The following is a 144,179-nucleotide window of genomic DNA, read 5'->3' as shown; positions in this document are numbered from 1 at the left end:
ATAACATTAATTCATGTATCAATTAGGTATATTTTGCATCACCAATTGTTTTGTTACTAGGAAACAATATTTAATTAATCAATTTTAGTAAATTGCATATATTTTTCTTTAAGTTTCCTGTACTTTCAAAAAAGGATTTTGTTTAGAATATTGTTTTATAAATGTTAATCAAATAGGTGTGGATATTGTATATGTTGATGATTGATGAATATGGTGGTGTATAATGTTTCTTAAAGTATGATATAAGGGTGTTATTGAATTTTGTTTATCGATATAGTATCAATGTTTTGCGTAATTCCATGGACCTTGTGTTGAGAATCTTTGGCGGCATGTAATAGTGTACTGTATTGATGTGGGAGTCCAGACGTTGGAGATTATCCTGAAACTCTAATGTCTATCCAATCTAAAGTAGAGAAGGGTGAGACATGTGGTGAGAGTAGGAGATCCTAGTCTAGGGGCATTACTTCGGCCTAAGGCGTTGACAGACTAATCTTATATGTGGTAGGATGAAACTCATTGCCAATGACTCTGCAAAGCAGTAGAGGCCATCATAAGTGCATGACTCCCTAAGATTTTACATCAATGCTTTGTCCAGACAATCAAGTCTAGAATGCCTAGTTGTATGTCTTAGGATGAATTGATATAACATGTATGTATGTTAACAAATGTATTTCTATTGTATGTTAACAAATGTATTTCTATTGTATGAAAGATCTTTTGGTACATTAGCTTATCATTTCTTTTCTGTTTGTTTTTTCTTGTTGCGATTATCACCATGGTAGGAGCAGAGGAAGATATTCCAGTTGATCTAGTATAAAGTGAGAGATCGATGCATTAGAACCTTAATTAGGTTTTAGAATTCTATTTTCCTTATAGTGTGTATATAATTGATTATACTCAAGCTTTATGAATTAGTGTAATATAATAATTATATTTCTATCTTACCTGTTTATGAATGATCACATAAGTAACTTTATTTAATAGTTTTTTTTATTATAATGGGATGTTATAATTTTTAATACATTATATCCTTGTATCCCTACATCACATTTTTGGTTGAGTTTTCTAATTGCACATGAATTTCAACACATACTTTAAATGGATAATTTATTGGTAATGAAAGTAAATATTTTTGCATCTATTATATTAGTTAAGCTTATATAATTCTATTAACCATGTTTTTTTTTTTGTTATTAGCACTTATCCGGATATAAATTTTGAAAGGTACATCAATTAATTACACTAAGTAAATAATATTTGTTCGATTTTTATGTGTATTAAATGTCTTAATTATGTTTATATTTTATTATAAAGAAATTAAAAATTGCAAGTACAACCATTACAAATTATAATTAATGACAATCATCCTGCCTATCATAATTGAAATAGATTAAATCAATAATTCATTTGTTTATGAACTAATGTAAAATTATTATTTCTTGCAACTTTTTAAATATACATATTTGTTTAATTCCAAAACACTTGACTGCCTCAAAATAAACATATTTATTTTGCAACATATTTTATTAACATTTATAATACATTGAGATATACATATTATATTAGTTTATGAACTTGATTGATTTTATTTTTTTGTGTAGTTTGTTTACAATAGTTGATCATTACATAATTTATTTATAATTTTTTAAATTATTCATCTTTCATTATGATTAAGTTTTAGTTATATTGTTATGGTATGAAGCCATATATTGTAGGTTATAAATGAATTTTTATTTATTGTAGGTAGAACCAATATTAAAAATAATAAATGACAATAGTTATTTCATGATTATTAATTAAAATTTGTCACTCTACTCTTATAGTGTTTTTTTTTAAGATGCACTGCATATATAATTACTACGATCTAAATTTTAATGATAATAAGAATAATTCACACACTGTTATTAAAGAAATTTTTTAATCGTTATTAAAATCTTAATGATTCATATGTAATACTCAGAATTTTACTGCGTCAGTTTTCTTTAAAATAAACTATACCAGTATTTTTTTGAAACTAAAATAAAATTCCACTAATAAACCTGAACAAATTAACTCCTAAAATTTCATTCACAGTATCTTTTTTAAAAAAATAAAAGTTCAACTGATAATCTAAACATAAACTCTTCTAGGAGTAATTGTAGGTTGTGCACATTAATTATTTTAAAACACAACTATATATAGGGTTAATGGTCTATTAAAATGATGATAAAATGAATTCCAATTAAATTATATTAATGTTATATTAAAAAAAAATCATATTCTACCATGATAATATCATTATTGATTTTTACATTATTATAAAAATTCGTATACAAATTTTGATGACAACAATAAAGTGTCAATAATGCTAGAAAATTATACATTTATAAAATTTGTATGATTTTTTGCTGAAATATTTTGAGATTATTCTGAACCTTTGATAGTGTTTGTAAGTGATATATTCACAAAAATTGATCTGGATTTAGATAATGTGAAAACATTTCAAATAGAATTTCTTCCAGCTTTTTCTTAATAAAAATAATAGTTTAATATAAGTTCAATATTCTTAAAATTAAAATAATTTCATATATAAAGAACTTTTTTTTTTAAAATATAAAGAAATAAGTATAGGTTACTCAAAAGAAATTTTCTAAAATAAATAACTTCTTTTATATTCAAAATTCATTTATGTAAAATTATTATTAAAATATTACTTTTAATATTAATTCATGTAAAGAATTTTCATTACAAATTATCTTAGGTTTTGAGTTTTCTTTACTAAAAAAATATCATAGAGATTCCTCACCGGTGAGTCATAAACATTTTAAACATATATAAAAATGGATATTTATTTCCAATTCAAAACATTTTAAACATAAATAAAAAGGAATATATTACTTTTGAGGCTCATTTCAATTCAATGATGAAACTGAAAAAAAAAAAAAACAATCCTAACATTATAACTTATCCCATTCTCAACAAATGAATTCATGATTATTAATGTAATAGAGTAACTATAGCAGGAGATTCCACGAGCAAAAAAATTAATATATATCTCATTATATTCATTATTTTTCTCTATCTTTTTCTTGATCTTATTATTTCTTATGTATATTTAAAGGCAGTTTAAATATAAAGTCAGAAGCCATTTTGAAAATTCCTCTACTTAAAAAACTCTTTATATTAAAAAACACTTATAATTTAAATTCAAGATGTCTTTACAATTTTTTTCTTAATCTCTCTCTAAATGTCTACCTAACTAAATAAGTATCTATATGCATCAGTTTTCTTGTGCTGGTGTTTGTACACTTCGAAAAAAATTAGGTATACTTTCATTTGCCATGTTCCATCTCATAGAATATATATATATATATATATATATATATATATTATGAAAAGAATAATAAAACATAATAAGAAAGTAATTAACTAATAGTAAGTATATAAGGGCATGAGAAATCCTGTCCATACAAACACACAAAACCAGAAAGAAATCACAAAAGAAACAATGAAAACGATAATATTATTATTCCATCTCCCAACATGGAAAAGAGACTGAACTTATCCGAGCATGAGTTCTCTTTAGCTTAGCAATCACATTAGCACTTCAGGAACAGCTCTCATTCTTTTATATTTGCATGGCATTTTTATATAGATTGAACTGGATGGAAAATCAGAAAACCAAACCATAACTTGACAAAAACGGAAGCCAAAATTTTGAATAATGTTTTGCAATATGATGAACTTCCCACAGTTCTGAACAAGATCCATGCATAATTAATTTGTAGGGAGAAGCATTTTTGTAACTTTATTTTGCAGCATTAATGGCGCATCATCACTTGGAAGGAAAATCCTGGTCTTTACGAGAATGACTTTCACTGCTGTTAGGAGAATGGAAAAGTTTAGGCCTAACCAAGCTGAACGGCACTTTCCCAGATTGGCTCATGAGTTGTTGAGATGAATTTGCGAAGAGATTTTGAGATCCTGAAGTCAGCATCTGATAGTGGTTGAGTTGTCTCGCATTCATCTCCATTGCTGCAACATGTGAAGGGAAATATGGCTGTGTTGCTCCAGAAGGACACACCAAAATCTGAGGAGTAGTAGTATTCCCAGTTGATAGAGCCAAAGTTGAGGGGATTGGAACTACATTAATGCTGTGTATATCTGTTTGATTAACAAATCCATGGTTTGCCCATTGAGCAACATCACCTGAATTAGTCTCCCATTGGTAACCAAGTGATGGCATGGTGTTCATCAACCCCAAAAATGAAGGATGGTTTGGTCTTGGCAAGAGATTATTTGAAAAAACATGTGCACCATGACAGTGTTTATTATCACAATCACCAGCAGTATTAGTATTATTATTATTATTACTGTTATCTTCTTCATTTCTGTTTATCCAATTTGCTTTATCACTAACCATTTCTCCTGACTTTGATTTCCACAAAGTGTTTGTGTTTTGGCCTGAACCTTCACGAGAGGTGCTAACTTCATTACAAGCAACAAGAGATGGATAACCAAGGGTGAAGTTACCTGGAGGAATTGGAAGTGGCGGAAGTTCATCAATTTCGTGCTTTGCTGCATTCAGCAACCAATCAACAACCTTGCTGGGTTGATTCAGTCCAAGCCTATCTTGGAGGTCGTAGAGATGAATTGCTGTTGGCACTGAAAGCCTCACTCTCCTATCTCTTAGCCCTCTTACTGTGCACACTTTGCTGTGCCTGTCTTTTCCTCCAAAGGCTCGAGACACACGAACAATCCTTGGATCCTTCAGTTTCAGCCACTGAGAAGATGAACTCGATGAAGCCTTTGCCTTTTCATGATCACTTGAAGAAACGCCTTCCTGTTTCAGTGGAAAATCTGCTTCTTTTATACTATTGATCATTGTATTTCTTTCATTCTTGTCTTCCACCTTCAACAGTCAACCTCCCAAACACCCTATCTGATTCAGAACAAGTCAAGACTGAGAAAAAATAAGAACATATATGTAGAGAGAGATAAGTATATAGATGAAAATTGAACTTCTTATTCATGAGAACTACTGAAGATGAAGATTATATCTAATTGATAATTGATTTTCTTCTCCAAGAGCTGAAGCTCCTTGCTTTTTTCTTCAAATTTTCAATTTGGAAGAGTTAAATTGAATATAACAAACTAGGTCAGTGTTTCTTATATGGATATGAGAAGAACACATGGCAACAAAGAGATTTCTCACTGGCCAACTGTTAGCCATGGTTAGAGAATGAACAGAAGCATACTCTATTGTGATGAATTCGAGGGGATTGGAAAGGATAATAAGTAAAGAAGAAGAACACATAAAAATATGCAAAAAAAATAAGCAATTTCGTTAAAAAGATGCCCGTTTCAGATCAGATAAATGTTTGTGGAAAAATACTGTTAAAGTAAGAGAAAGGCAAGGCAAGAATAATGAGTCAAAGCAATTAGTGGGGTGCAACGACTACCGTGTGATTGTTCAACGCAGACACAATAATCAGAAGAAGTTTCACAACGAAAACGTGCATAATTGAAGAGGGTTATGGATAAACCCTAGATGTAGATGATAAGATAAGTAGTATGTAGCAAAAACACGCACGAAAACCTACCACTGATTGATGTCATGCAAACTGTTAGAAGCAAGGACGAAGGGTGCACCTTATATATAGCTTTGAGGCCAAAATCTGGAACTCTTTATGAAGGGTTTTTCAAAGTTGGGGTTTTCTTTGATTGCATAGAATAAAATGGTGAGGTTGAGTCTGCAGCTTGGAAAAGGAAGATGCCGGAATGGCACCGACCACGCTGCACTGAAAGATAAAGCAGTGGCACATAGGTGGCCACGTGAGATATTACCCTATTGGTCAAACAAATTTAGTAATCTTTCATCTTATCATTTTCTGCTCAAGCAATAGTTTTCACTAATCACCATAATTAATGTTAAAAAGTTTTATGTCGTCTAAACGCCCATAAGTGAGTTTCATTGAATTATCATTAATGTCTAGGGTTTGACTAACATTTTTCAAGTGGTGAATAATCTGCATCAATGGAACAGTAACTAAAACAAAAAAGTTAATTACTTGTATGTTTTGAGAAGATTATTCATCTTATGCAGAATTAGACTTGCTCTAATTGCTTATGTAAACTTTATATGATCTACGGTAAAGCATAAAAACTGTAAGTTTTTTTTTTTTTATCGAACAGTATGATAAATTTGTGAGAAAGGAACACAATTAATAACCTGGATGGACCATTCGCTACACGCTTGAAAAAGCGGCTAGTTACGCTTTATCGACAACTACAAAAGATTTAGTTTCTGAAACCATCACGTGGGGGGCCATAGAAGCAAGACAAAATAGTTAGCATACTTCAAACAATGTGACAAATACATATAATAATATATATATAGCAATGAAATTATTATATAATGTTTATATTATGAGAAGATATAATTTTTATGAAGAAAAGCAGACATTACATGAGATGTTTGATTAATACTATCTTAGGTAAAGTATGTTTCTACAGATTAGAAATTCCTGACGTAGTTTGCTGAGAACTTAAAAGGGATGAAAATGGAGATAGAAAACAAAATATTTGGGGAAGGGTTCACATGGAGAGGAAACTGAGAAACCCACTTTGGATAAGTGATTTAGGTAGCAAGATTCAAAAGTTGTGGTGTCTAGTCCAAGAGAATTGTCATGTCTTTGTGTATGATAACTACTTCGGACAACGTAAAGCTAGCTATAGGTGAGGGACCAACATATGTTATCTTTTACGACACTCATTTAGGACCACACGAAACACTGTTTTTTCTTCCCTTTATATCAATAAATACTTCTTTTTAAAACATTGTCAAAATATGCTTTTAAATATTATATTAATAGTTTCTACGTTTCAAAAGTTTGTCATCACAGATTGAATTAAATTAATTTTTTTTAAAACATTAATAACTAGTTTTAAACACTGATTTTTTACTTCTCACACTACAAGTGGATTATTTTTTCGCATGCTTTCTCAAAACGAAATTCAATTAACGAGGAGATACAGAAACGTACGTGAGTTTTCTTTCTCTTCTTCATTTGTCAAAGACGGGTTTGAATTGATTTCGTCTTCACCAATGGAACGAACTGCAGGTAGATATATATGCATATTCCAAACCCTAAAATTCTCCCCATGAGCAAATGAAGAAAACTTTTTCACTAAATTTTCCTCCATTCCTTTTAAAACATGGACAAATAACCTGAAACATATGCATAAAGTGAGAACTCATATCTTGGAATTTGTATAAAAAATAAAATAAAACTCAAGAAAAGAAACTAAAATTTGGTTAATTTCACCAATAAAAAGTTCTGAAGAATGTGTTTGAAAACGTGTTTTTAACATTTCTCTAACTAGAAATATCAAACTAGAACCTTGATGAATAGTTTGTTGATTTGAACAACTTGTGGTATTCAAAAATATGAGATCAAAAGGAATATAAAACTAGGATAACTTTATTTCCGTAATTGTGTTAATTTTTCATTACAGGGATGGAGGATAAAATTCGCTAAGGTTCAATTTTCTAGGTTTATTCATTCGAGAAAAAGAAATTACCCTTTTTCATGATACATTTATAAATTTGAAATAAGGATGCGTCTGTCCAACAAGTTAATTTTGTACAATTTTCATCAAATAGGGAAAAAAATTACAATAACATATATGAATGTGACAGAAATGGAGAAAAAACACAATATTATAAAGTGTGTATATATATATATATATATATTGCTTAAATCCTACGTCACATACACGTGACATGAAAAAACAAAAACCCTAAGACATGTTTGATCTCTCTTACATGTTCTGTTGGGCGAGAGTTGGATGCACAAACAAACGACGAACTTTAAACAACTATATATCAGTCATAGAATTGCAGACACGAACATAAAATTCTACTTATAGCTAGTAATAATATCTAAAATATTGGATAGGTAATTATTGAATCAGTGGTATATCATTTAATATAAACAACTAAATTATATATTTCACAAGATAAATACTATAATAATAAAATAAATAGTTAGTATACCTGCATACAGTATTTAAATATGTGTTTTGTTCATTTAAAAATAATAAGAAAAAAAAGGAAAAAAGGTAAGTTTCTTGTTCTGACAATTTTCACCGATTTTGGAACATTGTAATAATATCTTATTACTTTGTATGAACCTATTTTTAAAGTTAAAACTGGTTTCCTTCAAATAAATCATTCCAATCCAAGTATCAGAACAAAAAGTGCTAACTAGACCCTAAGAGAATCACACACATATATATAGTTCAAGAAATAAATAAACTAAGTGCAATCTGGTACTGAAGTGAGAACAAATCCAGTTATGCAGTAGAGACTATATGAGCTTAAAAACAAATGAAACATGAAAAGATTAAGGATAAGAAGTTTGGGGGGAAAAGGGAGAAGAATATAAGGAGAGGAAGAAGACGAAGAGAAAGAGAAAGAAGAAAAGAAAGCCTCCTTTCTGGTGTATGAGAAAGTAAATACTATTATTCTTTTAACTGTTGAAGATGTTTGTGAGGGAATCCACACTCCAGTGTTGCTACTACCTTACCAGAGCAGGGAAAGTGATACATAGACACAAAGAGAAGGACACAGAAAAATCTTAAGGAAATTGAAATGAGTAGGGCTTGGATGTTAAGGGACTCCAAAGTAACAAGTGGTGAAGGGTATTTCAAGAGGGTTCTGAGAAAACTGGGTGAGTTACAGAAAAGAGTACAATTATGGTCCAATAAATGATCCAGAGATTCATAACAGAAGCCCTTGGTCATAGCTCATGAGTCATCGCTCTCACTTCTGAATAACCAGAATGCAGCAGTGTCTGTAGACTATAAGACTTACCAGCTGCAACTTCATTGATATTCAATCAAGATAATACTTTTTTTTTATTTCTTTTAATTCATAGGAATGATTTTGTAATAATATTTCATACACCACTTTGTTAATTATACCAGATAACTCAATTATGAGATAGTGATTAAGCATATATATATTACACGTTTTGAGATTATTCACCTAACATGATCTATATCAAAGGGATTCGTATTTGATCCTATCTATAGTATGTAAAATCTAGTTAGATTAGCAATAACCATAATATCATGACAGAAAATAAAAAAGAAAAAACTTAGTTAGGTTTCTTTATTTTAATAAACATTATAGTTTGATACAGTACTTATGAGAAAATTTTCAGTTGTTATATCCTATAATTAACTATTTATATGAATGAGGTGAAGCTTTACCATTCAAAGTCACAAGACAAAAGGTTCAGCATAACAGAGGGAACTGACAGCTTATTATGGTGTTTATTTAAAAGACCCTTTTACGTGTTCAGATCCTAGGGTTTGGTAAGAATGAGACTGGATTGGAAAAATAAAATATTGGTATTCTTGATTTAAACACTCGAATAATATCTGTGTATTATTATTCTTTACGCTTATCTTTCTTCAATATAGATTTATTATCAATAAAAGTTAACAGATGTACCAAAGAGTAAATAGTTTGTCTTGATATATCCAATTACAATTATTGTATAGGATTTTATGTCTTGTGGTTTTGCTCATGTCTGTGTTTTTGTTCTTGCTCGCGGTTTTCAACTTGTTTATTTCATTTTTGCATTGATTTTTCACAGCTCTCTTTCTTTCATTTGACTATGTTGCTTGGCCATCATGAAAAGTTCAAATAAAGACAAATTTGTGAGTGATTTTCAATGACAAGAGTTATACACTTTTGAAATTTTAATTCAAGATGTATTTAATAGGGAAAAGGATTATGAGGTCATCTAGATGGTTTTCCATGTCATCGAAAGAACAAACAAACTATGATTCCTGGGAAGCAAAAGATTCTCATTATCTCTTGGATTCTCAATAATATTCTCAAAATTATCAATACTTTGTGTTCTTTTTCAACTGCTCAATAAATATGTAATTTTTTACAACAATGTTTACTTACCAAAGGGATCATGTTCCTTTTTTTGCATCTACATGTATTGTGAACTTCTTAAAAAAGAACAATGTTTACTTATCCAAGGATCCATATATCTTATGATTTTTCTCTTCTGGAATATGTGATAGTTGCATATGTTTTTCCAAAGTAAAGGCTAATGTCAAAAAGTAAAGGCAAATGTCATAATATGCGACAAATTCAATATTTTTTCTACAAATAGTTTGAACATATTGCGAGCAATTATAGTAAGAAGTTTTTGTTATTACTACAAAGAATAGAGTCATCATATATCTTAGTCTCATGCTTCTCCCATGAAAATTACAATTGTGATATTAACGTTATATCCTCTGTTTGGTTTAAATTACATGATTAAACAATAAGGTGTTATTAAAGCATAACTTTTTATGAGCACCAGGTCCTTTTATACGTTAGAATATTGTCTATCCTAACAAATGCAAGTAATATGACTAAACAAAAGCAAACACTTTGCTTATGGTTTTTGTCTAGTCTAAAGCACAAGTTTATTGCTTTCTGTTTGACAATTTTTTGGTTAGACAAATTATAGGCATACATTATATGACATACACAAGCCTTGAACATTTCAATATATATGTCAAAGTTTATTTTATACTTGTAAAGAATGTTTATTTTTTCTATTGTCCTAAAAGGATCTCATAATGTTTGTCAATGTTGCGAAGTTAGCTAGGTGTATTAGGTTGTGTATATTGTTCAAAGATAGAAAGAAATCTCATGCATAGGTTTGATAAGTTATGTCGTCTAACAAAAGATTTGCATAAAGAAGTCACACACATGTAATGCTAAGTGAAAAACATTTAGTATGTTTCTAAGGTCCAAGCATAAACAAAATATAGTTTAACAAGAAGAACTTTAGTGTATCTCATAATGACTCTAAAAGCTTTGCAATTCCTCTTTTTTTATCAACTTTTATAAAGAAAATTTTTATGAAGGGAAAAGGATGATGAAACATTTTCAACAAGAATGAGAGAAAATCCTTCTAATATTAAGCAATCCTTCGCCTTATATTTGTGAGGAAAAACATTGTTCATGTCTATAGTTATTTGAAACGATGTATTCAATCTTTGGATATTAACTCTCTTGTAGAGAGTGAAACCAATATGGTTTAGATCACGCTCTTTGTAATTAAAGTGGTTTAATCAAGAGTGGTTAAGTTCAAATAATATTACTCAAATCTTAACCAATAGTGGTTGTGATCCATAGGATACTCGTGCTTAGCTAGAAATGACTTAATAAAAACCGTCCTTATGGTTTAGTCAGGAGTAGCTACAATCTAAAGAATTTTGATCATATCCAAATGTGGGTGTGTTCCAAAGAATGCTATATCTTAGTCAAGATTATTTGTGTTCTATGTAATATTTAGTTTTAACTAGGATAGATTGTACCAAATATTACTTTGGTTCCAAAAGATGCTTGTGTTTAGTTAAAAGTGATAGAGTCTAAATAATATTTTCTTTGTAACTTGCATCATTAGTATGTCTTAGTGTGGAACCCTCATCATATTGATTAAGATTACATGTAGTATGGTTTTATTAGATAAACCAAGTATAGAAATATGTTTTGTAAATCTCTCCATCTCGTATAATTTTTATATTACATGTTATTAATACATAACTAATATTAGAATAAGAAATTTATTCAAGCAAGTTTTGAAGAAACATTTTTAGGTAGTGTGTTTGTTAATTAGTCATCAAACATAGTCTCTTATGTTGTGTTTGTTTCCACATATATACTATTCATGCAAATGGAGTAGTTTTCGTGTTTGTTTTAACTAATTTGTGCATATGAGGATGATGATTGAGGGATGGAAGAGAGAAGGTATTTTCACTATGGTGAGGAAATGTAATGTTCATACTTGTGGTTTTACTGAAATGTCCTATACTTCTCTCCGAAATTTTGCACAAGCATCACCTTTTATTATGTATGATGACTACACTAACACAAAAAAGAGAGTTTTAACATTTATTGTTCAAGGTCCAACGTCATAGTAGGAGACGTCAGATCAACCACTCTTAAGTCACACAAGAGATGAAGAAACATCTTCCTTGAAGCCACAAGGAATGAGCACATTCTTTGAATCACACAAAGGATGAACAACTTTACCTAACAACAACAATAACAACACTCAATCACTTAATATCTCACTTGATGAATTTAAAGTTATCGTTTCACCCACACTAGATTTCCAAATCCAAAGCCTTTTACAGATAATTCTCTAACTTCTCTATATGTTAAAGTGAACTCTCCACTTCATTTATGAAATTCATTTTCAAAATTAAGTTTAGAAGATGAAGAATCAAGTTACAACTGACGCAAATAATCAGTTATTTAAGTAATAATCAATTATTGTGAAAAGCTGATTTTTGAAAAAGTTTCTCTCCACAATTGTCAAATATCATAAATGATAAACAATTATCATCATGTATATTTGAAAAACAATTTTTCTCATCAAGTGTCTAAATGTTGTTATTTTGTGATATTCTAGACTTAGTAAAAAATAATTTAACAATTATTACAAGAGTATTATAAAGACAAAACATTACAACAAACAAAATAAGTCTTCCAAATAATTCTTGACTTTTATTTTATATTTGGACTTAGCATCATCATTGAAATAAATTATATGAAAAAGAATGGCTAACATCTTTTTGTTTTGTCAACAAAGATGAGAGTTGAGATAAGATGAATAAATGTGTGGACAGTGTTTCACTAGTACAATAAGAAGAAAAGACACCGGTTACTTTTTATTATTGGCATCGGTTCTTCAACCGAGTCATATGTGGGCGAGGTAAAAAGGCCAGATTTTATGCCTCGGTCATGCACCGAGATAAAATCAGATATGAATATGTCTCGGTTATCTAAGAACCGAGGCAGTATCGTTTTTTTTTTTTTCAGATGCAACCCGTTTCAGTAAGCAACCAGCGTCCAGAAATTGTTTCAGTCCTCAGCAACCAGAAATTGTTCAGTACTCAGCAATCAGAAATTGTTCAGTTCAGTTCTCAGCAACCAGAAATTGTTTCAGTGGTGCAAGTAATTGTTTTTCAAACAACCGAAAAATCTCAATCCCAAACCAAGATCAAAACAGACCTAACATATGCCAAAATGTACAAAATTTCTTCAGTGGGCTGGCCTCAAGAACAATGCCAAAATCTACAAAATTTCACAGATCTAACATGGTTAAACTTCTGCAACGAACAAGATATGAAGAAGAGGCAGACGAACAAGAGTAGATGGACGGCGGTGGATCTGGAGCGGTAGATGGATTGTCGGTCTTGGGCAGCGGCTCGCGGTGGATCTGGAGCGGTGGATCAGATCTGGGCCAGGCGTGAAGAGCGAGGTCCTCCCTCGCACGCGAGAAAGGAAGAGTTGGAGCGGCAGAGCAGATCTGGGCGGCAGAGCAGATCTGGGCGGCAGAGCAGATCTGGGCCAGGCGTGAAGAGCGAGGTCCTCCCTCGCACGCGAGAAAGGAAGAGCTGGAGCGGCTGCCGGCGATGGTCTCGTCCGAGGTTGTTGGAGATGGCGATGTTTCTGGCTGGTGCGCGGTGGCCGTTTCTGGTTGGAACGCCGGCGAACTGCCGGGGGAGGAAAGAGACCTGGGTCTCATCTCGGTGAAGTGGCGTGGGGAAGAATGGGAAGAATGGGAGAGCATGGAGGGAGAAAAGTGAGAGCACGAGGGAAAAGAGATGTTGGGTCGTTGAAATGAAGAAGATCAGAGAAATGAAGGGGTGTATAGGCATCGGTTGTTTGGCAACCCGAGACCATAGAACCATTCGCACATGTGTATAGGCATCGGTTGTTTGGCAACCCGAGACCATAGAACCTTTTCATAAAGTTGTCAGACAAAAAAGCAGAGTATAGGCCTCGGGTGTTTTTTTAACCGAGGCAATATCATTATTCTGCCTCGGGTTAAGATATAACCGAGGTATATAGTCTTTTACGTTTCAGGTTTTGCATAACCGAAGCGTATATGGCGTGTTAAATTCCACTTTTTTTACTAGTGTTTTAAAGCTTTTATTTTATTGTTATATTACAATTTTGTCAAGTTATTAAAAACACAGTTATGTAAAACATGAATTTTCTTTTATTTCAGTTTTAAATAAAATTATGACAATTTTACTTTTAAAATCACAATTTGAAATAGAATGATATGTGTAACTATATTTACCTTAAAGAAAACGGGAAATAAAAAATGGAGTGTTACAAATAAATAAAGATTATAAGACCTACCAATATCCATTTCCTATAATTTATACCGATCATTTAAATTTTGTAAAACAAAATCAAAACTAAATAAATAATATTATCACCTAAAATGGTTTTTTTTTCATTAATATCATGCTTTTTTTTTTACTGCTGTCTGAATTTAAAACATAAACGTATAATTAGAAAACAATATATATTATACGTTGGTTATTATTATAATTTATTTAAATGAATATTTTTTATGTCATTTGTAATTATAAAAACATATTATTTTACGTCAATTATAATCGCCATACAAGTGTTTCATTTCAAATATAAATCGGTTGAGGGATAAATCGATGATAGATGTTTTTGATGTATTACATTAAATGTAAAATTACTTTTCTGACATCATTTATACTTATTTAGATTCTATAAATAATGTAATTTGAATTAAATAATTGACATAAAAAAGCTTTTAGACAGGTAAATATCTCAAAACCCATTTATGAAATGGATTTTACTTGTATACTTTCTGCTGGGCTAGGCTGATAGATAATATATAGTAGACGATATCTTAAATAAATTTATAATAAATTTTTATTACTAATTTATAATTTGAGTTTTTTGTTTGCTCAATCCAACAAATTCGAGGTATCATTTATTTATATTTCTTCCTAGATTTCGTTTTATCTTATATGGGACATTGATTTTTTTTCAATATTAATGAAAATTATTAACTAATAACCTTTTATATATAAAAGAATAATTAATTTGTCAAATAACCAATAATAATTTTCAAACAATTCATAATTTTACACTATTATTTTTTATCGACAATAAGTAATAATAAAATTTAAAAATAAAACATTAAAGATGCCTCAATATATATATATATATATATATATATATATATATATATATATATATATATATATATATATATATACACAAACTATCAAAAGATAAATATAACATAGGATTTGAAATTTCGATTATCATTTCTTAACATTAATAAATCAGTATTATTATTATGATATTTTCAAATCTAAAGCTTTATAAAATATTATAAAAAATACATTATTCACCATTGTGTTTTACCCTTTTTGCAATTTATGTTTTTTCAGCTATTCTTATTCACTAAATAATATGTAAAAGGGATTTGAACTGTCTATTTTCTAGAAGTGCTTACAATTTATACCATAAAAATGTTTATTCTATAAAAAAAAAAGGGTTAAATATGTTTTTAGTCCTTAAACTATTGGCCGTTTCTGGTTTTTGTTCCTCTTTCAAAGTAAGGTACAATTTGATCCCCATTCTTTTCGAAAGATTCGTTTTAGTCATCGGAATTTTGGTTTTAGTCCTCATTTGTTGCTAAATGAGGACCAAATTTTTAAACAGTGTTTAGTTTTCAAGGACTAAAACGAACTTTTCGAAAATAATGAGGACCAAATTGTACCTTACTTTAAAAGAGGGACGAAAACCAAAAACGACCAATAGTTTAGGGACTAAAAACATATTTAACCCAAAAGAAAATAAAAAACATAATTTTTTGGGAAATGAAGCAGGATAAGGAGCTGCACGTCACAATCACGCAAACAATCGAGTTATGATAAGTATCTATCAACCCAACTAGATAATATAGAATGACAAAAAACAGAGATTAAGGTGTAAAAGCACTTATTATTTGCTATACTGATTATGAAGATAGAATACAATAAGATTTGGATAATCCCCAAAATTAGGTCTAATCATGTAGATTTTTTGGACAAGAGTGTTCGTCATTTTCTTTAATGAAAGACTTTGTTGATGAGTAATTTTTATTGGGAAATTTGATTGATTTTTTTTAATTAGATAAAAAATTAAATTTAAAAAATTTCTTTAAAAACATTGAGCTAAATACTTTTCGAATAATTTTAATTTGTTTAGGTATTGCATTTTATTTTTAATATTCAACTCAACATATGCCTATTTATTGTAACGAACACATTAAATATTAAACTAGAAATTTCGTAATCATTTTATTAGCAAAATAACATTTTAATTTTTTTTATTTGTGCTATTAAACCTTAAATTTCGCTTAAAAAATGAAAAGTTATAATTATTCATTTGAAAATAAATTCGGGATGATTTATTGCTTATAAAATTAAAGACTATATATTTGAACATTTCTACATATTAAAATTAATTATAATATAGCTGTAAGAAATTTAATTATATCTACCAAAAACAGTAATAGCTGATTATTATAATTATTATTAAAATTAAATATATTTTTATCTTTAAACTTATTTTTAAAAATTGAATTTCGTCCCTAAATTAAATATCTACAAATTTCATCATGTATTACTATCAGGTAAAATTCTTTTCACTAAACTATAATATATTTTTTATATGTTTTTGTTAAAGAGATGTGTATTTTATATAATTTTCACAATATAGTTGATGAAATAAATATGTATTTAATTTAAAGACGAAACATAATTGTTAAAAATAGTTTGGAGACGAAAGCAAATTCAATACTTATTATTATTGTTATATTCGAAAATATACTTCTTTCTTTTAAGATTTGGTTTATTCAATTTTTTTAAGGTTAATAATACACTAAAATAAATAAAAATATTTTATTAATATCTAACCGTGTGAGACTAAATAATAAGTAAAAGATTCAAATATAGTTTAGGTGCATAAATATGGTTTTTTAAACTCTTATGGCAGTGTATTCATTTTAATTCTCAAAAATCATAAACATATTTGTTTTCAAGTTTTAAATGCTAGAAATAGAAATTAAAAAATGTAATATATGATTTTCATACAAGATTTAAACAATTTTTTTTAGTACAATCCTAAAAAAGTTAGTTATCTTTATTCAATTATATTTTATTGGAGTTGGTATAATTTACTTTAAAATTAATAAAGACTTCTACTAAACAAGAAGATAGAAAATTAATTACAACTAAGTAACTAAATATAATAAATATAACGTCATATAACACTTCATGGTAATAATTAAAAGAAATTATTGATGAATCAAAACCCGAGATGCCAAGATCAATCAGTTTCAGTTAATGCACCAAAAGGCAAAAGAAAAATGTGTATTCGTCAAAACTCTGTTTACAAAAGAACACGTCAAATAAAATATTAGCACGTCACTTTAATTAACTGTTTAGTCAACTAAATTAATTAAGAGATCAATTAATTTTTATTATGACAAACATAATTTTTTAATGACAATATCATAAAATCACTAAAACGTTTCTTTGCTCCTTTATCTTATTATATTATATGCTAAAATTATTCATATTTTTTAAAGTCAAAATATTTAATGTAATTAAATTAAAAAATTTAAAATTAAAATATATAAATTTTCAAATTATAATAAATTTTAATTTTACGCTCAAATTTTAAATATTCAAATCGTAATCAAAGTTTTTATTATATTACATACGGTAAAACGAGATTTGAAACATAGTGGTAGAATTTTAGTGAAAGAAATATAGAGAGAAAGATGGTTGGTTGGGATGTGTGGAAGTTGTAAAGTTTTTGTCCTAAACGCACTTCTTTGTCGTAGGCGTGCGCATGCTCTTTGTTTTGTCGGCTCATTCTAATCGGTTTTCCGTATTTCTCAAGCATCTCATCATATTCCTTCTTTAGTACCCAACAAAAACAAAAACATGTACTACTACCACACTCCTATCTCAATTAATATTTAAATATTATAAATTCAATGTAGTACAATAAAACTATTACTAAGCAAGCTTTTAAGGCCTTGTTCACTTGAATGAATTTGAGAGAAAGAAGATAAATTTTTTTGTTGTTTATTTGAGTGGATTTGAAAGTAAATGAGAATGGATTTGGAAGTAAATTTTTTTAATCTATCATGTCAATCAAATCCTATACTAATTCTTACAAACTTTACTTCCAAATTCATTCTCACTTACCTCCAAATTCACTCAAATAAACAATAATAAAAATTATCTTCAAATCCTCTCAAATCCCCTCAATTACTCTTCCCCAAATCCATTCAAGTGAACAAGACCTTAGAGATTCCCTGTTAATTACATCTTAAATTTACATACAAACTAATATATAATAAGATCAATTCATTATATTACTTTATATAAAAATTTCTACTTAAATAAAAAAATATTGAAAAATAAATTTAATAGATTACTCAATATTTTTCCAAAAACTAAACCAATACACTATCAATTTTAACAAGTAATGTATTGACATAATCAAAACCATAGTTTCATCCTCGAATCAGAATAAGGTATATTAATATTAAATCTCAATATTCTTGTATAAACAATACAATCTCACAATTCAAATCCAAACAACGTTTAATAAAATACAACTAAAAATCATACCTCATCAAACTTTAACATGTTCTGACTAGTTTAAAACATCAAAGTACATTTAATATAAACCCAAACTTGTTCAGGGACTAATTCCAATTAAAATTTTATTATTCCAAACTTCCAAATCAACTTTACATATGAAAAAGGATTTGGGATGTTGAGAAAGAATGTTAAGGCAAAACCACCAACTTCTTGATGTTCAAGAATTCTAAACCTAATTAAGAAAACATTCTTAAAAATAAAAACCTATTTTGAGAAAAGAAAAAAGAAGGAGCCTCGTGCATGGGATCTCTCAAAATTATTAAGACTACTTTGGTAGAGCAAAGTTCAACGAACATTATTTGGTTTTGATGATATGCTTAATAACAAAGTATAAAATATGAGTTTATAATCATCAAATTTTAACAAACGCAAGTGTTTCAATTTTTTTTTTAAAAGATGGAATGTCAATCTTTTAAAGATAGTCATCCTTACTAAGTCCTATGTTTAATCAAGTTTTGAAAGAAAAAAGAAAACTATTAGACTTAGATTTGATAAATCATGCATATATCATAAAGTTAAGTAAAGATGTATGCATTCAATCTTAAATGTGCTCGAATAGAAGTTGAAGAAAAAGAACTTCTCAAGACTTCACAACAATTCCAAAAGATTTACTATTCTCAAGACTTACAATGTTATTTATTACCGAAATTCGGACGTATTGATTAAGATACTGATGTAGTTAAAGTTTTTAAACTATTCAATAAAATAATCTAATGTAAATTTGTTACCCTCTTTATTGAATATAATTAATATATAATTAAATAAAAGAACGAGAGTTTAGCTAAAATGAGTATTAAAAAACGTTCTCTATAATGCATATGTTACTTGAAGTTAGTCTAACAATATTCATGAAAAATTGTTTGGCATTACTTAACTTTGTTTAATACACTGATTTACAAAAACTTTTCAAGATATTTAAATACACTATTTAATACCTCCTCCACTTTTATTATGTATTTTACCCGTTTCACATAATGAAAAAGATGAAGGTGTAAATAAATTTAGTTTAATTTCCTTAAAAATGACACTTAAAAATTAATTAAACTAGTATTTGTTTTTTAGCATTTTTGGATCTGCTGTGACAAGACAAATGAAAATAACTTTAATTATTCGTGTGTTTATAAAAGTAAGGTACTGTAATGAATGAGTTCCCAGTTTTAAATCCCTGCCACTTCTTTCAGCCATAGAAAGAGCTTTATTAGCAGGAGTAAAATCAGAAGGTAAACAGGGGGGAAAACAGAAAGAAAAAAAAAAGTCAGTAATGAAGAAAGAGAAAGATAATATTTTTAATTAAAAAATATACTTTAACACATATAATTTTTTTACATTTATTTAATATTTTTTTATTTTTCCTTTTTCTTAAAAATACAAAAAAATCACTTTTTTTATAATTATTTTATCTTTATATTACATGTCAAAAGATAAAAGTGAGTGACTTTACTTTTTTAAATTTGGTATCAAATAATTCTTAAAATTAGAATTAAATAATAAAAGTTGTAATATGTAATATTTAAATAAGGGTTAAATATGTTTTTAGTCCCTAAACTATTGACCGTTTCTGGTTTTCGTCCCTCTTCCAAAGTAAGGTACAATTTAGTCCTCAATCTTTAAAAAACGTTCGTTTTAGTCGAAAAAACGAAAGTTTTGAGGACTAAAACGAGGATTAAAAACAAAATTTTGAGGACTAAAACGAACGTTTTTCTAAAGAATGAGGACCAAATTGTACCTTACTTTGGAAGAGGGACGAAAACCAGAAACGGCCAATAGTTTAGGGACTAAAAATATATTTAACACTTTAAATAACGAGGAAAGTTGTTTGTGGCAGTTGTTATGCATGCATGCATTTATAAAGAGGGGCTGCAGTGAACTGTTACTTTTACCACTGTCAGTCATTTGGTCAAATCTCTGTGCCTTCTTCTTTGTGAACAAAAGCTTTGTTAATATGCACTTGATCCAAAATTCAGAGCTCGTGTCTCTCTCATAATCTACAGAAAAAAAAAAAAAAAAAGGTGTTTGTTTCCTCTGTGCATGCGATACTGTAGAGGAAAACAAACAAGTTTTTATATATTTATTATTAATTACTATTAACATTTGAAAATACATTATATGTATGCCGACATATAAATATAAATAATTATAGTAAAAATTATTATTCATTTATGAATATTTTTTATTATAAATAATTATTTTAATTTTAAAATGCTTAAGTTAAAAATAACGATAGAATAAAAGAACAGTTAAATTTTAAAAAATAATACCTTAAATAATAAATCTACTAAGACAATGGGTTTTAATGTAAGAAAATTGCTTATTAAAGATAAAATTGAAAAGCTATGATGAATTTTCTTTGATATAAAATTATAATGATAAAAATATATATAAATAGTTATTATAATAAAAATATTTTTTTATATTTTATAGGTATTTTTATTATAAATAGTTAATTTAATAAACTATTTATAGGTATTTTTATAATAAAAAATAATTAATTTAAAATTTTTCAAATAAAAAATGGTTAAATTTTAAAAAATAATCATTTAAATGAAAAATTAATAAGATAATTACATTAATTTAAAACAAATACTTATAAAAGGTAAAATTGAAAAGTGAAATGTTTTTTCCATGAAGGGTATAAACTACCTAGGTTACTTATCAAGTGTTTTTCATGATAAGTATGGACAAATACATTATTGTAGAACCAGAATCAACTCCATCTTACATTTTAAATTCCACAAGTGATTTTGTCTCATATATTTATTAGTAGAAGTAAAGGTGAGAAAAAAAAAAATGCAAAATCGATAGCATCCGATAAGATCAAATGTAAAAAATAGTTGGTGGATTGGTTTTGTATGAATTTAGATAATAGTAGATAAATAAATATAGGTAAAACCGGACAGTAATATTCGAATAGACCCAGTAGTAATATTTTTTTATGATAATTTTTAAGAGTAAGAGAAATTATTCATTTCTAAGTATTTTTTATTATAAATAATTATTTTAATTTTCAAAATATTTAAGATAAAAATAACGATAGAATAAAAGAACAGTTAAATTTTAAAAAACTAATAACTTAAAGAATAAATCTAGTAAGATAATTGGTTTTAGTGTAAGAAAATTGCTTACTAAAGATAAAATTGAAAAGCTAACTATGGACACCAAAAGTGATGAATTTGCTTCAATATAAAATTATAATGATAAAAATATATTTAAAAAGTTATTGTTTCGATAAGGCATTGATGTCTTTACTCAGTATTCAAAACCATCGAGATCCTTTATCATCTTTGTTTGTTCTCTCTTTTCTAATTGTCCAAGCCATGTAGAAGGGTGTCTGTAGAAGACACCTGACATTCAGGTTAGTAATTTTGCGTAATAATACTGTAATAAATATTAGTTATGGGATTTAATTATCTAACCTTTTCTACAGACATATATTTATAAATACTATATTGAGTTTACCATTAGGTCTGCTTCATTTATTATCAATAAATGACATTATTCTTATTAATTGTTAATCAATGACTATTATTCTCATTAACTGTCCATTAATAGTTGTTATTATTCAGATTAATTATCAATTAATGATTGTTCTAGACCTGTCCGTCATTTTCTTGCTGAACGGTGGACCACTCGATTCTTGACTGACCGGCAATCAAACAGTACAATTATTATCATAAAAATATTTTTTTATATTTGATAGGTATTTTTTAATACAAATAGTTATTTTAGTTGTGAAAACACTCCCTTTGTACTTTAGTAGCTGTCGTTGGTACTCTTTCATTCATCACACACTACAGCAATATTCACTTTTGACACAAATACAAAGAAACAATCCTAGAGGCATTCTTCAATTCTTCACACAATAACAAAACTTTATTCTTCAAAAACATAAATTTCTCTACTTTTTTTTTTCATGATTCTTGTTGTGAGATGGAAGGTTGCTCTGCTGCCTGAAAGGAACTCAGTAAAGGATCAGATTAAAAGTTTTATATATATGAAATGATGTATACTTGAAAAATGATAATGAATATTAATAAATTTCAAACCACTTCAAGAGAACGTGATCTAGAGCCATTAAATAGGAATCAATATAACTAGATTTTAGATTTTAAACCTTTGTTATGCATTGGTTTATTTAAATTGAATTTGTTTTATGCTTTAAATTTATATTTTATAAGATATTGAACCTTTTTTAAAAATTTCAATAATGATTTAAATATAGTTACACTAAAATTAATTAATAAGATTAATTTTTATTTAATTTAATAATATTTTTAAAAATAAATTTATTAAAATATATTAATGTTCTTACCGATCTAATAGACATATTAAAGAGAAATGATCCAAACAAAATTTTGTCTTCATTGATCAACCCAAATCTATGTTTATTGGTACAATATACACATAAAGAATACTCACTTAATATTCATATCATATGTCATACTCATATATACTATATTCATAAATATCCAAACTCTTTCAACATCACTAGATTAATCATCATATATTAAAAATATTGTTGTTTTGGAAGATGAAGTCTCTTGATACCTAACAAATATACCTAATAAATGTGAGACTATTGAATATAGTAAAAGTAATTAAGATTTGTTATTTTGTCCAGTAATATTAGCACTAAAAAGTTTATGTGAAGTAGATAAAGTAAGTAGTGATAAATATTATTACGTAATTATTTAAAATATTTACTGAAAAATCATATTATTATAGGTTCCGAAAAATTAATTTAAATTATCGAAAAATAGAACTATTATTTGAAAACGTTATAGACAGAAAGTAGAGCATGTAATTTTTCATTCTTATACATGTTTGTTTTTCAAAAAATTTCTCATTTCATGTTTTTTTAAAGATTGAGATAATTATTATATTTATTTTTATCATTCAAACTCCATCAACTAGAAGGTGACAAAGTTTAGATTAAAACCATTTGCTCAAAATTTTGATTTGAGTAAGTAGTTTTTTTCTTGTATCTGTATTTTACATGAGTTTTACACTCCACATCTTTCATCAGTTGAGAATTTTCGTGCAATTGGGCACAAATTCATGGACCTAACCCCTCTCTTTCCCAAGGGAGTTTCTTCGTGCACCTTTATAATGTTTTCTACACCCCTATCACTTAAAAATTTTAATTTTACTTTTTTTTTTCTCATTTTGAATTCAGAATAATCCAGGCCTACCTCATACACAATTTGTCAAAAAAATTGTATTTTAAACTGTAGATTATGAAATACAAATATTATATTCTATAATGTATAATTCAAAATACAAAAAATATATTCCAAGATTATATAATCTAAAATATATTTTTTGGATTAAATTAGATCTTTGTCGTTATTTTTGTAAAAAAATCTTAAACAAATTGCTTTAATTTTTACGTGTCTCGATTTTTATTTTGAAAAAATTACACAGGTCATTTTTTTATTAATACGTTAAAGAGATGCAACGTGTAAGCTTGTATTTTTTTTTTAATTTTAGTAAAAAATAAAATTTTGGCACATGTCATTTAGTAACGACAGTATGATGTGATAATAACCGTCGGTTTCAACTTTATCCTTCAATTTGTTTTAATTTTTTTAAAATGGTATAATTTTATTTCTTTCCAAAGATCAAATTTGATTTTTTTTATATAAATTTTATTTGAAATTGTTTTAAAATTTTAAATTTATTTGATTTAAATTGTTATAAAATTTTACATTTGAATGAATTCAAAGAGTTGGTATTTTAAACCAATTTCTATACCAAAGACATAATTTAACTAACAATTTTACTGTCATGAATGTTTTAATATAAGTTTTATAATTAAATTAAATTGGCACATATATATTAGTTACGTTTAACAGTTTACAAGTAATTTTTTTTAAGAGAAATCAAATTCAGTTTTTAAATAAGCAACTGAAAGTTGGAATAAAAAAGCTATTTGATTTAATTTATATGTTTCATTAATTTAATATACTTCGGTAACTTATAATAGAGGCAAGACAAAATCGTGCAAGCCGTCTTATTGCATGATGAATTATTTTTAACATTGAGCTAGGTTGTTTATATAAAATTGGACAAGGCTGATCTTTTATAAAATTAATTTTAAATCATTAACCCAATTAATATGTATGATTAAATTAGTTTTAAAAGTAAAAAAGTTGTGTTAAAACATATATAATGTTAAAAATAATTAGGATAAGAGAGGTTTTGGGTCTACTCCTAAATAGACAATCTAAGTGTGGAATCATTATTTAAGAAGAGCTAAAATATGAATGACTTATAATTATTAGTTCTGCACATAATTTTGAAACAATATATAGGAAAGATGGATTAAAAATTCAAATTAAAAAAAAAACTATAAATATCAATTCTAACTTTGAAGGTAGGAGTCATACTTATATTATAACTTACATTTTAGAGAGCTAAAGTATATTTAATTGTTTTTCTAGGGTTTTGCAGTATTAGCATATCTGTACAGTGCACTCTATCATGATATTGAAGGATACATGGTGTTATTAAAGTGTCAGGCTTGGGAAAAATTTATATGCATTTTTTTTCAAATTCACTCATTAAGTGACAAAGATATTGGTGTTAGGTTTGGTTTCTTCTTGGCCAAAAGGTACAACAATTTTGTAAATATAAAAGTTCTAAGATATATATTTTTATTTAAAATATGCAATTATGTTGATGACAAGTGATGTCAGAGAATATAGAGGACAATATCACGAATGATGGATAATCATGGAAGGAATGTTAGATTAAAAGAATATCGTAAGATTAACTAAAAAATCTAACATTCAATTTCAACTCTCAAACAAATATATGTTGGACACGTTGGATTTGTTGAGTTTTTTGATTTTACTATTGGTAGATATTTCCAACTATGTTTGTGAACTCCACTAACTTTTCTTGGGAGCATATATGTTAATGCAAGCCTGGAATAAAGATAGCAAACAAATAACCACAAATAACGTGAAAGAACAATAAAATTTACGTTTTCAATCCATTTTAAAATTAAAAAATGTTTAAAATGCATGGATTGCGAGTGTAAATATTGTTGGGTTATTGGACTCCCTTCCTATGTGGAGAATAGGTTCAAATAATGTGGACCTTTAAGTTCCACTAGGTCAAATTGAGATGGGTCAGATTAGTAGAACACAATAAAGTCATTTGAAAAGAGAGGCAAAAGCCAAGTGAGAGAAAAAGAAAGAGAGAAAGTCATTCCCGCATAACCCTAAACCTGCACTGGTGTTTTATTCACTGTGAACTCATTCACCGTTGGATCGAGCTGATTTTTGGAAAGTAAGTTCCAGACATATGGTTCTTCATTCTGACCGTTCGGATCGGCAATGGGAGGTCTAGATTGGGAGAAATCGGTCCCGCACCAGCAGCCCTATTTTGTGGATTTTTCATCTTCTTGGTTCTCATTTGTAAGCATTTGTGTTTATTTAAATTGGCTTATTGAATACATCATTTGGTGTTATTATTGGAGACTCTTTTGTATCCTATTATTGATCATAGTGGATTTTTCTTTGGTCTGGACGACTTGTGGTTTTTACCCTTGCATTGAGGGGTTTTCCACGCTAAAAATTGTTGGTGTCTCTTTGTGCTTTGGATTCTATTTTTTGTTCTATTTGTTTGGTGCTCCTCACAGATTCTCGCAAGAAGGGGGATTGAATTTCCGCTACGTTATTACTGTTTGATAAGTTGTTATATTTTTTGGCCCTTTCCCATCAGAGGGCATCAAAGCTCTTTGGTTAAGGGACTGTTTAGTTTGCGTGAATGATGGAGGCACATACAAAATTGATTCCTTTGAAAGGAGAAAATTGTCACCTATGGAAAGGCAAGATGAAGGATTTTCTATTTGTGAAACATATTCCAGTTTTTGCTTCCAATAAACCGGAATCCAAGTCAGATGAAGAATGAGATTTTGAACATCAACAGGTATGTGGGTTTATCAGGCAGTTTGTTGATGATAATGTTTATAATTTTGTTGCTAATGAGACACATGCGAGAAGCCTGTGGGATAAGCTTGAGTCCTTGTATGCCTCTAAGTCAGGAACTAATAAATTGTACTTGCTGAAAAAAAATTTGGAGTTGAAGTACAAGGAAGGAAATCCTGTTTCAAATCACTTGAGTGAATTTCAAGGGCACTATGATCAATTAGCAGGAGTGGGTATAAAATTTGATGATGATCTATTGAGTTTATTCCTGTTAAACTCTTTACCGGATTCATGGGAGACATTTCGAGTTTCCATGATAAGTGCTACCCCTAATGGTGATATTTCTTTGCAAATGGCAAAGAGTGGAGCTCTTAATGAGGAGATGAGAAAGAAGACACAGGGTACTTCATCTCATTCAGAAGTGCTTATTATAGGGGGAGAAGCTAGAAGAAAGAACAAAATAGTGGTAGAGATAAAAGCAAGAGCAAGTCCAAGTCTCGGTTCAAGAATGTGGAGTGTCACTATTGTCACAAAACAGGGCATATAAAGAAGAACTGTTTTTTGTTGAAGAAAGAGAGCAAAGACAAAAAGGGTAAGCAAAGAGAAAAAGATATTGATGATGGTGATCGTGTTACTACTACTACATGTGGTGACCTTATTTGTCTTCGTGATTATGACACTATTAATCTTGTATCTGATGAGAGCATGTGGATAATTGATAGTGGTGCTACACTGCATGTTACATCTAGGAAGGAGTTCTTCACATCTTATACACCTGGTGATTTTGGAGTATTGAAAATGGGTAATGATGGAGTGTCTAAGGTTATTGGTGTTGGTGATGTTCACTTGCAAACCAACATGGGGATGCTTAGAGGAGTTAAACATGCTCCAGATGTTCGCTTTAACTTGATTTTTGTGCAGGTACTTGATGATGGTGGATTTGATAAGCACTTTGGTTCTGGAAAGTGGAAGCTCAACAAAGGTAACTTGATTGTGGCTAAAGGGGAGAAAAACTCTAAGCTTTACTGGACAAAAGCTTTGGTTGCTAAAGATAGTGTGAATGCCATGTATATGGAGTCATTTTTGTGGCACAGAAGGCTTGGGCATATTAGTGAAAAAGGACTTAACTGCTTAGTTAAAAAGGATGTTCTCTCAGGATTGAAGAGTGTAGAGTTGGAGAAATGTTCTCAATGCATGGCTGGTAAACAAACCAGAGTATCCTTCAAGAAGCATCCTCCTTCCAAGAAGTCAGAGTTGCTTGAATTGGTGCATTCTGATGTTTGTGGCCCATTGAAGGTAAAGTCTTTTAGTGGTGCACTTTACTTTGTTACTTTTATTGATGATTGTTCCAGTAAGCTTTGGGTTTATGCTTTACAGAGAAAGGACCAAGTGTTGGACAAGTTTAAAGAATTTCATGATTTGGTTGAGAGACAGTCAGGCAAGAAGCTGAAGTGCATTCGTACTGACAATGGTGGTGAATATTGTGGACCATTTGATGCTTATTGTAGACAATATGGTATTGCACATGAGAAGACTCCTCCCAAAACTCCTCATTTGAATGGTTTAGTATAGAGGATGAATAGGACATTGATTGAAAAAGGTAGGTGCATACTTTCTGAAGCAAAATTGCCTAAGCATTTCTGGGGTGAGGCATTGTTTACAACAATGCATGTTATTAATCTAAGTCCTGCAGTCGCTTTGAACTCTAAGGTGCCAGACAAGATTTGGTTTGGCAAGAATGTTACTTATGATCATTTGTGTGTCTTCGGTGTTAAATCATTTGTTCATGTTCCAAAGGATGAAAGATCCAAGTTGGATGTGAAGACAAGGTAATGCATCTTCATTGGCTTTGATCAGGATGAATTTGGCTACAAGTTGTATGATCCCGTTGAAAAAAAGTTGTTAGAAGTCGTGATGTGCAATTCATGGAAGATCAAACCATTGAAAATATTGATAAGGTGGAAAAGTCTATACCTAAGGAAGATGGTAATGTGGCAGATTTTGATCCAATTCGGTTGTCTATTAATGATTTGGATATTGATATTCATGATGATGAACAACATGATGATACTAATCAGCAGATTGGAGATGACTTGGATGTTCCTATTGATAATGTTGATGAAGAGGAACATGACGTGTCACTAGATGAGAGTCTTGGTGATGTACCTGAGTTATCAGAAGATCTGATAGGCCAAAACAACCTTCTAAGAAGTACTCTACCAATGAGTATGTGATGTTGACTGATGACGAAGAACTTGAATGTTATGAGGAGGCCATTGAAAGTGAAGAAAAGCAAAAGTGGTTGGATGCAATGTAGGATAAGATGAAATCTCTGCATGATAATCATACTTATGACTTGGTGAAGTTACCTAAGTGTAAGAGAGCCTTAAAGAACAGGTGGATTTTTAGGGTGAAGCAAGAGAGCAATTCTACATCTACCAGATATAAAGCCAGATTAGTGGTGAAAGACTTCATAAAAAGAAAGGTTTTGATTTCAATGAGATTTTCTCACCTGTGGTGAGGATGACATCCATAAGAACTGTGTTAAGTTTAGTTGCTACTCTAGATTTGGAGGTTGAGTAGATGGATGTGAAGACAACTTTCCTTCATGGTGATTTGGAGGAAGAGATTTACATGAAGCAACCAGATGGTTTTCTTGTTGAAGGCAAGGAAGACTATGTGTGTAGGCTACGAAAAAGCCTATATGGTTTGAAGCAGGCTCCGATGTAGTGGTATAAGAAGTTTGAGTCTGTTATGTGTGAGCAAGGCTACAAGAAGACTACTTCTGACCATTGTGTTTTTGTCAGGAAATTTTCTGAGAAGGATTTCATTATACTGTTGTTATATGTTGATGACATGCTTATTGTTGGGAAAGATGTATCCAAAATTGATAGGTTGAAGAAGCAACTGGGCGAGTCATTTGCCATGAAAGACATGGGAGCTGCTAAGAAGATTCTTGGTATAAGTATCACTCGTGATAGAAAAGAGAAGAAACTTTGGCTATCACAGGAGCACTACATTCAGAAGGTGTTGCAAGATTCTAAATGGAAAATGCTAAAGTTGTAAGTACTCCTCTTGCTACTCATGTTAAGTTGACTATTAAACAAAGTCCTTCAAATGAAGCTGAGAAGATGGATATGAGCAAAGTTCCTTATGCTTCTGTGGTGGGTATTTTGATGTATACAATGGTATGTACAAGGCCTGATATTGCACATGCTGTTAGTACAGTCAATAGATTTCTGTCAAATCCAGGTAGAAAGCATTGGAATGCTGTGAAATGGATTTTGAGGTATCTTCGTGGTACTAGTGGTTTGAGGCTTTGTTTTGGAGGTGATAAGCCTACTTTGGTGGGTTACTCAGATTCAGATATGGCTGGAGACATTGATTCCAGAAAGTCTACTTTAGGTTATTTGATTCATTTTGCAGGGGAGCCTTGGCTTGGCAACCAAAGTTACAAAAGTGTGTAGCATTGTCTACTACTGAGGCAGAATTCATTGCACTTACTGAAGCATGTAAGGAGTTGTTATGGGTGAAGAAATTCTTGCAGGAGCTTGGTTTTGTGCAAGGGAAATACTTGTTGTATTGTGACAATCAAAGTGCTATTCATCTTGGTAAGAATCCAACTTTTCATTCTAAATCCAAACATATTGATGTGAGGTATCATTGGATACATGATGTTTTGGATGCCAGGTTGTTGGAATTAGCTAAAGTTCATACAGATGATAATGGTGCTAATATGATGACCAAGGCATTGCCAAGAGGAAAGTTTGAAGTTTGTTGTGAGATCGCCGGTTTGGCGGATATCTCCACATAGTTGTGAGGGGGAGATTTGTTGGGTTATTGGGTTCCCTTCCTATGTGAAGAATAGGCCCAAATAATGTGGACCTTTAGGTCCCACTAGGTCAAATTGAGATGGGTCAGATTAATAGAGCACATTAGAGTCAGTTGAAGAGAGGCAAAAGCCAAGTGAGAGAAAAAGAAAGAGAGAAAGTCATTTCCGCATAACCCTAAACCTGCACTGGTGTTTTATTCGCTGTGAACTTGTTCACCGTTGGATCGAGATGATTTTTGGACAGTAGGTTCCAGACATATGGTCTGACCGTTCGGATCGTCAATCGGAGGTCAAGATTGGGAGAAATTGGTCCCGCACTAGCAGCCATGTTTTGTGGAATTTTCATTTTCTTGGTTCTCATTTGTAAGCATTTGTGCTTATTTAAATTGGCTTATTGAACTCATCATTTGATGTTATTATTGGAGACTCTTTTGTACCCCATTATTGATCATAGTGGATTTTTCTTTGGTCTAGATGACTCGTGGTTTTTACCCTTGCATTGAGGGGTTTTTCACACTAAAAATTGTTGGTGTCTCTTTGTGCTTTGGATTCTATTTTTTGTTCTATTTGTTTGGTGCTCCTCACAAATTCTCGTAAGAAGGGGAATTGAATTTCCACTGCGTTATTATTGTTTGATAAGTGGTAATATTTTTTTGGCTCTTTCCCTATCAAATACCCTAATAGATAATCCCAAAGAAATGATCTTATTCGAAAAAAGAAACCAGTGACGATTCTCACTAAAAATCCTGATGTAAAGAAATCGATCCATCGAAGAGGGTCTTGATGTAAATGAAGAAGTCAGTGGTCATTCCATCGAAGAGGGTCCTCATGTAAAGAAATTGATGAGCATTATGTAGGAGAGGGATTCGATGTAAAAGAAAAATCAGTGACCATTCCATCAAAGAGGGCCTTGATATAAAGAAATTAATGTTCACTCCATCGAAAAGGATCAATATATGAGACTTTGATTTTTCTACTTTTTTTTATTATAAATTTGAATTTTTTATTTTAAATATTGCTATTAAGAACCTATATGCAAGGATCAAGGTGTAGAAACCCCGATATGGTGATGAAACAAGGTGTAGGAACCTCGACTTAGAACAAGGTGTGAGAACCTTGGTAAGGTGTGAAAAACTAAGGAGAACTAAGATTCAACCATTCGCATGGAGAAAGTCGATTAGAAAACTCTTTGAATTTGTTATTTTTAATGATATTTTTAATTGATTTTCAATAATTTTACGAAGATGCACCATGAAATATGTTGGAAGAAATCTTTTTTGTATTTTTATGTTATTTATTTTTATTTATTTTTTTGTTTTGGATGTGTAGGCCATTATTGTGAATGAAGAGGACCATCAATCTAATAAATGTTAGAGGAGCATATTTGCATTTGTTTTCATATTTTCAAAAGAGAAGGATTCATCAACCATTCATATGAATGAATATGGTTCCAATAAAAGTATTTTCTATTTTACCATTGATAAAGATACATGCATGATGCTTGTTTAGATTGACAACTTGTTATGATTTTTTGTTCATGATGCTATTATGCACACAAGTGTTTTGACTTTTTGAACCTTTGTGTTGCGTTTCCTTTGATTTTTTTGGTAGTCATTTTGTCTTTTTTTTAAATCATCAAATTCATATATGTTTTAGATTTTCTTCTTTTTATTATTTTATTTTTGAAAAACAATGTATGCCATAAATTATGAAATCATATTTTCAAAATAATGCTTAGTAATTTACTTTTTCTTTTGTAACAATGGTGTATACTTGTTGGATTTCACAAGTTGGTCAAAAGTATATTTGAAAAGATTTGAAGCAGACTAGGACAACCATGTGGCATGTTGTCTTCACAATTTTCCTTTAGAAAGTAAAATATTATCAGAATTAAAGTGGGGGCACATATGAGAACCACGAAAATGCCCCTATTTTTGGTGTATGGTGGGGAAAAACATATAGTTAAATGTCTTTAAAGACAAGAAATATGTGTGATACTCCTAAAGTTGCGATAAATGTCTTTAAAAACGAGAATCCTCTCTTACTGAATTCAAAATTCATATATTAACTAATCAAGGTATATATATATATATATATATATATATATATATATATATTGGTTCCCTTATATATAGGCACAAATATTTAAACAATTTAAGAAACTCTAAAAGAAAATCCCAAGACATCATATCCAAAAATAACTTGAAAATTTAAAAACAGAAACAAATTATTCATGTAACGAAAAACCTTTCTTGCATAACAAACTTACAAAATTAAAATAAAATTATAAAACTCTTAATTGCATATTAAATTAAAATTATAAAACTTTTAATTGCCCAGGTGATCCAAGTAATGATCTTTATTTCATTTAAATTCCAAGCTTCATGGAGCATCACGAGTCCTCACGAGATTTGTTTTTCTAAGAGTTTTGTTCATAAGTCATTTGAATTGTAATGGATCTTCATGAAATTCTTCCTGTATAGGATCCAAAGATAGTCCTCTATCATTAACACTATTTGTAATGCCAAGACTCATAATGATCCATTGAAGGTGTAGCTTTGCAATGGTGGTATGGTCAGTATCTACATATGGTACCAAAGTAATAGTACATATTAAAAGTAATAGGTTTAATACACTTTTGGTCCTTATTTTCTTCGACTTTGTTCAATCTGGACTTTTTTGTGTGTTTAATATGGTCTCAATTTTCGTAATTTATGTTCAATTTGGTCATTTTTCATGCCAAAAAATAACAAATCCAAATGGCACCACCATTGTCACCATCTACATTCACGCAAAACCTACAGAAAAACCAAAGCCAAAATGTGTCACCATCATTACCATCTTTGTTCACACAAAACCTGTAGATAAACCAAACCCAAATCGCGCCACCATATTCGTTCACCATTCACATAACCACCCACAAATCCTAAGAAATAAAACCAAAAAGATGAAAATAGAAATTCGTGTGGGCTTAATTCCCTAAATTGAAAGAGAGACTTGGAAATTGCAAGCACAAATTGCGACACCACCATCACAAAAATCTTAATTTTGGGAGTGATTTTGGGGTTTGTGATTGAGGAAGATGGATTCATAAAGCTTTCGTTTAGACTTGAAAAGCATGGTGGCGCAATGCCAAAAGACTAGATTCCACATTGCAATTTTGGCTTCAAGCGATTCCCATGACATTTCACACAAATTTTCCATCTTGGCTTTCGTTCAAAGTATAAATTTTTTGTTGAGAGAAATCAAAGGGGTCTTGGGTGTGGTGATCCTATTGGATGGCCTAGGGGAGAGGGACTCAAGAACAAGAGAGAGGTGTGAAGGAGATGATAAGGAAGCAGAGACAATGAAGATACGATTGTAGAGGAACGAAGCTACTCTAGTGTTGGCTCCAATGGTGGTTGCATTCACGATGGTGAAGGAATGAAGTAACGTTGCATTGTCACATAAGAATTGTGTAGGATGACCACATAAGCAATAATCCAACAACTCATTCAAACATTATCCATGTTGACACTATAGCATTAACAATTTAGACGATGTCATGAAAAAAAACACCAAATTAAACATAAATTACAAAAATTAGAACCACAACGAACAAAATTAACAAAAATAAGGACAAAATTATATAAAAAGTATATTATAACTTTAAAAATAATAAATTATAAAAATATATTTATTGAAAAATTATTATTGAAATAGATAAAGAATGGACTCTTCTAATTTAAATATACATTTATTCATTAAATAAATTTATATATTAAATGTACATTTCTAAAGATATAACAAATAGGTTTTTTAAATATTGGATTGTGTCAGACCTTGGAAATTTAACCCAAACCCCACCTATTTAATCTCATTTAATGCACCCAAAAACCCCTACTCAGAATCATTAAAACGCACCCAAAACTCTGTAAACTGACGCCAGGTGTCAAGAATGGAAGATTCGAAAATCAGTAGTGGAGGACAGGTGTCTACAGGAGAGCGCACGTCCGTTTGGACGTGGGGCAGACAAAAATGATTTTTCTGAAAACCCAGCCCACTCTCCTCTGCATGCACCTTCTCCTTTCCAAATTCTGATTTTCCATTTCCTCCTCCTTCTCTCTAGAAGTTTCCCTTCTCTCTACTGTAACTCATTCTTCTCTTCTCCGTTCATCATTCAGAGACCGTAGGAGTATTCCCGGCGTCCCAAGTTTCCTCTTAAACCGAACAAGTTTCAAGTTTGAGCTAGTAAGTTTCTCTTCTTCATCGTGTGTTCTTTTGTTACATGCAAAGCCAAATTCTGGTTGCATGAAGGAGGTATAATTTAAGTTATTCTTGATTTTGTTTTGGTTAAATTTAGTTGGAAGAGTTAAGTGATCTTTGAGGGTAGAAAGCTGTAGGCGGACGAACCCAAAATCTTACGTTTAGGACATTTCACTCACTGATCCAGGTAAGGGAAGCTTATTTAATTTAATCTGTATGTAGTTGTTTTGTATGAACGTCCGTTGTTTGACTGAGTGAATATGGTGCATGCTGGTTGATATGTATGGTCATGGTTGATATGTATGAATGTGAATATGAGTAATCGTTTTGGAGTATGAATTATAAATATGGATTCTATAAAGTATGTAAATTGATATTGGAGTGAAGTTATAAGGTTATGAACCAATGTGTTGAAATTTGAATTTGAGATAAATGAAAATCTGAATATGAAATGTCCACTATGATAATTTACGTTCGTAATCGAACGGTCCTCTACCGCTCGGATTTTCTAGTAAACTGTTTAAAACTGGAATTCTTTCATTTGGAGAGAATTCTAATCAAGGACGAGCGTCCTCATGTGGAACACTATGTTTGAGCGTTCGTCCAAGCATAGTTGTACCCAGATATCCGAAATAAAGTAATACATATATATACCCTCATACTTTAAGACTAGTAGTGCTCGGTCTTATACCTAGCGCTCGTAATAAGTGGCGCTCGGTCTTACACCTAGCGTCCGTACTAATTAGTGTTCGGTCTTATACCTAGGGCTCGTAATGAGTAGTGTTCGGTCTTATACCGAACGCTCATACTTGTCTTTAATTATCAAGCTTGTTGAAATAGCGTTCGTCCAACTTCAGTAATATTTTCCTTTACCATGTTCGGTCATATACTGGCATTGGATTTCCGTATGTGAACTATTCTAAATATAATTTCTTAACATCTTGATTAGTCTTCTTTTATTGGATCCGGCCTAAGGCCTCCATATTTGACCTATTCCTTAAGTATTGGTTTGAACTCGAGAGAGTTAGTTCATTCAACTGACTCATGTGGTAAATATCGTTCGTCACATATTTCACTAGTTTACTTAGTTCATTTCTTAAATCCAAAAGTAACTCTCTTAGTCTTATTCTGTTCTGAATGGGAAAATTGTCATTCTTATCGTTCGTCCTCGTTCTAAAGGGGTTTGAACGTTCGGTATTTTATACTCTTAGAGCAAATGATGAATTTAAACGTATTGGAAATGAAAGAGAAAATTGAGTAAAGTGATAGTGAAAGATGAAAACGAGATTGAGTATGAATAAAATTATGTGAAGTTGAACGAGCGTTCCGGGGAGGAACGACTCATGTATTGAATATTTGAAATTTGTAAAGTATGACTGTGGGCATGCTAATGCTGGCAGTTCATCCTGATATTCCTTGAGTACTCGTCCTCACGTAGAGGAGGGTAGGTCATGTGTGGGAACGGCAGGAGGTCCTAGTCCTTAGGGGTACTTTGGATAGGGCTAACCTCGGGTGGCAGCTGTTGAGTGTATCCCAGTTACTACATCACCCGGGTGCAAGAACGCCTGTAGCTACACAGATTCATACAGTCCGGACGGTCCGTCTAGTGCTAGCTTTCATATAGTTATATGTGTTGAACTATTCTTGTGTTGTTGAAATGTTTAATTTTTATGTGATGTATGAATTAAATTATATAAGCTTACCCTGTGTTTTCCTTGTGTTGTCTCGTCCTTGTACGACCATCTTGTCATTGCAATGATCATCCGTGTGGATGTGAGCAGAAGGAGAAACATTGTTGGAAGATGTGACTGAAGAGGAGAATCTGGTGGACGTTGAAGTTAAGGCCGAACCTTAGGTCGTTCGGTAGTATTAGGTGTTAGTTGTTTTGTAAGCGATCGTTCGGTAATTGGTTTTGTAAAACCGTTCGATCCTGATTCTTTCTTATTTCTGTAATATTGTGAATTAACTCTGTACTTAACGCCGTTCGATTTTTGAACGTTGGTATTAGTGTAAGACTGCACTGTTTGATTATGAAATGTAATTAATTCTATTATATGGTTATTACTGTATTTTTGGGATGTTACATATTGATTCTTCGAATTGAATACACATTTTTTTTATTAAATAAATTTTACATTTATTTAAAGAAAACAAAAATATTTGTACGTAATCAATAATTATGTTAATTTTATAGTTTAAAATAAATAAATTTATATTCAAATATTTTTTTTTACTTTCGTTGTTATTACTATTATTTGTATTAATATTCTTGTTAAGTGTAATTTTTATACTTCATTATTTAAATATTAAAAAATCATTATTAGAATAATATTTTTTATTTATAATTCATTTATTATAAAAATACTCATAATTAATTATTACTTTTTCATGTTATTAAACTCTTAAAAAACTATAACATTAAATATAATTACATAAATAAATTATTTATTTTAATATAATATTAATTATATTTATTTTTTAATACAAATTGAAAAAAAGAAAACAAAAAGAGACCCCGCGTGGGTAAGCACGGGTCCTATTTATTATTATTAAGAAACTTAGGGTTCGATGCCACGTGAGAGTAAAATAACAATTCATTATTATTCGTGTCAGGTGCTGCTGAACACCACGTGAACAAGTGAATCTTTTCCAAAGTTAATATATTAGAACAAGATTTTGCAGAAGCATAATGAAGTTCTTAGCTATGGAGGAAGCAAGAAGTGTGAAAGTTGTTGAAGTTTGCAGTGTGGCACCATCAGAGGCAGCAGCAACAACCAATTGCTCCACTCCGACATCTTTGTCTCTAACATTCTTTGACCTACTATGGTTAAGGAGTCCCCCAGTCGAACGTGTTTTCTTCTATGAACTTCCCAACACAACCATCTCCTTCTTTGACACCATTCTTCCCAATCTCAAACACTCTCTTTCTCTCACACTCCAACACTTTCTTCCTCTTGCTGGCACCATCACATGGCCCCTTGAATCTCCACACCCCATCATCAACTATGTCCCAGGCAATGCCGTTTCCTTCACCATAGCTGAATCCACCACTGATTTCAACATGCTTTGTTCCAATACCTGTCAGGCTTCTCTGCTCCATCATCTGATACCCCACTTGCCCACTTCCGATGAACAAGCATCTGTGATGGCCCTCCAGGTTACCCTTTTTCCTGGTTCTGGTTTTTCCATCGGAATAGCCACACACCATGCAGCCACGGATGGGAAAGCCACGACTTTGTTTCTCAAAGCATGGGCCTATGTTTGCTCCAATAACTTCACAGAATCATCTTTTTCGTCGTTGCCAAAACACCTCACGCCATTCTATGACAGGTCAACGATAAACGACACCGAAGGAATCGGTGCGAGGTGTTTGAAGAATTGGTTGAACATCGGTGGACCAAACAATAGGAGCATGAAGGTGTGGGATCTTGGAGGTGTAAATGCAATGTCAGCCGAATCAGTCAGAGGGTCGTTCGAGTTAACCTCTTCAAACATCCGACAACTGAAGCAACATGCAAAATCTAAGCTCGGTGAGAATGCTCATGTGTCAACATATTTGGTTGCGTGTGCTTATGTGTTGCAGTGTTTGGTGAAGGCAGAACAACCTAAGACTGATGGAGTGGCCTTTTTGTTCAGTGTGGACTGTAGGACTCGTATGAAGACACCCATTTCCTCCACGTATTTTGGAAACTGTATCATTGGTCATAAGGTTATGGACGGAACAAGGAAATTGTTAGGAGATGATGGTTTCCTCAATGGTGTTGAAGGGATGAATGAAGCTTTGAAGAAGTTGGAGGATGGGGTGTTTAGTGAGGCAGTGAATATGTCTACAATTATGAAAATTGCGAGGGATAATCGAATACTTACAACTGCAGGATCACCACGATTTGAGGTATATAGTATTGATTTTGGATGGGGAAGGCCAATGAAGGTGGATATGACATCCATAGGCAAAACTGGAGCATTCTGTCTTTCTGAAAGTAGGAATGAGAATGGAGGAATTGAGATTAGTTTGGTGTTGAAGAAGCAAGAAATGGAAACTTTCGTTGCTCATTTTAATCAAGGTCTTCAATCCCTTTAATGTTGTACAATTTTCAAGTATGCTCTTGTTTGGGAAAATTTATGTGTTGATCTTATCGGTTTTTCTGTTATGTTCTTTTCTATGCCTATTTATTAGGCTTTTTCTCTGTTTCTGTGAGTTAGAAAAATATATATGAAAATTTTCATTTTTTTCTTTTAGTTCCTTTATCTGTCTTTCCTTTAATTTTATGCTCAATTTTCACTAGTAATCCACATCACAACTGAACTGTAGTTACCCTACTTAGCCAAAGTTCTCTCTTAACCAGTGTTACATGTAAACAATAGTAATCCAAACGCTATGGAAGGAATAAGAGATTTGGTAACAAAGAAGAAGAGTGTTGAGTGGTTTCTTTTATTTTCATTACGCACCTACTCGAGCAAACAATTTCTATTTTTCTTTTTATTTTCAGTCCAAGCTTTTTTTTTTTAATTTATTATTTTAACTATAATAAATTTATATCACATAATAAAATAATTAAAATATTATATTGACTTGGATATATGTTTGAGTTTATTTTAATAGAATAAGATAATTAATATTATACATAAATGTCATATTATTATAAATGTAACCATATCTAGTATTAATTTACAATTTTAGAAGATACATAAAATGCATATTACATACTGTCATAGGTTAATGTGAAAACAAAAAAAAATTGTACAATTTTATACAACTTAAAACTTAAAATTGTGTGCTTAAATTTGTATACAACTATTTTTGTTAAATGTCTATCAACATCATAAAATCCAATTTCCAACATTTTTACTCACAAGAATATTAAAAAAGAACATCTCAATAAGTCAGTAATCTAAACGAAAAAATTTCCAGATACAAGCCATTACAGCCTTTCTGTTTCTGTACATTATTTTTCCCTATCCGGATACAACACATTACAACCATACCCAGCAGTTTCTTTAAGGACAAAAGGTTTAACGTCAAATTAATTTTTTGAATGATAAAAATACTCAAAAGAAAAAATATATTAATAAAACAACAAATATAATATGTTTATGTATGTAGTGTGGAGAACTATAGCTTCGTTCTCGTCCAAACTCCATGGACGCAGCGACCACTATCTTCATCTTCTCCGCCATGAGCGCATCCATGACCGTCAACCGGAGAACACAATCACAACCATTCCAAGTCGCGCGCAGCCATCACCTTCGTCCTCCTCACGCACGTACCTGCAAAGAGGAAAACTCAGACAGATCCAAAAACAGAACCCTAGGCGCGAATTTCATCTACCCCTCTTCTCCACCGTCGCGCCAGCCACCGCGTTTAAACCTTCTTCCATCACCATCACTGGACCTGCAACTCTGCGACAGAAACCCTTAATTGCGCCACCGTCACCAGAACTACGCAACCATCTCCCTCGTGCCTTCATCGTCAACATGCAATCAGAGAAATCAACTTGCACAAATCTGAGTTTAGAATCCCTAAAGCATGTCGATGCCGACGTGAGAGTTGTCATGGTTGTGCGATTATGGCTGATGCAGTTCACGTTGCTTCCGGAGGAGCGGTTTATGAATTGGATCCCTGCGTGATGGTTATATGGTGTTAAATCTAGTTTTTGCAAGTCTGGTTGTGGTTGCAGGTAAAGGCAAGCAGCGGCGCGATTCTGATTTAGGACTTCCGTTCAGTGTTCGCACATGGAGGCTCACATCGCCCTCAATAATCTCTCCCCACCCTCCGACTACGCCATCGCCATGGTCCTCCTGTCTTCAATCTCTACTTCTCCAGGTCGTCTCTTATCAAAAGAAGATCTTCTGGGACGTCTGCGTCAAGGCCCCCGGCGGCACCGACGACGCCACCTACTTCCCTCTACTGTCCTTTCTCCTTATCCTGTTCTCCCCCAGGGGGATGGGCACCCCCTGTCAATAGCTTGAATGTGAATAATGTTCTTGTTCTAGAGGATGACATTCACGGAGGATACCCAATCTGAAGGCTCCCAGAAGGAATCAGATTTTGGAAGAACTGATACTGCCTCGGTTCAAAGAGAACCGAGTCGAATCATGGCCGAAAATAACCGATGTTTATTCCTTTAACCGCACTAGTGAAATGTCCAATAAATGCAACCACTTACCTTTTTACATTACCTCTGTATTTATAGGTTTCAAAATGGGTTTTTGATTAAAATTAGCCCAATCGCAACCCGATATCATCTAAGTATATTTTTACCTTGTTAATCTAAATTGTAAAATATTTGATGTGTAAGATATTGAACGTTCATCAAGTCAGTATGAAATTGTTCGATCTAATTTGTATTGGAATTTCTGGAATTGACTTTCTATGCAGTTAACCGACTCGATAGTGTAGACCTGTCGGTATAATATAAGATAATATAACAAAATAATTATGACTTACCTTTTTTTTTTCTCTCTTGTACTTCTAAAATTACAAATATAGCTTTCAAATTTTATTAAATTAATTTTTTTTACTTTTTTTCTCCTTTTACTCTTTAACCGGCTTTTAAAAATCAGTTTAAGAGTTCATTAATTTTTAAAAACTAATTTAAAATATGTTTTTTTTTTCTTAATTAGCTTTCGAATGACATATTTTACGTTTTTAAAGTAAATATATTTTAACACCATATAAATTTTGGAAAAAGAAACAATCAAAGTATTAATATTAAATTATTTTTTTCGATTAAAATAAAAAAGTATTTTTTATATTAATTTTTAAAAATTAAATGGTGAGGAAAGAAAATAAATTAATATGATACGTATATATTTTGTAAATAATTATTTTTTATAATAATAATAATAATAATAAAATATTATTTTATTAGATTTTATCTGGTTACTATAAGTTTTGTCAGTAGTAGTTTTCCATGAATAGTACTATCTTAAGAAATTTAATCCTTATATATATTTATATATATTCCTTTCAACGTCAAAGAAAAGCAGCAACGAAAATTAAACGAAGTGCACCTTTTCCTGCCTAATTTTTCTACAACTTTTTAAATAAGTAATCAATAATTGATAAACTAATTGAAATATATAATAAATTTAAAATTTATTAATTTTAATTATTTATTTTATGGAAAAAAATGAAAACTCTAATTGAAGCCTGGTCGTAATTTTATATTCAAAATCAAATTAAAAACGTATTTAATTAAATAATATAATAATAATGTTTTAATATTATTAAATCGATTTATTTTAAAATTTTAAGATTTTTTCTTAAATTTTAAAAAACAATAAAATAAAAAATATATGTTATTAAATGTTTTCACTAGACTTTTTGTTAAAGAAAAATGTTCAATTAGAATAGAAGTGTTATTTTGGTAGACTTTTCATGTATTAGGTTAAAAGAACCTTATTAAGACTGCCAGAATTTTTTGTGGTACACAAATAAATTAGTCATAATAACGAAAAGTATGACGGAAAAAATATATAGGGACATAGGTGTATAAATTTTGAAAAGAGACATTGGGATACAACGGCATAGAATTGGTATATAAAATAAAACTTAAAAGCATAAATTGCTTTACAAGGATATTTTTTACATTAATCCTTCAATAATGTAATTCAATTTTTCTACAATACTAATTTTATTCAAATAAATTAATACTTTAACCTAATTTCTGTCAATTAATACTTTGCACTCTCAAATTTGATTTTCAAAGGAGGTATCTTAGAAATAATTATGTCAGATATATAGAAAGTTCAAAATAACTAAAAACATAGCTATTATTTCGAAGTGTATCTGTATATAATGAACATAAAAAGTATAAGGATTTAGTGACAAATGTTTTAAAGATAACATTGTAACACTTTCCAAAAAATGACAAGATTGTAGTAATTATAATATCAGATAAATTTAGATAATTAGTGAGATAAATCTAGCAGAAGAGCACAAAAGAAATTGAAAAAACATAATCTATTCTTCAATTTTATTGAACAAATAGACATGTAATGCAGGGGAAATCAAATATCTGCATTCTTCTGCAGAACCAGCAGCAGGCCCCCTAACCTAATCAAGAAAAAAGTACGGGAAAATTGGAGCTACAACTATATAAAAATGTACAGGGGAGAATAAGTACAAATTAGAAACTCAACCTAAATCCACAAAAATGCTAAATTACAGCTTACAATATTTCTAAGATTAATAATGTTAAAATATGAGCCACAGAAGTGGGCTAGAATGATGGGGGTTGAAGCTGCTTGAGCCTTCTCACAACTTGTTTCATTGTAGGTCTGGTGGAGAGAGAGTCAACAGTACAGACAATAGCCAAGTGAAGAACCTCTACCAAATCCTCTCCAGGTCCTGCTTCCCATAACCCAGCAGTGAAGAACTCATTTGCCCTTCCTTGCTTCAATAGCATGCATGCCCATGCCACTATGTTGAACCCATTTCCAAAAGAAGAAAATGAAGGGTCCAAAGCCTTCTTGTCTGAGAGCAACTCCAGAAGCACCACACCATAGCTATACACATCAGCCTTATCCGAAACACGGCAAGTCATGGCATATTCAGGGGCAACATACCCAAATGTTCCGGCTACACCAGTGGTAGCATGTGTCTCTGATGTTCCCAGAAGTCTAGCCAATCCAAAGTCCGATAGATAAGCATTGAAATCGTCATCTAACAAGATATTGCTGGGCTTCACATCACGGTGAAGAACACGGGGAACACACTGATCATGCAGATAGGCCAGTGCACGGGCTATGTCCAATGCAATCTTGTGAAGAATCCTCCAATCCACAACCCTTGTGGACCTCTCTTGGATGAACTTTTCAAGATTCCCACCAGGCAAATAATTGTATATGAGAAACATCTCTGTCTCACAAGCATGATAACCAATCAGAGTGACAAGATTAGGATGATGAAGCCTCCCAAGGGTCTTGGTTTCCGCATGGAATTGTTGAACACCTTGGAAACGTCCAACTGCAAGTCGTTTGACTGCCACCAAGACTCCTGGTGCTACCTCTGCCTTGTATGTTGCCCCAAAACCTCCACTCCCAATGCAGTTGCCAGCATTGAAATTTCCTGTGGCTTGGACAACACTTTCAAATGTCAACGGGACGCCGATATCAGTAAACACTGTAACTTCTTTTCTAGTAGAACCAACAACCCTGGACCCAGGCTTCCACTTCCGAGTGTAAAAAAATAGAACAATCAAGGCTATAAGAACAGAAAAAATGGCTGAAGCAGAAGTTATAGATGCTATTTCAATAGAACTCAAGCCATTACCACTGTCCTTGCCAGTGGCTTGTTCAGTTGCTGGATTATAAGGGCTGCCATCAATAGGCGCTAGTTGACTTCCTGACGGCACAGATAGAGAAACTCCACGGCAGGGACTTAGAAACGGATTCCCAACAGCACTACTACATTTAATCAAGCCACTATTAGAAGGCAATGATCCAGATAAGTTGTTGAAAGACACATTGAATGCTGAGAGTGTGGTGACATATGCCAAACCACCAGGAATGTGACCAGAAAGATTGTTGTTATTGAGCAAAACATCAGTCAGATTTCTCATGTTCTCAATAGCCTTTGGAATCTCACCAGTAAGATAGTTTGAAGAAAGGTCCAAGATTTCCAAAGAGTACAACTGCCCCAGGCTGGTCGGAATTGAGCCATTTAACTTATTACCAGCCAAAGAAAGAAACTTCAGATTCTTTATCTGGCCAAGGTTGGTGGGAATCTCACCTTCTAACTGATTCTTACTGAGGTTCAGCGATGCAAGGGAGACCATATTCCCTAAATCAACGGGAATTCGTCCTGCAAGCTGATTTCCAGATGCATCCAAAAATTTCAATGATCTGCACATCCCACTGAGACTGGAAGGAATATGACCAGATATCCTATTATAACTGACATTTAGAAGCAGTGCATCTAACCCATGGCATTTCTCAAATAAATACGTAGGAAATGGTTCACTAAGATTATTTTCACCAACCAGAAATGTGTAACTGCTCTGTTTCCCCAGCCTGTCCCGTGCCACAGGTAATGACAGAATGCCATTGAAGTTGTTTCGACCAAAGTTGTGAGCAACCGAAATACCAACTCCCCCCATTGCTGTGAAAAGTGAATTCTCCCAAACCTTTGACAAAAAAAAGAATGCATATGGTGGAGAAATATTACCATCTTCAAATAGGTTGCCATTCCAAGAAGGCTCAGGGGGACAAACAATATCAGAGAAATCAGGAATTGAACCAGATAACATGTTCCCGCTAACATCAAACGTGCTCATACAGGGAACGCGAAGTTCTTTAGAAAGAACCCCGGTAAGGTTGTTTCCACTTAAATCAAGAAAATGCAATCTCTCGCAGACACCAAGCTGGTTCGGAAATTCCCCACTGAAAAAATTCTGAGCCAAATTTACCATCTCTAAGCTCTGACAACGACCCCAACTTACCTGAAAACTGCCTTCCAAATTCACCATTGGAGCCCACAATATCTTCAGCTTCGGAAGCGACAAAACCTCCACAGGCATCGACCCTTCAAAATAGTTCAGCTCATCATTCACCGAACCCAATTTCCCAAAATCACCAGCGACGTCCCCGCGTGGATCAAAGAGATTAGACAGCACAAGGACTGACAACTCCGAGCAATTCCCAAGCTCTCCAGGCACAGAACCACTAAGAGTGTTCCTGGACACATCCAACACCTCAAGGCTCTTGAGCTTCCCAAGCTCACTAGGAATACGCTCTTCCAACAAATTGGAATACAACAAAAGCGTCCTCAACCTCTCACAATTCCCTAAACTCACCGGAATACCTTGAACCAACGAATTCCCAGACAAATCCAAATGCTCAAGCTTCCAACAATTCTCCCCAATCTCTCGCGGAACAACCCCACTGAACTGATTAAACGAAAGATACACCCCTCTAAGCCTCCCAACAAAACCAGGCACAGAACCATTCAATCCATTACCAGCCAAATTCAAAACCTCCAAACTCTCAAGAGACGAAATTGAACCAGGAATCTCCCCCACAATCCTATTAAACCCAAGATTCAAAACCCTCAACTTCCTCAAGCCTTTAATTCTAAACGGAAGATATCCACTTATTAGATTCCCTTCTAAATCGAGAACCTCTAGCTTTTCCAAGCCCCAAATTGCTTCGGGAATTTCCCCCTCCAACGCGTTGTAGGGGAGAGACAAAACCCTAAGCTCCGTGAGCACACTGATGAAATTAAAAGAAGAAACGTTTCCAAAGAGAGAACCTTTACTACCTTCGCACGTTCGCCGAACTCCGAATCCGTAAAGAGGGAATTGAGAGAAACCTTTGCACGGGTGAGAGGTTCCGTTGCGGCGGTTGCCGCCGTTTCCGGTGACGTTGACGGCGACCACCCGGGAGTTCGCGTTGCAGAGGACACCAGACCAAGAGCAGTAGCCAGAGTCAGCGCCGGCTGCGGAGGTCCATGTGGAGAGAACGCCGGCGGGGTCGGAAAACGATGCCTTCAGACGAAGGAGAGCAGATTCGTCCGAATCCCCCAATACTGCGTCGCTTGGCGACAAGAACAGAACCACAAAGAAGAGAAACTTCACTAGGGAACTCCATTTGATCACTGAACTGCAATGAGAAGAAGAAGAAAACATCTCACAGTGAAAGAAAACCGAATCGCACGGAAAACCCCTTCTTCCCCGTTGTAGAAGTGACGTCGAAGAGAAGAAGAAAGGGTTTTTGAAAACCCTAATCCTGTGATATGGAAGAAAAAAGACGATGGAAAATGATGGGGAAGAAGGAGAAACAAGACTCGGACTCAACAGTGTTCTCTTTGCAAAACGCGTTTTTCTTCCTTTTCTCTTTTTTTATTTTGTTTTTTAGTATAAAATTGTTTTTTAATGGCTTGATAAAGTGGACCCTCAACATTTTATAACTTTTTCAATTAAGGCTAAAATTGAAAATCAAATTTTAACTTGGTTATTGCTTTTACAATTCTGTAGCTAATTATCTAGAGTGGGTCTTTTTATTTTGGTTGTGAAAACTCAATAATAGTATTATTGATTAATAAAACCATTTTTTAACAATGCATTACGTAAATTATTGAGTCTTTAAGTTAAATAAGAAAAGAGATGTAAAGAAACTGCTCTCTACTATTAACCTTTTGGTAGAAAAAAATAGATAAAGATTAGATTTATATGGAGATAATTTTAGTTAAGAGTTTTGTCTTTGTCTTAATTATCTCCGATACTATTAAGCAATTTTAAAAATAATGTGCTATTTAGATAATATATTCTCGTCATTAATGTGTTACCTAACTATGTGAGCTTCATCAAGGTACAAAATAAACTCTAATATGAAAGGAAATAACTTAATTTCTATTTGTATTATAGATTTTTTTTCATAGGATTATTTCTGAGTACATTATATAAAAGTAAATAATTATAGGAATGCACTCTTTGAGAGTCATAGATGATCATAAATTAATATAACATGGTCTAAAGATAGAAATCATTATTTCACTTTCACAACAATATAGTGAGAAAGGTTGTTATCTAGATTGGTTTACTAGGTTGCCATTTTAGTTAGTTGGACATGTTAGAAACAAGTTTGAAACCATACTCTAAATTATTTTTTATTTATTAAAGAGGCAAATTGGTTAGGATTTGTGTTGAAAAAATCCAAAAAGAAACTAATGTTTTTTTTTACTTAAATTAGAATATGAAAGGTTTAATTTCACTTATTTAAATTGTGGTAAATATGTGTATAAGTAAACTTGGTGTAATATCTCCAACTAAGGAATCATAAACAATCTAAATAATTGAAAATGAAGTTGATGGTGGAGAATTGATGAAAAGGAAGTTTAATAATGTTTGACCATAATTCTTAAACATCCTACTAATAATTGATGTCCAATTAAGTATTTTAAAAATTAGCCGAATAATACCAACCGTGTAGGTTAGCTAGAAGGAGAACCATCAAAGTTGGTAACTTTCTTGAAGAGCAATAAAAATGCTTAAACTTAAAAAATATTTAATATTGTAGTTATTTGAATTAATAAGGTAATGAGGTATTATTTATGATTGTTTGTCAAAATCATAAGATTTTAGATATTAATGAGATAAATGTTATGATGTTTACTAATGACAATAATGAATTGTTTATTCATTTTATGTCTTCTTTAGTCTTCCTACTTTTATTATTAACAATAGAGAACATATTTTTTTATAATTTGTAGTGCATGTGCAAAGATTATATATTTCAATGGAAGGGTAAATTTATTTATTTTTTCTTTAAATGGTTTTCAAGACATTTTTTGTTGTGATATATGCTTCAATTTCACAAGTTAAACAAAGCTTCTTATGGAATAATATCGTAATGTGTCAATTTGGAAGTGTGAGTTTGAACAATTATAGCAAATTTAAATGTTTTCTTAGGAGAAGATGAGAAATTTGGAGAATAATTATTGCTTAATATATCATGTTTTGAATTTATATCTATGATGATATAAGGATTAATATTATACTTACACATGATGATCCTTATACTAGGTGAAATTGTCGAATAAGGAATAAGGGATTAAAGTATTCTCATCACTCTTGGTATCTTTAGGTACTCTTGATATCCCTTGATACGCTGCCTAGTTAAGTTTCACCCACTATTGGTTGTGTAGTATTCTTCACCACTCTTGATATTTCTAGCCAACGAATAACTCTTGTTACCCTAGACTGGTTGAGTTTCACCACTCGTAGTACTAGACAATCTTGGTATCCTCTAATACACTACCTAGATTTCCTTAACTTGCTTGAGTTACACAACAAAGTGTTTTAATTATCTTCAAAATTATAATAAATCGATTATTTACAAGTCATTTATACGATTACTCTCACAGAGAGGATATGTGTTCAATACAATACTTTCTATAGACTCGCTAGGTGTTTCTCTCTTCTTACAATAGTAAGCAAATATTACAATGAAGCTTGAGAGTGTTTCTTGACTTTGCTTTTTCTCTTCTCTGATATTCTCTTTTAGCTTGAGTTTTTCAGTGCTTCTCTTTTAAACGTTTTTCGTAGGATGATATTTTTCGTTGTAAGTTATTCTCTTGATTCTTCCTTTGAATGGTCTTCTATTTAAAGGCTTTTTCAAAATATATTTGTTAGACTGAACTCTTTAGCCTTGAATATTGTGTCTTCTTTGTCTCGCATGTGAAGCAGTCATTGGTTAAAGTCAACTTGTTAAAGCAAACTTGCTTTTTCAGTACTTTGCTCGAAGTAGGTTGTACTATCTTTCAAACATGACTTCTTATGAGGAGAACATTCTGTGAATGTCTTCTTTGTCTCTAACGTCCACTTTTGATATTTTTCAAATAAAGCATGTAGATGTGTGTAGTAGGTTATCTGCATAGAATAGAGTAGATTGTGTATGCAGCAGATATGTTTTATCTCTTATTACTTTTGTTGTTTTGAACGTTGAGCATTTAATGACATTTAATGTTGTTCAGATCAACAAAGTGCTTTTTACATTTTCTACCGTTGAGATAGCGTTTATCATTTAAGTTTTTCTCTAAAATACTCAGCGTTGAATAAGAACTTCATCATTGGACGAAGTAAAGATTTTAGCTCGTGATATTATCTAGTCTGTTGTAAACGTTTTTTGGGTTATTGCCTTTTTAGAGCTAGAGCGTTTAGTAGGTTTCGCTTTCTACATGGTTTTGGATTATTGATTGAGGCTTTTAAAGGGTTTAGTGAAAGACATTATCTTAACACCTTTCACTTCTTGAGATTTCAACTGATTCCATTGAGTACCGTATAGCTTACGCGTTTAGCATAACTCTCTTAGACGCTTTGACTTGTAAATTATTTAGCATTGTGTCTAGAAGTTTTAACTTAGTTGTTTTGAGTTGCTTATAACCCTAAGTGTTTTCCTAAGGCTTTTCTATATTGTTGGATGATTGGGGATTTTGTTCCTACCACTTATGTTTCTGCCTATCCTATTCTTTTGGTTAAGCATTTTCAGATTCTTATCTCGTTTAATATTATTTTATTAAACTTCAAAACATGAGAGCATTTATACATATAAGTCTTCAAAACATGTGAGTTAAATTGTGTTTTCCTATTGTGAGAGTTGTTTTCTAATTATTCAATATAATTGAAAATTCTTGAACTCAAAGGGAGATTGAGAATGATACTTGGAGAAATTGGTATTCGGTGTAGCTTAGAGAGGTTTATACTTGTGATACCTAAAGAGATTGAAATTCATTGTAACCTAGAAATGGTGATACTCGCTAAGTGGTGATTAGTGGAATATCTTAAGTAGGTTGCTTAAGAGACTTGATGTAGTAAAAAACTTGTGTATGCTTTTTCTCTATCGTACTCTTTACTTTGAATATTTTTATTTACGTTGTTTGAATTTATTTACACACTCTATTCATCCCCTTTCTAGAGCCACAATACACCAATAATACGATGTGTGTTTTTGCCATGATTTGGAGTAAAAATTTATGCAATCTAAAGAGAAGAGTAATTATTGTTGCATGAAGTGCATTCAACGATTCTCAATGATCAAGCTCAACAAACAATTGATGGAGAGGAAGATATATTCAAAATGAGTTTAAAGTTATGCAACAGACAGAAAAGTTATCATAATAACTTTAAACACTTATTTAAAGACATACTTCAAAAAGAAAGATTTAGCAAGATAAGTCATTGTTTTGAAAGTGTTGAAATTATGACAATTTTTATTTGCACCTAAAAGCTTTGTAGGGTCACAGTTTGTTTTTTACATTTAGCAAACTAGAAGAGAGTGCTTAGCCTTGTAAATGTTGAAAGACACAACTCCTCTTTAGTGAGTGAAACTTGTCATTTGTTGATCAAAAAGATAAACTTTGTCTTAGCCAAGAGTGATTGTTTGTTAAATAATACTCTAATGAGTAGGCCCATAGTGGTTACATTCACAAATAATTTTTGGGATTTTAGCCAAGAGTGATTTAGTGTCAAAGAATACTTGATGGGTTAGCCAAGACTAGCTATGAGCCAAAATAATTATCCTTCGTACTTTACAAAAATAGTGTGCCTAGTGGAATTTGACTAATTGGTAAAGAATTGATTTGCATTGGATGTTATTTTGTCTCTATTAACTAAAAAGAATTTTGAAAATTCACTAACAAATTGTTTGTTATACAAATTGTTGTCTTACTACCAAGCATCAAAGTATACTTTGCAAACAAAAAAAGTTTTAAAAGGATTTTGAAACACATTTCAACCTCGCCTTTTTGTATTTCTCCTGTTATCTACAATACATTATAAATTTTCAAAGTGGATCCTAAGACACATACAACCTACCTTTAAGTGTTGTATTCTAGTTGCAGCATGGTCATTGTGAACAATATAATTACCTAAATAAAAACATGTTCTTTTCCTTAACAAAGGAGCTCATCCATAATTGAAAACTTCGACACAAAAGACAACATAGAAGCATTAGGCCATAACAAATATTTTTATGATGTCTATAAATACAAGTTGGACAATGCATATGAAAAATTGATAGCCAAATAAGATTAATGAATATGCATAACTAACAATTATTTCATTCTTATAAGATTCTAAGTGCTTAACAAAGTCATCTATTAAACGATTTAGAAATAGAAATTCATGTATGTGAAGTGATCTCTTAGGACAAGAGTGTTTGTATTTCATGTCTACACATTTGAGTGACCTTAGCCAACCTTTGAATTGCAATTAATTGATGTGTTTGGACTATGTCATCTATGATGTTTCCATTTTACTATTTGATGTATCATATAGTTGCTCTATCATATGTACAATAGTATCATCTTCCCCCTTATTCAGCTATTACTTCAAACTTATTGTATTAATTATTGGATGAGGACTTTGAGAGGTTTTAGTTGGAAAGTTATTCTTCTTTAATTTGTTATGTTTTTTTTATTAACGAGTGGTTTATTGGAAACTTAGAAGGAGATTACATCGGTGCTTGCATTTTTGTACGTATATGTAATTCAAAGTTTATCATATTTTTCGTAAAAGAAATCATCATCTTGATAAGTTAGATAATTTAGCTTTTATTTATAGAAAATAATATAAGTGATTTAATGTTTTACCTCCGTGTATTTATTTAGATTTTTTTTCACAATAAGAATAGTTTGTTTATGTTTTGTGAACTATAACTTTTATCATAGATTTGATGTGACTTTCATGCTTTGTATTTTTTTCTTTTTTTCTTTTAAATAAATTTTCATGACAAATGATTAATAAGTTTTGAGGTATGAGTATAGTTGAGATGTCAAAGTTTATAATAATGTCTAATATAAGTGTAAGAAAAATACTCAATATAAAAATTGGAAAAAATAATTTATTTGTCAATAAACCATCTAGCCTATTTTTTAGTATATTTATTAAATCTAATTAAAAGAAATAATTGATCAAATTCATTCATTTACATTTGTGGATGGTTAATGATTCAAATGTTGTTTCTCCAAAATCTAACCAAACATCCTTTAATGGAACTAAATTGATCTAACCTTTTTTTTCACAATTAGATGTTTTTCTTATTTTTTTTATAATTCAAAAATCACATTCCTAAAATTTGCTGATATTTTCAAAAATTGTCTTTAACAATTTTTTTAAAATAGAAATAATTAGTTTTTAAAACATACTCAGGGTCATCATGCACATAAGAAACAAACCAGAGTTGTTTTTTCCCTCTAAATATATGAAACATGTAACAACTTTTAAATGCAAGTTAATTTCTTTTTTATCATTAATCTATTGTGGAATATATTAATGAAACGTTCACTTGTTTATCATAAATGCATTTATTGTTGAGTCATTAACAATATACGTTATTCTTACGGTTGAAAATTTATTCATTGAATTATGAATGATCTCATTAAATAACACTTAAATTATTTTATGACTATCTTTGAAATAAAATTAAATTTATGATCTTATGAATTAAAACTATATGATTTAACTATTTTTATTAGTATTCATAGATAATTATTTGTTTCTTATATACAGAACGAGAGATCGTATTCGTTTTTGGATGAATGCATGAAAAAAATGTTAAAGGATGAATGTGATATATTTTAATCAAAAGAATCACTCTAAATCAGGTTTTTAAATGTTGTTTTAACTAATCAAAATATGTTATAGTGAATTTCAGATTTAAAATGTTAGCATATTAAACACATGGATCAACTAATATGAAATTATATTCAATTTAAATGCAGCTCTCAAGTTCGAGTAACTTTGTAATCTTTGTGCAAGTCTTGTATATATTACTTACTGTATTCATACATAAATTTTACTGTACAAGAACCTTATTTTGACTTTTGAGCGATAGTATTCTATGGCACACAAATAGAATAGAGACTAGCAGAACACTTACTTTAGCAGCACCCTTATTTTATGATACTCAAATTTAGCAGAAGCAGACAAAAGAAAAAACAATTCAAAATACAGATTCTATTTTTCAATTTTATTGAACAAATACACATGTCCAGAGGGGAATCAAATATCTGCATTCTTCTGCAGATTCAACAGTCAACACCAAGCAAACTATCACCGAATCAAGAAAAGAGTATGCAAAATTGGGGCCACAACTATATAAAAATGTACAAGGGGAGAATAAGTACAAATTGAGAAATCAACCTAAATCCACAAAAATGCTAAATTACAAATTACAATATTTCTAAGATTAATAATGTTAAAAGATGAAGCCACAGAAGTGGACTAGCATGATGGGGGTTGAAGCTGCTTGAGCCTTCTCACAACTTGTTTCATTGTAGGTCTGGTGGAGAGAGAGTCAACAGTACAGACAATAGCCAAGTGAAGAACCTCTACCAAATCCTCTCCAGGTCCTGCTTCCCATAACCCAGCAGTGAAGAACTCGTTTGCCCTTCCTTGCTTCAATAGCATGCATGCCCATGCCACTATGTTGAACCCATTTCCAAAAGAAGAAAATGAAGGGTCCAAAGCCTTCTTGTCTGAGAGCAACTCCAGAAGCACCACACCATAGCTATACACATCAGCCTTATCCGAAACACGGCAAGTCATGGCATATTCAGGGGCAACATACCCAAATGTTCCGGCTACACCAGTGGTAGCATGTGTCTCTGATGTTCCCAGAAGTCTAGCCAATCCAAAGTCCGATAGATAAGCATTGAAATCATCATCCAACAAGATGTTGCTGGGCTTCACATCACGGTGAAGAACACGGGGAACACACTGATCATGCAGATAGGCAAGTGCTCTGGCAATGTCCAATGCAATCTTGTGAAGAATTCTCCAGTCTACAGCCCTCGTGGACCTCTCGTGGATAAACTTTTCGAGATTACCACCTGGCAAATAATTGTATATGAGAAACATCTCTGTTTCACAAGCATGATAACCAATCAGAGTGACAAGGTTAGGATGATGAAGCCTCCCAAGGGTCTTGATCTCGGCATGGAATTGTTGAACACCTTGGAAACGTCCAACTGCGAGTCGTTTGACTGCCACCAGGATTCCTGATGCTATCTCCGCCTTGTATGTTGCTCCAAAACCTCCACTCCCAATACAGTTTCCAGCATTGAAATTTCCTGTGGCTTGGACAACACTTTCAAATGTCAATGGGACCCCAATATCAGTAAACACTGTAACTTCTTTTCTTGTAGAGCCAACAACCCTGGACCTTGGCTTCCACTTCCGTGTGTAAAAGAATAGAACAATCAGGGCTATAAGTACCGAAACAATGGCTGAAGCAGAAGTTATAGATGCTATTTCAATAGAACTGAAGTCACTCCCACTCTTCTTGCCATTAGCTTGCTCTGTTTCCGAATTATAAGAGCTGCTATCAATCGGCCCTGACTGATTCCCTGATGGCACAGTCAGAGACAGTCCACGGCAGGGACTTAGGTATGGATTCCCAACAGCACTGCTGCATTTAAACAAGCCACTGTTGGAAGGAAAATATCCAGATAAGTTGTTGAAAGACACATTGAATACTGAGAGTGAAGTGACATGTGCCAAACCATCAGGAATATGACCAGAAAGATTGTTGTTATTGAGCAAAACATCAGTCAGATTTCTCATGTTCTCAATAGCCTTTGGAATTTCACCAGTAAGAGAGTTTGAAGAGAGGTCAAAGACTTCCAAAGAGTACAACTGCCCCAGGCTGGTAGGAATTGAGCCATTTAACTTATTACCAGCCAAAGAGAGAAACTTCAGATTCTTCATCTGGCCAAGGCTGGAGGGAATTTGACCTTGTAATTGATTCCTACTGAGGTTTAGCGATACAAGGGATACAACATTCCCTAAATCAACAGGAATAGGTCCCGCAAGTTGATTTCCAGACACGTCCAAAAATTTCAATGATCTGCACATTCGACTGATATTGAAAGGTATATGACCAGATATATTATTATAACTGGCATTTAAAAGGAATGCGTCTAGTCTATCACATTTCTCAAATAAATATGTAGGAAATGTTCCTGTAAGAATATTTCCACCAACAAGAAACGTGTAACCATTCTTCTTCCCCAGCCTGTCATGAGGTACGGGTAGCGACCGAATACCGGTAAAGCTGTTTTGCCCAAAGTTGTGAACAACAGAAGTACCAATTCCCCCCATTGATGTAAAAAGTGATCTTTCATGAACCATTGACAAAAAAAACGAGGCATATGGCGAGGAAACATTCCCATCTTCAAACAGGTTTCCATTCCAAGAAGGAACAGGGGGACAAACGGTATTGAAGAAATCAGGAACTGAGCCAGATAACATGTTCCCACTAACATCAAAAACACTCATACAGGGAACGTGAAGTTCTGCAGAAAGCACCCCAGTAAGGTTGTTTCCACTTAAATCAAGAAAATGCAGCCTCTTGCAGACACCAAGCTGGTTCGGAAATTCCCCACTCAAAAAGTTCTGAGCCAAATTTACCATCTCCAAGCTCTGACAACCACCCCAGTTCCCTTGAAAACTGCCTTCCAGATTCACCATGGGAGCCCACAATATCCTCAAGTTTGGAAGCGAAAAAACCTCCAGTGGCATTGACCCTTCAAAATAATTCACCTCATCATTCACTGAACCTAATTTCCCAAAATCACCGGCAGCATCACCCCGAACATCAAAGAGATTTGACAGCACAAGAACCGACAACTCTGAGCAATTCCCAAGCTCCCTCGGCACAGAGCCACTGAGAGTGTTCCTGGAAACATCCAACACCTCAAGGCTCTTGAGCTTCCCAAGCTCACCAGGAATACCCTCTTCCAACAAATTGGAATACAGCAAAAGCGTCCTCAACCTCTCACAATTCCCTAAACTCCCCGGAATCCCTTGAACCAACGAATTCCCAGACAAATCCAAATGTTCAAGCTTCCAACAATTCTCCCCAATCTCTCGCGGAACAACCCCACTGAACTGATTAAACGAAAGATACACCCCTCTAAGCCTCCCGACAAAACCAGGCACAGAACCATTCAATTCATTACCAGCCAAATTCAGAACCTCCAAACTCTCAAGAGACGCAATTGAACTAGGTACCTCCCCAATAAACCTATTAAACCCAAGATTCAGAACCCTCAACTTCCTCAAACCGTGAATTCTCAAGGGAAGATAACCACTTATCAAGTTCCCTTCTAAATCGAGAACCTCTAGATTTTCCATGCCCCAAATTGCTTCGGGAATTTCCCCCTCCAACGCGTTGAAGGGGAGAGACAAAACCCTAAGCTCCGTGAGCTCACTGATGAAATCGAAACCAACAGAAGAAACGTTTCCGAAGAGAGAACCTTTACTACCTTTGCATGTTCGCCGAATTCCGAAACCGTAGAGGGGGAGTTTAGAGGAATCGGAGCACGGGTGCGAGGCTCGGCTGGCGCCGTTTCCGGTGACGTTGACGGCGACGACGCGGGAGTTCGCGTCACAGAGGACGCCAGACCAGTAGCAGTGTCCGGAGTGAGAACCGTCAGCGGTGGTCCACGTGGAGAGAACGCCGGCGGGGTCGGACAACGACGCCTTCATACGGAGGAGCACGGATTTGTCCGAATCGACCGCAAAGGCGTCGTTTTGCAACGTGAAAAGGAGCACTAAGACAACGAAGAGAAATTGCATGAGGGAATTGCCTTTGATCACTGAAGGGCAATGAGGAGAAGAAGAAGAAGAAGAAGAAGAAGAAGAAGGAGAAGAAGAATAAGAAGAGGAAGAAGAGATAGTAAGAGAAGAAGCAGAAAACATCTGACAGAGAGAGATAGAGAGAGAAATGGAGCCTGTTTTTGGAGTGAAGTTGAAGAGAAGAAGAAACGGTAATAAGTAGAAGAAAAAACGATGATGGAAACGATGGAGAAGAAGGAAGAACAAGACACAACTCAGCAGTTTTCTCTTTTGCTAAACGCGTTCTTCTCCTTTTTTGTCTTTTTTTAATGTAAAAATATTTTCTTAAAACTCTTTAATCTCATATCAATTTCAAAAAATGCGTCACAAACTTAAGTTAAGAAGAATATTATATTATAAAGATTTAAATATGTTTTTATCACTATAAAGTTAGAATTGATTTTTCTTTCGGTTTGATTTTTAAATTTTAAAAATAAATAAATATAGTTTTTTAACAGTGATGATTAAATCCTAACGAAAATCACTTTTTTAAAACGAAAACGTTTGTTTCTTAAGTAAATGTTTGTAGAAGTGGAAAGAAGTTTTGTCGCACACTGATTTTGCAACCTTTGTATGATAGTTGTCTGGTTCCACACTCACATTTATAGGAAAACCTTGCATGGTTGTCTATGCTTTCGTCACATAGTGCATAGAATGGTGTGTTTGAAATCGAAGTCGAATCATGAATTCTTTTGGAAGATGACCATTTTCGATAATTTTTTTTAATATTTTACCATTATTTACGGTATTATTGTTAATGTTTATAATAATTATTATTAATTATAAAATAATTTTAGACTAATATATAATATTAAAATATTATCAAAATATATTCTCAAGTATCGTTATTTTTATTTGAAATTGAGTTTGGACAATGTACTGGTATCGTGGTTTTCATTGAAACCGCTTAGTTTAGAGGATCCATTTTTAACTCTAAATAATAACAACACAAAAGAGAAGAAAAAAGATTGAAACACAGTAAGAAAAGCAAAAATGTTTCCAGAAACTGCTCCCGATGCACTTATAACTTAAACTAGTTTATTAATTATGTATTAATGATTTAAATTTACTTTTAATATTTTGAATAGTCTCATTGATTACAAATTGAAGTTAAAATTAATTGAAAATAAAATTATAATAGAATTTCAAGTTTCAAAGTATGTAGTAATTAATCCTAATAATATATATTAATAAATTTAAAATTGGAACAAACATAATTATTTAATATATATTATTTATTGACAACGAATATGTGATTTATTGAGAAATAAATAAATAAATGATATTCCTTATTTTGGATATGAAGGACTTATTGGATCATGATAAATCATCAGCAATTATTGTTCTGAATTTACTTGCAAGAAGGGGATCGTCATCAATAAATATTGTTGAGACTTTGAATAAATCCTCTCATGATGCTTGTTTTGCTTCAGGTGCTAATGTATTAATGAGTATAGTTTGATTCATATTTTACTACTATAGAAAAGAAAATTAAATAGTAATAATCAAAGGAAAACTTGTTACTTTGTAATAGTTTTTCCTTCTTTGTACATAGTCTTTTATAAAAGAAAAATACATGCAATCTTTTAAAAGTTTTTCTTAATGTAAATGCTTTATTTTACTAGCTTATGGAAGACTATACTTTTAAATTATTTAAAAGTGTATTTGAAAAGTTAAACAAACTTTACTTTAAAAGGAAGAAAAAGTTAAATGTACACATCTTATTTATTCTTATATTAATTGTTATGTAAAAGCTTACTAATATCTTACAATACTTAACGTGAAATTTATTAAAGTTGAGATGAAATGATACATATACTTAAATTTGTTGATATACTTCTCGTGAGTTGGTGTTTTTTTTTTTATTGTTAATAAATGTTTGTTTTTTTACGGATGTATTTATAAGGTTTAATTACGTCTTTAATTTTTATTTTCTTACAAAAATTTCAAATTGGTTAATGTATTTTTAGTGTAAATTTGTGATTTTTTAGTTTCTTTTAAAAAAAATATCATGTGTCAAGTTAGAATCTTATTATAGCAGTGAACAATGACAATGTAACTAGTCAATCTTCATTATCATAATCTCAATTTGATTCTTATGTTTTTATTTTTGTTTCTCACTCGTTTCAATTTCTTTTATAATTTGAATAATTTTATTTCTCGTGATACTAAGTTTAACTTTTATATAAATATTATATACATATTTTTATTTAAATTTATATTTTACATTGAAATTTATTTAAAACTTTTAAAATTTTAAATTTATTTGTTTCAAATTGTTATAAAATTATTTTAAAATTTTAGATTTGAATTTATAAAATTGTTATTTTTAAATCAACTCAACCATTTATATAGAAATTATTGAATTTTACACGTTTTAAAAATATGAAATTGTTTGAATATAAATTCAAATAAAACAATGTAATAAAATATTAATACAAATAAAATTTAATGCAAAATATAAATTTTAAAAAATTAAAATAAAATTCAATGTAAAATATAAATTTAAATGAACTTAACTTTTATTAATGTATTTAATAAAAATATTAATTTTAATAAAAATATTTGTATATTATTTATATAAAAAGTAAATTTAGTCTCAATTTGAAAAAAAGACAAAATTGTTCGAAAAAGTAGTATTGAATTAAAAAAAATAAAAATACATTATACAAAATTAGGATTAAGATGATACTTAGTGTAGTAGTGATATTGATAACAGTTACACTGTCACTGTCATGACTACATGACAAGATACTGATTTGACACATAATATATTTATTTTAATAGAAAATAAAAAATGAAAAAAAAATTACTAAGAAAATCTGCTTGATTGTGTCAAATTTTCTAAAATAAATTGAGACACATAAAAAAAATATAAATTAATTTGATATTTTCATAGAAAAATAAAGACCAAAACATAATTTAACCTATTTATAACTAAAGAATAAAGTTATAAAAGAGAAAAAAAGACCAAAAAGGATAAAATACTAAAGAAAATGTGTATTACTTATAACTTAAACTAGTTTATTTATTACATTTCAATTATTTAAAATTATTTTGGTATTTCTAGTAATTTTATTATTTAGAAGTTAAAGTTAAAAATGATTTAAATATATATTTTACTCTTTCAATAATCATCTGAGAATTGTCATAGGAACTTTAAACCTCAAAGCAAATAATATGTTTAATATAATATCGATTGAACAATACTATTTCAGTAGATTTGAAACCAAAATAAATATAATTATTTAAATTATGTTAATTATTGACAAAGAAATCGAAATAAACATAATTATTTAAATTATATTAATTATTGACAAAAAAAATGTGTGTATTGATAGAAAAAGGTTTAATAGCTATTGATAGAAAAAGGTTTAATAGATATTTTATATTCTACCGTATATTGATTAATGTTTAATTGAGATATTAAGATTGGAACGATACCTAAAAGTATTATATTAACAATTTTGCTTATAATAAAGGTACTTAAACATTAAATTGGTTATTTTGTATTATGTTGTTGTGTAACACAATCTTTTACTAATTAATGAATAATCATACCACCTTATGCATCTAATAATAATACTGATTTAATTAACATTAGTATAACAAAGACGTTTTATATCGGTTAAAAGAAATTATGTTAGACTTTGAAATTGATATTGATATATTATATTGGTTTAGACACAACCGCCATAGAAAATCTTATTATCAAGATTTTCATTAAACCTTAATTTCATCATTGTTTGTTACTTTCAAACCCGTAACACCATTGTTGCAATTCATTTCTTACTTCATTACCTCTGCTTCATGATTGTTGTGTTTGATAGATGATTTCATAAATCAATAAACATAAAAACAATGAAGTACCTTAATATGGATAACTAATTTCATAAATCAAAATTCCTAATCTGGGAAAACAGAAGGAGTGAAACAAAGCAAGGGATTGGGAGAAGACAACAACGAAGGATAATGGCGAGGCCACTCCATTGAAGACTAAAATCTATAGAGTTCCCTTGAGATAGGAAATACTCAAAACCCTAAAACCTAATACCTACGAGAGCACTAAGGGTCTACGAGAGTAAGAGCAACACAACGACAACGACCTCTGTGAGAACGAAAGTTGTCATCATCATCGAGAAAGATAATGAGAGTGACAACCAAGTGTAGCGAGAGGGAGAAGACGCGAGCCACCAATGAGAGTAAAGAGTGGTGTGAGGGAGGAGAATATTGTGAGCCGAACAATGAAGTGTTGTGCAAGGAGGAGAAGAGGAGAATATGAAAATTAAAAATTCTATGTTAGTTGTAGTGAAAATTTGGCATAATATGTATTTTTAAATTAAAATAATATACGCACCCACTTTGTATACTAGTTCTGGTATAATCAGCATATAAAATATAATATTTTATTACGAAATTGTCATTGTGTCCACTTTCTATGCCGGTTCCAATGATAACTCATATAAAAAGTCTTTTACTTTATTACGAAAATGTCATCATACTCACTTTTTATGTCGGTTCTAGTGATAATTGGCATAAAAAATCTTATCATATTTATAAATTTATCACCACGTCACTTTTCTAGTGGATTATAATTGGCATAATAGGTCATCATAAAAATTATTTGTACAATAGTGCAATAAATGTAAATTACTTGATTTTATTTATATAAAATCAATCATTAATAATAATTACATTACATGTTTTAATACATAATGGATAAAATATCAATTTTTGTTATTTGAATCTAGAACATATGTCATGGTTTGCATTGGATCAAAAGCCTTCAAAACTTACATGCTCTGATACCAAGAAAGAAATTTATTGAAGATAAGAGAATAATATATCAATCTTATGGTAATAGTGTACATATATAACAAATGCAAACAATATATGATGCTATGGTTATGGTTAACATTCAAAAAACCCTTCACTTAAGTGTTTGTTGATAATAAAAGTACTTAAGCATCAAAGTGGTTATTTTGTATTATGTTACTCTTCTTTATATATTAACAAGCTTATATATGTTAAAAAAAAATTAGATTGATGTGTAATACAAAGGCTCTACCAATTAATAAACTATAATACAATCTTAATATTATATACATCTAATAATAATATTAATTTAATTAACAAATATAATTGACTTGCTTGGTATTTATATAAAATCAATCATTAATAATAAACATTACATGTTTTAACTTGTTGATCAAATACAATGGGTCAATCTTTCTATTTATATTCTAATATTATTTGTAATATCTTTGTATGTTTTATTTGAATATAATTTATATCAATCAAACGAGAATGATTACCATAAAAGGAAAATAAATATAATATTTGATATTATGTATTGTTTATTGTTTTTAATTTTACATAACATAAGTATAAAACGAAAATATGACATTCCACAAGAAGACTCAAACATGTGTAGTAGAAGTTAAGACTCAAGACAGTTTAAATATACAGTAGAAGTTAACCCTTCAAGGCAATTTTTAAAGACAACACCATGATGACGTTATAAACTTTAAGCATACAATACCTCATATGTGATGATTATGTTAATAAACTTGAGATCAGAATATTGGTGTTGTCTTGGACAAAAACTCTCCTAACTCTCGATTAGAGACTTGTTTCGGTACACACTAATAGTTTTATATCACGTAGAAGTTGAGACTCAATTTAAATACTCATTTTTCTTATAATCTTCTAAAATGTTTTTTAAGAATAAAACCATAATAGAACTCCAAACTTTAAAGTGAAAAATACTTCAAATATATTCTAATATATTCTAATATATTGATTAACCCTATCAATCCTAAGAGATTTGAGTTCGAAACATGATTGGAGATTAACTATGCCAAAATGGTATTACAAAGGCACGTGATCAATATACGTCATCTCATGCTTTTAAAGGAGTGGAATATGACTACTTGAAAGCAAAAGTTATTAGCATTAATTAAGCCACATGAATATGTTATATGTCATGGAGAATGAGAGCTACATTCCATTAGACACTGATCAAAAGCTTATACCTAGGAGTGTTTTGGTAAAAACAACAAAATCATAGGTACAAGATGGATGCAGAATATGTCAAACACCTATCTTTTGTTGAACGCAGTTCAATTATTGGATGAGCACAAAGTCACAAGATTCAATTCGTTAGATGAATTTCATAATTTCAAAATTATGGACAAATATGTTTTAATTAAAAAATAAGAATAAATAAAAAAATCAATTAACAAATCACTTATTTATTTCTTACAATTTATCTTGATGTTGTTTATAATTCTTAACAACCAGCATGTGGTGCACCATACTTTCACTATTATTACCATGTCTCTGCCGCGAGGAAGGAGCCATAAGCAAACACACATCAGAAGATTAAATAATTTTTCTTTAAAACGAATTTGGTGTTAAACGAATTTTTCTTTTTCTTTCTACAGATAGTGTCGTAAAGAAACTCGGAGGTTTAAAACATTTACTACGTTTTAATTAAAGTTAAAAGAGATTATACTATTTTTTATTTTAAAATAATGATTTTTCCAATATTAAGATTTATAATTAAGCATTTCGTAGGATGATGAAAAAGATTAAACCTGATGAACCCGACTAAGAAAAGATAAATCAGATTAACATTTTCAATCTTAAAATCTGAACCAACTCAGTAACGTAGTAAACTAGTTTTGTGGGTCACTCAGGTCAACTTGTCAATCAATTTTATTAAAAAAATTGGAACTCACCAACTCAACCGAAGTATGATACACTTCGACCAATGTTTGATATAACTGGATCAAAATTTGATATAACTTAACTAAAATCTAAAATAGCTCACATTCCTTTCAGTCTTTTAATTCAAAATCACTCTGATTAGTGATCATTAATATATTTTCATATAAAAAATAAAAAAATTTAATTTATTTTTATAATATTAGACTTTCAATGATAAAAAAAATAGATCCCTACCATCCATCAGTCAAAATTTTAAAATTTAATCCATTTGCAATTTACAAACAATCTAACCCAATTCATCTTTTGTGACCAAAATAGACTAGACTTAAATGGCCTTAAAAAGGTTACCTATTACAAACGTCACCATTCCGTAAGACTGAAAGAAAAGCGTCAACTTGTGAACTGAGACAGTCTCTCAGTTACCTATCCACGTTCTTCACATATGCCTCAGTCACACTTCTACTTTAATATTATATATATAATAGATATTAAATGAGATAATTTTTATCATAAGAGATGAGAACGATAAATATACATAATTAGCTTTTAAATAATCAAGATTAAAAAAATGCTCATATTTTTTCTAAAACGAATTACTATGATTATTCAATAATTTTGAATAAATAGTTATTTTCTTCACATGAAAGTAACATTTCACAGTACATTAAGTCATTTATCATCATGAATGACCAAACTCATATCTATGTAGCAAAGTAAAAAAGATATTATAAATATTAAGTTTAATTGATTCATCTCACCTAGTCACCTGACAACAATTTTTACGCAGTTCACAGAATTTAACAACAGAAATTGTATTGCTTCAATTTTTTATGAATAGAGACTAAATTGAGTTATTTCAAAATACATGGACCTAATTGACGCAAAACTGCATAAATAAGGACCTTCGAACTAGTTAAACCTAAATATTAGTATAGAAAAAGAAAGTTACAATTTTAGTAAAAAGAACTTTAATTTTATCATTTTGTTTAAAATAATTGAATATGTGTTTTGTCATTAATAAATTAGTTATGTTTACTAAAGCAAAAATAATGATATTAACATACAATTAATATTAAAGAAATCACCAAAAATTTTAAATTTACGAAACAAAAAAATTTCATACATAACTGGATATTATAATAGTAATTTTTCCTTAAATAATCATATATGACCATTATTAAGGAGCAAATATATTAAATTTCTTTAACCGTTACATAATTAATATAATTTTTCAAACTTAAATATTATTTAAGTACATAATAATTACGTTGAAATCCTAATTATAATAATTTATGTTCAAATTAGCATTTTTACAACAGAAAGTTTAAAACTCAATGTAAAACCCCAAAAAATAGTATTTTAGAAGTGGTGTACTCTAAAAAAAAATAGTGAGCCTTCATTATTTTAATATTAAACGGTTTTATTATAAATAATTTTGTTATAAACGAGTTTCATTATTTTAAAACTTACCATACGAAGTCACGAGTTCTTTACCTTCTCTTTAAGAGTTCTTCATCTCAAGTCATCTGTTTGACTATCAGGAGGTGCCTAAACGATCACGGCGTCAAGGTCTACCATTCTATCCGATCAATTTGGTGTTCAGAGCAAGTAAGTTTTCATCCCTTTTCTTGTTCTTTTTCTTGATCCTTGATCATGCAAAGAGGAAATGTTTTGCATGTATTAAGTGATCTTCTTCCTTGATCATTGGTTAAATTTGGGTTCTAAGATTTGTCTCCAATCGACAATTGGTGATTCGTAGGTATTTCTAGGAATTCCTTGTGCGAGAAGTAATCGGGACATTAGTTGAGATTTGTATAGTCGGTGTAAGGTAAGGAAAGCTAGAGTTTTCTTGAATTGATGCTAATTGTGTATGTTAGAGGATGCATGAATATTGAACTGTGTGAGTAAAATTCTGTTCTATAATTGAATGTAGAGAAATCAATTAGGTGTTTGATGTTTTGTGTGTTGATGAATGATATATAATATGTTGAATCTATTTGTATATGAGATTGATGTTGAATTTAGTGTTGATAAAGGGAATTGTGATGATGGAATTATTGGGAGCAAGGGTTACTCTTGGTTATAGGTTATTTTGGTCTAGAAATGAGGTCTTAGAAAGTGAAAACTGTGAGAGAAGTCTTGTGAATTGGTTTGAAGTATGTGAAGTCTGTTTTGAGTGTGTTATGAGTGGTTAAGATGTTTAAAATGGATGAAATCTGTGTGGAGAAGGTTTGGTGATAGATAAGGTAGAGTTCTACTTGGTTTAGAACTTAATTTGAGGAAGTGAACTAGTGAAAACTTGAGTTAGAGGTTCTGTCCTCAAATGGTCAGTTTGGAGAGTTTTGGTAACTCATTTGGGACTTGCTTGAGTCCCTAAGTTGCTTGAAATTGTGCCACAAGTGGTAGAATTCAATTTGAGTCTCTAAGTTGAGTTTTTGTGAGTTTTTGGTTGAGATCTTGTAGCAACTTGTTTAGATTGATATTTGTAAGGTATAGAAATAGTTGTACAAGTTAATTTAAGTATATAAAAAAATCCAGGAGAGTTAGAAGTTGGGAAAAATAGTTAGAATTGGTAAAAATTGGTATAGGTTGCGTAATTCTGCATAATTGGTGCTGCAGATTATGTAGACTCGGTGAGCGAGTGGATTCGCTCAACGAGTGGTTGTAAAGATGGGTTTTCTGTTTGAGAACTTTCGCTCAGCAAGAGGGTGCGCTCAGCGAATGGTTAAGGTCTGGGAGCACTGTCAGTTTTATTCGGATAGCAAGTGGATTCGCTCAGCGAGTGGTTGTAGAGATGAGTTTCTGTCTGAGGAATTTCGCTCAGCGAGAGGGTGCGCTCAACGAATGGTTGAGGTCTGGGAGCACTGTCAGTTTTATTCGGATAGCGAGTGGATTCGCTCAGCGAGTGGTTGCAGAGATGAGTTTCTGTCTGAGGACTTTCGCTCAGCGAGAGGATGTGCTCAACGAATGGTTGAGGTCTGGGAGCACTGTCAGTTTTATTCGGATAGCGAGTGGAGTCGCTCAGCGAGTGGTTGTAGAGGCTAGTTTTCTGTCTGAGGACTTTCGCTCAGTGAGAAGGTGCGCTGAGCGACTGGTACTAGTAGTTATGTATGTTTTCCTTTTGTTTATGCTGATGCAATTATAGTTATGAATGTAATTATGGATGTGATGTGATGATAATGTGCAAGTAATGTGTGAGGTGTGGATTTCATGTATCGTGTGAAAAAGGAATTCCAAGGAGGAGTATCCTAAGTATGGTTATTGGACGTATTTCCATGACTCAGAGTGAGATTTCATGGAAATGCTTTGGTTGATGTTGATGTTGTTGTATGAATGTATGGAACTTTGAAATGGTGGTCTATTCTGACACTCTTAATGATCATTCATTCTCAAGTAGAGAGGAATGATACATGTGGTGAGAGTAGCGGGAGGTTCTTGTCTATAGGCTTTGAATTTAGCCCTAGGCATTGATTATGGACTAACATTGTATGGTGTTGGAGAGTGTCAGTTATACCATACAAGTGCACAGACTACCAATAGTTTAACATTCATACTTAATCCGAATGAGTCTTGTTTAAGTTATGAGATGTATAGAATGATTGGTGTGTATCATATCCTCTTGAACTGAGGTTGATTTGTTTATATTTATATAAATATGATATTTCCTTGTTTATCTAACTTATCCTTGTTTTTCTGTGGTTTGTCTTTTATACGTTGTTTCTCTTTTGCAATGATCACCTAATGGTGTGAGCTTAGGGATTCACCTTTTCAGTTGTTCCAGCTAGAGGGGAGGGAGTAGCATATGAGTTGTAAGATAGATCTACAAAAGTAAATCTTTTCTTTAAAGGAGGTTTGTTTTACCTAATTGTTCTTTTATTATCTATGTAATTTTTCATTTTGGGATGTCAGATTTTTTGCTTTTATTTAATTTTATTATTCGCGCTAAACATATACAAACACAAACACCATAATGGGTTGAATATACTGAATTTGAAATTCGAGTATCCAATTAAAAGGTGTAAAATGATAGAACTAGCGATGTACATGAACAACCTAAATTTATAAAACTTGAAACAGTAAGAAGTGTATGAGTTGAATCCTCTCAATTTTGATTTCTGAAGCAGAGGGATCTATGAATAGGAACCTTAATGCAAATGATTTAACGAAAAGATTAATATCTAAGAATTCGGACCCTTTAAAGCATAATAACTATTTTCAAGCACTGTTGGATGGCTTACATAATCATCATTCGATTGATTTGTTGTCAGAGGTTATTGACAAAAAATATTCATCTATGTATACTCTTTTAACATTGAACTCATTTCCTTCTTAACCACGTGATTGAAGCTCATGTTTCAATGAGGGAAATGATTTCCATGTAACCAGTAGATCTATTGTTTGACCATTGTCACCATCATCATTTTTCTCATTTAGCTATTTCCATTCCAACATCATTAAAGACCATTCTCTCTCAAAAACATGGTGAACAGGTGAAGCAGAAACACCAAGTTTTGCCACTTTGTTTTGGTGCCTTTTCTGATTTAGAACTAGGATTTTTCTGCAGATCATTCTCTGGCTGCTGCCCCTGGTTTTCACCTTTCTCTTGCTTTTCTGATGAATCTTCTGTTGATGAACTATTTCTTCCTCCTTCAGCCGTCAATCTGAAAGAATTCAAGAGCAAAATGGTGGTCAAAAGCAGGACATCATACCCCTAAGCAAATCAAATTAACTTGAAGAAGAACAAAGCTTAAACAAAAATGACAGAAGAAGAACAAAACTTAAGTAGTTTATTTTAAGTTTAACTCAACTTTGCAAATCTGACTACATTTATAGGGTTTATGGTACATGTGAAAATTAAAAATTCATGACAGATTTATGGCACATGTGAAAAACTATCCAAAGAAAAGGTAGTAATATGGTCAACTGTCTAAAAACATTGTCTAAAACCAAAAAATTGAGCAGATGGTCATAACATGAAATTCAAGTAAGACTAATTTCTATCAAATAACTTCCACCAAATTTCTGTAGTTATTGACAATGCACATTTTGCACCTCCTATATTATGATATCAACACATGTTAGTGATCAATGATGGAAAGCATGAATTATTAGCAAAATCTTGAGGTTGGAAGAACCAGTCTGAACATATATGTAAAAGTCTTGCTTATTTAAGATTTCATCAAAACAAGATTTTCTATTCGATTTGCATGCATAAAATATCCACCCCTCTGTGAGAAGTTACAGCATAATGATACAACACAGACATAAGAAAAATATAATGAAAACTCACATAGGAAATTGAAATGAACGTGTGCTTAAATCGCTTCCCATGGAACGGAAAACTTTTTTAGGTTCCCCATTAGGCATCTTTACTTCTTTACTATGATCATCTGGAGTTTTGTCCAACACTGTCTCATGTGTGGAAATTTCTGATGTTTCTGTCTTGTTGGTGTCAACAACTGAACCTGCATTTTCACTTGTTTTTTTCTCATGATCTTGTTTTGTAACTGAGTCTGAAGTTTCACTGAGCGAATCTGATGAAAAAGAGTGTCTTTCCATGTCCACATTTTTGTCTTTAGAATTTACCTCTTGAACAGATGGCAGTGCTGCTATATCAGCAGTCCTAGGAAAATCCCCAGATCTGTTGCTCAATGCAAAAGCATGATCCTTTGAGAAACTGTTGTTTCCTATGTGTATGCTGAACAGTGATTCATTTGAGGCGACACTCCATTCCATAGGACTTGCAGGTTTGTTAAATATAGAAGATGGGATTCTGTTAGGGTCATACCCAGGAGAATTCATGAGCTGAAGTGGAGGAGATTGGGTCACTGACCCTCCTTGGAAACTCCACACAGGAGAGCCATACATGCCACAATACTTAGAATCAGCATTGTCCATGCCATCATCAGAATCTGATGAAGAAGATCTAGCAGATCCTAAAGAACCAGAACGCTTGTGATTGGGATAATCATCATCCTCAGGTAGATCAAAATGCACTTTTAGTTTCTTACCACTTCCTTTTTTGCCGCTCTCATAATTCGAATAAGCCATTAACTTTGGAACTCTGCAAAAAGCAACACCAGTAGCACTTATAGACCACAATTCTGATACAATTTCTTGTAATGTTGCAGATTATTGTTCTTTTTCTCTGAAAGAATAATGCATACAAGAGCTACAACACAACACATTACATTCACCCTTAAACATGAAGAGATTGTTTGCATCATTAGCATACAACAACATTATTATCTTCATGTAAAATAATAAACGAATACCCTCTTGTTATTGTACAATCGGAAATGAAAAGTAATGAAAAACTTACTATTTTTAGAATGAATTCTGGAAATCCCGTGGCTTCGATTTACAACGGCCCTTCAAAGAAAATGGTGCAAAATGAGGTTTATTACAAGATTAACCTGTTTTGCACCACCGTTCTGGAGATGGAAAATCGCAAAGAGAATCAAGATGAAAATTTAAAAAAAGGAGGGAGAAGCTGTCATGCAAGGATATTTAAGGAAATGAAAGCTGGGTTTTGGGGTATACGAGTTTGTCTATGAAAAAACACAGAAAAGTTTCACAATGCAATGTTAAAGAAAGGCAAGGAGAGGATCTCGGGAACTGCTCTGTCAATGTAACAGAGTGATTAATTATGCCATATCAGAACTCAACCAACTTTGATAGTCGTTATTCCTTAGATGGTTAATGCCTAATGAAAATATTTTATCAAAAGAATATACTATTTTCATTAACTTTGTAATGTTTCTATAGTTTTCAAGTTCATCCATATATCATTCACATAAAATAATTTGTCCATTCATATCTTTATTTGGTGACTTCATACTTAATATAGCAGATTTAATTAAAAAGTCTTTTACGTCATTACATGATGGACCAAAAGTTCCATTTTTGGCGCATAAACACATTTGATCTGTAAAGTTTCTAATTCTTGAGAAATTAAACAAAAAACTCAAAAATAGGGAGTAGGTAAATCAAAAAGTGAGGACAAGTTATTTACAAAAGGGCAATGCAGAAAATATGATAACAATGAAGGGTTTTTAGAGAGCTAGATTTTGTGATTGCAATCGATGCTTGCTATAAATTATAGATGAAATAGTTGGCTTAATGTACAAAGCTTCTGAAACATGAAAGAAGCTTAGTACAAAATATTTGCCATGGTAGGAATTTTGCAGTCTCAGTCTTCTTTCAGTGCTGGAGTTCATTCCCTCTTCTGTAAGCTATGCCCTTATCATATGAGCCTTCAAAATTTACCCTTTCAGAACAAAATGTCAAAAGGGTTGACATGTTTGCACTGAAAGAGAACAATTGTTGCCTTCTTGTTGCTAATGATTATGGAAAGAAGTTTCAGTTTTCAGAGCGTTTACATTGGTGTTCATAATATGCTGTATAGTTTTTTGAGATTAAAGGGTTGTGCATCATTAGAATAAAATCAATGTAATGATGTAAGGAGTAATATCTTTTTATATATATATATATATATTTATATATATATATATATATATATATATATATATATATATATATATATATATATATATATATATATATATATATATTGACCTACCTAGTTCATCGTGATCATGACATTAGTGAGAGGACAAGATCTATTGTACCTTGACATGTCACTACATATACTAGGAATCATAATTCAAGTCTTTGCACAAGCATGGTAGATGATGCTAAAAAGAGTGTAAGAGAGAGTTTCTTAAAATAGGAATATTAAGACAGTGATAGTGAAAACTCGAGTGAGAAGAATATTTAGTTGGGAGACAAGTAAAAATAATGTCTCTAATAACAGAGGAATGAATATATGATAAGAAATTATAAGTAATAACCTCATTTTTTCTTGTTTGTTATCTTCTAAATTTCTTACATGTGAATCTGTTGAAACATACTCACAGTTTCACTATTTACTTGTTTATATCTAGTTTAGTATACTTTTGAACACAATTTATATGTTAATTGAAATTTGTTGAAAATGAATAAAAGGGTACTATTGACACCTAATAAATTTTTACACATATCTTATATTTATTATTTTACTTTTTAAATATCTTTCCTTTTTTATAAATAAAAATGTTTACTTTTTCAAGAAGAATAATATGGTGACATCCTTTTCAGAAAATACATCCAATTAACACTCCTTTTAATAATATAATAATGTATATTATAATTTTAAATTAAGAAAAATAAAAAATATATAATTTAAATATTATGATTTTTGGGTTATAATGTGTATATTTTGTCTTTAATGGTGTCAACATAACATCATTCCTTGTTGACATGCTTTTTATTTTAATAATATAATAATGTATATTAGAATTTTAAATTAAAAAATAAAAATAAAATAAATATAATTTAAATATTATTATTTTGGGTTTTAATGTGTATGTATTTTGTCTTCAATGGTGTAAACATAATACCTCCTAGTCAAAATACTTCTAAATAGTAGGTTATGAACGGGTGCAAAGCAATATATATATAAAAAGAACATTTTCCTTATAAAAAAAGGTTTTTTTTTTTATTGTTAGGATTTATAGTTATTTTGTATGAATTGTTTTGTGATGAAACATGTGCAGCTAAATAGGCCCACAAACACATCTCATTTTTAGAAAAATGTTAAAAAACATTTTTCACAGAAAAGAAATATAAAAAAGTATTCAACAAATCTCATAATTTTGTAATTTTAATAAATTTGAAAATAAATAAAATATGCTTGTTAAAAAGGATATGCTTACAAAATATATATATATATATATATATATATATATATATATGTGTGTGTGTGTGTGTGTGTATTATGAAGAGAAAAAAGATCAGAATACCCTATTAGTTATTTATTTTGTATTTTTTATTTTAATGTCTATGTTTAACTTTAGGTTAATAAATAAAATGACCTAATCTCAGAACTCAGTTTCTCCAAGTTTGAACAGAATCTGAAAATATAAACCTTTATGAAATAACAAGGACAAATAATTTCTACAAAATGGGACTGTTTGAGAAGAAAAATGAGCATCACAATGAGACCTCTCAAGCCTATAATAACAGAACAGACAACTTTATCTGTCTCTCAAATGTTACATAATCTTTAAACTCCCTTTGAACCTCTCAAGTTGTGTTGATCTTCTCATCAAACTGCATTTGAAACTTGTTCTGAAAACTCCCCACATCCTTCAAGGGCATATCTACAATCTGCAGAATCTGCAGCAGTTATGACATTGACACATACAAACACTATACTCAAATTTCAGGTACCAAAAAAGTGTAAATTTGCATTGCTAGAAAAGGAAAATGCAGAAGCAGAACAATCTGCAATTGCATCATTGGTGTTTACCTTTTGTTGATTTCTATCAGTTGGTAACATTACACCACCACCCCTTCTAGTTCTGGCAAGAAGGCCTTTTGTTATTGGTGACATCATCATATCAGTTGGACTTGTATATCTGAGGAAATGCAGAAAAACACTGCATCATGGCATCACCATCTGATGTTCTCTCTTCAAAATTTCTTAAAATGATCGAATGGTTACATAAATGAATTTCATTTCAACATGCACTTTACAAATTCTACACCTCTGTATAATCTTCGAGTCAATATTTAAATATGGAGAATTCCCAATTTTTCTGAATCAATACACTTTATGATGATTCCATGAAAAGCATCAGTACACTGGATTTTGGACCAGAGATTTGTCGAACTAAATTTCAAATCTTGACTGTTTTATAAATTTATGAATGACAATATGTGAGACCTTACCAATACTCAAAGATAAAAAAAAGAAAAATTACAGATATGAAAAAATTTGGTGTCCAAAATATCATTGGCGAATTCATAGATATAACATTGATAATAATATATAAATACCTTTCAGGGTATTTGAATGCCTTGGGGACTCTGAGCTGATCAGGAGTAACAGGTTTGCGCAATTCGTTTGAGGAGTTACTGCTATCATTGTTGTGGTGTTGTTGTTGAGCTGGAGTTGGTGTTTTGCATTCAGGTTCAGCTTTCTTCTGCATTTGAATTGGAACTTTTGGAGGAGTTTTCAGCGTGTTTTCCTTTTCCATCAGAGCAACAAAGATGAATTCTTTCAAGTGCAAAAGTTGAAAGATGATGAATGCAAAAGCTAATGGTGCAGATGAATGAGTATATGAAAATGGTAGATGATGAAGTGACCGTTTGAGGAAAAGGTTTTCAACGGTCGAATTGTGTGAGAATTTGCTAAAATGGGATTCAAATATTTTTGTCCGTTGGAATGAATTATGTTACCTAATGCTCCAATGCAACAAATAATTAAACATTTAATGTGTTTAATATTTCCTATAAAGTAGAATTTTTTTTTATCATCATAGTATAAACCAAAAGTGCCATTTCTGGCACAGAAACACAGTTGTTGGGTGTTTTGTAGAAAACTAAAGCAAAATGCCAAAAATAAAGAGTGGCTAAAACAAAAAGCGATTATGGGTGAGGACAAATAATGTACAAAAGGGCAATGGTGAAAATATACTAACAATGGAGGGTTGTTAAAGAACCAGAATAAAAGAACTTATCCCTAGAGTTTGTGACTGTAATTGATGCATATTTTCAAGTGTTATAGATGATAGATATACTTGGTCTTATTGCACAAAGCTTCTGAAACATGAAAGAAGCTTAGCACAAAATATTTGCCATGGTGGGAATTTTGCAGTCTCATCCCTTCAATGTTGGAGTTCCTCCCCTCTGCTGTAAGCTATGCCCTTATCATATTAGCCTTTAAAGTTTTCCTTTTCAGCACACAATGCCAAAAGGGTTCACATATTTCCAACTCAAACAGAACAATTGTTAGTAATAATTATGCAGAGAAATTTCAGTTTTGAGAGCATTTACATTCGTATTCATATAATATGCTCTATAGTTTTGAACCAAATGATCAGAGTATTTAGTTTACCTTATTTTGAAAGAATAATTGCTTATTCTGAGCAAATTTCCTTGGAGAGCTTTATCTTTGTAAAGAATAGTAGCTTATTTTGACAATGAACATGTACTAGACTAAAATTACAGGTAAATATTGCCTTATGCAGAAAAAGAAACTCTTTTTTTTTTCACTGATTATGTTGGTCTTGTGATCATTTACAGATACAGAAAGTAAGTATGTTCAAAATAGGATATTCTGTACATCATTATTCGGCCAAATCAAACATGTTAGTTCTTCAATTCATCAGAGAATACCTCAGTTTACAGGTGATGACAGAAGCAAAACTAAGGTACATAGAATTATGCAGTATGTTCTAAAATGTTAAAGTTAGTATAGTAAATCCAAGTACATTTATTTTTTCTTTGTTTCTGAAATAAAGTTGCATTTTGATGAGGTTTTTGCTGGTCGGAGGAGGAAAAGGGCAAATGAGAGAACTGAAACATATGTGTTGTTGGAACCAGGGAAGGATGAAAGGTTTGTTTCAGAGGAAGAGTTGAAGGCAACGTTGAAAGAGTTGTTGGAAAATTGGCCTGGGAAGGTTCTTCCTCCTGATCTTTCAAGATATGAGGACATTGATGAAGCTGTTTCTTTCTTAGTGAGATATGTCTGTGAACTTGAAATTGATGGAGATGTTGGCTCGGTTCAATGGTATGAAGTTCGTTTGGAGTGAATGGAACAATTAGTCGTAGGTTAGGGAATATTATGTCAAAATTCATAATACCTAAGATGGAGTTATTTAGAATGAAACAATTAATATCTTTTGCTTTATAATACTTATTGATTGGAGAAAAAAATAAAACCAAGAAGAAAATATGGATAGATAATAAATTTATTACAATAAGTATTGATATATTTTATTTTTAGTGTAATTAAAAAAAGTATTATTTTAGTATATTAATTTTAGTTTTTTAATTTATTTTTTTTAAAAAAGAGTTTGATTGCACATTGATGATAGTTTTTTCTTTAAAAAAATACGTGACTATTATTAAAGGTTAAACAGATTTTTAGTTATTAAATATTTATGAAAAGTAAAATGTTTTTTAAAAAAAATAAGATTTATATAAAGTTATTCTGTGTTACTCAATTTGTGTAGTAAAATGAAATTGATGAATTGAATGTTGTCTCTGCAATAATGTTTGGATGAAGCCTTGTGTTGTGTGACAATTTGTGAGTTCGGAAATGGGATCCTCTGAAAAGTGCGAAAATGAGCTGAGAAAGCCACTCATGCATGTGTAACTTTACTCATATATCTTCGCTTTTTTTAAGATGCAGAGCACGTGGAAATGCTTTTAATTATAATAATAATAATAATAATTTCTTTTAATTTAATTTCTACTAACTCCATTTTATTTTGATATAATTTTATCAATTTTAATTTTTGGCTTAATTCCTAATTTGTTTTTTTCATTTCATTCAAATTTTCAAAAAATACATAGTTATTAGTTTTTCTAATTTAATCTTTTAATTTTTTAAAAATATCAAATTTGGTAATTTTTTCAATTCGGCTGTTAGTTGATTTTCTGCTAGACCATAAACGGTGGTTTAAGAAGAATAAACTTAATATCATGGTGAATGGAGAAGAGAAATAATATATGATTGGTTGAAAATTAAAGGACCTAAAAGCAACAAAAGGATCAAATTGAATGTTTTTAAAAATTAAAGGACTAAATTTGATGTTTTAAAAAAATTAATCGACTAAATTTGATGGTTTTAAAAAACTAAATTGGAAAAACCAATAATTAGGCGTCTTTTTAAAAATTTGAATGAAATTAGAGGACCAAATTAAAAATTAAACTTATTTTATTTAAATAATAATTCACATTTTATTTTAACATTATTTATGCTAATTGTACTTTTTTTAAAATTACTTTTATGAAAAGGGTAAAATGGTAATTATATAATTTTGTCAACTAAAATATTTTTTTAATTTATCAAACTCATCACATCATTTACTAGCTTTTATAAATGTTTCTCTCACTTGTGTGGACCATGTTTGTATCCAAGGATGAGAGCACATTTGTGAGCAACAATTTAGGGGAGAAGATATGGAAATGGTCCTCACTACATTGAAGAGATACACGAAAATTATACGTTTTTGGTTGTGTGGTCCTATTGGTTGCGATTATGGCTTGTGTTAGTGGTGATTCTATTTCTTGGTGGTTGCCCACTGTGGTTGTCTTGTGTTTGGTCTTCTGTTGCTAAGAGGGTGTGGTTGGAGGTGATATTTCGTGGTGTTCTTCTGCTTTACTATGTGTTCACGGTAGGTGTGGTGGTTGGTAGTGCTGTCAAAATTGGCCACTCCTCCTGACTCACCACAGGTTGGCCACTTAGTGAGTCAACACAACCTGACTCACTTATTAGCAAGTTGAAAATATTCAAACTTGATCCGGTCCACCACAAGTTGATGGGTTAAATGAAGTGACTAACTGATTCACTTAATTACAAGTTATTTTTTTCAATTTAAAAAAAAAATAACAATTTTTTTCTAATTCAAATATAAGTAAATTTCAACTCAAAATGATGTTAAACTCTATAGACAATTAAAAAAAACAATACAATTTAAAATCATCATAAAGTTCAAATACAATCCAAAGCAAAATTAGGTGGATTGGTGAGCCAACCCGACTCACCATGAGTTCAACTCGGGTGAGCCAGTTTCTTAGTGGATTGGGGTCAAAATTGGCCCATATCGGAATTTTAAATTTGTTTTCAACTCAACCCAGCCCAAACCTATGGTGGGTTGGGTTGACTCACAGTTTCTAACCCATTTTGATAGCCTAGTGGTTAGTGGTTGGTGGTGATTGAAGACACTACAATCTAAGACATCCAAGGTGGTTTTATGTTTGGTCTTTTGTTGCTAAGTAAGTGTGGTTGGAGGTGATTGCTCATAGTGTAAGTGTGGTTGAAGGTGATTGCTCATAGTGTTCTGCGGCTCTACTATGTGTTTATTGTAGGTGTGATGATTGTGTAGGGAGGTTCAACACACACATAGATCTCCATATTAATATTATCCGCTTTGGGCTAAGCCCTCACAGATTTGTTTTTGGTACCACTCCAAAAGGCCTCTTACCAATGGAGGTATCTTATGTGTATATAAACTCATGTTCATCTCTTGTTTTATCTGATGTAGGACTTTGTTTGTACCCAACAATCCTCCCCTCAAACACAAGACTATGGTTCTCCACCTCCACCTTCCCTATAGCGAAAGTCTTTTCTTATCCTCGAGTACACCATGGTCATCACTCTCTTTGCTCCATGGTCAAACACTGAACATCTTTTACTCTCCACCTCTCATGAAACATCTGGCTCTGCCACCGGTCACCTGTCAAGGCTTCACCTTACCATGGAGGGACATACTCGTCTGAGCTCGGTCACCAGACCTGAACATCAGCTCTGATACCATTTGTAGTGAGGTTCTCCACACACATATATCTCCACATTAGTAAGATATTGTCCGCTTTAGGCTAAGCCCTCAGAGATTGCTTTTTGTACCACTCCAAAAGGCTTCTTACCAATGGAGGTATCTTATGTGTATTGTGAGATTTTCTTAAGAGTGGTATCAGAGTCGATGATTTGTCTTGGTGACCGGCTCAAACGAGTATAATGGTCCCTATACCGAAAGTCTTCCTGGCAAAAGGTATTCAGGTAAGTGAGTTTCGTTAAGATGAACGACGGTTGAAAGGACTACTCGTGGTTGTGGTTGGTTGGGAATGCTTCCGTTGGAGGGAGAGTGTACCTATGTTAAAGGGACTCACCCTTGAGGGGAAGATTGTTGGAAATCCAAGTGTGAGTCTAAGTTCCACATTGGATAGAAATGAAAAAGTAGAGCACTATATAAAAATGAAAGACACATTAACTTATTGTCTTAATATTTTTGGTAAAGAGTGATATCGTCGTGTTATTGAAAGAAATCCAGATACGTTAAAGTTCTCCCGAATAAAACATGTAACAAAGGTTGTCAAAAATTTGAAAAGAGGACATTGAATCATTTCAAGAACTAAAATAATATTTTTAATTAAAAAACTTTGGCTACGTAAACAGAAAATAATCAGATTTCTATTCATAATACAGTTAATTAACAGTAGTTATGGATCTATATTTTAGCAACGGTCTGCTATCATTCTGACAAAAATAATAATATTCACAAAATTAATATTAATGTTTACATATATTTAAAAGCATCATTCTAGCAAAAATAATAATATTCACAAAAATAATATTAATGTTTATATATTTAAAAACAACACGTGATTGTCTTCTGTCTAGGGACCAACAGAGAATATAGAAGAAGATTTTGGAAGGTGAGATAAATAAATTTCTCATTCTTGCAGAAAGAAAGTTAGGTAATAATCATAATATTTTTAAAAAAAAAACCACAAAAATATATTTATTTTAATTCTAAATTCATAAAATACAGAAAACCAGAATAAATATATCATGACTATAATAAAAGGGCATCAGAAAAAAGAAAAACATCCAGAAGAACATGAGCAATATTCCAGTTGTGCTAGTGGTACCTTATCCAGCACAAGGGCATGTGAACCCCTTGATGATCCTGTCACAGAAGTTGGTCGAGAATGGTTGCAGAGTGGTTTTTGTGAACACAGAATTCGACCACAGGCGAGTGGTGAGTTCGTTCGGAGAGCAACAACAACATAGTACGAACCATGATGAAGAGTCGGCGGTGAAGTTGGTTTCAGTCCCTGATGGGTTAGGAGCTGATGATGACAGAAACGATCTGGACAAGCTGTGTGATGGTCTCCAGAACTCCATGCCAAAAGCACTTGAGAAGCTGATAGAGCATATGCACTTGAAAGGTGATTACAGAATCAGCTTCATTGTTGCAGATTTGTGCATGGCTTGGGCGTTGGATGTTGGAAGAAAATTTGGAATCAAAGGAGCAATAGTGTGGCCTGCATCAGCTGCTATCTTTGCCTTGCTGTGGAGTCTTCCCTCTCTTATTCATGGTGGAACCATAGATTCTGACGGTAAGAATGTTATCCTTGATTGTTCATATTTTTTTTTCTTCTGATTTTATTACATTTAAATTCAGCTTGTTTTAGAATAATTTATATTAATAAATATTAAATATTTTGATTACAAATGCAAGAAAAATTAATATTTTTAATTTAAAACAAAACTCGACATGAAGAAAAGAGTATAAAAATATTATTTCATTTGTTTTTTATTGTTAGAGTAAGTTTGCACGTAAGTTATACATAAGTGGTCCGCACGATGTAAAATAGAGGTATTTTAAATTGTTGATTACTGTTGTAGATATATATATATATATATATATATATATATATATATATATATATATATATATATATATATATATATATATATATATATATATGTAGAATATATTTTATATTGGCTATTTATAAGTATTTATACCAATTAGAGAAGTAATATAGATGTTAGAAATGTAAAATGTAATATATATGTTTTATAACAATTTAAAAAATACATCAATATTTCAATATGTTGAAATTAAATCATATCTAAACTAATAATAGTTATTAATAAAAATTTAAATTTTGTTATCTTCACCGAGCTTGCTCTTTTCATAAATAGTTAGGGTATAGTCATCTTGTTTTTCACTTTGGTTAACTTCTCCATTTTTTTGGTTGACTTCTCAATAACATTGACCAACTTGTTCTTCATTTTAGTCGTCTTATTAACCATCGTCAACTTTTCCCTCATAATGGTCATCTTCTTATTAACCATGACCCACTTCTTCTTGACCATGGTCGTCTTTTTAATAACCTTTCTACCACCATGAGTTATTGTAGCTTCAACTCTTTTACTATCCCCATGCTTGTTGCAGATGATTCTTTCTTTAATGTCATTGTTTTAGTTCATGTTTCTGTATTCGTTCTCATTCATCTTTTCCCTGTCATGATTATTTCTTGCAAAATTCGACTTGTTAATGGCAACTCCGCCAAGATGGCTTGCTAACATGGGCAAGCTCTTCTTTTAGATTGTTTAGTCCTAACTCATGGGGAAGTTCCTCTTTCATATTTTTATATGCCAACTCCTTTCATATATGGTTCTCCATCCTAAGACACTTCACCTTTTCTTGAAGCTTCTAATTATGTTTCCCTAGACGCTGAATCTCCTCATCTTTTTATTTGAGTTTCTTCTCCACGTTTGTCACACCATTTCTCAGGAACCCAAACACATATACCAAACCATTTTCAAATTCTTTGCTTAGTAAGTTAATCAAGTTGATATTAGGTTCCTCCAAAGTAAGTTCATGATTGACCGAGCTTACCTAATCTGTTACGAGGTTCTCCATGTCCCTTTTTGAGTTATCTAAGATCTTCATGCTCTCTGCCAAATTTGTTAGACTAACCAAGCATCCCATCAAACTGAACAAGCTTGTCTCATACTTCATTGTGCTTCCTACATTTTCCTTTGAGCTATGCAGAGGATAGTCGGGCTAGTCTCATGATCTATCAGCTACTTGGTTTCCAGACAAAGATATCAGAGCTTCTTACCTAATGTATTGTGTTATCTAAAATCTCCACAATCTTTGTCAAACTTTCTAGGTTATCCAAGCCTCATGCTCTTCCGATTTCACGACATGCTCTATTGAGCTCTTCCCTGAACCCTTCACCAAGCTCTATGCCGAACTCTTAACTCAACTCTCCACCAAGCTTCCAAGCCACCCCATGGGCTGTCCGAGCTTTCTTTTTCCATTTCCAGGTTGTTCCGTTGTTTGGCCGACCTATCCATCATACTCGATTTCTTATCCGAGCTTTCCACAATACTCGACAATCTTGTTGACTTGCTCTTCAAACTCTCCATAGGCTTCTTCGAGCTCACTATGCGTAATGTCAGCCTCTTCAAATGCACCATTGATATGTGGGGGTGTCTTCTCGTCCTCTCCATGCTACTCAGTTGTCTTGTCGAGTTCACAGGTATGCTCGGTTATTTTCCCGAGTTCCCTTTGTTGTTCGACATTTTTGTCGAGTTCTTCTTACCATTCGAAAAATTTGCTAAGCTCTCCTTTCAACTCGACAATGTTGTCGAGCTCTACTTGCTAGTAGGACAACTTGCCAAAATGTTCTTGTGCTCGACACTGATCTCTAGTTTGAACACAACTTAGCTTCCGATCTTCCTGATGGCGCAAACTATATTCTCAAAATTGTTTCTCAACAAACTTAAGATCTTATACACAACTCGGATGCAGGCACCATTTCTGCCGAGTTGATTTGCTACGGTCTCCATCCGAGTTATGTACTTGGCTACTCATTCTCTCTATTCCATTCTCAAGTCTTTAAACTTGCCTATAAGAGTTTGAAGCCAAACTTGCTTAACATGGTTATCTGCTTTATGTGCATTTTTCAGGATCTCCCACGCTTTTCTTGAAGATGTAGTTTTTGTTATTTTCTCAAAGTCAGACTCGTCCAAAACTATGTACAATAGGTACAAAGCTAGTTTGTCCTTCACTCGCATTTTTCCTAACGCGACAATATGTGCAATATTCTGCTCTTCATCCTTTGCTAATTCTTGGTATTCATTCTCTACTACATCCCACGCGTCTTGGATTCAAGAAAAGCCTTCATTTGTAGATTCCAATTATCATAATTGGTTTTCTTTGTCAATTGCGATATGAATACCGTTTACAAGATTTGACATCTTACTCTCTTTTCCTCAAACACTCAAGCACGCTTCTCTCTTTTTCTCTCTTTTTTTTACAATGATTTGCTCCACTTTCAATTTTACCTCTTTGCATGACACACGCAAATTTCTGAATTGTAACTTTGTGTAAATTCATTGAATAAAACAGGCCATTAAATAATTATATATCAATAATCGAATACTGATCACCAAATACATGAAAATAATATTGACCAAATAACTGCCCTAATATATCAAGAATAAAAAAAGCACCAAGTACAATGAAACACAAATAGAAACATATACACAACTAACAAACCTGAATCCAACAACAACAAAAATAGAAAAAATACAATTTAAATGAAGAACAAAATACTGAAACGTAATTATAAATAAACCCGAAATTTAATTTTATCCCAACACCATATCTTCATTTAATGAATGATGTAGTTGTCACACCTTATTTAGTATCACAATAATATATAAAATTCATTGAAATTTATTTATTGAAAACTAAAAAACATGATTTTAATAGTTTCATTAAGGAGAAAATACAAATTACGTGACCATGCGTATCAATCAATACAGTATGGTATCTTTACATAAAAAGAAGTTTTCATACTAATTTTTTTATAATTGATTACAATTTATAGCTATTTATGAAGTTATCACATTATACTTTTAGGAGTATTTAGTGCATAGTATTAAACATTGAATAAACAATTGTCACAATAATGCTTCTGTTTTGTTTTTATATTGTAGGAGTAATATTAACAACGAAAGAGACAATTCAAATATCACCAAGTATGGCTGAGATGAACACAGGAGACCTTTTTTGGTTCAACATGGGAGACAAAATAGATGGTAAGATAATATTTCAGTATCTAATACACTGTTGTCAAAGCTTAAATTTGGCAGAATGGTGGCTCTGCAACACCACACATGAACTTGAACCTGGTGCATTATCATTTGTTCCTAAGCTCCTACCAATTGGTCCATTATTAAGAAGTTATGACAGTAAGTTTGGTATCACAAAAGCAATTGGACAATTCTGGGAAGAAGATCTGTCTTGCATGAGTTGGCTAGATGAACAACATCATGGTACAGTGTTGTATGTTGCATTTGGTAGTTTCACTCATTTTGACCAAAACCAGTTCAATGAACTTGCCCTTGGATTAGACCTCACCAATAGACCTTTTCTTTGGGTTATAAGAGAAGATAATAAAATGGAATACCCTCATGAATTCAAAGGGCATAAAGGTAAGATAGTTAGTTGGGCTCCTCAACAAAAGGTTTTAAGCCACCCTGCCATAGCATGTTTTGTCACTCACTGTGGTTGGAATTCTACCATAGAAGGTTTGTCCAACGGGGTACCTTTCTTGTGTTGGCCATATTTTGGAGACCAAATTCAGAACAGAAGATACATTTGTGATGAGTTGAAGGTTGGATTGGGATTTGACGAAGACCAAAATGGAGTTGTGTCATGCAAAGAGGTAAAATTGAAAGTGGAGCAAATCCTTAGTGATGAGAACACAAAATCAAGGTCTCTTGAGTTGAAGGAGAAAGTCATGAACAACATAGTCAAAGGTGGTGCATCATTGGATAACTTTAATAGGTTTGTCAAGTGGCTTAAAGAGTAGGAATTGCCATTTAAATTTAATTTATGCATATTTTATGTTAGAGAAAACTCTCGCAAAACCTTGGCAATATTTTCAAGCAATTGGATTTCTTGTTTACATGTCTTTTTATTCTATAGCGTCAAAACAACACTATGTTATGTAGCTTTTTTTTTCTTTATTTCCTTTGAGTTTGTATTGTACTATCATTGTTAATGTATATGTTATTATGAACTATATATTTAACATATTTTCCTTATAAAAAAAATTCATTAAATTCGTCATGTAGACATTCCTTACAGATTCATTTATTTATCATAACTTAATGTCAAGTTACACATGTCAAGTTAGAAAAGTTTGTGAGCATATTCTCTTGATTGTTTTCGTTTCTGTTTGCAGCCCTTTTGCAAACAACCACACATGTGCATCCTCCATTCTAACTAATTAGTGAAAAACCTTTTGGAATAGATGTTTAACTCAGTTTTGTTGTTTTTGTTTTTCATATATTGATTTTTGAAAAGTAAATAGTTTTAAACAGTGATTTTTTTTCTCAAAATAATATTTTTTTAAAGAAAAATTCTTTAAACAGATCTATTGAAAAATTAATTTCCTAAATAGACGTTCTTTGACTTTTTTGTTTCTTTATTTTATCTAAAATGGGAAGGAAAATTAAAATTAAAATTAAGAAAAATTAATTTAAAATGATTAATCAAATATATTGTGCACCAATTTTAATTACTTCGGGAGAACAAATAAAATAAAAAAATAAATTATGATTTTTTAAAATATAATTTGAAAAAAAATTCTATTGTTAATTTTGTGAAAAAAAGTATTATAATTAAAAATATTTTGATTAATAATAATATTATAAAATTTTAAAGTTATTTTTTATTTCTTATTATTTTTTTCTACATACCATTATAATAATAATAACTTTTATTCCAAATATATTACAAAATTAACATCCTTAAAATATCCCATAAATAATAATTTTTTGAAAGAATTTCTTCAAAACCAATAAACATTATTTCTTCAAATGGACAGAACTTCTAAAGTAACTTTTTGATGTTTGAAATAAAAAATCCCTTGGAAATTCAGTTTCATGTGGACCAAATTGTGGGGGATTTCTTTAAAGGAGAATAAAATTAAGCATTAAAAATTAAAATAAAAAATAATTTGAAATAATTAATGAAAAATACTGAGATTTTAATTACTTTAAGAAAATTTATGAATAAAAAGATAAAATATTATTTAAAAATGGAAAGGAAATTAAATATTATTTTATTATAAACACAAGGAAAGTAAATGAAGAGGCATGCCGACTTTACCAAGTCAAATAGATAATATGTATTATATTAATATTTTAATAAATCAAATAATGAATACTTTTATATTTTTATAGTATTATTAAATAGTTTTAAATCATTTTTAAAATTTTTATAAATATGTATAATTGACATTATGTAATAAAAATTAAAAAAATTACACATTTCTATCATTATATTATTCAAAGAAATCCAAATTCGTTAAAGTTTCTCCTGTATAAAACATGTAACAAAGGCTGTCAAAAATTTCAAAAGCAGGACATGGAATCATTTCAAGAACTAAAATAATATTTTTAATTAAAATTTGTTTGCTATCATTCTGACAACGGTCTGCTATCATTCTGGCAAAATTAATAATGTTTACAAAACTAATATTAATGTTTATATATATTTAAAAGAAATAAGTGGTTGTCTTTTTCAGGAACCAGTAGAATACCTTGTATAGAACAAGATTTTGGAAGGTGAGATAAATAAATTTCTCACTCTTGGAGAAAGAAATAATCATAATATTTTAAAAAAAAAAACATAAAAATATATTTATTTTAATTCTAAATTCATAAAATAAAGAAAACCAGTATAAATAGCAAGAAATATCCCTGTATCATCACAATAATAAAAGGGGCATCAGAAAAAGAAAAAACCGTGAGAAGAACATGAGCAATCTTCCAGTTGTGCTGGTGGTACCTTATCCAGCACAAGGACATGTGAATCCCTTGATGATCCTGTCACAGAAGTTGGTCGAGAATGGTTGCAGAGTGGTTTTTCTGAACACAGAATTCGACCACAGGCGAGTGGTGAGTTCGTTCGGAGAGCAACAACAACATGGTACGAACCAGGCGGTGAAGTTGGTTTCAGTTCCTGATGGGTTAGGAGCTGATGATGACAGAAACGATCTGAGCAAGCTGTGTGATGGTCTGCAGAACTCCATGCCAAAAGCACTTGAGAAGCTGATAGAGGATATGAACTTGAAAGGTGATAACAGAATCAGCTTTGTTGTTGCAGATTTGTGTATGGCTTGGGCGTTGGATGTTGGAAGAAAATTTGGGATCAAAGGAGCAATAGTTTGGCCTTCATCAGCTGCTATCTTTGCCTTGCTGTGGAGTCTTCCCTCTCTTATTCATGGTGGGACCATAGATTTTGAGGGTAAGGATGATGCTGACCTTATTCTCATACTTTATCTGTTTTTTTTTTATAAAAGAATACTTTAAATGTGATTTTATTACTTTTAAATTCAGTTTGTTTTAGTTTATTTATATTGCATGTTTTTCTAAGTGAATTAGGTCATAAAGTAACTCTGTTTGTTGTTACATGATTTTAAACAAATTGAACCATTTATACGTGTATGGAAATATAATCATAATAAGTATATTATTTTATTTGATAGGATACAGTTTGTTAAATTTTTTCATGGAAAATCTGACATGAAAAGTCTTTTAGAATTATGTTTTGTGAGATAGAATAATTTATATTAAAAATTATTAAATATTTTGATTACAAATCAAGCAAATTATTATTTTTAATTTATAACAAAACTTGACATAAAGAAAAGAGTATAAAAATATTATTTCATATGTTTTTTATTATTAGAGTAAGTTTGCACGTAAGTTCACTACAAAAAAAAGGTTATTTAGAGGAGGTTTTTTTTTCGATTTGCGGAGGTTTTCACCCTCCGCAAAATAAATTCCGGGAGTTTTTCAAACCGCCGAAGTTTGAGTCGCCACAAACTATCTGCGGGGGTTTTTTGCGACCCCTGGTATCATGTTCAATTTGCGGAGGTTTTTCTGCAGAGGTTAAAAACCTCCTCTATTACTGACTATTATTTTGTGGGGGGTTTTAACCTCTTTTATTTTCAACTATTTGATCACAAAAGTTTTCTATATTTTTGTCAGTTTTTTTATTTAATGATTATTAAAATATATAATATTGTTTTTTGTTTAATGATTATTAACATATATAATAACTACCTATTTTCACCAATTTCTTTCTTTTCTTCTTTTTTTTTAATTTGAAAATTAAATAAATTTATTTTTTTAAAATTATTAAATACCAAACAAATATGATTTCTCTGAATAAAAAATTGATATCATAGAACAAAAACCCCTGAGTAGGAAGGAATTTAGAAAAATAAATTGAGAGACAATTGTATGTTACATAAGGATAAACTAGAAGTCAATGTAATCCTATTGCAGAAATAGTTACAAAGAAAGAAATGTGATCCCAATTCATAATAAACTAAGTATACTTTGATCCTAAATCAATATCATAAATTTCCTAAAGATTACTTCCATCAGATGATTGTCTTGTTCCCAAAGGAGACTCTGACTCATTTGCATCACGAGCTTGCTGAAATAATATAAAAAATATTAATAAAATAAACTTAATTACATGTGCTCACATTTTGAAAATAATATATAAACAATAGAATTCAAGACGTGTAGCTCATGCACAAGGTACAATAATGTGTCAGTTAGTTTGGATCATTCTGTGAAGTACAATAATGCACCAATTAAATAAGTGAGGGTTAGTGAGATCGATGTAGGGGAGTGGCATGAACCAAGTCCTTATGTAATCTAAGTTGAAAGTGAAAGAACGATGTTATATATAATAAACAATAGAATTCAAGTTAAAGTAGTGACAATGTCTGGGCCAATGTTTGTTGATATTAGAACTACAATCAGACCAAACCCATAAAAAAAGGGGTTTCTAAAAAGCAAATGGTATAATTTCACAACATCATAAAGGACAATCCAGCCTATATATAATCCTTGTCCTACTGAAAGTACCACAAATCATAATAGAATCAGTATTTATCAAAGAAGACTTGTTAAGAACGAAAAAGTTAGATGAGTTATCAAGATTGGATGTTTAGATAAAATTTTGAATATATCATTATTCATCATTCACAATTTTGTTAAGACAAATAATAACTTATTGGTCAAATCACTCCTGCTTTTCGAATATCATTTTCATTAGGGCTTCAGCTGCAACAAGCAAGCCCATGTCTCTCAGAATAGCAGCTTTAATAATTACCAGAAGAATAAACCCTGCATTTCATCCCCAACTATTTCTCACTCATAAATACTTCCAAACTATAAGAAAATTCATACTTAATATTTGATAAAAGTATACTCTAACAAACAAAAACTAACACTACTCAGTAAACAGTGTCAGATTCACATCTCACAAACAGTAAAATGTAAAATAATATATATTAATTTATTAGAATCTATTTTCGAAAATCAACGTCATAAATAATGTGAATAGAATCCATATTCTTCCTACTCTTAATTCCTAGAAGGATCCTTCGTTTCTTTTCATGGCTTGTTCTCCATGAAAAGAACATATAGTCTCAGCAGTTACTACTTTACACCATATATAAAAGGCAATGGACCAGTACTTCTCACACTGCATATAAATCTTACTACAACAATCAATAAAGCTAACTACAACACAGATACAGACAATAACTAACTACCTAATTCTCACACTATGCATATAAATCTTACTGCAACCATCGTACTCAAAACTTGAATAATGAAAAATATATTGGAAAAACACGACTTATTAACATCTATTAAACCAATTTCATTCCGAAATATAACAAAAAATACACAATCATATAACCGTGAAGATTATTTTGACTGAGATCAATGTAGTTCAAGTCTGGAAGGAAATAAAAAAAGTTTGTTATATCCCCAGTAATTTTTACTATATCTTAAAATATGTTATCTTATATAATTTACACGGTATTCCTAAACCCTATGTATTTTTTTAATTGCACTAAATAATTTTTAAATTTAATAAATTATAAGTTTATATACACAATTAGTAATAATATATGACATCAATTTTTACATAAAATAGTTTTTATTTCAAAGATAGATATTATTAGACAAAGTCTTGTCAACCTACAAATTTCAATCCAATTCAAGTTACATTGAAGTCATGCTTTCCACATACAACTTCAGTTGCAATCAATTTACACAGTTTATTTCAGCTTTAGACGACTTTCGTAAAAATTAAAATCCAATAAAATTGTGCTAACTTTTCACAATTTCTGTAAAACTTAAAATTTAATAGTTGAGCCTATTTCCACGACATGAATTAAAATGGATAAGAAATTTGTAAAAGGAATATAAAATTTGAAGGAAAAATTGTGTTATAATAACTGTTTTTGAATAAAAAATTGGGACATGAAGGAAATTAAGAATGTAGATTTGGGTGATGTGTGGAAATGTAAAATGGGGTTGTCTCTGAAAGACTGAGTAGCTAGTCGTGTATGATGCATGCTACACTACAGTCCAAGAAAAGAGAAATGGCAATGGGCATTGATAAGACATCTTAAGATTAAGGCGTGCCTAATTTACTTAATTTTCTCATCAGTAAGCTTCTCCATTTCTATTGGAATCTCGCCAGTAAGTTCATTCTCAATAACACATATGACCTTGGCGTTTGTTAAATTTCCTATATGGGGAGGGATGGATCCGGTGAGTTGATTTGAAGATAAAGATAACAGGGTGAGCCTGGACAAATTCCCAATACTGGCAGGAATGGATCCAGAGAGTTTATTTTCGAAAAGGTGAATGGATTCTAAAAGGATCAAGGTTCCTAAGGTAGGAGGGATTGACCCAGAGAGGTTGTTGGTAAATATATTGAATGTGAGAAGAGACTGGAGATGATCCACTTCATTAGGAATAGAACCAGAGAGACTATTGACACTAAGATTCAGATACTTTAGTTTGGAAAGATTACAAATGGTTTTACAACAGTTTAATGTGTGGAGGAATACTTCCAGACAAGGAAAAGTTTGAAGTGTACCTTTTAATCCAACACGTGTAAGATTTATGTGAGAAACAGAACGGGAATCATCACATTCTATTCCCAGCCAGATGCAAGGATTAGTGCCATTCCATGAGAGAGAGAAGCTTGACTGTGGCTGTCAAGGCTGCTTTTCCACTTCAACAAAGCATTTGCTTCCGAATCAGAAGAACTGGCAGCATCATAATGTGGAAATGCACAAAACAATACAACAAGCATCGATAAAGGTTTTAGCTTCATGTACAGAAGCGTTGGAAAGACGAACACCATGATGAAATATTCAATTCAAGAGAAATAACTTGCATGCAGTTAATGGGATTTTGCAAATACTTATGAGCATAAAAGTCAAGAAATATTCTGCTGTTTTCTTTTCTTGAATTGGTCGTTGTTACTGCAGCGTATTTTATCAGAGACAATTTACAATTACCCCACCAAAAATTTACCATTAGGTTGGAACTAAAGACAACGTTCTTATCATTCTCACTAAGTTTAATCTCTCTCCACCCACTGACACTAGCACTGCCACCACTGGAGAATATCATTTTGCTAACAATGCACTTACACAAATACAGAATTTCATTACTATACGGATAACCAAGAGAAATTTAGTCTACACTCCTCAACTAGAATCGGTGAGCTTTATGTAAGGCAATTCAAGGTATGTACACCCATAATCATTGGGATAAGGTTTATAGCAATTAACTAGGAGTAAACGACCAAAGCAATTGGTGTTAGAGTTAAACCTTAGGAATTGGGGATTCTGCAGAACCTAGGTGTTGCCGGTGCTGGTGCTGGCGCTGTTGGTGCTTCGGCTGGTGTGGGGGATGCTGTTGGAGTAGGTAATAGTGGTGAGTCAGCTGGTGGAGATGATGTTGGAGATGAGACCTTGGGAACCGCTGATTTCACAGGTGCAGATGATGTTGGAGATGAGACCTTGGGAACCACTGATTTCACAGGTGCGGATGATGTTGGAGATGAAACCTTAGGAATTGGGGATTTTGCAGAACCTAGGGTTCAGGTGAGCGGAGTGAGCGGAGTGAGAGGAGTGAGCAGAGAGCAGAGTGAGCTAGGGTTCAGGTGAATTGTAAGAAGATTTTTAGAGAAAAATTAACTTTTAGAAAAATAATGGTTTTAGGCACAGATGGGTTTTAAATCTGGAGGGAATAAAATTTTAGAATTGTTAAAATGAAACTTAGTCTAAAATTTTTAGAGGGAAAAATGTAAAAGAATTAGAAGATGATGAATAAAAATATATTTTTATTTGAAGAGGTTATAAACTTCTCTTGAAAGGAATTAAAACCCCCACAAATATTGTTAGTTAGATAATTTAAATTAAACATCTTAAAGTATGTTAATTTGAGGGGGTTTTTTATAACCTCCCCAAAATAACCTCCTCTAAATAAGGTTTTTTTTGTAGTGGTTATATATATAAGTGGTCCTGACGTGAAATAGAGGTTTTCTAAATTGTTAATTAGTGTTGTAGATATATGTGTAGTATATTTTATATTGGTTATTTATAAGTATGAATACCAATTAGAGAAGTAATATAGATCTTAAAGAGTGATATATGTTCTATAACAATTTAAAAACTTGTACTTAAATACATCAATATTTTAATATATCGAAATTAAATCATATCTAAATTGATCATAGTTATTAACAAAAACTAAACTAACAACATCAAAGCATATACAATTCTATCCATAACAAGTAATAATTTCTAGTACATAAAAAATATCTTAACCATGGGGAAAAACTTCTTTAATTGTGTTGATATCTTCCTCGTTCTAAAAAAAATTACAATAAAAATAAATATTAGGTTTTAAATAATATATATGAAAAATTTAATTGTGTTTTTCACGTAGTGTTTAATTATATATGTATCTTGATTAAAGATAAAATCAATTCATAAATCTAAATTTAGTTTATAATCAGTTTCTAGAAGAAAGAGTTAGAATTAAAATTCATTTACTAACCTAATATTAACATGGTATCATAAATTAGGTTACACTATATTATAGCTTTGTTAGGTTTACTATTCTATCTATTACAGGACCACTTTTTAAAGTCTAGTTTCATATAGGAAATGTAAATACCTTATTGTAAAGATGTGTTGGAAGTATCACATTAATTAAAGATAAAGCTAATTCATAATATATAAATGAATATAGATCACAACTTACAAACCGATTTTATGATATTGAATTAGGCTTAAATTTCACTTCAAACAGTATATGTAGAAAAAAAAATCAATAATATTAAGACAAATTATGATTTACATTTATGTTGATGTAATTGTAGCACTCAATGTTTCATTGTTACATATCACAATAATATATAAAGTTCAGTTAAATTTATTTATTAAAAACTAAAAAAACTTGATTTTAATAATTTTAATCAATAATATTAACACCGATTATGGGTAAAAAATAAATGATACAACTAATATATGAATGTAATTCTATGTAAATTCAATTAATAGAACAGACCACTAAATAATGTAATCGAACACTAATCATCTAGTACATGAAAATAATATTGACCAAATAATTGATCGAGTACATCAAGAATAAAAATAGAACTAGGTACAACAAAATACAAACATAAACATAAGTGGCAATCGACAAACCTGTACCTAGCAATAGCAAAACAGAAAAATACAACTTAAACAAAAAACAAAACTAAAAGCGTAATTGCAATAAACCCTAAATTTAAGTTTATTCCAAAAAAAAACTTAAATTTTTCTATCCTTCATCCCTTACCAAGTTTGCTCCTTCCATAAACAGGCAGGGTCTTTATTTTCATTATAGTCGTCCTGTTTTTCACCTTGGCCAACTTCTCTATTTCTTTGACTGACTTCTCAATAACATTAACCGACTTGTTCTTCATCTTATCTGTCTTATTAACCATGGCCAACTTTTCCCTCATAATGGTTATCTTCTTATTAACCATGGTCGTCTTCTAAGTAACCTTGCTACCACCACGAGCTATTGTAGCTTCAACTCTTTTACTATCCTCACGCTCGTTGCACATGATTCTTCCTCCAATATCATTGTTTTGGTTCATGTTTCCGTATTCATTCTCATTCATCTCTTCTCGGCCATGCTTATTTCTTTTGAAATTCGACTTATCAGTGGCGACTTCGCCAAGATGGTGCTTCTCCTTTCTAACATGGGAAAGCTCCTCTTTTAGATTGTTCTATGCCAACTCATGGGCAAACTCCTCTTTCATATTTTTATATGCCAACTCTTTTCATATATGGTTCTCTATGCTGAGACTCTTCACCCTTTCTTCAAGCTTCCAATTGGGACTATATCCTCATCCATTATCAGGCTCTCCATGTCCCTTTTTGAGTTATCTAAGATCTTCACGCTCTATGCCAAACTTTTTAGATTATCCAGACATCCCATCAAATTGATTGAGCTTCTCTAATACTTCATCGGGCTCCTTACATTCTCCTCTGAGCTATTCAGAGGCTAGTCGGGCCATTCTCATGCTTTATCAAGCTACTTGGTTTCCAGACAAAGATATTTGAGTTTCCTACTTAATGTATTGTGTTATCTAAGATCTCCACACTCTCTGCCAAACTTTCTAGGCTATCCAAACCTCATGCTCTTTCGACATGCTCTATTGAGCTCGTCACTAAACCCTCCACCAAGCTTTACATCAAACTCTTAACCCAACTCTCTACCAAACTTCCAAGTCACCCTTATGGGTTGTCCGAGCTTTCTTTTACCCTTTTTATGTTGTTCTGTTGTCTGGCCGACCTATCCATCATACTCAATTGTTTATCCGAGATCTCCATACTACTTGGCAATCTTGTCAAGTTGCTCTTCAAACTCCCCATACGCTTCTTCGAGCTCTCAATGCACGATGTCAACCTCTTCAAATCCACCATTGATATGTTAGGGTGTCTTCTTGTCCTCTCCATGCTACTTAGTTGTCTTGTCGATTTCATAGGTATGATCATCTTTTTTCCCGAGTTCTCTTTGTTGTTCGGCATTTTAGTCGAGTTCTTCTTGCCATTTGGCAAATTTGCTGAGCAATCCTTTTTATTCGGCAATGTTGGTGAGCTCTACTTGCTAGTAGCCAAACTTTTTGAAATGTCCTTGTGCTCGACACTTGATCTCTAGTTCGAACACAACTCAGCTTCCAATCTTCCTGACATCATGCAGCTCAGCTCAACATCCAGTCTCCTTCCCATCATATAACGTGGACGTAGCTTGGCATCTGGTCTCCAGCTCGGCATATTGGTGTTCGAGCTCTTTGCCATCAACAAAATTCCTATTTCTTCCTCATCCTCTTCAGTAAGGAAATTCCTAAAAGTACTTTGTTATGTGAACAACCTTACTAGAGTGATAGCATCTTGTCGATCTGCACTCATTTGTATAGTGGTTATACTTTCCACATTTAAAACACTCCACTATTAGACGACCTTCCCAAGCTCTACCTTGTCCTCGACCACACCCATTCTGCTGGCTAATTTGTTCTTTGTCGTCTTCATGGTCATCTCGATCATGACCTCTGGTTCATTGACTTTCTCAGCCTTTTCCACCAAGACCTCGACCTTGAGTGTTTTAAGCATCTCTCTACACGTCAAGTTTTGCTTGAAGTACTTGATCAAGTGGCTGTGAATTTTTCCTTCTCCACTGCTCATGCACTCTAAGGACCAAACAAGCACTTCAACTAAGAGTGTTCATAGATCCTTGGACTCCTCGATGGCGCAAACTATATTCTCAAAATTGTTTCTCAACGAATTTAAGATCTTTTCCACAACTCGGTTGGCAGACACCATTTCTGTCGAGTTGATTTGTTACAGTCTCCACCCGAGTTATGTACTTGGCTACTCATTCTTTCTCTTTCATTCTCTAGTTTTTAAACTTTCCTCTAAGAGTTTGAAGCCAAACTTGCTTAACACGAGTATCCCCTTTATATGCAATTTTCAAGATCTCTCACGCTTATCTTGAAGATGCAGTTTTTGCTATTTTCTCAAAGTCAGATTCGTCCACGACTATGTACAATAGATACAAAGCCAATTAGCCCTTCACTCGAGTTTTTCTCAACGCGACAATTTGTGCAATAGTCTGCTCTTCATCCTCCGCTAGTTCTTCGTATCCATTCTCTACTACATCCCACGCGTCTTGGTATCCAAGAAAAGCCTTCATCTATAGACTTCAATTATCATAATTGGTTTTCTTCATCAATTACGATAGGAACATACCGTTTACAAGATTTGACATCTCACTCTCTTTTCCTCAAATACTCAAGCACGCTTCTTTCTCTATTTTTTCACTCTAGCACTATCTTTCTTTTTTCGCACTCAAACACTCAAGCCTTAGCTCTGATACCAATTTGTAAAAAATAAATGACACAAAAAATTTTGAATTATAACTTTGTGTAAATTCATTGAATAGAGCAGGCCATTAAATAGTCGTATATCAATAACGGAATACTGATCATCGAATACTTGAAAATAATATTGACCAAATAACTGCCGAATATATCAAGAATATAAAAAAAACCAACTACAACAAAACACAAATAGAAACATATGCGACAACTGACAAACCTGAACCCAACAACAACAAAAAAATAGAAAAGTACAACTTAAATGAAAAACAAAAAACTAAAACGTAATTACAAATAAACCCTAAATTTAAGTTTATCCCAACCCTATATCTACGTTGAATGATGTAGTTCTCACACTCATACTCAATGTTTCCTTGTTATGTATCACAATAATATATAAAATTCACTGAATTTTATTTACTGAAAACTTAAAAACATGATTTTAATACTTTCATTGAAGAGAAAATACAAATTACGTGACCATGCCTATCAATCAATAAAGTACAATATCTTTATGTAAAAGGAAATTTTCATACCAGTGCTTTTTATAATTGATTACAATTTATGGCTATATGAAGTTATCAAATTATATTTTTAGGAATATTTAGTGCATATAAGTAGAAGTATTAAACATTTAATTAAAAATTGCCACAATAATGCTTCTTTTTTGTTTTTTATTGTAGGAGAAAGATTAACAACGAAAGAGACAATTCAAATATCACCAAGTATGGCTGAGATGAAAACAGGAGACTTTTTTTGGCTCAACATGGGAGACAAAATAAATGGTAAGATAGTATTTCAGTATTTAAGACATTGTTGTCAAAGCTTAAATTTGGCAGAATGGTGGCTCTGCAACACCACACATGAAGTTGAACCTGGTGCATTATCATTTCTTCCTAAGCTCCTACCAATTGGTCCATTATTAAGAAGTTATGATAGTAAAATTGGTATCACAAAAGCAATTGGACAATACTGGGAAGAAGATCTATCTTGCATGAGTTGGCTTGATGAACAACAACATGGTACAGTGTTGTATGTTGCATTTGGTAGTTTCACTCATTTTGACCAAAAGCAGTTCAATGAACTTGCCCTTGGATTAGCCCTCACAAATAGACCTTTTCTTTGGGTTATAAGAGAAGATAATAAAATGGAATACCCTCATGAATTCAAAGGGCACAAAGGTAAGATAATTAGCTGGGCTCCTCAACAAAAGGTTTTAAGCCACCCTGCCATAGCATGTTTTGTCACTCACTGTGGTTGGAATTCTACCATAGAAGGTTTGTCCAACGGGGTACCTTTCTTGTGTTGGCCATATTTTGGAGACCAAATTCTGAACAAAAAATATATTTGTGATGAGTTGAAGGTTGGATTGGGATTTGACAAAGACCAAAATGGACTTGTGTCACGCAAAGAGGTAAAATTGAAAGTGGAGCAAATCCTTATTGACGAGAACACAAAATCTAGGTCTCTTGAGTTGAAGGAGAAAGTCATGAACAACATAGTCAAAGGTGGTGCATCATTGGAGAACCTTAATAGGTTTGTCAAGTGGCTTAAAGAGTAAGAATTGCCATTTGAATTTAATTTATGCATATTTTATGTTGGATAAAATAAAACTAGACATTTTGATGAAAACTCTCACAAAACCTTAGCAATATTTTCAAGCCATTGAGATTTCTTATTTACATGTCTTTTTATTTTATAGCGTCAAAACAACGCAATGTTATTATGTAGCTTTTTTTTTCTTTATTTCCTTTGAGATCGTATTGTACGAACCATTGTTCATGTATATATTATTATGAATTATATATTTAACATATTTTTCGTATAAAAAAATCATGAAATTCGTCATGTAGACATTTTTATGTATAAAACATTTCTTCATCTAAAGAAACCACATCCAATTCTTTAAAGCTAAATAATAATGAATACCACTGTTATTGTCACTTTTGATTTATAATCGAGTATACAATTAGTCCCGACTATCTAAATATAGGAAATCTCCCTAGATAAAATAAAAAATGTCTCTCCAACTTTATTAAACATTTGTTAATAGTTCCTCTGTTAGGGTCACCTAATCTTAGATTCCTTATAGATACAATCAAAAGTCAAGCCGGTCGACCTCAACCGAAGGTCAAATTGAGTCACTTTGGATGGAAGGTCGAATATAGTAAACTTAGTCTTAAGGTCGATCAGAGTTGGTTCGAGTCAAAGGTCGAGATGAGTCGACTTAGGGTGTAGGTAGAACCAAGTCGACCTATATTACAAGTCGAACCTAATTAGCCAGGGTCGAAGGACAAGAAAAGTCAAATCGAAATAAAGGTTGGGATCAGTCTCTTCATACTTAAGGTCAAGTAAAGGTGGAGCAGAGTCGCTTGGACTGAAGGTTGAGCTGAGTCAACTAGGAACAAGGTTGATCTGAGTCAACATGAGCTTAAGATCGGCTTGAGTCAACCCCAAATGAAGGTTGATAAGGGTCATTCTTGGTTGAAGATCGAATAGAGTCAACTCAGGTAGATGGTCGAGCTAAGTCAGGTCAGGTCGAAGGTCGAGCCAAATCATTTTGGATCGAAGGTCGATCCGAGTCTGTCGGTTATAAAAGTTGAGATGAGTTAGCCTAGACAGAAGGTCATGATTTAACCACATGGACACAAAGGCAAGTTGAAGGTTGAGTCAAGTTGGCCTGGACAAAAAGTCGAGCTAAGTCTTCCTAAGCTAAAAGTCATCGGGTTGAGGCAACCTGTTATAAAGGTTAGGATGAGTCAGCTTAGACTGAAGGTCAAAATGAGAAAACATAGACTTAAGGTTATGTTAATGGTCGAGTCGAGTTTACTCAAGTTGAAAATTAAGCCAAGTGTCAACACCCAATTTTGTTCGGGTAATTTATAATATAAAAATAAAAAAATTGAAAAAATAATAATAAATGTATAAAATTAAAAAATGTAAATACTTCTTACATCTTATGATGTTTACTTTGTTTTGTCAATCATTATGGTTAAAGTTGATTTTAATTGATTTGATTTTATTTCATGTGATTATGTTTTTATTGTGTTTGATCTTATTTTTGATTTTGTGATTTTGTGTTGTTTGATATAACTTTATTTGATCTTATTTTGTGTGATTTTATTTGATTTTTGTATTTAAATTTATTTCATGTGATTTTATTACTTGTTTCAATTGTATTTGTTTTAAATTGATTTTATTTGATTGAGTTTGATTTTATTTATGATATTTCAGGTTATTTTATTTTCACTTTCGTGATTTATCACTCTATTTAATATGTTTCATTTTTATTTATTTTATTTTGATTTGATTTTTATTTGATTTAATTGGATTATATCTTACTTTATTTGATTTGTTTGTGATTGTTTACTTCTTTTTAATTTTTACTCCCCTTTCGTTCGAAACCTTTCCACCTCTGTCTCCAATTATTCTCCACCATTTTCGTACAATCAATTAATTGTGTAGCTAATTATTCTTCAGTTACCGACACTTTTCAACCCACCATGCAATAATTTGCTCAGCCCAGGCAATCCCTCTTCAGTTTTTCCTAAGCCAATTAGCCTTACCGACACTCTCATCCTGTGAATTCTAGAAATGGGGACGAATTCCTCTTTCACTCCTTTCATCATCTCTTTCACTTTTTATCTCTTCATTCTAACCTCCCTAACCATCAGTTCATCTTCATCATCCTCCATGAATTCCATTCCTGCATTTAATCGAAAGAAAAGGCAACATCAAAATCACCTTCCTGTGTCCAGAGATCAAAATCACTTTCCTGTTACCATGTCTGTTGCCACTGGATAAAATTATAAAATTACAAAATTTTAAAAATGGTTTTAGGACTTTTAAGAATACCTTTTGATAAAATGTTTCTTTATTTAAAGAATAAAATTAAAAATGGTTTTCTTGTAAATAAGTGTAAATGTTTGTGTGACTATTTTTATTATTATGTAGGCTCGGACTTGTTTAATAATATTTTTTGAATAATAATTTTGGTTCGGATTTGTTTGATAATTAAACTTTTTATAATAATTAAAAATAATTATTACCATGTCAAGTCTCATATTTGTTTAGTAATTAAATAAAAATTTAAAAATAGTTTTCTTATTTAATGTAAATATTTATATAATTTGTTTTTTTTTCTATCTTAAATTTTATAAACAATTCAAAAATCATAAAAAACACAACCTTCAAAAATCATCAAAATAATTTTATCTCAATTTTACGTTGAGCTTATTGATTTCATCATGATATGTTTTTTTTTTCAAAATAATTCAAAAATACAAAAAAAAAATATAAAATCTCTAAAATCAAAAATATCAACTTTTTTTCAAATGGCAACAACCAGAACTATGTGATTCTTGATTCTCTATAAAAAATGGAGATACGTAGGAGCAAGGCAGTGCCTTGTCAGGTTTATCTCCCTAAATATCCAAAATTATCCTTAATCACTTTCCAAATAAATTTTCCAAACAATTTCTCAATTTTTCAAAAATATTTTTGTTCCATTTTTATTGTCTTGAACAGTTATTTTGAGGGAAAATAACCATTTTGAAAACCACATCAACTTTGCACGTTTAAGTCAAGTTCGAGTCAAGTCAGTCCGGGCCGAAGGTTGAATAGAGTTGACCTGGTATAAAGGTTAGAATGAATTAACCTAAGATAATGCTCAAGCCAAGTCAACAAAGGTTGAAGGTTGGGCTGAGTTTGCCTATGCTAAAGGTCAAATCTAGTTGACCATGTATAAAAGTCAAGATGAGTCGACGTGGACTAAAGTCGAGATGAGTTAGCTTGGACTTAAAGTTAGGTTGAAGGTCGAGTCGACTCGGCCCAAATTGAAGATCAAGCCAAATTGACCCAGACTTAAGGTTAAGTCGAGTCGACTAGGGTCGAAGATCGATCCGAGTCAACCCGAGTTAAAGGTCAATCCGAGTCAACCTAGGTCAAAAGTTGATCCGAGTTGACTCGTGTCAAAGGTCGAGCCAAGCCGACCCAAACTAATGGTCACATTGAGTTTGCTCGTTTAGAGGTTAAGACAAGTTGACAGATGCTCATATCATGACAAGTGAGTCCATGCCCAATTTGAATCAAATCAGCTTTGTCCGATATTGAAGTGAGGTAACGAGACCCAAGTCGAGGCAAGGGAATCAAACTTAGATTAACACAAGTCAAATTATGTTCAAGTCATGCTTAGCTAATCCAACTTATAGCTAATAGACTTAATACTCAAATATATTATATCATTTGCATTTGATTTATTTAAATTGACAAGAGGAAACTCAATCTAGATTTAATCATATTTGAATTAAATTGAAAAAAATCTAAAACTAAATCATCTAGTTAAAATGGATTTGGATTATAAATCCATATTTTATTGGGTCTAGACAAGATTTAGACTAGATTTTGAGAAATACATGACCACACTTAATTAAGTTTATTAAGCTTGTTGCACACAAGATGAATAAATTAGACACACCAAAATAGTCATTTTTACAAACTTGAATATCAAAGAACACGCATATTAAGGCACCTCCATCTCTGTTTTGACACCAAGGACAACAAGATCTCTGTCAACGAGCTGGACAACGTCCTCAGAGAGATGTCGCACCATGGTGGCTTTCATTTTGCCTGAACAGTTGATGTTTTCAAGGGGAATGAAAGAGGACTTAAAATTCTTGCAACTGTCACAATCATTGTATTTCTTAATTTGATTAGCCACACATAGGAGAATCAGCCAAAACTATGCAATAGGAATACTATTATTATTATTTGGCAGCAATTAAAGAGTTTCCAACAATATATGCTTTCATAAGTGTAATAAAAGTAATGATAATTGTAATATTTCATACTTCTTTTAATCATTCCATGCACATGTAATTTTTTAAATGAGTTTTTTTTTTAATGTTAGGAACTACTGTGCACCTCTTCCTAATTTAAAGAAAAATATTATATGTAAAAATTAATTACGAGTTAACTAACGATTAAACATGCATATGATTAGTTGAGTTAATTTTAAATTAAGTACTCTTATATTCATATTTGAGTTTTCTATTTTCTTTTTGTTTGGGTGTCATTCGTGACATTTTGATTACATTGAACATATGATGTGGTAAAAATGTGTTTTGATTTTACTTACACTCAATTAATGTATGTAGATAAAAGTGTGTAAGATATACATAGTTTTTTGGTTTGTGGATGTTTTTTATTTCGACATTCGTTAGGTACTCCAAACACGAAAGACCAAATGCAGAAAAACATGAACTCTTACGTGTGGCTGTCTTTTTTTCAAGTAAATATTAATTAAGAAAAATGTGAATAACATAAATTATGGTCTTTTGACTAGGTTAACGTTTATGGAAAATTGACGAAATCGTTATCTTACAAACTAGCCTTTCTTATGTGTGAATGTTCACACCAATCTGTCTATTTGTGTTTTAAATACGAACATCATTTCGAACACCATTTCGTAACGAAATAGTATTCTTCTTTTTTTCCCTGAAATGCAATTAGCTGCAAAATCTATGGAAACTTATTCGCAAAATCCAATATCACGAATTGGAAAAGTAAGTGATCAAAGAAAGAAAACAAATTGAAAAATATTCTTTTAACAACTTTTTTTTTCACAACTTTTTTTCTACCATTGTCATTGATTTATTTCAAATGTACAAACTGATAAAATAATAACATATATTTTATTATCAAAAAATTGTTAACATGGTCCAAACAGGTTATTTCCATTTTTAATTTACAAAAAATTTGTCAAATTTTAGAAAATTTTATTATTCGAAAAACTTCATTTATTACATCCCTTTCAAATACATCCAAATTAAAAGAGATATTTCTTATAATAATCATATAATTCTCCTAATTCAATAAAAACCTTCTGAATCAATTAATAAAGTAAAAAAAACACAAGTTTAATGATAAAAACACTAGAAGTCGAATCAGAGGAAGTAAAAGGAAATTTGAAAAGGTACAGGGTAAACAAATTATTGGTATGAACACAAGAAACTTTCTACCTTTCTTACATCAATGTTCATAGAACTTAGTATAATAGCCGAAAATTTAGACTGTTCATGACAGAGATAGTAATTGCTACAAAATTACAGACATTTGATTATGATATAGTGAGGGTAGTGACTATATATATATATATATATATATATGATATATATGAAGAGAATGAATGCATAATTAGCCTCAGAAATCAGAATCAATAGAAACCAAATAAATATTAACATGGGAATTCCAACTGTGTTAGCTTTGCCATTTGCAGCACAAGGGCATGTGAACCCCATGATGACATTCTCACAGAAGCTGGTTGAGAATGGATGCAAAGTAATTTTTGTGAACACAGAATTTAACCACAGGAGAGTGGTAAGTTCTATGGAGCAAAAAGGTGGTTCTAGCCCTGATGAAGAATCTGTGCTGAAGTTGGTATCAATCCCTGATGGTTTAGCACCTGATGATGACAGAAACGATCAGGCCAAGCTGTGTGAGGCCATTCCAAAAACCATGCCAGAAGCACTTGAGAAGCTCATAGAGGATATTCATTCCAAAGGTGAGAATAAAATCAACTTCATTGTTGCAGATGTGTGCATGGCTTGGGCTTTGGATGTTGGGAGGAAAATCGGAATCAAAGGAGCTGTGTTGTGTCCAGCATCAGCAGCTATTTTCACCTTGCTGCACAGCGTCCCTATGCTTATTCATGATGGCATTGTAGACTCTGATTTAGGTAACAATATTATGCTAAAATTTCATTTCATTTATACATTTACTTATATGTTATAAACTTAATTTTATCTTTTAGTTGATGTAGGATTTTCAACGTATATAATGTATTATATAAGCTAATTATTTTCTCTTTATGTTGGTGTTTTTCACTGAAGGTTTAACATCAACGACAGAAAAGAGAATTCGGATTTCGCCAAGTATGCCTGAGATGGACACAGAAGACTTTTTCTGGTTGAATATGGGTGAGCCAACTACTGGTAAGAAAGTGCTCAAGTATTTGCTGCATTGTGCAGAAAGTTTTCATTTGACAGAATGGTGGCTTTGCAACACCACACCTGAACTTGAACCTGGGACATTATCGTATATTCCGAAGATCCTCCCAATTGGGCCATTGTTAAGAAGCAATGATAATGATAGTAAGAAAACTGCAACTACAAAATCAATGGGACAATTCTGGGAAGAAGATCACTCTTGCATGAGTTGGTTAGATGAACAAGCCCATGGTTCTGTGTTGTATGTTGCATTTGGAAGTTTCACTCTTTTTGACCAAAACCAATTCAATGAACTTGCCCTAGGACTAGACCTCACCAACAGACCTTTTCTTTGGGTTATAAGAGAAGATAATAGAATGGCATACCCTAATGAATTCAAAGGGCAGAAAGGTAAGATAGTGAGTTGGGCACCTCAACAAAAGGTTTTAAGCCACCCTGCCATAGCATGTTTTGTGACTCATTGTGGTTGGAACTCTACCATGGAAGGTTTGTCCAATGGGGTACCTTTCTTGTGTTGGCCATACTTTGGAGACCAACTTTCCAACAGAACACATATTTGTGATGAGTTAATGGTTGGGTTGGGGATTGACAAAGATCAAAATGGAGTTGTGTCACGAGAGGAGTTGAAAACCAAAGTGGAACAATTCTTTAATGATGACAACATAAAACCTAGGTCTGTCGGGTTGAAGGAGAAAGTGTTGAACAACATAGCAAAAGGAGGAACATCTTATGAGAATCTTAACAAGTTTGTGAAGATGATAAAAGAATAAGAGTTGACATCTTGTGAATATGTTAACTCTAGATTTGTATTAGTCTGTTTGTATACCATGTATTTGATATGCGGTTATCTTCATTTACTAAAGAATTATTTTGCTTGTGAAAAGAAATAATATGTTGCTAATTTGTTAGCATATGTAAATCTTGTTTTGTTTGTTTCAATGCCCATGTTATAGTCTTTTTTTATTCCAATTTCTTATTGTAAAGTGTTTGTTTTTTTTTTATTTAGTAAAAGGTTGTACTAAGAAGATGGTATCCTTGCATTAAATATTGGCAATAAATGTGTAAGTGTACAATACCCAATTCATTATTTATGATACTAAATTGTCAAAGTATATTTTTCAATTTTGTAAGAAATTATTTTTTATACAATAACAGTCGGTTGACAAACCATTTCTAGAATTGCTATAATCATTAAAAAAGATGACTTTTTTATTTGTAAAGAAAAAATTAAAAAGTAAAATAATGAATTTAAAGTGGATATAAAATATTATTAGATATCAAAGTAACATTATCTTAATTTCAAATAAAAATTATTCTTTGTTTTATTATTATATTTAAATAGATGAAACTCTTGACAATTTTATTAATTTGATATTAAAAAATATGTATATGCTTTATAGATTTAAATTTTAATAATATCATAGTTGTTTTAATTTGATTTTTATTTTTGTCAAATTTTATATAATAAATAATATTCATACAAATAAAACCTAATTTTTGAAATGTAAAATAAGAATGAGCATTATTTTTTATTTGAAAATTAGTTCAATGAAATTCCCACGTGCTCACCAACTCTTCTTTTGTCTTCATCGGGCACCTCGAATAAAGTTGATTGGACACAAATAAATACATAATAGGGTCCGTGCCACGACCTTCACGCTCCTTCCTCTTCATTACATGAAAACCTGCTACAAATTTAATGGTTTAATTTGTAATTGTTTTTAATTTAAATACATTTTATTAAGTTCTTTTTTAATATTTTTTAAAGATAGTGACAAAAAAATTTCAAACTTTAAAATAGATAAATATTTTTAGTACAATAATTAATCTTAATGATATTATCTTGAGAACATTCATTTTTATTTTCTACAATTATGTCAAATTTATATGTTTATCTATTTTTTTAATTTTTTGTATTTTAAAATTAATATATTTTAAAAATTAATTCAAAATTCATCGTTATTTATATATAGTACCATCTAAAATGACCTTCATTATTACCTTCTATGATATTTTAGATCTAGCTCGTACATCTATAAGTTATTTTAAATTCAATTGAAAGATTTTAAATGTTAAGTTAACAAATTTCAGATAAAAATTTGAAGTGTAAACCTTTAGTTAAGATATGAGTTATTTATTTCATCTCTACTTATTAGTTATTTCAATGAACATATAATAAGATTTTATTTACAAGTATAGTTATCATTAATAGTCTTTCATACGTTTAACTTTTTTTATACTTCCATCACCCGATTAATTCTCCTCACATTGAATTCTATAATCCAGGAGATAATTAATTCCTCTAATGTATTGATCAATTCAAATCATATCTAAGTTTTCAATAACCAATCAAAGATTCAACAAGCAGACAAACAATACATAATAAAGAAGAAAAGAAAGCAAAGTAAGACAAGAAAATAATTAAGAAAATTTCAGAAAGAGGGTTGTTGATATTACAGACGATTAACCTCAACACTTTTGATTCACAAGTTCTTTAGAAAATGGAGGAGAAAGAGAAAAGCAAGTTGAAGGGAGTTCATTCATGGGGTCTTTTTCACTTGGACCACTTCAATTCAATATGAAAATCTTATACAGAGAAGGGACCATTTAGACACCGCAATCATAAATTTTGATGAATTCATCCAATAATATCCTAATATGTGATTGATCCAATTGATCTATAATAATTGCTAATTTTGAAATGTCTCCTCCATGTAAGAAGCTTTCTTCTTTCATTTCCTTAGTATATTTTTTTATTTATTTCCTTAGGCCTTATTGGTTTGATGAATTCTAATAATTTATTAAGTGTCTATATTGCTATTTTAGAGACTTTGAAGAAATAATATGAATTATAAAAGAAGTTCCTAAAATTATTTATTCGGTTATATCTTCGTTAGTATGAAATTATCTTTATAACATCTTTCTTAGTTACTCTTCTTCTAGCTAAAAGGATATAGAATCCCATAAACTAAAAGGGTTTTGTCCCTTTTTTTTTTTCAAACGTTCTCTTATTCCCTTTTCTTATGACTTCCTAAATCTTTATTAGTTTTTCTATTAACTTTGATGTCTTATTTTAATGTTCTTTTTCATGATTTCACTTTAAGGTTTGGACTTTCGGTACAGGAATTGTTATATTCGTCTTAATCGGTTATGAACTATCAGTTCTAATGTCAACTGTTGGATTTATCAAAAAGAAGATTTATCGGAGAGACTTAAACACCTTCAATCATACAAAAAATTGACGTGACCTTCTACTCAAAATCTCAAAATCTTAAATAATAAATTAACGAGTTTTTCGTCTACTTTGTTATTTCTGTATAATCAAAAACTTAGACTCACTGCAACATTCATAATGTTATGTTTTGTTTAGCACAAATCGCTTTACAGGATGTTCTCTACTTCTTAGGAAACACGCCCAACGGGCGTTTACCGAAGGCCTCGAATCCTTCGGTAATGAATTGGTGAAATAATTTACTGAGGGTTCTTGACCTTCGATAATGTGCACGATGGATTTAAGTAAAAAATTTGGGTTTCCTTCCCCCAATTTCAGAAATCCCCTACCCTCGTTTGTCGCTCGCGCTTGCCTTAAGCTAAATATCAGAAGTTGCTTGGGTTTTGGGAGTGCCAATTTGCTTGCCATAAGGCGTTCTCGTGTAACCGTTCTGTTTGACGGTGAGGTGTGTTCGTTGGTGGCTGCTGCTTTGCGGTTTGGGTGGCTAGGCTTCGTGGCGTTTGCGGTAGGGTGTTGGGTCGTGGTAGTTGGCGTTTGCGACAGTGGTGGTGGGTCGTGGAGGTTGGCTTGACGACGACGTTGGGGTGAAGTGGGGTTGTTAATTTCATAGGGGTGGTGGTCTGCAGAGTGTGGCATCGTCAAGCATTTGGTTATCGAGGTAAGTTGATTGCTCTATTGAATAATTCTGAGGTTGGATTGAAATTGAATCATTGAATTTGAACACATATCATTGCACACACTTGTTTAGGAATTCAATTTCGCTTCAGATTCTTCTTTTTGCAATTTTGATTTCAAATTCTACACAAGCCCTTTGGTACTTTCAAACTCTTTCAAGACATCAGAGTTTATGCAATACTTTCCAACTCCAAATTCCCCCAAGTCAAATTCTTGAGGGTTCAATTCCCCCACGTATCATTTAGTATGATTAAAGTACGTTGCTCCTTTTTTATTCTTTGACGCAATTTGTTTCTTCTTTCGAGGACGACATTGTATACCAATCCAAAGTCCTTTTCCTCCCACTCGCACCACAAATGCCAATATTACAGCCACTGGAATCCCACAAAGGTAGAAAGCCCCAAGTTTTACATAAACTCCTAAATGTTGCCATCCACAACATCTAGCAATTCCTGAACCAAAGCATTATTAAATACATTGGCAAAAACTTTTTCAATATCTAATGTTTATATAAGAATCAAATTAAAATATTTATTAAATGTTAAAGATACCATAAACTTATTAATCTTGTGATATAAGGTTACGTGTTAGAACACCTTATATGTTGTCTAGTATAACAGATATACATACTAGAGGGGCCATGACAGTGACATAATCAATAACTTCCTTCTCATTACTGAAGACATAACCAAAAACATGGCGGCAGACAAAGAGTGTCGTGCTTACTACACTTGTCTTGATGACTGCAAGAGACATTGCAGCTAACATAGCAACACGTGCAGCATGTGGTTTACCAGCTCCTAATTCATTTGCAACCCTTGTGCTATAATCATCGAGGGGACGGGATAGTTAGTTTAGATATATAGTCAAGGTACTGTAACATTTAAGCTTTGTAGAATAAATGTTATGTATGTAGTGTTACCTTGCTGCAGCACCAATTCCAAAGGGTATTGTATAAAGAGTTGAAATAGTGTTTAAACCTTAGAAAAATGACAAAAAATCAGTTCAATCACTTTAACTTATAAAATCTCATAAATAGAAAATTGGGAGCACAATAGATCATGATTTTCAGTTTAATTAAGAGGGAGTGTAACATACTTACCGAACTGATAGAACTGAAGTTTCAAGTTCTGGATTTGGTAACAGCCCTAACAGTAATACAAGCAGCTCATATGACCACCATTCAAGGCTGCCATCATCAGCATGAATGCAAAAAAAATGCATGTTAAATTTAGTCAAACTTTGTATGTTCCACTGGATTAAGGTACCAAACAATAACTCTATCTAAAGTAGTGAAATGAACCTAGGAAACTTGTGAAAATCAAAGAATTCACTCAAACTCAAAGTTTGAGTATTTAGAACCTAAAAAAGTCTACTAAAAGGGTTTAACAAATACAAACCCCATTTCAGAAACAGCCAATTCTGTTGGCCTTTGGCAGTAAATATCCACAGAACCACCACCTCTCCAACCATGAAGACAAAACAACAATTGTGTTTGATTTCTCTACAGGTCTGGCTGGAATCGTTTATCTATTACTTTTAACAGTAGTTTAAGTAGATATGTCATTTTATAATTTGTTGCACATAGTGACAATTGTTTCCTTCCAATTCCAAATAGGATTTCTCTCAGATCTTTCTGCATAAACCTCATTTTAGTGAACCACATAATAGAATACTATATTTCAACTCAAAATTACCACATTCAGCAGTTGAAGCAGAAAAGTATTTTATCTAAACTGGTGTCTTTTTTATATATATATATATAACTCTGCATGATGAAGCATGACATTCTGTGATGTATAACCTTTTGAGTGCATAAACTTGATGAACTATACGTTGACAGGTTGTACGGGTCATGTATCCCATGAATTGACTCAGATGAGAACGAAACATGGAATTTTGGGCATAATAGGGTGGGGTCTGATCCTGCCTGTAGGGGCAATTATTGCTCGATATTTCAGGCACAACGATCCCTTATGGCTCTATCTCCATGCAATCATTCAGTTTGTGGGATTCACATTTGGGCTTAGTACAATCCTTCTTGGATTACAACTCTATTCCAAAATGCATGCCCATATATAAGCTCACAGAGGCATAGGCATCTTTGCCCTTGTACTAACTATTCTTCAGGTTGTCACTGATCCATATCTAACCTTGTCTAGATAATTTTCTATATAAATTATGATAGCAAAAGGAATTAAGAAAAATAAGTTAATTAAGGTAATTTATGTTTAGGTTCAAATTAACTTTTGGAGAATCTAAAATGGAAAAGTTTATATTTTTAAAAAGTTTATCCAAACTGAACCCTAATATGTCCAGTCTTTTTATATAGCACTATGAGAAGTACAATTTTAACTAACTTTAATGATAAATTCAAATATTTGCATTGATCTTTTTTGGTATTATGGTTACTGCAGCAATTGTTCTTGAAGTATTGGCATATTTGAAAAGATCAGAGATGCGTTCTCTACCTCCTAACATCCAAATAGACCTCGTTGGAGGAGCTACATTTCCAAGTAATCAAGCCCTTTCTTTCTGTTTTCTTCCCTCGTTTTATATAATCTGTTTAGTGAAAATGGTGCTGATAAAAATAACTTTTAGTTCTATCTACTGACTATGTTATATACCACTTTTATGGAGCAGAGAATGTGATTGCTACTAGTTTTACAGTTCTACAAACGCTGTCAATTGTTCCATTTAAAGCAGCCTATACATTTGAATTCTTTTTGGCATGTTCCTTGTTGCCATTTCTGGTTGTGCTTTTCCTGATGTACATATTGGGGGAAATGCGTACATAACCAGCTACGAGTTTGCCTAGTTGGAGAATCCCTGTTCGGTATTCTCACTCAATTTCACCAGATTGAAGTCGTTCTTTTGAAGATTGCCAAGAATGTAAATGACGATTCATAAGAGCTTTCTATTTACAGTTACATTTTATAATTCGTAGCCTTTTTTCTTCTGGAGATATATGTATTGGAATTTAAGAATCATACTTTGTTCTTTGTTGAATGACAAAAGATTACATTCATTAGTACCTTCTTCAAGAGATATGTTTCGAAAAATGATTTAACTTGAAAGGAAATTACAGAGTTCATCGCATTACCAGTTGTATTACAATTTGCTAATGATTTTAAATGTAGTTCAGTGATTCTTTTACCCTTTAACTTGATATGGACTTCTCGCTGAATGTTAAATGTTTATGCAGTGTGGTTGGATAACCGATATAAATATAACTTATTTCTTTTTGGGTGCCTTGATAGGCCATCCATAACTTCTGAATGGACACCTTGATAAACCATATTTATTTCTTGATGGATGTCTTGATAGATCACATTTACTTTATTGTGTGCACATCAATAAGTAGTGTTATTTCTTGATCGACGTCTTGATAGATGACATTTATTCTTTATAAGCACATTGTCTCCTTTAATGAATGTTTTAATGAAAACTACAAAAAAAGAAGGGTATTACCGAAGGCCACAATCCCTCGAAAACAACCATAAACCGTCAATAATGACCTTTTACCGACGGCAACAACCACAATCCCTCGGAAACTATAAGCACATTGTCCCCTTATCGCTAACATTTACCGACAGCCTTTGTCCTTCGGTAATTACCGAAAGGCAGTAGCCTTCGGTATGATCCAGGCAAAACTAAATCATATTTGCATTTCTTATCCAACCAAACAAACCTCCACAAAATGTTCACAACACAGACAGATCTGCATAATATTTTCAAACCACAGACAGACCACCATAATATGCATCCCAAAATCATCCAATCATTAATGACAAAAACAACTTTATAACATCATTTGTATTCTTCAAATTTAAGAACTTCTATTTATAAATGAAACATAAAATAATATCATCTAGACATGAAACATAATGTTCTAACATCCAAATGTTCTAACAACTATATGTTCAATAACAAAATAAACTAATAATCTACATAATCATCATCAGAATTATCTTCATCATCCTGTTGCTCTATAGATGGCTGGACTGGTGTGGGCTAGACTGATGTAGGTTGGATTGATGTGGGCTACTGAGGGACGACGGGTGACAGAGAAGGTTGTGGCTAGGTCGGAGGGACATTGGAATCAATGTTTGAAGCATCAAGCAGCGCTCTCATGACTAGGAACTTGAAGTTTGTAAACTCGGTTCTCAAGTCACTGTAATTTTCTTTCAAGTCACTTTAGGTAAATTGGCAATTTCTCACCTTTTAAGCACACTTTTTAGGACCTAAATACTCAAACTTTGAGTTTTAGGTTATTATTTGCATTTCACTACTTTCCTACCTTGATTCCACTACTTTAGACTTGTTAGGATGTTTACATATCTTAGAATGAGTCTACTTTAGGTCAATTAGCATTTTGTCACCTTTTAAGTACACTTTTTAGGTTTGAAGTAGTGTGATTTTGAATTTTAGGTACTTCAACCATCTATAGTATCTTGTTAGCTTCATTTAACAAGTTTAAACTTGTTAGGATATGAAGACTACATATTCTTAGGCTAGTTTAGGTCAATTTCGAATTTAGGTTAGTTTTTACCTTTCTTTTACTAGTTTAGTTCCTAGTTTTAGGTCTTAAATTGTTGTGTTTGGAGATTTCCTATTAGTCTCCACCTGTGTTTCATGGTTGTTTCTTCAATTTCAAAATAAAATAAAGCATCCAAAAATTGGACTCAAACAAAGACCCAAAAATTGGTGGTTTGAGATTCAAAATTAAACAACAACAGCTCTAGATGAAAACTAAGCACTTAAGCAGTTTTAATTCATCAAAATAGACTTGTTTGAACTCTAATTAGGCACAAAACAGAACTGAAACTCATATTCACTTTGCATGTTCCAAATATGGCACAAATTATGCATAATATGGGTTATTAGGTGTCAATTTTCGTGCTGATGTTATTCTGTGCTATTTGGCAGTTTAAACAAGTCCTAAAAGTTGTTTTAAACTTGTTAGAACATTCAAATTGAAGCCAGATTCATCTATGTGCAAAATAGCATATTCAAACCTCATTTTTTAATGAAATTGGGAAGTAGAAGGGTGAATATGCTAAACAGTTTGGTTTTGAACCCAATTAGAGTTCAAACAATATTAAATTGATGAATTAAAGTTGCTGAATGTATTACCAGAGTGTTAGAATTACTTGTGCACGAACCACCACCCCACCCGCAACACCCACAATGGCACGAAGAACCCTAGGCACACAATTCCACCGAACAGAACGGACAGGGAGAGTGAGAGGGAGAGAATGGAAGCACGAACGAAGGAGATCAAGCGAAAAGGAAGGTAGAGGTAGAGAATGTGAACCTCGATGGGACGAGAGAGAGAGGTAGGGCAGGGAGGGTTTTCTGTTTCAAGAAATTGGGGACAACCTCCACGAATACACCTAATCACTTAGTTTAATGGGTCGAGCCTCTTACCGAAGGCCACACATCCCTCGTTAAGCTCTTCTTGACCGTCGGTATTTCAATTTCATCATGGCTGTCGGTGATTTTCTTTTCGACCGTCGATAACGCACTTGTACCGACGGTCCAAAGGCCTTCGGTATTATGTGTCGGTAATTCGTCAATTTCTTGTAGTGTTTGGGATATAAGTTGCTTTGTGATTATGTGTCAACTTGATTCATAGTCTATGGATCAGTCTTAACTCATCCTTGAAAAAGCTCCTTTTCAGAATGTCCCCTCACGTGAGGGCCAAAAAAAAAAGCTCCAATCCCTAAAGCTTCCTCTCAAGTGAGTTAGGACTAAGGTTAAGATGAGCTTGACCATACTACAAAACTTTAATTAACTTTTAAAAACAATATCATTTATATAATACATATAAAATTATATATTTTATTAAATAATATAATACGTTGTAATTTTATTATATTTAAATCAATATTTTTATATCGTATTTCTTATCATGGTATTAAATAAAATATATAATATATAATTTAATATCGTTATCGACTATAATATACTTATTAAGAGTTAATTATATTTTTATTATATTTAAAATGAATATTTAAGAAAAAAAACTCATCGGTTAATCCTAATTCACTATGTTTTTGTCAATATTTTGATATATTGGGTTTTTTTAATGAGCATTTTTTATTTTATAATATTTCTTTTTCTCCAACATATGTAAGCCAGATCAAACCATGTGATTCAAACCAAATTCACAGTTGTGATTATGTCATGATTATGTCTAATTATGTCTTAATAGGTCACTTTTATTTCCTTTTATATATTGGTTGTTGTAACCAAAATTGAAATCCTTTTCGTAACATAAAACAAACCTGTACGTATACTCAATAAATTATAGTGACCATTCTCAATTATGCGCTCTTATTGTAGTTTTGTATCTTTCGTTTTTTTTTACATTAGTTAATGTGAAACTTTTAGTGAACAACACGTATAACAATATTTAGTTAAGTTTTTAATTTCCATTAAATGGTCATTGTTATATATATATTTTCTTAGATTTATGTGCTTTATATCTTTTATCTTTATATTCTATGAGATATTAATAATTTTGTTGGTACATTTATCACTTACCTATTTTGGGGTTATTTGTTTGGTAAGTAGGGAGGAGAAATAGAGCATAACTCTACCCAAATTAATCGTGTCTAGAGATGGCCATTAAAGATGTATCTTTCCTTCGGCCTCAAATTGAACAGATTTCACTAAAATATGAGAGAGTATTCATTGAAGTTACTTATGGCATATTACCAAATATTTACTTCACAATAACATTAACATAATATAAGAAATAAGAAAGTGACATGTAAACGTGTTGTGATTATAATATAGTCCTTTCTTCCTCTCTTTTTTGGCTAAAAATTTAGGATGGCAAGATAATAATCTATACTTTAAGATAGGGAAAAGTTTCAAACTCAGACACTTCTCATAAAAATTATTATTATTATTATTTCAATTTTTTAAGAAAATAATTAGGAGTTTGAACTCTCACCTGTCCTTAAATATGTCTTAATTTTGTAATAAAATAAGAGAAAGTTCCATATATCTCACTTTATATTATACTAAATGACATTAATTTTTTTAATATATGTTTATGCTAAAATGGGATAAGGATAATCACCTCTGTAAGTTCTTGCGTGTCGAGCGTTTTCCTGATTTCTTACTTCGCGCAACCGATTGGTATAGGGGTTGACTTGTAGGATACACTCCGACGCTCAAGTCAAAATCTTTCTCTGTGGGTCTTTTGTAATTTAATAGTAAGTAAAATGTGAGTTTACCTCGAAATTAAACTCTTATATATAGAGTTTATAATAATAAAATGTTTTTTTGCACGTCAACCGCTAAGTCCTTTCCATCTCGTTCGTCCCATATCCCATACCTGATCGGTCAGCTATAAACATGTAGTAACAATATATATAGTTCTTTTATATATATGTTTTATAAAGATCAGATAGTCGAAATCAAGGCTATAGTTGAGAATGAGCATTCCAACAGTGCTAGTTCTACCATTCCCTGCACAAGGGCATGTGAATCCGATGATGATCCTGTCAGAAAAGCTGGTGGAGAATGGATGTAAAGTGGTTTTTGTGAACACAGAGTTCAACCACAAGAGAATGGTGAGTTGCATGGTGGAGCAACAAGATCAAAACTCACTGATAAAGTTGGTGTCAATCCCAGATGGCTTGGAACCTGAACATGACAGAAAGGATTTGTCAAAGATGTTTGATGTTGGTCTAAACAGCATGCCTCATGCACTTGAGAAGCTCATCACAGAACAAAATATCATTTCCAAATCTGACAACAGAATCAGATACATTGTTGCAGATGTAAACATGGCATGGTCATTGAACGTTGGCTGCAAACTGGGTATTAAAGGAGCTATATTCTGCCCTTCATCAGCAGCCATTTTTGCCTTACTTTACAACATACCCAAACTCATTCATGATGGGATAATAAATTCTGATGGTAAGATTTTATTTTAGAATAATAATCCTACAAACTTACTTTTATCTTCGTTTGAAACGGAATATAAGAATAAAATGGTAATAAAAATATAAATATTTGTAATTTTTTAAAAAAGGAAAAAATAAAAAGTAAATAAAGATAAGGTTAAATAAATGTAAAAAGTTTAGATATGTGAAAAAATATTTCTTTATTTTATTCTACTATGTTGCCAGATATTTATTTACTTAATTTACTCACTTCGTTTCTTGTTAAATAATTTTTTAAGTTATCAAAACTGTCAGACCAGCATGTTTTGCCTCACCCGTTATTGATTTCTGAAAAACGGATAAAAAATCGATGAGTTGGTAGTCAACTTTTTTTTACTTTTGTGTTTTTAAAATTTGTTTGCATATATAAATACTAAAATTATATTTAATTGTATAAATATATTAAGTATATTAAGTTATATAAATATTTTCTAAATTTTTAGTTAATTAATATTTGTAATCAAATAAATTAATATAATTATTACATTTAGATATAATCTGTCAATATGGATTAAATAGCACGAATTAAAACAACCTAATAGATTTAAAATTAATCCAGTCAACCTTATTTTCTCAGACAAATGGATCGTAACCACTTTGTATCTGCTAATTATTTTTATTTATGTAATAAGGTGGACAGGTAAAACACAAATTAAAATTCAATAAAAAAAATTAACAATATATTGTTTCAATGAATTAAAAAAAATTATTTATTATTATTTTATCACAACTGTTTTCTCTACGTTTCACTTTTTTTATGTATAAAAATCTAATTTTATTTCGTCTAAGTAAAATTAATCATTTTCCAACATTTTTTTTCATGAATACCTTTTCTACTAAATATTACATAGTCAAGGCTCCTGTCAAAATTTGTGTTAATATACCTAATAAAATCATGTAAATATCTAATAATGATATCTGTTCCCATAAAACTACACTTACTAATTGTATAACTTTTTATTGCAGGGTCATTGTTGACCACCAAAAAGACAATTCAACTATCACCAGGCAAGGTAGAGATGGATACAGGAAGTCTCTTCTGGTTGAATTTGGGTGTCACAATGAATGTTAAACACATGTTGAATTACTTAGATACTTGTGCAAAATCTTCAAATTTGACTGAACTATGGTTTTGTGACACAACATATGAACTTGAACCTAAGGTTTTAAGCTTCTTTCCCAAGATCCTCCCAATTGGCCATTGTTGAGAAATTATAGCAACATGAATGCATCACCGACAAGATCAATGGGACAACTTTGGGAAGAAGATCTCTCTTGCACGAGTTGGCTTGATCAACAACCTCATTGTTCTGTCATATATGCTGCATTTGGTAGTATCACATGTTTTGACCAAAACCAATTCAATGAACTTGCCCTAGGACTAGACCTCACCAATAGACCTTTTCTTTGGGTTGTGAGAGAAGACAACAAGATGGCATACCCTAATGAATTCCAAGGGAATAAAGGTAAGATAGTTCAATGGGCTCCTCAACAAAAGGTGCTAAACCACTCTGCCATAGCTTCCTTTGTTAGCCATTGTGGTTGGAACTCAACCATGGATGGTTTGTGTAATGGGGTGCCCTTCTTGTGTTGGCCATATTTTGCTGACCAAATCTATAACAAAGCATATATTTGTGATGAATTGAAGGTTGGGATGGGATTGGACTTAGATGAAAATGGAGTTGTGTCACGGTGGGAGATAAAGAAGAAATTGGACCAACTACTACAAGAAAAAAGTGTATTATATACAGCAAAAATCCGTATATAAGACCAAAAATCCGTATATAATACGTGTTTATATACGGATTACATACGGGCAAAAATCCGTATATAATACCGTCGTAGCTAGGTTTATATACGGATTTATCCGTATATAATTTATGTACGGAAATTATATACGGATTTATCCGTATATAAATTATATACGGATTTATCCGTATATAAATTATATACGGATAAATCCGTATATAATTTCCGTATATAAATTATATACGGATTTATCCATATATAATTTCCGTATATAAATTATATACGGATAAATCCGTATATAAATTATATACGGATAAATCCGTATATAATTTTTGTATATAAATTATATACGGATAAATCCGTATATAATGGCTTAAGAAGAGCTAAATAAATGCCCTGTATATAGCAGTTCTCCATGCACAATATACAAGCAGAATAAAAGTTCTTATTCTATTGACAAACTTTCTGGATTAGACCAATAAATATAAATATAAAAATTAATGTTAACCTATCTAAACCAATATTCACTATATATTCTAATTTCTCTGCATATGTTATTTTATATATATATATATATATAAATTATATAAAAAGAAATTGTGATGTTCACCATATGCTTAAAATTCCTCAAACTCATGGTATAACACTTTAATGGAATGATGTCTAATATTTAGTTTAATGAAGCTCAACCTAATAAGAGTAATTTGCTGACTCTTAAGAAAGCCCCAATATATTATCAAGTTCAGAGTTAAACAACTATTAATCAACAGTTCCAATAAAAATTAACAAGTAGCTCAGAACTCACTGTCTCTAAAATAGGTTTTTTAAATGTTAGATAATCGATAGGGACATACCACTAAACAGTTTAAAAGACGTGGGATGGGTTCTTCGTTGAGTGGTCAATGCTAAATCAGATTTCTTTGATAAGTAAAGGGCAGGATCAATAATGATGGGCCTTGCTCTTTGATTCCTGCATAGAATAAGTAATATAAGTCAGGGGAGAAAAACATGCAGAATATAGTCTACAAAAAATTTTCAGATGCATAATAATCAAATTCACTTACAATTTCCAACCAGCAATGTGTGTATGCTCAATGAAATTTAGATTCCTTGACAGATTCGAGAAAACATAAAGCAAATCTGCAAAAGCAGAAAACAAATATCAAATGGGTTCAGGGAGTAAACTTTTTGCATGTTTGTCTTGATAAATGCTTAAACTGAAACTATAAACAACATGGAATGATCTATACGAATCTGGATTTATGCCAAATGATACACTATCAGACAGAAAGAAGATGTTGAAACCAGAAGACTAAAATCATTGAGTACAAAATACCATGAAGCAAATTGTTACACAGTTATGCAGGTACTATAAGCTTTCCTTCTTGGTAACAAAATCTATTTCAACAACTTAAAGAATAGAAGAAAAAAATCAAGCAACCTCAAAGAAAAGTGAGACAAATTATAAGATAATATATTCATATGTACAATAATCATATAAACTATATACCATGAAGCTGCAAATTCAAGTGCAGAAGTCTCATTAATTAGCAAATATAAGCTCAATCATTAAATAAGAGGATATCCTAGTACCATAAATGCAACCAAAAATGCACTGCAAGGTGGATGGGAAATTGTTTTCTGCTGCAATTGACCTGCAGAATATAAACATCAATCTTTTAACTGTTTACAACTATTGATAGTACATATAACTTCACAAAAATGCCAACTAATAAGAGTAAATTTCAATGTGCAGATTAGAAAAGCTACCCTTCAAAGTATACTATAAGCTTAAGCGATTAAAGGAACTCGTGGTCAATAAATTATTGTGAGTGGAAATTGACAAGCTATATAGACAGCACAACTTGCACAATCTAAAGTTAAATATCCACATGGTTAGAAAAAAAAAATAGCACATCTTGTTTCCTTACTAATTCACCACTCAGATTCATGTAAGTCCGAGGAGGCTTTGTAACCATTTTGACAGTTTTAAACAAAAAAAAAATGCCAAAAATAAAAGGTGACCAAAGATGAAAGGAAAACAGCTACATTAATAAATACATCACCATATGCTATAAGCTTGTGCAAAACAACCATTGATTAATCTTAAAGAAAAGTACAAACCAGTATATGGACAAAGCAATTGAACATCAAAACTCTGAAACTCAAGCAGAGCAATGTACTATATTTAAAGAATCATGTAAGTGTATGTATCTTACATGAAAATTCAAAACCATCAATACCTGCCCCTAATACTCATTGTATTCATCTTATTCAGAATCAAATCACGTTACTGGATAATTAAAACCAAAGGTTTCTGAATGTGAGTAATATTTTTGCATGAGCTATAAGGATGAGAATTCGTTATCACCAAAGATTATATAGCATGAGCTATAAGGATCTATTACAGTTAACAAGCAAGGAATAACTATACAAAACAAAAAAGAGAAGTTAATTCATGACATCAAATGATTAACATTTAAAATAAACACTACTAGTAAGGTAAGTTTTTTCTCTGCTATTTTTTATACCAATACAGTAACTCACTTCAAAAATTGCAGATTATCCCATACATCATTCATAATCTGGGAGCTGGTTGCAGTAAATTAATTCTCATTAATAGGAAACATATTATAATTTGAACTATGAACTTACTACGGCCAATATGGAAATCATTCACTAACTAAAAATGAAATTAAAGGTGATGCACTACGTGATTTCATTGGCTGCAAGAAAAAAGAAATAAGGTTAATGGATAGAGGTTCATACATGTGGAATGACTATCACTCGATAATTGATTGCGCTCACAAGAATTTCCAAAACAAACTTTTACTTTGAAAGAAAACAAACCCGTAACTTTTTCAAAATAAGAAAACCCCTCCCCTGAAACGTAACCCCAAGTTAATATACATATATAACTATATTAAAAATATATATAAACTTACGTCACCTTCTTTTATATATATATATATATATATATATATATATATATATATATATATATATATATATATATATATATATATATATATATAATATTAATATATTAATACTTAAGTACATTAACCTCTGCACCTAATTCAATTAAGATCTCTGCTTTTCTCCACAATTAGAGACACCACAAATATACTTTTGACCCTTTTTTAATAAAAGAATAAAGCTTCCAATCTCCCTTACTCACACAGAACCACCCTTGCTGAGATTCTAAAACACAAGGTTCTTTCATCTCAATCCCAACCAGCCTCTTTTTCTTTAACTACCAACCCATACACCTTCATGTTCTAATCACTCTTCATTTAACTACCAGAAGCTAAAACTCACCACTAACTACTCTCCCCAATAAAATTGAAGACACCTCTACTCTCACCTCTACCTTTCACCGTTCCGAAAGCCCCACTCTTGTACCCCAGAGTTCACCAAGCCACCACATATCTTCCCCTATTCCTTTCTTCTTAAACTTCCAATACTCGTTACTCTATCCTAACCCTCCCTTTCTCCTTTCTCACACCACCCTCACACTCAAACACTCAGAACCATTACTCTCCTACCCAAACATCACTCCCAGATACCTTCCCTCATTCATGTATTCTCTCTTCCCCCATTCCACTACAGAATCCCATGGACATCCCCACGGAAGGCAGATGGCCACTTGTTCAAAGAACTCAATTTAACTTTTATTTTCATCTTCATCTACTAAGCTGGTGGATATGTTTCACAAACACCAAAATCATAAGATATATATCTCTCTAGTCAAATCAATGAAGTAATAGAAAAATAAAAAATTTAGTGTACCCAAATAACCGTAAGGTGCAGGCTATGAGATAATGGTATGGCCGTAGAGCAGTTATAGTATAATGCAAAGCCATGCTAGTTAATGACAACAGAGAATATGATGATTTTGTCTAAAACCTTCAATAGAAATTGCACCTAATATACTATAAACTACTAAAATCCTGAACACGAAACCACACAATTGATCCAGACCGAAGTATGAAACAAAAAGAAATGGACGTTATCTGATTGTAACACTCACTGCATTATGTTCCAAAGGGAAGCACCTCGAGGTACAAATCAAGGATGTCACTGTTCACAGAGTCGTTCACAAAACGTGAAAGTGCTCTAACTGCAAAAGTACCATAGGCATCTTGTCTCGTACCCTCACCATCATTATCTAAAATTCAACAAAATTATAGATTCAACAAATTCAGTATCCATAACCCTATTTTTATACCCTATAAACTAATCACATATATACAGGAAGAACCTAAACCAGTAAACACAGAATGAAGGTGTAATTACAACTACCACTGGAACACCAAATGATATCACTGGAAATCTCAAAACCCAAACCAATACCAATTCCAAACACAAAAATGCATCAAAATAAACAATAGTCTTACAATTTTAGAATGTACCATTTTAAAAATCTCACCTTTAGGAATCAAAGCACTTTCTTTAACCTTCACGGGAGAAGCATTACTGCTACCACGTGCTCGACCTCCTCAGCAGCGGGTTTCACGCACGAACTTTTTTTCGAACGACTGGCTTTGAGACCTATTAAGGCTCTCGCCAGTGCAAGGCGGGTTTGGGAGTTTTCCTGAGGTTTGAGACATTAATCACAAATTTCACTCAGTTTATTCCAGAGATGGGGAAAAAAGATGGAGAAGGATGGGAACACTTACCACTGGCCGAGAATGATGGCGGAATGGACGACCATCCACAACGGTAGCAGGACTCCGATAGGTCACACGCACTGAACGAACAAGCACTCTCACTAGCCGACCCTCTGTGAAGGAAAGAGATGTTGCACACTAGGGTTGGAGAGGAGAGGTGAATGAATGGTTGATGAAAGATTGATGAAGATGACTCCACAGAGAAGAGGGTTTGAGAGCAAGAGAGTTCGAGAGAGAGAAAAGAGTTCTAGGGTTCGAGAAAGGGGAAATGCTTCTTCAGAGTGTGATATGCAGCTCCAGCATCCAATTAATCAGAAAAAAAAATTTTAAAAATAATTTCCCACATCCGTATATAATATCCGCAGTTAACAACCGCCACCACGTGCAAACTTTATTATATACAGAATTTATATACGGAAAATTCCGTATATAAATATCCGTATATAATATCCGTATATAAAGCATTTTCTGGTATCCGTACATAAATTCCGTATATAATATTTCATTTATATACGGATTTACATCCGTATATAATTTTCCGTATGTAATTTCATTATTTCTTAAGTGATGTGAACATGAGAACAAGGTCTTTGAAGTTAAAGGAAAAGCTTTTAGATGAAGGTCGATCTTCGGAGAACCTTAACAAATTGGTCAAGTGGATCAAAGGGTAGGATTTTTCCTTTTATGTGTGTGTTTTGGATCATTGGATCAACTTTTAAGCGATGAACATGGATGTAATTTGGAAGTAATATGTCAAATAGAAGTGAAATGTAACTTGTTAGAATTCATTGATATGGATTGGAAGTTATAGGTTTGATTTTTGTTCAACGTATAATATATGTTTATTATTTTTCACAATTTATTTTATGTACAAGTGTTTGTGTGTATTATTATTTATTAATATGTCAAATAAAAGTGAAGTATAGCTGGTTAGAATTCATTGATATAGATTGAAGGTTATGTTTTTTATTTTTGTTCAACCTATATGTTTATTATTTTTCACAATGTACAAGTGTTGGTGTGTATTATTATTTATGATAATTGTTGTGCATATGTGTTTGATAAAAAAAAAATTAAAGTTGGGAGAGTGAAATTAATGTGTTAATTAAAGTAATCTAGAAAAAAAATTAAAATAAAATAGTATTATTTTATTTGAAACAAAATTAGAGTACACAATATTTTAAGTAAGGTGCACCAGTATTATATTATTTATATTTAGAAAAGAAGAAAGGGATAACTTATTTTTTTATAATAATTATATATATTTTTGTATATATATAAATAATATTTTATGGAGTAGCTTTCTTTTGTTATATTATTTATATTTATATAAATAATATTTCTTTTGTGGAATTACATGGATTGGGTTAGTTATAATAATATTAGAATGAATTTAATTTAATTATATTATAATAAATATATAAAATAAATTAGGAAAAGAAAATATCTTTAAATGAAACAATTCTATTAATTCACCAATATGTGATAGATTAAGTTGGACACTAGTGCAAAAATATGATTGGCAACTAATATGTTTCATTTTTAAGAAAAACAAAATGTATAATGATCCAATAACATTTTTAAAAATATGTGTATAACTACAAACCATGTTTAAAGGATAATCGAAGTTTATATTTTGATTGCAGTCAATATAGGCTTCAGTTGTTTGTTTAAAGAACTAAAGCCAGATCTATAATAACATGATGATATTTTTTAAAATATTTACACAACTACATAGGCTTTAGTTTTTTAAATAACTGAATCCTATGATGATGCAGTGTTCATGTTTATCTTTTCACATTGAGGTATTACAACATTGTAGGTTCGTGTTGGTTGCATTTGGGACATCGCAACATTCTTGTTGTTTTGGTTGTTGGCTTGCATTTGAGTGATTGATCTTAGTCTCTCACATTCTTGTTTTCGTTCTCGCTATTGTTATCGCTCTCGTTCTTACTCCCGGTTGACTGAAATCTATTGTTTTTATTTTTATTTTTTTAATTGTTTTATGCTTTGGTTGTCTTACCAACCAACCAAAGCCTATTCGTGAATATAGATTTCTAGTACAAAATAAGTCTTCCACATCTTATGTTCAACGTCATAATAGAAAAAAGTCAAAGTTAAAAATGACTGATGGTGTTGTTGTAAATAAATGTTCATGGTATAGTCTATAATGTCATTTTTTCGACGTCATATAATCATATGACGTGAGAAATCTCAAATGTTGACTTCAATTGACATTGAAAATTCACTATTTTGACGATATATAGTTACATAAATCATTACAACATGAACATAAATGATCATTGGGTTATCAATATACGAATTAGAAATCTCAAATTTTGACGTCAATTGACGTTGAAAATTCACTTTATCGACGTCATTTAGTTGCATGAATCATTTAAACCTAAACAAATATAACCCTTGGACTGTCAAAATACTAATTAGACATCAGAAATCTCAAATTCTAACGTCAATTGACATTGGAAATTCACATTTTTGACGTTATATATCTTGTAAATTTGGTAAATTCATTAAAACGTTTGGCTCATAGGTGAAAAATTTACTCACATAAGACGTCTGATAGCTTAGATTCATATGTCAAATGTTATAAGATGTTGGATTTTAAGTTTTCCGACATCATATGTCCTGTAAAAATTTTGTAAAAACGGAACCCATACACATTTTTTCTTCACGCTTTCTCTTCTACGTGAACCACAAACTCCATTAGCGAGTGCGAGGAAAAACAAATGTTAGTTTTTTGTCACTTACCTCTAACGAAAGTGTTTATGTTGTTTTGGTTAGGATATTTCTTTAGTTTTAATTGATTTATATCATTTTATCGTTTAACATTGACATCTTGTACACAAGTTTAAACTCCACCACTTCCAAGCATACCAACTTCTTCATTCACGAGTGCAAGAAAGAACAAAGGTTAGTGTTGGGTTACTTTAGATAATGTATGTGTTTCCACTACCTTAGTTACGATTTTTTCATTTTGTCTTGTCGAGCTCGTCTTTGTTTAGTCTTATCGAGCCAAGCTTGTCACTCAGTCTTGCCAAGCTCATATCCGTTTAATCTTGCCGAATCAAAGTTGTCGTTTAGTCTTGTCTAACCGAGTTTGTCATTTAGTCTTGTTGAACTTACCTTTGTTTAGTCTTATTGAGTCAAGCTTGTTATCCAATCTTGCCGAGCTCATCTCCGTTTAATCTTATCAGCCGAGCTTGTTATTTAATTTTGTCACATTGCTATGGTTACATTCTACCATGAGATCATTATCTTAACAATGGTCACTCAAACATAATAGAAAAAACTAAGTTGAAAATTTAAAAGAAATAAAAGATCAAACTAAAGGAAACAATAATATATAAGAAAACTTAATTGAACCAACTTAAGAAATTGGAAAAACAATAATACGGATGGTGCTTTCTTCCTGCACCTCCATGTATTTCTTTATGCATTCCCTAAATTTTTGGATTTCGAGTATTTTTAAATACATAATTCAAAATGTATTTTTTAGTTTTGATTTTGAATTGTAAAATCCAAAAAAAATAATTTTATATTCTGAAATGTACTCGAAATTCAAATTCACATTTTACAATCTAGAATATAAAAAATTATAACAAGTGTAGATCAAAATTATGAAAATACAATAAGAAATTTCTAATTTGAAATTTTCAATTTTATTTTCTAATTTAGGAGATTTATTAAATTTTGGAATAGCCATATTTAAAAGTATTTTGGAATGTACAATTTAAAATATAAAATTTGTATTTTAGATTTTATATTTTAAAATAGGCTTAAATGCTTACTTCGTCCCTATGTTAAGAAGTGAATTTCTGTTTAGTATCCAATTTTAAAAATGAAGACATCGGGTCCCTATGTTATGAAGAATATATGAATAAGGTCCACAGAGAAAGAAAAGGTACAACAAATCATCAAAGAAAAAACTGAACAAGAGAGAATAAAAAGCTGGACAGCAGAAGAGAGAAGAGAAAAAATACAGGCACATCAGCATGGACATAACGTTGTTGCTGTCAACTTAACGAAGAGGACCTTATTCATACACTTTTCATAACATAGGGACCCGATGTCTTCATATTTAAAACCGGATACTAAACAGAAATTCACCTCTTAACATGAGGACGAAGTAAGCATTTAAGCCTTTAAAATACAAAACAAAAAGTATATTATGAATTGCATAATCTAAAATACAAATGTGCATAATGAGAAGATGAGAAGAAAAGTGGAAAAAAAGATACAAATTTTATGAAAAATTAGATTGAAATGTTGAAAGACGACGCTTCATAATTCTAAAAGAAGACTCTTACTACTCAACTTTAAATTCTTAGCGAATGACATACAGGTAAAAGGTCATTCAACTTAGTAAAATAAAGCCAAAATTATTATGTAAGTATGAGACAGAGAAGATATTATACAAAAACAATATAAAATATAAAAAGATACACATATTTTAATATTTTAATGATTGCATATTACAAATCAAGAATTTAAATGGATGGAAAAATATCTTAATTGTGGGTAATCATGTTATAACATATTAGGATAAATGATATTGGAATAATTTCTAAAATCCATTTTTTTAATTCTAGTTTTCACTTATAATTTTTATGTTTTAAAGTTTTTCACATTATAAATACTTATTTGCAATATTTTATATAGTTAATTTTATTAAAGTTTTCTATTAATATATGATTTTATACGATAAATCTCACTTATTATTTATATGCATATTTTTTTAATTAAGAAAGGCAACAGAAACAAACTAAATATTTTTAAAAAATATAAAATCATCATCATAATCATCACCGAATATGTAACATATGATAATGATTTTAATGAAAAACATCATAAATACATATTCAACAATAACTTTAAACAAACTCATCATTAACAATATTTGTTTTTAATAATAACTATATCCATGACGATTGTAAAGCGATTAAAATCATTTTTAAAATAATCTTATCCGTGATGTTGTTTTGTAATTTTGTATTCATTAACCTAACCTCATATTTTGACTTTTAAATATAATATAATGTACAGGTAGGTGGCTTTCTACGTCCACATAATATTTATGATTTGAGCTGCATAATAATATTAACCGAGAGCTTGATCTGTTTGAGTATGGTTAATGAAAGAAAGTATGGTATCTTATTAATTTTATTTTATTTACTGGGAAACAGGTTTTTAGTTCTTCTAAAAATTATAGACAATTTATCCTATATTCTCTTCTTGTAGCTTAATTTTTCAATATTTAATACTGTAGCTAATCCTTTTGAATATTATAAATATTAAATTATGAATATAAAAAGAACAACATTACATTTTAAAATGAGAATATTATAAACCAAAAATGCATTATTATTATTATTATTATTATTATTAAAACTTTAGATGTTGTAAAATAAAATGAATATAATTAAAAATATTAATCAATATTAATTTTCTGTCAAAATTAATAATCAAAAATATATTTAATGCTTATTTTATTTATCAATGTCATTTTAAAAATCACAATTCACGGTCAAAAGTAATAATGAAAAAAGAATAGGTAGAAATTAAGCTAGCGTGTCTACCAAGTAACTGGATATATAACATTTTTATATAACTCCTTTTTTTCTATGTATTGATTTCGTATCTTATCCTCTGACCACTACCAAGTTTTGCGCTGCGGACAGCATGCTGGAGATAAGATCCTCAAAGGAACACAATTTTTTAACAAGTTGATAGGAGAAAACTTTGACAAATTAGTTTATGTATTGAATATTTTTAATTAAATAGAAAAAAAATCTTTTCATTTCTATTTGTATTTAAGTATTTATTTAATCCTAAATAGTAGAATTTTATCTTTGATTCACCATATTTAAAAATCAATGTTTGAATTCATACACATTCGAGTAATCCTTTTTTTAGTTTTTATTAACTTTGTTTGGTTCCTATTGTCTAAATCTACAGAGACAGAAAGTGGTTAAAGTATTGTATTTAGAAATCCTAAAACTAATTATCTTTAAGTGGAGAAATTAAAATATGAAATTTGTTCAATTATAGGACCAAAAGATTGGTTTAATATTTTTTTTTCTAAAAAAAATTATAAGAAAATTTATCAAAATAGCAAAGTAAAGTTATATTACTTTTGCATTCATTAATATTAAAATAAAATAAACCACTCTTACTTTCGTTTACACATCTTTTCCGTTTTTTATGTATTATTTCATTATATAAACCAAACCTAATGTATGAAGTGCAAACCACTGTGAGTCTCCCAAACAGTGTTGAGTATAGCCTCAAAATAAAGAGAAAATAGAAAGTCAAGGCAACCAAGATGAACATTCCAAATCTCTTGGTTGTACCATTTCCAGTCCAAGGACATGTGAATCCCTTGATGAACTTCTCAGAAAAGATGGTTGAGCATGGATGCAAAATCACTTTTGTGAACACAGAGTTCAGCCAAAAGAGGATGGTGAGTTCTGTGGGCAAGCAAGAAAGCCTTGAAGAATCACCAACCATAAAGCTGGTTTCAATCCCTGATGGATTAGAAGCTGATGATGACAGAAGTGATTTGGGTAAGCTTTGTGATAGTGTGCTAAGCACCATGCCTTCCATGCTAGAGAAGGTCATAGAAGATATTCATGTGAATAGTGGTGAGAGAATCACATGCATAGTTGCTGATGTGATAATGGGATGGGCATTGGAAGTAGGGAGAAAGCTGGGAATCAAAGGAATTCTCTTCTGCACTGCATCAGCTGCTACGTTTGTCTTGGAATACAAAATCCCTAATCTCATTCAAGATGGCATCATAGATTCTCATGGTATGTACATCACTTGTCACTGATCAATTATGTTTGGAGGTTTTGTTGTTGAGAATTATGCTATTTGTGAAATTAGGAAATTAATAGGTAAAATTGTTTTGTCATATCATGCATAATATCTCTATTTTTGTTGACACTGTAGGATGTCCAATTACAAAAGGGACATTTCAAATATCACCAAGCATGCCTTCGATGGACGTAAAAGCTATTTGGTGGTCAAACGTCTATAACCCAACAACTGAGAGGAAAATATTCAAGTATCTGGTGCACTGTATGCAGAATTCAAATCTTGCAAAGTGGTGCATTTGCAACACCACATATGAACTTGAACCCAGTGCATTATCTTGTGTTCCAAAGCTCCTACCAGTTGGTCCATTGTTGAGAAGTTATGACAAGACAAATGTAACGGCAAGATCATTGGGACAGTTCTGGGAAGAAGACCACTCTTGCATAGATTGGCTGAATCAACAACCTCGTTGTTCTGTTTTGTATATTGCCTTTGGTAGTTTCACTCTTTTTGACCAAAACCAGTTCAATGAACTAGCTCTTGGGCTTGACCTCACCAATAGATCCTTTCTTTGGGTTGTAAGACAAGACAATAAGATGGCATTTCCCAGTGAATTTTTGGGGAGTAAAGGTAAGATTGTTGGTTGGACCCCTCAACTGAAGGTGCTAAATCACCCTTCCATAGCTTGCTTTCTTAGCCATTGTGGTTGGAATTCTATCATAGAAGGTTTTTCTAGTGGGGTGCCCTTCCTGTGCTGGCCTTATTTTACTGACCAATTTCAGAACAGAAATTATATTTGTGATGAGTTGAAGGTTGGACTTGGATTGAACTCGGACGAAAATGGACTTGTGTCACGCTGGGAGATTAAGAAAAAACTGGACCGATTGATAAGTGATGAACAAATAAGAACAAAAAGTCTAGAACTTAAAGAGACGGTCATGAGCAACATTGCAGAAGGTGGTGGATCTTCAGAGAATGTTAGTAGATTGTTAAGCTGGCTGAAATCTTGAGTATAGCTATGTCTTTGGTCTTAACGCATGTAGTGTTCTTGAAAGATAGAAGCGTTCTCTTTAATAATGGTTGAGTTAACTTTGGTATTGGTATCGGTGTCATGTAATGTGTAATATAGATTTCTTTGAGCTATATTATATTTCAGGTCAATTACGTAGCAGCTTTAATTGTGATGCTTCTTTGTTTGAAAGTTGGGCAGTAATTTTAATTGAAAATTAAGAATATTGAGCAGTTAAATTGAAAATTATATAAAATCGCACATATAATAAGGTTCAATATAATGGTAGATTTCAACAATAGAATTTAATTTGAGTGTTTAAAATAAACTGTATTCGAAATGATAAAAACCCATTAGAATTAGAATTACCAAATGAATGCAAGGCCTGTTTATTACCACTACCTAGTGCAAGACAAAGAAAACAGCCATGGTGCTGTGGTTGTCGGAACCATGGTCACCGTATATTCATAAAAAGGGATGTCCTTAGAAATGAATAATGGAATGAAGTTAGATTCCTGTAACAGCTTTCGCTCTTGGTCAGACAAGGTATCAGAATAAGTTTACCGAACACCCAAGATAACCCATGAGAGGAAGTGGAAATGATTTATTATCACATTTTCTAGTGTGGATATCAGATGGTTTTGAATCCTCGGATGAGAGGGGAAAACTAGGTCATCTGAAGCCCTGTGAAGATTATAATAGAGAAAATTGGGGAGCTAATGCAAAAATGGATCAGAAAGCCCAAAAGATTACAGAGTTTTTGCTGATCAGAATGGGCACTAAATATTGCAGAGAAGAATTCGATGCAGCTTTCTTCCCTGCGTCAGCGGCACAGTTGGTGTGGGGATTGAGCATCCCAATGATGAATGAATCATAGACATCGATGGTGAGTTCATATTTCACTAATTCTTTATAGCTGCAGAACATACAAAAATATATTTATTTCTTGGAAGTTAATATAGTATGAATCATGCTAGGAATGTAATTTAACCGCTCCATTGACTCAACCAATATCTGAACCAGTCAGCCAAAAGAAAACCTTCAATACAGAACTCTACTTTATGATGGAGATTACTGCGAGTATTTTAGAATTATCAATAACCAAACTATACAGCACAAATGAGAAAAATGTTCGAAGATTTGTCGTACAAAATGATATGAATAATTTCTAGTGTTTGCATCAATAGCCGTTAGCAAGTCATAAGCAAGACCTTGTTCACAACATCTGATAAACACTTGACAGTTGTGTTTGCAGAAATAACTCAATGAGATACAAACTATAGAGTACAAATAAATAAAATGCTCGAAGATTTGTCGTACAAAATTATATAAATATTTAGTGTTTACATCAATAGCTATTAGCAAGACACAAATAAAACATTGTTCACAACAACTGATGATACACTTGACAGTTGTGACTAGCCTAAGACAAAATTGGCCAAAACTTGAATCGTTCCCCGCATAAGAAATATCTGTCAATATCCTACCGCCTCAAAAAATAATTGTCCTAATATGATTAAGTTTACCTTACTTTACAGGGATGTCTGAAGAAATACAAAGTCTGGAGTCTGCTCCACCACTGATAACACTGTCACTTCTCCACCAATCAGCCGACAATACCTGAGTTAAACAATGACAATTTTTTTAATGACAATTTTGGCTACTCTCGAGCATAAAAAAAATATTTTCAGTTGTGGGAAGGTATTATTTTCAAGCAAAAACATGGTAAGAATGTTTTAAACCTTATCACTGTGTGATTCAATGACAGAAAGTGGCCACTGCAACATCAACGGAGAAAAATCATGAAAAAGCACAAAGATGGACATATAATCACACAAGGAGAAAAAAATCCTATGCAGAATAAAGATATATTACTGCAGTTCTCAGATCCCACAACATAACTTTCCCATCATAGGATGAAGAAAGTAAATGAAACCAAGATTGATCATGCCATTTGCAGGCCGAAACCCAAGATGTATGAGAAGCAAACTGAAAAACAGGAGCAGAAGTGCCTGCAGAGAAAAGAGATTGGTTTATAAGATACCATTATGAATGTAAGACTATCAAGGTGTGAGAAAAATGACAACTAGCTTTCTTTATCACCTGGCTTACGAGGATCCCAAATCCTAATGACAGGGTCAGAACCTCCAGCAGCTATCAGAACAGAACCTTCCCCACCAATATCCAGGCAGTTGAGAGCCTTCCCACAGAACTGTACATAGAAGACAATCCAATCTAAAACATTGATTTTTATAACTCTGTTCCTACTCTACTTCCGATTACCAAACCCTATTTTTCAACAGTAATTTTGTATAGAAAATAGTTTAGACCAATAAATGAAAAAGGTGATAAGCAGAAAACATGACATCCATCATAATGAATCAGAATCTTAGAACATAGATTAAGGCAAAGAAGTACATCACAGAATCAACTTGTAAAGTAAGATTTGTCTTCTACTTATTTTAATCATATCACTATGTCAACACGAGACTAAAACCGCTACCCTTGAGGTTGCAACTCAGGCAATTCCCAAGGAGGCTGCAGTGTACATGAGCTAGAAGTGACCACAATCATGGCGGCTTGCCTAGAGCTTAGAAAATGCAGGTAGCCCAACAATGGATCTAGCATAGGCTCTAATATCATATTTTAAAATGAGTTTAAACATAATTCAATACCACAAAACTGACTTGGAAGGTATTATAAGTCATACCCTGTAGTCAATGTAGGATTAAATCATCACCCTTGAGGTTGCAATTTATACAACCCCCAAAGAGACTACAACTTATATGGGCTAGGAGTGACCAAATTAGGCGAGTTAGTGCTGAAGGCAATTTAGGCATGCTAGCGGTTCCAATTCCTAAAGCCCAGTAAGCACTTAATTATGTTTTAGAACATACTTATCCTAAACTAAGAATAAACAAGGTCCAAAGCCAAGATTGCTTCATAACAAGACAAATTTGGACCACCAGAACCAAGTAAAAACATCATAATCAACAATCGCCTGGGGAAAAATGTAGAAGATCTAGTACACTATGTAAAAGGACTAGACAAAACTTGTCCAAAGAAAAAAATAAGTTCAAGCCACAAGAACAATTGATTAAGAAATGACATTCATAGAATGAACAGCAGCAGAAAATAGACAAGTGTGCCATAAACCAGTTCTAATTTAGTTACCTGACTATACACAAATAATTAGCCATTGGCAGAGCATTAAATGGTACAATGTCACAGTTCTATCTATAGAAAAAAAATGAACGCTTTAAAAGTGTACAATTTAAAAAGAAGGGGGGGAGGCACGCGCATTAACTTTTCAACTTACTATATCTGACAAGTTTTTGCCAGTCTCAACATCCCACTTCCTAATAGAATGATCCCATGATGCAGAAAATATTGACTCCCGTTGTGGCCAAACCACAGAAGATACACACTGTGTATGGCCAACAAGGGTAGTGAAAGCCTCTCCCTGCAATACAACAGATGGAAACTTATTTCTCAAATTTCATTTTAGAGAAAAGATTCATACATCAAAAGGGAAAGAAACGGAAAATAAGTTTGCAACAAAATCTACAAGGTTTTAAATAACTATTATACAAGTCTACAATAGTTTTTAACATAAGTTTGAACATGACTCAGAATTAGATGATCAAATTTCTTCTAGAATAGTTTCAAAAACATCTTCCTACATGGCCTCCAGCCCCTAGTGCCAAGCAAACATAGCAACCTTGATACTTCGAATTCAACCAGTAGAAAAAAGAGCAACTCAGTATCAGCCTTAAATTTTTACAATTCCATTCATCAATTACAATATGCAGAGAAGAAAGAGTAAAGGGTCACATCTGATGATCCCTTACAAGTCAAAGTTAAAACAAACTTCAAAATGTAAAATATTTGGAAGAAACATGTGTGACTACACAAATTGCAATTTTGACCGCATAATTTAAACAATAAGATGTAGGGAAGTTCTACAAACCTCCAATTGAGAGTCCTCAACTTGATCTCCAATTTTTCTCTTCTTAGAAACTAGGTCATCTTCTGCATTAAAGTCATTAGTTTGCCATAGATTGATGGTACAATCCCAAGCAGCAGAACAAATCTATGCATGAGACACAAGGAAGAGTGGTGTTACAGACTGCTATATTACTGTACTCATAAACCAAGGAGAGAAAGGTGGAGAAAAATAGAAAAGAAAATACAAACCATTTCTCCAGAAGTCTGCGCTGCCACACTCTGAACAGCAGACTTATGACCACGCAAGATTTTGTAAGCCCTGACCCTCATAGGCTGGTTTACAGGCTCTTCTGTATTGAGCTTTTACACAAAGGGGAAAATATAACATAATAAGCATAAGCACAGCATAGGAAACAGTAGTTTAACAGTTTCTTTTAGTTACCTTCCATAGCCTCAATGTCCGGTCTTTTGAAGCAGTAGCCACCGTAACAGTTTCCAGACCTGATTACAGTACAAATATTCATATGTTGGAACAATTTAATCATAATACATATATTATGGAACAATATTTGGATTACACAGAAAGAACAACAAATGTTGCCACTATTCCCACCCACTAAAGCACAAATGCTTCAACATCATTTAATTAAGAATGTTTTGGCCGCCATGCTTTCTATGTCTTCACCAGGATGCATTCCACTATAGGCTTAGTTCAATCGTATAAATTGTGTTAATGATCCTCCACCAACCCCCTCCCCACAGTTTTCCATTCAGAAACTGAAACTCAATTTTGACTACAGTTGCACATATAAATGAAAGTATCTTTTGAGGAAGTTAAAACATTAAAATACTACTAATGACAAATAAGCATAATATCACAGTCTTAAAAAGGAACAGGGAAAGAACAAAATGTAAATAGCAAAATTAAGAGAATGCGAAGGCAAAACAGCCATAAGCTTTATTTTACTGTTAGATACAAAATTTCATAATTTTATCATCAGAAATACACTGGATATCAATAAAAAAATGACAACTAGCAATCAGAAAAATAGACAGAAAAAAAAATTGGGGAGAATATAATTGTCTTCCTTACCTTCTGGATTGATGATACTAACAGAAGTGATTGCGTCACTATGTCCCTCCAATACATGAGTGCATAATCCAGCACCTTTCCATACTCTAAAGTATAATTTAATCATATAACGGTGGAAGCCAAGTAAATGGAGAAAGTAATAAATAATATGATATGCCAATAATTCTAAAAGAACAAAACTGGGTAAGACTCTTATACCTCCCTAAACCATCATAGCATCCTGTCAAAAAGAACCTGCAAAAACAGTAACACTCAACTTTAAATTCTTAGTGAAGGAGATACAGGTAAAAAAAACCATTCAACTTAGTAAACTAGAATCAAAATTATTATATCGGTGAAAATTACACAAAGTCACCAGGTAAACAAACAAAAAGTATTTACAGTAACACTCATCATTAATGCAATGGCCAAAACTCTAAAGAACCTATTCACAAAGAGGGTTAGGCTGTTTCCCCTTGATACTCCCAATGTAACCATCAACCACAGTGCAAAATAAACCTCAAAATGGGAACTCATGAGTTAAAAAAAATGGCTTTACAATAACACTCATTAACCCAATGGCCAAAACATTAAAAAACCTACTCAAACTAGGGTTTGGTTCTGTCTTCTGGCTACTGCCAATGCAAAAATAAACCAGGCAGTGAACTACTGCTTCCAATCACTTTTGCCATTATCACCAGATATGATTAACAAATTCATTGAAGTCAATAAAAACCAATCACACTGACTTAAATTCAACCTTGTAAAATCTTTCACAAAGAAAATGGTTAAATAAAAAGAGCCCCATACAAAATAATGGCATATTACAGTTGCTAGCAGCAGTACAGAACATAAGAGTTAATATAGAATATATTAAAAAAAATTAAAATTGTTATGGAAATACTGAAAAATCTGTGCTAGTTTTTTAAAAATTCTATCAAATATGACACATTTGCAAGCTTACCGAGAAGAAGAACCATCAACAGCACTGACCCAGTCATCGTGTAAACAAGGGTCTTCCTCCTTCCGTGGGGCCACCGCCCTTGTGTACTCAATTTCCAATATCCTTTCCTATAAATTGACCACACAAAACAGTCGTTACCTTTCCAATACTTGATCACTCAAAACAGTTAGCTAACTTTCCATAATTGATCACTCAAAACAGTTAGCTATGATTATATTACATCATAGCAAAAGGAAACAATGGTCTGTTTCCAATGTAAAGAAATAAAATAAAAGATATTTGTAATTATTTTTTGTAGTTCCCCAAGATAAATTTTCAATCCATGGAAACTCCTAACAACTCCATAAAAAATGGGTCAATACTCACTTTTGTTATAAAAAGAGTAATTTAATGTCACTTTGGTCTCTAAAGTATTAAAATCTAAAAGAGGCCCCTAAAAGTGTAATTTTCCTATCACATTGGTCTTGACATTAGGAAATCTCTGCTAAAGTTTACATTTGTACACACAAAAACACTATCATTTTGGTCTTTAGACTAAACCACTTCTTGCAATTCTACTTATCTACACATATAATTCCCCAAGATAAATTTGCAATCCATGGAAACTCCAAACTACATAAAAAAATGGGTCAACAGTCACTTAGGTTCTAAAAAGTGTAATTTAATGTCACTTGCGGCCTCTAAAAGTATTAAAATCTAAAAGGTGACCCCCAAAAGTGTAATTTTTCTGTCACATTAGCCTTGACATTAGAAAATCTCTGCTAAATTTTACATTTGTACATACATAACACTATCATGTTGGTCTTTAGACTAAACCACTTATCGTAATTCTAATTCTTGAACCTAACCACTGTTAATTACTTAATTTCATTTTAGTCCCAAACTTTGTGATCTTAAAATAACCCTAAACCCTTGTTTGACTGAGAGGAGGGGGAAATTGAGATTATATGGTGTGGTAGAAGGAAAGTGAAGAAATCATTTAAAAGATGGAGGGACCCAAACAATACCTTTTCTCGCCTATCTTTCAAAGTTATCATAATCGAACGGTTATAGACCTAGTCAAGGTACTAGATGAGTGGAACAATGATTGAAACAGGAGGTTACTATTTGAACTGCATGACCCACTATACTATTAACTATATATTTTATATTTTATATCACAAATAGAGTACAAAAAAGTTGTCTTCCATTTTTTAAAGATATGCATTAGTGTACTGACTATATTGATCTTAAAATACACATTAGCATCTCTTCCCAATAAAATTTTGAGTTTCCTTTACAATATATCTCATGAATACATAAGAAAGTAGCAGGGCATGATAGATGTTGGGCAGATTGGCATGAAGAAAGTAACAGGCATAGCTGGGTGTGGTAGGCAGACTGATGTGTATGGTGTCAGTTAGAAAAGAGGTGCAGAAAACTACCTTGGACAACAGTAGATCAGACCAGAGGTTCACCAATTTTATCCCAGTTCAGAGTCAGGTTGATGAGGTATTGCCTATTTCTACTCATTTGTCCATCTCTCTCATCATCTCTATCCTATATCTCTTTGAAAAATGATATGGATTACTATTTCATTTCTTATCGATTTCATTTCTACTTCACCAATTTATTAATTTCCTAATTCCCTCCTCTCCACCAAACACAGTATAAGTGTTTATCAAATAGACACAAACATCAATGAGCAGCTTCAATTTCTATTGGGAAAAAACGCATTCTTTTACTACACACATAAAACCAATGTGCATTTTCACTCTCTGTCATACAGACAATCATACAATTGTAGAGATAAGTAGAACAGGATTTGTAATCGTTTCAAAAGTATTACCGCAGAGATTCCCTTAGCGAGAAGAAACTGCTCGAGCGACATCCGCACGAACTCGCCATCGATCAAAAAATCAAAAGGCTCAGGCTGATAATCAGCATCTGCAAAATCAACCACCAAGGAATTTCATCAGTAGTCTTGACTTAACACACAAAAAAAATATACGGCGGCGGCGTTTGAGAATGAGATACCGTTGGATTGAATGAGTGCGTTGACAAGAGATGATAGGCCGAATCGAGTGAGGTCGGCAGGGATTGCGATGGCCGTGGACGGAACAATGAACGGCGCATTCAACTTCGTCACGAACCGCACTTGGATCCTCCTCGCGCTGGCTTCCTCACTTTCTTCGTTCATATTCATTTTCGTTTCCTCTTACTCTTTCTTCTGCAAGGTTAAGGAGAAAAGGAAGCCCGACAAAAGAAGAGTGCCAAGGGAAGAGGAAGAAGAAAAATAAGCAGCAGCTAGGGTTTAAGGGTTTTCAAGTTAGCATATTCAGTTGTTAATGGGTTTTAGACAATACTACGCCGTTTTGGTAACAAGAAAATTGAGTACCCTAAAAGAATAATCCCTTTAGTAGTATAGTATAGAGTAGTATAGTATAGATATATATTTTATAATTTTATTATTTTGTATGAGTAATTATTTAAAAAATACAAATAATTTAATATATATATATATATATATATATATATAATTTTATATATTAAAAAAATTATCTAGCAATTACTTTTCAAAAGAGAAATCATTTAGTTATTTAAAATGAAGATAAATTATTCAATTACTTATTTTATTAAATAAATAAACCATTTTTTATTTATTAAAGATAAGATTGTTCAATCAAAATATACACGCACAAAATTGCCCAATAGTGTATATTCTTTATATAATGAAATTGATAAAAAAAATATTCAAAAACTGAATTAAATAATTTATTATTACTAGTGACTTTATTAAATGAAACGAAAGTGTCACTCAGATATGTGACTTCTCATAAACTTTAACCACTTAAAAAAAACTCCAGAAAAGAAGTGTAATAGTTTGTTTAAAATTATATTTATGGAATTTTAATTTTATTATATTAAAAATAAGGTTTTATAATTATTAAAATTTGTGATGTCCAACTTTAATCTTTAATCTTTTATTTTCTTATGAATAGAATCATATATAATTTATCAGAGAGAATATAGAAGTACTAATTTTAGTTAAAACATATGCAACTTGTATTAGATGGTATTTTATATATATATATATATATATATATATATATATATATATATATATATATATATATATAACTAGTAATCTAAATTTTATACTTAAGTTTATAATTCACTTTATTCTTATATTTTTCTTAACTCAATTAAATCTTATTTGTTAAATAGAATTAATTTTATTTTTCCATTTTCTATTTAGAATTTCTTTAAGTTTTATTTTTTGTTTTTTATTTTCTTTCTTCTTAACTTTGCACTACCTTCTTCCTTACCTTGTTCACAAAAACATAACAAAACATATGGGAAACTTTAAAATCTAAATTTTCTTTCTAAACTACTATACCAGTGATAATCTAAAATCTTAATTTTGTTTTCTTAACTACAGCAAGTGGAGGAAGGTGGAAAGAGAAAGCTAGTGAGAGGTGGATGGAAAAAAAAACAAAGAAGTTTAAGTAGAAGATAAACCATATTTTGACAAGTGAAACTTTAAGAGGACCTTAATACCAATTTGACCAAGTGTAGGTGTGTACATGTACATTTGACCAAGTGTAAGTGTGTGCGTGTGCATGTGCATGTGTGTGTGGTGTTTGTGGTTATTGATAAGTGTTTAGTATTAGTAGATTTCAATATTAACACGGCATTTATCTTACTTTGATTGTGTATAAAATTCATGTTAGCTACCCTAATTTCACTTTTTTGTTAAAACAAAAGAATTCAATGAGTCAAAGCTGCATTTTGAAGGAAAGAAGAAGAAATTAAACACTTTTAATGAAATATGTCACAACACAGTTGTAACGCCATTTTGAGGGCATGGGCCATGAAAAAAACCCAACAAAGAAGGTTTCCTCAAGCCTTAGCCTAAAGCTCAAGCCATGGAGAATGCCTCATCATGAAGTAACATCATGTACGTCCAGCCTAGTATCTCACTGCTTAAGCCATAGAGGAACCCACTAAGGGAGGAAGCCTCACGACTAAAGCCATGGACTATTGTTTGAGCCATGCTGTCAAGGTCTATAAATATCAGCATTTTTGACAGATGGAGACTTTTGGAAACACTTCAGGACCTCAGTATTAGACACTTTTGATAGTACTTTTAGAGAGACTCTAAAGAGTCTTCTCATACACATCATATGTAATCAATTAAACATCTTTAGAAGATTAGGAGATGTATTCTCTTCATTGTTTGTATTTCTTTCTATCATCTACGAGGAGCTTAATCTCCCTTGTGTTGAAGAAGAGTGTAAATAGATTTGAACTATCTTGTATTCGGTAATATATTCCATTTACGAATGATTTCTTTTGATCTAAAGTTTGTGAATTGACTTATACTTGTTGTTTGATGAACTTATCACTCATCTTATACAACTAACTTAAGATTAAGTGGAAACTAGTCTTAAGTTGTTGTCCAATCAATTATCTTGAGGGCTTTTGGATGTTAGGAATATTTCTAGAGTGTGGAGTTGGAAAGAGAGTGTTAACCTTAATGCAGGTGAGTTGGTTATACAATCACTAATGATTCAAATTAAGCGGGCTGGAAATAGCCTAGGCTCTAGGTGCCAAGAATGGATCTAGATTACATTTAAAGAGAACTCTCAAGACTTGATCATCTGAGCTTCATGCTTAGAGGTAAATTTGATGTAAAAGAGGAAAAATCTATAAAGTTGAGCTTCAAAACAGTTTAATCATTTAAAGTCACTCCTTTAGTAACTTAAATTGATTTCCGAACTAATTTTACAATATTTTTGCCAATACAAACCTATTTTTTACACATCAATTGCTTTACAAAATATCAAACTAGTTAAAATATTGTGTTTTCTGCCAAATCCATATGTATATGACAATTGTTTACTATAACAACCTAGTATATTGGTTGGTATATTTTGGGTTGCAAATCACACCCGAATAGTTAAACATGTGATATATATATATATATATATATATATATATATATATATATATATAGACACACACATATAGAGAGAGAAAAGTGAAAAACATACAAAATTTTACGGGTATGTTATATATGTTGTGTTGATACATAGTCTTTATATGTAGAATCTTTTATTATAATGTAGTCATTTTCCTTTATTTTTGTTATTGTGTTTTGTTATTGTTGTGTGGATCCAACATTGGTCCCATCATTTAAAACAATACAAAAAAGGTTAATAAGATCAAAGTTTAAAGATATGACTACCAACTTTGAGATTGGTAAGTTTTCTAACTAGAACAACTTCAAATTATGAAGGGTTAAGATGAAAGTTATCTTGATACAACATAGAAAAGTCTTACAAAATGATTTTGATATATTTTTATTCATAGACAAGTATAATATATATACACAAGAATTTTTATAATTCATATTTTCTTAACATAATTATAGTTGCATAAATCCTTTATTTCCAACAATCATAATATTTAATTGTCTAATAAAATCAAATAGAATATTTGATTTACCGTAACATCCTCATTCAAGTTGGTGCATGGATATCACACATTCCCAACTACAATAAAGACTCATTAGTTACTCTATTTGTCACTTTTTTAGTAAGGAGATTGGTTAATTACAATTCTGACCTTACAAAGGGAAAATAAATGATTTCAATTTCGAGTTTCTCTTTAATGAAATGTCAATCAATCTCAACATGTTTTGTTCTATCCTGTTGTACATGATTATGTGCAATTGATATTGTTGATGTATTGTCACAATATAAATTCATTGGTTGTTTTGGTTTATGTTAACTATATTATCTTTATCTTTTATCTTTAATTAGTTTGTTATTATTTCTCATTTGTATCTTGGACTTAGCTCATATTTCTTCTATTATAAATAGAGGACCCCATGTATATATTAAACATAAGGGAGATTAATCACATACATAGTTTTCACTATATTCAACATGGTCTCTAGAGCAAGGTTCTTTTGAGGAAAAAATTTATGTTGCCACCAAACCCTCGCTAACGACGGTGGCGCCATCTACTGTTGCCGACAGCGCCATCGTCTACCATTTAAGAGCATTTTCTTTTGTTTTATACTTGTTTTTCTTCTCAGATGATTTCTTTTGTATTCGTGTGCTTATTCTCTTGATCTTATCTTCAAGAATCTTGAATTTATAGGCTTCAAGAAAATGTTTGTTAGATAGTACTTGTTTTTTATCTTTGGATTTTCTTAGCCTTTTTCGTAGATAATAGTTGTAGGTTGAAGTCAACTTATCAGAGCATACATGCTTTTATAGTACTTTATCAAAAGTAGGTTGTACAAACTCTTCAGCACGACTTTTGATAGTGAGAACATTCTGTGAATGTCTTCTTTGTTTCTAACGTCCACTTCTGACTTGTATATGATAAAGTGGGTCAATATTTGACATAAGCAATTGCAAAGAGTATAGCAAATATGCATGTAGGTAGATATGTCATTTTTCTTATCACTTTTGTTGTTTTGAAACGTTGTGCATTTAATGCTCTTTAATGCATGTTCAGAGCAACTATAAGTTTTCAAATTTTCTATTGCTCAAGCAAAATTTAATCGTTTAAGCATTCTTGTAGAGATACCAAGTAGTTCATAAAGGTTTCACCGTTTGATGGAAATGTCGTTTGGTACAAGGTATTGTTTGGCATGTACAAAGCGTTGTGTTTAATGATCTTAGTTTGGTTCAAGAGTGCATTTAGTAAGATGTTGTTCAACACATATTTTTGAAACAATGTTTGTATCTTTTAGTGTGTTTACCAAAAACATCATACATTATAGTGAGAGTTCGTTTAGCATTATTTTAGCTAAGTATAGCAAGAACACGTTTAACAAGATTCTCATATAGCACATTGATGCATGTTGTGAAGAAATCGTTTGCTAGTTCGTTTACTAAGATATTAGTTTTTTCACTTAAGCCTTCCTTTAAACATTTAGACGTCATAAGACTTTTTCACAAAATACTTATCTTTCAACGATATTATTTTCCACAAAGACAACATTTTGTCCTATTTCGTTTATTGATGTATGTTAAACTTCAAAACATATGAGGATTGAGAGTGTTGAGGTCGTTCTTTTTCCTTTTTTAGGTTCATCGTGCGTGGTCGCACGTCCTGTCTCCTCTCAAGTAGTTGTTCAAAGCATCGAGATTACTCTTTTTTCCTTTTTCAGGTGTCTTGATTAAAGAATCTTGGATTTTTAAGGTTTCTCTCTCTTGTTTATCCATGACTCCTTTCACTACTGTCTCTTTTCACTTCCTTTCTATCACCATTGTGTTTGATCCTTCTATATATGTTTTTTCTCCCATGGCAAAGATGTTTTTTGCTGGTTTATTTATAGTCGTGGTGGCTTTTCAACAATGATTTCTTTATCTACTCGATGTCCACAAAGCATTACTCAACAACAATTTGCAAGAAGAGATTTACATGAAGCAACCACTCAGATTTGTTGTTCAAGGGGAGTCTTCTGGGTTAGTATTTCGTCTTTCATGTTGTCTTTGCAAATCATTAACAACTTGGTGTCACTCGAGTGCAAAAACAAATATTTTCACGAAGTCTTTATGGATTATATTAGTAACAAGCTTGGTACATATGATTTGTATGCATTAGCTTGAGGGGAAATATTAGATATATTATCTTTATCTTATCTTTATCTTTTATATTTAATTAGTTTGTTGTGATTTTTTATTTTTATTTTAGGTTTAGTTCATATTTCTTTTAATATAAATAAAGGACCCTATATGTATATTCAACACAAAAGAAATCAATCTCATATATAGTTTTCACTATATTCCACAGTTTAAAACCTAAATCTAATAAAATAGTTTGTACCCATAAAGTTCACAATCCCAAGTGTCATGCATTTAAACTCTGCTTCGACACTTCATCTTGCTACTATCGCTTGGTTTTTACTTCTCCAAGTTACAAGGTTCTCCCCAACCAATGTAAAGTATCGAAAGGTAAACCTTCTATCATTTTTTGAACTTGCCTAGTCAACATTAGTATAATCTTCTATCTCTAGGTTTCCATGATTTAAAAATAAAATTTCTTTTTCGATGCAGACTTCAAATACCACAAAATTCTCTCAACAACATTCATGAGACATAAATTGACTAACAACATTCACTACATATATGGACATGTATGAACATGTAAATTAGTTTTCCCGCTGGCCTTAGATATTTCCCTCTATTTATGCTAGCCAAATTTGATCATTGAAAAAGTATATGATTTTGTTAAATTGGAGTGTCAACTAATTTACACCCAAGCAACCCAATTTTGGATAATAAATCAATAATATACTTTCTCTGGCATAGAAAAATACTATATTTGATCTAACAACTTCAATACCCAAAAAATATATGAGGTTTCCAAGTTGTTTCATCTCAAATTCACATACAAGATATTTTTACAAACTATAAATCTCATCATAGTCATTTTCTATAATTATCATAGCATCTACATAGATAATTAAAGTTGTAATTTTACCTTTTCTTTTCTTAAAAATAATATGTGATCACATATACTTACTTTATAGCCAAAAGCCTTAATAGATTTAGTGAACCTTCCAAACCATATTTTTGGGGATTGTTTTAATCCAAATAAAGTCTTTTTTTTAATTTGCAAACAATCATTGCTTTGAGTCTAACATATATGGTGGGGAATTCATATAAATTTCTTTTAAAATTTCTCCGTGTAGAAATCATTTAACACATCAAATTGTAAAAGAGATCAATTTTGATTTGTTACAAGTGATAAAAGTATTATCACAATGTTGAATTTAGTTACTAGTACAAACATCTCTTAATAATTTACATCATAAAATTGAGTGTAGTCTTTAGCTACTAGTCATGTTTTATACCTTATAATAATTCTATCCACCTTGTATTTAATTGT

General features: G+C 31.6%; 12 protein-coding genes, 2 long non-coding RNA genes and 2 pseudogenes across 24 annotated transcripts; 8 read left to right on the top strand and 8 right to left on the bottom strand.

Moving 5' to 3' along the window:
- Positions 1 to 3,483: 3,483 nt before the first annotated feature.
- On the bottom strand, positions 3,484 to 5,788 carry LOC148200110 (uncharacterized). 5 transcript variants are annotated; one of them, XM_088111294.1, is made up of 2 exons: positions 5,632 to 5,788; positions 3,484 to 4,921 (listed from the first exon to the last, which is right to left on the bottom strand). In XM_088111294.1, exon 2 carries the CDS (start codon positions 4,862 to 4,864, stop codon positions 3,815 to 3,817), a length of 1,050 nt encoding a protein of 349 aa, XP_087967420.1. In that variant the 5' UTR covers positions 4,865 to 4,921; positions 5,632 to 5,788; the 3' UTR covers positions 3,484 to 3,814. The 5 variants fall into 5 exon arrangements, with proteins under 5 accessions (XP_087967420.1, XP_087967423.1, XP_087967421.1 ...); XM_088111297.1 differs by having other exon boundaries at positions 3,484 to 4,917; positions 5,632 to 5,777; XM_088111295.1 differs by having other exon boundaries at positions 3,484 to 4,942; positions 5,583 to 5,769.
- A 31,477-nt stretch (positions 5,789 to 37,265) lies between these two features.
- On the top strand, positions 37,266 to 38,832 carry LOC124828156 (phenolic glucoside malonyltransferase 1 pseudogene; annotated as a pseudogene).
- A 3,712-nt stretch (positions 38,833 to 42,544) lies between these two features.
- On the bottom strand, positions 42,545 to 46,415 carry LOC124828167 (LRR receptor-like serine/threonine-protein kinase RPK2). Its single transcript, XM_047301402.2, has one exon. The coding sequence runs from the start codon at positions 46,221 to 46,223 to the stop codon at positions 42,819 to 42,821; it is 3,405 nt and encodes a 1,134-aa protein (XP_047157358.2). The 5' UTR covers positions 46,224 to 46,415; the 3' UTR covers positions 42,545 to 42,818.
- A 6,616-nt stretch (positions 46,416 to 53,031) lies between these two features.
- RPK2 (receptor-like protein kinase 2) lies at positions 53,032 to 56,937 on the bottom strand. The gene has a single exon (XM_047301410.2). It carries the CDS (start codon positions 56,796 to 56,798, stop codon positions 53,319 to 53,321), a length of 3,480 nt encoding a protein of 1,159 aa, XP_047157366.2. The 5' UTR covers positions 56,799 to 56,937; the 3' UTR covers positions 53,032 to 53,318.
- A 10,980-nt stretch (positions 56,938 to 67,917) lies between these two features.
- On the bottom strand, positions 67,918 to 69,497 carry LOC124828117 (uncharacterized). Its single transcript, XM_047301351.2, has 2 exons — positions 68,737 to 69,497; positions 67,918 to 68,107 (listed from the first exon to the last, which is right to left on the bottom strand). The coding sequence occupies exons 1-2, from the start codon at positions 69,495 to 69,497 to the stop codon at positions 67,918 to 67,920; spliced, it is 951 nt and encodes a 316-aa protein (XP_047157307.2).
- A 2,876-nt stretch (positions 69,498 to 72,373) lies between these two features.
- LOC124828082 (hydroxyproline-rich glycoprotein family protein) lies at positions 72,374 to 73,662 on the bottom strand. Of its 4 annotated transcripts, none has more exons than XM_047301299.2 (3): positions 73,329 to 73,662; positions 72,799 to 72,928; positions 72,374 to 72,665 (listed from the first exon to the last, which is right to left on the bottom strand). In XM_047301299.2, the coding sequence occupies exons 1-3, from the start codon at positions 73,526 to 73,528 to the stop codon at positions 72,573 to 72,575; spliced, it is 423 nt and encodes a 140-aa protein (XP_047157255.1). In that variant the 5' UTR covers positions 73,529 to 73,662; the 3' UTR covers positions 72,374 to 72,572. The 4 variants fall into 4 exon arrangements, with proteins under 4 accessions (XP_047157255.1, XP_047157262.1, XP_047157267.1 ...); XM_047301306.2 differs by having other exon boundaries at positions 72,374 to 72,656; positions 73,329 to 73,653; XM_047301311.2 differs by having other exon boundaries at positions 72,799 to 72,907; positions 73,329 to 73,638.
- A 362-nt stretch (positions 73,663 to 74,024) lies between these two features.
- CRR7 (chlororespiratory reduction 7) lies at positions 74,025 to 75,186 on the top strand. Of its 2 annotated transcripts, none has more exons than XM_047301339.2 (3): positions 74,025 to 74,185; positions 74,577 to 74,704; positions 74,810 to 75,186. In XM_047301339.2, exons 1-3 carry the CDS (start codon positions 74,131 to 74,133, stop codon positions 75,083 to 75,085), a joined length of 459 nt encoding a protein of 152 aa, XP_047157295.1. In that variant the 5' UTR covers positions 74,025 to 74,130; the 3' UTR covers positions 75,086 to 75,186. The 2 variants fall into 2 exon arrangements, with proteins under 2 accessions (XP_047157295.1, XP_047157287.1); XM_047301331.2 differs by having other exon boundaries at positions 74,795 to 75,186.
- Positions 75,187 to 78,860: 3,674 nt separating this feature from the next.
- On the top strand, positions 78,861 to 83,911 carry LOC124846142 (UDP-glycosyltransferase 83A1-like). Its single transcript, XM_047323355.2, has 2 exons — positions 78,861 to 79,403; positions 82,810 to 83,911. Exons 1-2 carry the CDS (start codon positions 78,902 to 78,904, stop codon positions 83,685 to 83,687), a joined length of 1,380 nt encoding a protein of 459 aa, XP_047179311.2. The 5' UTR covers positions 78,861 to 78,901; the 3' UTR covers positions 83,688 to 83,911.
- Positions 83,912 to 85,568: 1,657 nt separating this feature from the next.
- LOC124846147 (UDP-glycosyltransferase 83A1-like) lies at positions 85,569 to 96,969 on the top strand. 2 transcript variants are annotated; one of them, XM_088112293.1, is made up of 3 exons: positions 85,569 to 85,900; positions 85,991 to 86,131; positions 95,839 to 96,969. In XM_088112293.1, exons 1-3 carry the CDS (start codon positions 85,642 to 85,644, stop codon positions 96,714 to 96,716), a joined length of 1,278 nt encoding a protein of 425 aa, XP_087968419.1. In that variant the 5' UTR covers positions 85,569 to 85,641; the 3' UTR covers positions 96,717 to 96,969. The 2 variants fall into 2 exon arrangements, with proteins under 2 accessions (XP_087968419.1, XP_047179315.2); XM_047323359.2 differs by having other exon boundaries at positions 85,571 to 86,131.
- On the bottom strand, positions 87,094 to 90,948 carry LOC148200109 (uncharacterized). The gene is made up of 3 exons (XR_015785812.1): positions 90,550 to 90,948; positions 89,807 to 89,978; positions 87,094 to 87,331 (listed from the first exon to the last, which is right to left on the bottom strand). It is a non-coding gene; the product is annotated as an uncharacterized LOC148200109 (long non-coding RNA).
- Positions 96,970 to 102,353: 5,384 nt separating the features above from the next.
- Positions 102,354 to 104,226, top strand: LOC124846145 (UDP-glycosyltransferase 83A1-like). Its single transcript, XM_047323358.2, has 2 exons — positions 102,354 to 102,890; positions 103,045 to 104,226. The coding sequence occupies exons 1-2, from the start codon at positions 102,395 to 102,397 to the stop codon at positions 103,929 to 103,931; spliced, it is 1,383 nt and encodes a 460-aa protein (XP_047179314.2). The 5' UTR covers positions 102,354 to 102,394; the 3' UTR covers positions 103,932 to 104,226.
- Positions 104,227 to 106,203: 1,977 nt separating this feature from the next.
- LOC124846146 (uncharacterized) lies at positions 106,204 to 110,099 on the top strand. Its single transcript, XR_007029507.2, has 4 exons — positions 106,204 to 107,051; positions 108,912 to 109,198; positions 109,486 to 109,584; positions 109,712 to 110,099. It is a non-coding gene; the product is annotated as an uncharacterized LOC124846146 (long non-coding RNA).
- A 4,325-nt stretch (positions 110,100 to 114,424) lies between these two features.
- LOC124819421 (UDP-glycosyltransferase 83A1-like) lies at positions 114,425 to 122,212 on the top strand (annotated as a pseudogene). The gene is made up of 3 exons (XR_015786233.1): positions 114,425 to 115,006; positions 115,999 to 116,752; positions 122,012 to 122,212. The product of XR_015786233.1 is annotated as a UDP-glycosyltransferase 83A1-like (transcript).
- On the bottom strand, positions 117,485 to 121,759 carry LOC148200108 (beta-glucuronosyltransferase GlcAT14A-like). The gene is made up of 6 exons (XM_088114186.1): positions 121,464 to 121,759; positions 121,214 to 121,378; positions 120,815 to 120,952; positions 118,375 to 118,436; positions 117,846 to 117,921; positions 117,485 to 117,751 (listed from the first exon to the last, which is right to left on the bottom strand). Exons 3-6 carry the CDS (start codon positions 120,817 to 120,819, stop codon positions 117,613 to 117,615), a joined length of 282 nt encoding a protein of 93 aa, XP_087970312.1. The 5' UTR covers positions 120,820 to 120,952; positions 121,214 to 121,378; positions 121,464 to 121,759; the 3' UTR covers positions 117,485 to 117,612.
- A 5,528-nt stretch (positions 122,213 to 127,740) lies between the features above and the next one.
- On the top strand, positions 127,741 to 129,462 carry LOC124820811 (UDP-glycosyltransferase 83A1-like). Its single transcript, XM_047292581.2, has 2 exons — positions 127,741 to 128,284; positions 128,427 to 129,462. The coding sequence occupies exons 1-2, from the start codon at positions 127,798 to 127,800 to the stop codon at positions 129,299 to 129,301; spliced, it is 1,362 nt and encodes a 453-aa protein (XP_047148537.1). The 5' UTR covers positions 127,741 to 127,797; the 3' UTR covers positions 129,302 to 129,462.
- Positions 129,463 to 130,610: 1,148 nt separating this feature from the next.
- Positions 130,611 to 137,582, bottom strand: LOC124820812 (Transducin/WD40 repeat-like superfamily protein). The gene is made up of 13 exons (XM_088113180.1): positions 137,301 to 137,582; positions 137,113 to 137,210; positions 135,285 to 135,391; positions 134,540 to 134,575; positions 134,342 to 134,427; positions 133,691 to 133,749; positions 133,498 to 133,608; positions 133,271 to 133,393; positions 132,620 to 132,763; positions 131,404 to 131,512; positions 131,176 to 131,312; positions 131,043 to 131,078; positions 130,611 to 130,920 (listed from the first exon to the last, which is right to left on the bottom strand). Exons 1-13 carry the CDS (start codon positions 137,467 to 137,469, stop codon positions 130,828 to 130,830), a joined length of 1,308 nt encoding a protein of 435 aa, XP_087969306.1. The 5' UTR covers positions 137,470 to 137,582; the 3' UTR covers positions 130,611 to 130,827.
- Positions 137,583 to 144,179: the final 6,597 nt, after the last annotated feature.

The sequence above is a fragment of the Vigna umbellata genome, chromosome 4 (assembly GCF_029865625.1).
Source record: "Vigna umbellata cultivar VRB3 chromosome 4, Vumbellata_1.0, whole genome shotgun sequence".
NCBI classification, from domain to species: domain Eukaryota; kingdom Viridiplantae; phylum Streptophyta; class Magnoliopsida; order Fabales; family Fabaceae; genus Vigna; species Vigna umbellata.
This window is presented reverse-complemented; position numbering and strand designations above follow the sequence as displayed.

Bases quoted from the DNA above. Each gene is read 5' to 3' on its own strand.
- LOC148200108 (XM_088114186.1), bottom strand. The intron at 117,922-118,374 runs GTACTAGGATAT...CTGCTTTTGCAG, and splicing joins CATTTTTGGTTGCATTTATG to ATTTGCTTTATGTTTTCTCG. The intron at 117,752-117,845 runs GTAAGTGAATTT...TATTCTATGCAG, and splicing joins CACATTGCTGGTTGGAAATT to GAATCAAAGAGCAAGGCCCA.
- LOC124828082 (XM_047301299.2), bottom strand. From the start codon at position 73,528: ATGGAAAAGGAAAACACGCTGAAAACTCCTCCAAAAGTTCCAATTCAA. The intron at 72,929-73,328 runs GTATTTATATAT...GCCATGATGCAG, and splicing joins GCATTCAAATACCCTGAAAG to TGTTTTTCTGCATTTCCTCA. The intron at 72,666-72,798 runs GTAAACACCAAT...TAACTGCTGCAG, and splicing joins CTGATAGAAATCAACAAAAG to ATTCTGCAGATTGTAGATAT.
- CRR7 (XM_047301331.2), top strand. From the start codon at position 74,131: ATGGTGGGAATTTTGCAGTCTCATCCCTTCAATGTTGGAGTTCCTCCC. The intron at 74,186-74,576 runs GTAAGCTATGCC...GATCATTTACAG, and splicing joins TGGAGTTCCTCCCCTCTGCT to ATACAGAAAGTAAGTATGTT. The intron at 74,705-74,794 runs GTACATAGAATT...TCTGAAATAAAG, and splicing joins ATGACAGAAGCAAAACTAAG to TTGCATTTTGATGAGGTTTT.
- LOC124846145 (XM_047323358.2), top strand. From the start codon at position 102,395: ATGGGAATTCCAACTGTGTTAGCTTTGCCATTTGCAGCACAAGGGCAT. The intron at 102,891-103,044 runs GTAACAATATTA...TTTTCACTGAAG, and splicing joins CATTGTAGACTCTGATTTAG to GTTTAACATCAACGACAGAA.
- LOC124828117 (XM_047301351.2), bottom strand. From the start codon at position 69,497: ATGGCTTATTCGAATTATGAGAGCGGCAAAAAAGGAAGTGGTAAGAAA. The intron at 68,108-68,736 runs GTGAGTTTTCAT...GAATTCTTTCAG, and splicing joins CGTTCATTTCAATTTCCTAT to ATTGACGGCTGAAGGAGGAA.
- LOC124828167 (XM_047301402.2), bottom strand. From the start codon at position 46,223: ATGTTTTCTTCTTCTTCTCATTGCAGTTCAGTGATCAAATGGAGTTCC.
- LOC124846147 (XM_047323359.2), top strand. From the start codon at position 85,642: ATGAGCAATCTTCCAGTTGTGCTGGTGGTACCTTATCCAGCACAAGGA. The intron at 86,132-95,838 runs GTAAGGATGATG...TTTTTATTGTAG, and splicing joins TGGGACCATAGATTTTGAGG to GAGAAAGATTAACAACGAAA.
- LOC124820812 (XM_088113180.1), bottom strand. From the start codon at position 137,469: ATGAATATGAACGAAGAAAGTGAGGAAGCCAGCGCGAGGAGGATCCAA. The intron at 135,392-137,112 runs GTAATACTTTTG...GTCAATTTATAG, and splicing joins TCGCTAAGGGAATCTCTGCG to GAAAGGATATTGGAAATTGA. The intron at 133,609-133,690 runs GTAACTAAAAGA...TTTGTGTAAAAG, and splicing joins GGACATTGAGGCTATGGAAG to CTCAATACAGAAGAGCCTGT.
- RPK2 (XM_047301410.2), bottom strand. From the start codon at position 56,798: ATGTTTTCTGCTTCTTCTCTTACTATCTCTTCTTCCTCTTCTTATTCT.
- LOC124846142 (XM_047323355.2), top strand. From the start codon at position 78,902: ATGAGCAATATTCCAGTTGTGCTAGTGGTACCTTATCCAGCACAAGGG. The intron at 79,404-82,809 runs GTAAGAATGTTA...TTTATATTGTAG, and splicing joins TGGAACCATAGATTCTGACG to GAGTAATATTAACAACGAAA.
- LOC148200110 (XM_088111294.1), bottom strand. From the start codon at position 4,864: ATGATCAATAGTATAAAAGAAGCAGATTTTCCACTGAAACAGGAAGGC.
- LOC124820811 (XM_047292581.2), top strand. From the start codon at position 127,798: ATGAACATTCCAAATCTCTTGGTTGTACCATTTCCAGTCCAAGGACAT. The intron at 128,285-128,426 runs GTATGTACATCA...TTGACACTGTAG, and splicing joins TGGCATCATAGATTCTCATG to GATGTCCAATTACAAAAGGG.